This window comes from Varroa destructor, unplaced genomic scaffold (genome assembly GCF_002443255.2).
Source record: "Varroa destructor unplaced genomic scaffold, Vdes_3.0 BEIS01000002.1, whole genome shotgun sequence".
NCBI classification, from domain to species: Eukaryota; Metazoa; Arthropoda; class Arachnida; order Mesostigmata; family Varroidae; genus Varroa; species Varroa destructor.
The window spans coordinates 53,691,098-53,835,276 of record NW_019211455.1 but is presented as its reverse complement, the minus strand read 5'-3'; the positions used below and the strand labels follow the sequence as shown (position 1 = coordinate 53,835,276).

At 41.7% G+C, this 144,179-nt stretch overlaps 2 protein-coding genes and 2 long non-coding RNA genes across 27 annotated transcripts in view; 2 read left to right on the top strand and 2 right to left on the bottom strand.

The window, feature by feature from the left end:
• LOC111244549 (uncharacterized) overlaps positions 1-18,506 on the top strand; it is a 124,340-nt gene extending 105,834 nt beyond the window's left edge. The window contains exons 2-5 of the mRNA XM_086979668.1: positions 6,743-7,239; positions 9,309-9,489; positions 12,833-17,062; positions 17,765-18,506. Coding sequence (XP_086835794.1) covers positions 7,023-7,239; positions 9,309-9,489; positions 12,833-16,061 — 3,627 coding nt within the window. The 5' untranslated portion in view covers positions 6,743-7,022 and the 3' untranslated portion in view covers positions 16,062-17,062; positions 17,765-18,506. The remainder of the gene's footprint in view (positions 1-6,742; positions 7,240-9,308; positions 9,490-12,832; positions 17,063-17,764) is intronic.
• Positions 18,507-36,067: 17,561 nt separating this feature from the next.
• Positions 36,068-125,702, bottom strand: LOC147758002 (uncharacterized). Of its 7 annotated transcripts, XR_015322565.1 has the most exons (5): positions 125,325-125,653; positions 71,795-72,107; positions 61,207-61,331; positions 59,530-59,625; positions 36,068-36,809 (listed from the first exon to the last, which is right to left on the bottom strand). It is a non-coding gene; the product is annotated as an uncharacterized LOC147758002 (long non-coding RNA). The 7 variants fall into 7 exon arrangements; XR_015322566.1 differs by lacking the exons at positions 36,068-36,809; positions 61,207-61,331 and adding an exon at positions 51,663-51,973 and having other exon boundaries at positions 125,325-125,641; XR_015322571.1 differs by lacking the exons at positions 59,530-59,625; positions 61,207-61,331 and having other exon boundaries at positions 36,096-36,809; positions 125,325-125,589.
• A 10,441-nt stretch (positions 125,703-136,143) lies between these two features.
• Positions 136,144-140,355, top strand: LOC147758001 (uncharacterized). 2 transcript variants are annotated; one of them, XR_015322575.1, is made up of 3 exons: positions 136,144-136,629; positions 139,903-140,003; positions 140,154-140,355. It is a non-coding gene; the product is annotated as an uncharacterized LOC147758001 (long non-coding RNA). The 2 variants fall into 2 exon arrangements; XR_015322574.1 differs by having other exon boundaries at positions 139,897-140,003.
• LOC147758000 (uncharacterized) overlaps positions 139,609-144,179 on the bottom strand; it is a 52,487-nt gene continuing 47,916 nt past the window's right edge. For 16 of the 17 annotated variants that reach the window (XR_015322551.1, XR_015322552.1, XR_015322554.1 and 13 more), the window contains one exon: positions 139,609-140,206. Coding sequence is in view for 3 of the 17 variants with exons in the window: in XM_086982124.1 (XP_086838250.1) it covers positions 140,154-140,206 (53 nt within the window). In the remaining 14 variants the exon portion in view is untranslated. Of the gene's footprint in view, positions 140,207-140,352; positions 143,455-144,179 lie in introns of those variants that run through there. The other variant, XR_015322563.1, reaches the window with a different exon arrangement.

Sequence of the window (144,179 nt, the reverse complement as noted above, 5' to 3'; positions counted from 1 at the left end):
CACGAAGGTACAAACGCACTGTTTATGGAACTACTGCCCGCCACATTCCCTGCAGTCGCCATCATCCGTACAATCCCACTTCATATAACTCTCTCGCGTCTTAGTAGTCTATATACTCTAGCTTCACTGAAGTGGGCACGCATTGCACCCAAAGCGGGAAAAGATGTGATTTTAGCGCGCCTACCCGGACCGTTCAAGTGTGTATATTATGCTCGTGTATGTATGTTTGAGTGTCCCGTGACCCTGTACGTAGTTAATTATTACATAATTCGGTTGCCATGTTGCTGGCCTCCATACGAAATTCTCCTTGCTCATGGTGTACATTTCACGTATATAGAGATCTGGGTATGTATGTGTGTCTTCATATGAACACAGGGTCTCATGGCTATATTAGTCGTCGGTCACTGATGCAGCGCGAAGTACGTAACGCTCTAGCCGGACGGGTACGCACATTAAAACAGGCGGTCAAACTGTGAGCGTCCTTTAAGCATTTCGAGTGGGATGAATTGGGTTAGATTATGTTGGACTAGACTAAAGTGAGCTAGGCCGATAGTAGGAGCAGCCCTAGGAGTGTCTCCGCCCTAAAATCGACCTTGGCTAGGAACGGCAAACTTTAATCTGCTGCGTTCCTCTTGGGTCTCCCTAGCTCCAACATGAAAAACAATAACGACAATTCAACGCTACTACCCCCAAGTGCGTGTTCCCCTTTCTCGCCACGCACACATGCCTCAACTATAACCGCCGACTACTTCCGCCACGGGCTCTAGCAAGGGATGATTACATGATCTGTGTGTGGTTAGCCAACCATAATCGCTTGATTATACTCACTACGGAGCTACAACTTAGACAGCGAACAGAGGCGTACGGTGCCCACGACAAAATCAAGCTTGCCCTGCTAAGGCGGATGGCAGCACTGCATGCGATAATTGTTACTTAAGCTTGCTTTTATCGAGAGGCTGCAAGAGAGCTGGCAACGGTTAAGGAGCCACCGTGATTAGAAAGAGCTTAGACTGAACCGGAGGCTGAATGAAGGCGGTGTTTAGGGCCGGAGTACCAAGGACCGACTGCAGCGTATGGAACGAACACAAGAACGCGTAGGAGGTGTGCTTAACAAAGCTGTACACTATACGTGGTGCACTGAGCTCTCCGACACAGAGGAACAAGGAAGCACAACGCGGACTGGTTTATTGGCGTTAAATGGCTTGGACGTGCCCGTCCTCGGGTAAGCGACAAGTCAAACTACAGGGGCGTTTCGAAATGACACAGATACAAACAAATAGAATACAGATAAAGCGTACGATACAATTAGAGAGTCCTAACTGCAGCAGATTGTGTGCGCTTGGCCAAACGACATGTATTTACGTTCTAGTGGGGTATGCGAATTTGTAACAGCAACAAGTCGATTAGTTCTGGGCCACAAAGTGCCTTCCGTTACGTATGACTATGTGTTACGAAATGTAATGATGGAATTGCGTGCTTGAATGATTCAATTCTAACCCTGCTGTCCTTTTTTCGTTTACGTGTACACGATATTGTCCCTGTGGTCCGACTGATTCGGGACTGCAATAATATCAACAATTACAGTTATCATAATTATAATAACAATCGCCTTACGAGTTATTAGCTATATCAGTCCATTCTATGACATAGTAAACAAATGAGCAGGTTATCTGTATAGAACAAAGTAACGAGGAAATCTATTCTGGCTGAATAGTCATACATACAATGCATAAAAAACTAAAATACAGGCACCCTTGAAAAACCAGTAGGACAGCGAGACAATGGATTCCGTTACACGTCGGGACCACACGTGTACATTACTGTTTATCGACCTCTGCGGAGTAATATATCAGCCGAACAAAGCGCTCGCGGTATCTTCCGAACCTTCCGATATATACATATATGTCTGCGTGTACACTACAGGGAATCTTGCCGCGCCAATATCACATAGAGAAACGCCAAATTCCTACAGTAATACAGCCTGTACCGGCAGTATTTATATGTACTTGTATCATAAACAATTCGTGTCTCAGGCATTCCTAGTTTCCCTGCCAACATCACAAACTATAATAAAGTCTATAGCGAACCAATTGTAATTAAGGTAAGATGCAAAGCTACAATGCTCAATAGAAATGCATATGAGCATCCACTATATTTCTCTGCTTTTGTCAGACGTACGACAGAACTTTTAAAGCCTTAAGCGCTTTATTATTAAAGGTTCGCCCTTCTTATAGTAGTCCGGTCCTTTCTACCACTCAAAGGATAAGAAGGTATACGTGGGTACGCGACCGGTGCTTGCTCTCCGCTGGCGGTTGGTCTTTTGGCTTTCGTGGCCACTTCGAGTAGCTGAGTCAAAGGCGACCACCAGTCCGACGAAATATAGCGACTCGAGTTGAGCGATATAGCAAATTGAGTTGAGTGATTTAAAATGCCCTTTTGCTGTCGCGCCACCCCAAGTGCTACTTGTCTGCCCACCCCCAACTTACGGCCGAAATATAGATGAGTCACGCAAGATACGCGAATAAACTAGGGCAGCAGCAGTAGCAGTAACACGTCCAACACATCTTCTAACATGTCGAAGCTGGACTTCTCAAATCTACCCTATACATATGCGGAGGCAAATAGGTGAAAGGGAAGTGGGGCTTCTAGGTGTTTGGAATGTGGGAACGGGTGCTTCAGGGGTATTTGTCAAGTCAAAATCAGAATTTAAGCAGACCGGACCTGCTTGGTAGTCCAATGCAGGAGTGGGAACTTTCTCAGCAGCTGGTCGGGCCGTCAGTCGAAAGTAAGGGGTCCGAATCGTTGCTCGACTACTGCGTAGTCGGATAGGTACATTCGGAGAAAGATATAAGAAAAACGAAGCAAAAATTCTGACTGTTACGGCGAATAGTGGTGCGTTAGCCGTAGCAACGATGTTTCTGCTGAGATCGAATAGATTTTCAGCAGTTTGTGTGAGACGTCGTGTCCGCGGAATGGAAAGCTTTCTTCTAACCGACATCATGCCACTCACGTAAGATTCGACATTTTTTTCTAGTTCTCGATTCGTAATTGCGATTGTTCTTTTTCTGTGTAACACACGTTCGCACCCTGTGCGTTTGTTATGAACACTGTAGATTATTAGATATACGTCATATACTCAATGGTTCCAGGCAATAAACACCGTCTAAAAAGCTATAATAGTAATGCTGTGAATAATAGTAACAATAGAAATAAGCCTAAATCAAAAAACCCTATAGCTGGCATGCTTATACCGTAAAATATGTTGTAACTATGTATACTATATTACGCTTCCCCGCGGAGCACTATGGCTTAGTCCCTTTCATTCTGAATATATCAAAGCATTATATATCGACTAAACCTTAATTACGATTCCTATTCGCACGTTCTGATATGTTTGTATTAGGTAGTTATCCAGTTAGAGAACAAACAGACGTGAGTACGATCTGCAGATCTGTAGTCAACCTATGTAAGATTTGCCATATATATATGCTTGTCTGTCTCCGATAGTATTGTGCAGGATTCAGACTATCGCTGCGAGTATGTAGTAGAAGTGGGGATGATATCCACCAAAAACTGTATGTATCGTCAACCCACAGGTCACAACTTCTCAGTCAAGGCTCCGAGCTAATCCGGAACACGTTACTTCCTGCTATGGACATTGTCTTATGGTGACACAACAACCTTATCCAATACACATACAATTTACTTAGTAGCAACAAGAATCTACAGGCCCCGGCCTGCATTCACCTGCGATAGGGAACCTATTCTAAGGGATTCCCAGTACTTATTCAAGCGATTTGGATTGTACTATATAGATATTTGCTCTGTCGGCTATGCAGCACGAAAACTGAGATTCGGGGCTCCTGTCGTATTGTCCTTTACTCTTGTGGATCCCAATGTACAGGATAAAATTCGAAATATGGACACAGCCGATCGCTGTATCGGCCCACTATAACAGTTATTTAAAGTAGTTAAGATTGGGCTAGTAGGGCACCAAGCGGTATAAGCCAGGAACGCTAGCGGCCTATACCTTTATAAAAGATAGCTATAGGCAATTGATGAATGCGTTATAGCAATATCATACGAATAGACGAGATACTGTCCTCGTTTCGAGCTGCGATCAGAGAGTAGTCTTACGAAGGACGCAAAAGAGGAATAATGCAGGAAGGCCGCGTTCTCGCCGGCGGTTCATTAGTACAAGCGTCCAATACAATGCATTGGACCCAATGCAGATAATGTATCGCCCCTGCCACCTCAGTTGGGCCCCAGAATAGTAATAATGGTATCATAGTACACGTGTGCCGGCAACCAGTTAATATTAGGTGGCACGCAAACATAGGATACCCCTCTGCAAGTAGATGTAAGCGGAATAAGCGAACAAGTCGTTGATATGCTTATCTATATATAATCTAAATACGCTACTTGTACTTGTTAAAACTAAAGCGTTTAACCATATGTAATCGAACGCTTAGTATAAATTCTTGATCTTCTTCCAGTCGTACTTTTAATACATATTCAATAATGTGCCTGGTGAAATACTGGTGCATGGCTATATCGCACATGTGAAGATGTATGCGTACGCTGTTACTAAAACTTTCGAAACAGGGGCCAATGTGCGAAATTTACGGGATCTGAAAAGAGATGCCGAGACCCAGTGGAAAAGCGTGGAAACTTCCCGTCGCAACAGATTTAAGCCCTTCACCCGTCTTGACTAGCAGCCCTACTGCGTGAGATTGCGGCTCCCGGCTATGCCTGGCTGTGCTTTGACCTGTTCAATCCCAACGTGGCCCGGCAGATCAATCCATCGTAAACCTCTGGTAAACGTGCACAGGGATTTGATAGCTCAAGGTGACGAATGTTTGAAAGAGAGAGAGTGGATAGAGAAAAGGGGGTGAGCGTGCGCCAGCTAGAAACAGGGGCGAGCAGCCGATGTCCAAAGGCAGCTATTGTACCGCTGCAAGCAGAGAGCCAAGTATGAGTAAACTAGCGGGAATGGAGTGGTACCGGCTCCCTTGTGGAGGCAAGGGGTCGTACTGGGCGAGACCAGAAGGTCGACAGCTCAGGGAAATTTTTGGAAGAACGAGAGAAGTAGAAGGGGGTGAAAAAGGAAAAGGGAAAAAGGCAGCGAACGGTGACAATGGAAAAACCACAGGAGGACCGGTTCTTCTGGTGTCGCGCAGTGCCGAAATATTCCTAGTAGTTAGCGGGTAAGATGGGTCGCCGAATGAGAAGTAAATTCAAGACAAAGTAATTTTCCGAGGCTTTTCCCCTTAAGTCCATCTTGAGCGCCCGGTGGCCGGCCTGTCAGCAGACACTATTAGTATCGTTGCCTTTTGAAGTCAAAAGGTGGTGAGGATCCTCTGTCCTGTGATGGGACGCCTTCCCTGGAACGAAGACGCAAGCTTCTCAGGTCGGACTCGGTCTTTGGCGAATACTCGTTGCCTGTGTTGAGGCCTGGAGCAATCAGCTTTCGTTTGATATAGGATGTATACGCATAGAAACTATTTCGGTGCGCAGTCGATTTAAGAAGGCGTTCGCTTTCAAAATAACTGTGTTAAGCTAACCCAAAAAAGGATCCTACCACATGAAAACAATTTGAATTTTTGCGGGATTACTCAAACTGGCGCTCTTTTTTGAACTTGACACCGGTGTTTATATTCGCCCGTAATCTTCCGCATTCAAAAAAAAGAAGACGAATTGTGCTTGGCTAGTTTTTAGAATTGTTCACATAAAATTGTATTGATCTATACTGTTGTTCTATTGTAAATATTCATTCCTAACGGTTCACGATCGAAATTCACACAGCTCATTCACCGAATAAATGAACGCGAGTATATTAAGGTGTCTATTTTTTTTTTTGTTAGCAGCGATAGCTGTCCTCGTCTTCGTTACTCTTTTTTTTTTTTTTGTAAGAAAACACTTCGGCTGAGATTGGGCTTTTGCAGATGAGCCCCAATGATGAGAAGAGCTTCATTAAATACGGCAGCAACTGTTAGAGCGTAATCTAAAAGCGACAGACCACGTAGCTTTTAGGTCGTTCCGTCACGGACGGCGAAAACCCGTTGTAATCTTATTCGAGCGTGCAATATTATTATAGCTGTTAGATGAATGATTAGCGTAATTAACACGTACTCTGTATGTACACCCCAATACACGCCGAGATCACAAAGCGTATATTGTTTCGTGGTCGACGCAGGGTCAACCTTAGACAAGAATAAGTCTGATATTATCGTTTGAATGGATGGAATTAAGCAGGCGTAGATTCACGATTATATGGGCGTTCAGTGGCGATAGATGTATGTTTTTTTCAAACGGTATTCTTGCTAACTTTGGTAGACCTAAGGATATCCTCTCCCGAAGTGAGTTTGGCCACATATCCTGACCTAATATAATGTCGAAAGACCTACACTATTTATGTCAAATACTGGAAACACAGCCCATTTGCTAATTAGCTAATTAACGAATGACAATAATATTCATTATCAGTAAAACACGTGTCGCTCTAAAATAACCGTTCACTTTCAGACCCGCAGATGCAGCATAGCTGTGAGGTACTTCTCCCATAGCAGCTCTCATGTATCACCCTTTCGTATAGACATTATTGTCTGTTAATTTACATACTCTGGATATAGTTTATCAGGTCTCTTGCATCCTGTATGATACATATTCATGTTGTAACGTACCAAATTCGTCTTCTGTTCTATGACATCACTTAATATGCCGTGTTATTTGACGATTCCAGAATTCCCGGGTGATGTCTGTCGTTGATGTCGACGTCCTCGACATTCTGCCTGGGGTGAGCGCGCTCCAGTGAGAGCTCTCGCAAAACCCCCGTCAACAACATCCCCAGTCGAACTCGACGCCTGCGCGGGGGTCACTTTCGCGCAGTGCGACCCCGATCCGGCAATCCTTCGCAGATCTATTTGCGGAGGAGTTGAGTCTACGACTACTTAAATCTTCAATTCGTCATCATCAAAAGGGTCTGGAGCAGACATCTCGAATAATTCACCCTCGCTAAATCGATGGCGCAGTCGCAAGATTTTAGATTTGGGTTAGCGCTACCTTCGGTCTGGATGTTGCTCGTCGGATTGGTATTGATTCGGCCACTGGTGGTTCAAGCGGCCCAGTGCTCTTTAGCCGAAATTCAATGCGACAATGGTCGTTGCGTGTCGTCTAACAAATTTTGTGACGGCAGCGATGACTGTGGTGACGGAAGTGATGAACCACTTTCGTGCACGAGTGAGTACGGCGAAATATAACATATCTATAGATTAGATTACGTGGGTTGATTAGCAGAGTGATATTTATCATACGTGAATAAGGGAGTGTTTATGCGAATTGCTATTACATACTGTTATAGATAATTATACACACACATACACATACATAGATAAGAACATCCTCCGTAAAGCTGTCCTCAAGGCAGCATCATTTAGGTTTTAAGAGCCACGTATTTTCTGGTCTCGGCCGACAGCGCCCACCTCTATCAGCCAGCGCTATTCAAACATGGCGAAAAATTAGCTACGTATGTCTGATACGAACGCACAATGGATACGAGTCGTATACTGTTGATGTTCATCTATGCCTTTACACTGCCGCTTCCTCTATCGACAACACAGGTTTGCCTACGAAAATACACGACACACTAGATAGAGTGAGCATAGAACGACAATATTTTAGTGGAAAGTGAGAACCAACTGAAAGTGTAACAGAAAATAAACTCGCCTAAACCGTAGGACCATGCGGCCCAATCTGGGGGCCTGATATTCATTTCGTTGAATGCATTGTTATGGTAACGATAACTGACAAGCATACTGCCACGCTGGCAGTCAAAAAATCAATAGATGTCAAGAATTAGAAAACAAAGCAAAATTAAAAAAAATAAGGTACTATTATCAAGGTTAATAGCTGCTGGTCTGGTTATCATAGCGTTTTATGGGTCTGCTGCAAAAACCCTAGATCAGTCCAACAGGACCTGTTCCAGTTAAACCTTTGATGGGAGCGATACTTTAATGCTATACCTGAAAATAAATCATTTCGAAATTTGTTTACCTACGATTAAGTACTGGTAATCCTGAACAAAAAGAAAAAAAAATGGATAGCACGTTCATACCTGCATAAAATCAATGAAATCACCGAAAAGTAGAAAGCAAATATCAAACAGAAGGAATCAAACGCCTGTACCTCGGGAACATCGACGTTGAACATCGGGTATTCCAATTTAAAGCTTGTTTTTGTTGTCTCACGGTAGAAATCGAACTTCGTCGTGCCCTTATAACTACCGTTGCATGTGCCTGTAGAGTTATTATAATACTGAGTACGATCCCACTTCGTTGAAACATTTTAGTTAACGCCATTGCCCTTACCGTAAATACAGTTAGTATCGTTTGAGCTTTTTATTGTTTATGTAGGTTTTAGGGTGTATTGTTGTGTACGACACTTTATTACGTTTCTGTCTCTGCGATGATTTCTAAATATCAGGTGTTTGTATAGAATATATATCATATCTAAGTGTCTTAGACTTTTATCAAACAATGCGACTAAGAAGAACTCAATTGCAGGATGTTAACTTTTCTCTATTTCTTTTGTACCCAAACAAACAAATGACATGAACAGTCGCCTTTGGCTAACATGGAAAAAACGGTTTTCGTCCTCTACACGCGCATCCTGCGCATATTCTGTCCCGTACCACGCCACATAAATCCGCGTAGCTGACATATCACAGATACAGCAGTAAATCTTCTTTTCCCTAGATCCAATCGTAACATGAAAACGCAAGCGGCCAGATGCAGGTAATGATAGTGGGAGAAAAACACAAAGAAAAAAAGTAGGCAAAGACATGAGCTTACAGTAAAAGAGCGGCAGAAGCGACGGCGACAGGAACAGCAACTAATACGTATACTAACCTTGCTTTTCTTCTGCCATGTTCATTTTTGTATTCTCGTGTGATTTTTGCCCGTATGTTTTTTCTTTTTTTTTTTTAATCTTTTTTTTGCCGCGTGTCTTCGATGCGCCGCGACTTGTTTTACCTGTTGCTTTAACTCATCGCTACCGTATTTTTGCCTGCTATTATGCTTCCTACGCGTCAACACGGTCCCGTCTCGTTGGTACCGTGTTCGTCGCCTCGTCGTCGGCCACGTCATCGACTTCGCCAACCATCCTATCACTCGTTGCTCTTGTATGGGGCGGCACGTTACATCGCGGGTAGTATCTGCGTATGCGTGTCTGTATGTGGGTGCGCGATGGTGGTGGGAGTTGCAATCCTTGTGATGACTAAAATAATTCTGTTTTTCGAACGACTCACGCAGACTGCAATCGGACGTATTACGGAAACGTGTCAAACAAGTACACGCTTCGTATAACCGAACCGTTTCAACGTCATCTTTCGTTCGTGTGCAGAATTAACTTTGTCGCAGCGGGGGACCAGTTTGGCGACCTAGTCGAAATCACATTTCTCAACTTCCAAGTTGGATATTACCATCAGCAAGGGTTAGTATTACGGTATTAACAAGATATATAAATAGACATGCGCACGTCTTTTTCTAACAGTCTACCTACGGCTTATTCATAGCGAAATAGAGATAAGCCACAGCGGTTCCCTGGAAAGTTTGTCTCCAGCTTTAATAGTGGAACAGTATTATATACTGTCTAAATGTCATAATCCTACCAGCACAAGCTGTTGCTTCGGGTGTGTGCCAAGTAGAATAGGTCTCGATAAGGATTTGTCCAAGAAACAGCCACATGTGAGCACCAATTGGTGCCGCCTCTCCTATGTATAGTGGTGGTAATTATTGTACAATGTACTATAATGTTGTTTTTGATACAGACAAACGAGACCAGCGAACTTGAGATCACCGTAAGCTGAAATGCTTTTCATCCCAATAATTATAACCTATTTGGATCTCGGTTAAAGCAGAAATTTTCAATAGAAATTCAATATCTGCATTGTTCTAGAACTTACATAACACCTATTTATGCCGAATTTTTATATAGTAAATTTTGCGGCGAAGCGGCTGGGTTGTGTTCGTGTGCCGATTCTATAAACCCCATGAGTATTGACCCTATAAACAAAGCGTGTCCATCTTTATGCAGCTCGCTTGTTTGAACGAACAACTTGTGTGAGTCACTAAGGCCATAAGTTTAACTGCGTGATTGCGGGAAGTGTCCAACGACTATAATATGTAAATAATGATACCTATTTAATTAATTGTCTAGCGTCGTTGTTTCTCGGAAAAATCGAACGAAGTAACTTATTAAATCAACGCAACTTGGTAGACGGTATTTAGTTAGATTAAGAAATAGCTGGAGGTAAATAATAAAAATAGTGCTCTATTTATTTGCTGTTATAAGGCACCGCTTGTTTTTATCGGATTCAGAATTTCCAGTCTCCTAGTTCACACGTTATTCTGCCGCAGCGTCTAGAAACGGATGTTTTTTTCCGTTACACTATGTCTGACGCTAGTGTTGATTTCATAACGGCTTTCAAGTTATGAATAGGAACCAACTACCTGAGAGCCTGGCTAGCTCACAGCGTTGCCGCTAACCAGAAAGTTCCTACTGGAAAATATTTAACTTTTCGAACCACTCATAGTGTTACATTGACAAAATTTCACTTGGCTAACAGAGGCCGCTGATCTACTGCTCGGCCTATTTGTACAAACCAATTTGACTCGACTTACGAACTGTCCCCAGATTGGTGAATTCATCGCTCCCAATGGCAGTCTAGTCGCTAAGGGATTCACCGTCGAGAGAACATTCGCGCACTGCTCAAGCGGACCAGTTCTAGAGGGGCCATATAGGTCGGCCCCCGTTTTAGGCCCAGGTTCCTTACTACTGTTACCCTAGCCAGCTTTATTGCAGCACCGATCCTTAACGATAGTCATCCTTGTCCTAGCTTGTCCGAGAGTAACGCCGCTTGCTAACGAGTCACTAGCGGTATTCTAGACGGACGACTCAGTGCTACGTGTCAGTATCTTACGGTATAAAGGCCTGTTTCTCCTGCTCTTCGTTGTCTGCCACCTGCGGCCTATCGCTTGCAAAGTAGAAGAACCACTCAAGGTAGTCTTTTTCATTCCCTTCCTTGGAACACCTGCTGACTCGCCGTCCACCACGACCCGTCTCCCACCTGCAAAGTTCCTGCTACTGTTCCCGCTCAAGTGACGACGACAAGAACGCCACTACAACCGCCACCGTTTCTGCGAAAGATGGCCGCTGGGCTCTGATAGCCTCGATGGTCTTTAGAGAGCCATGATCATCTTGGAACCGCTGTAGCAGCGGCGGGAAACAAGCCTGCTGGCGCTGCCCGCGAACAAACTGCACTGGCTTGCCTGACGAGGAGGCCACTTTTATCGTATCGGGGTTACAGACGTGGAATAATGTAATAATGTGTAATAATGTAATAACTAATATGAAATAGCTCTTCGGCCCCATCATCTGCTTACCCGTCGGTCCTCCTCGTGTTTTCGCCCGCCTTCGCTGCGGCTAGACGTTTCGCGTTGCTCCATGAACGTGGCGACGGAAAGGCAGCTTGAAACTGGCCATCTTGTCTTCTTGCCCCAGCTGGCTAGTCTGTTCTGTTGTCCCAATATATATATATATATATATATATATATATATATATATATATATATATATATATATATACACATATATATTGGTTCATGTTTGTTGGTTTATATATATGTATGTGCCTAAATAGGTCGGCTGTGAGGCCTTCCCTGCAATCTAATGTGTTTGAAATCTGCGTCGACGCATCTGCTGGGCGCTACCCTTTCCGTATTCGGGAATTAACGTAGCGTGGCCCATCTTTGCGTGCGTCGCTAGTGGATGAATATATAGAAACTGATATTGAAGCCGCCAATGACAAGGATGAAGTATTTTCCACGTATCGGTAGGGTCTGCCGACTGGCCTGCCAGGGAGTAAAGAACGGCTGGTTGTTGTAACTGTAAGTTAGTGTAGTCAACCTGCATTCATTAACTAATTAAGCATAATTCGAATAAAATTGCAGTCTTTTTTTTGCCCGCTGCCATTTGAGCTGGCAATACATGCAAGAATTTTCACGCAAACATGTCAACGCGCTAGCTGTGTAGCATTAGTACCACAAGTTCCTGGTATAATAGATTTTTACCATTTTCGCCATAGTAATTGTGAAAGAGTTGTTATGAGTCGACACTGTGCACGCTGTTGTTAGGTGCAATTATTGTTTTCAACAACTCGCATTACGTTTGTCTGTTACTCGGGCATCCTTCGGATCGCAGCGTAAAAATGCTGGTATACAAAATGACCGAAGAATCGGAGCAGTTGTTTCTAACTGAGCGATAGACAAAGGTACCACTTCTGGTTGTTCTATCCATTGTGTTCTATTTTTCGTAATGTTTGATTACAAATGATTTGGGTGATTATAGCTAAATAATAGTGCTACATTATTCAACATTTAAAAAAGTAAAGTTCCCACTGATCTGGGCGTTATTCCTCATAGTTAACGATGCTGTCCAGCTACTGTGGTAGCATGTTATATCTTTTAATGTTTTATCGTATGTTGCATTTTATTGAATGGAATCAGATGAATATCTCATTTGTCATCGCAAGCAATTTGTATGTCAATGGAGTCGTTTGGCGATGTTGATCCTGGTGTAAAAGTGCGCGTACATCCATTTACATAGCCATCGAAAATAGAAGTATAGTGATCTCCTTGGTTAGATTATAATCTCTAGAGCGTATTTAATATTCAACCATTTAACTAGGCGCTGATACTGCGACCATCTTTAAAGTACTAATCACAACGTTCGCCTGTTCGTTTCTGTTCGCTTTCTGCAATACCGGGCACTATAGGAACTCATCTTCGAGTTGTCTCCAAGGTAGCATGGTTCTCGACGAGGATATGTCGAACGCGCACTCTGCTCGGCGGTGGAAGCGGCGTCATGTAGTTCTACCTCATCCGGGGCCGTACGACAGCCTCAACAACCATGACAATCCACAGGCTTTGCTCCAGCCCCATCACCACCACCATGCATCGGAGGGTAGCACCGATAACGACCAGATACCGGAAGCCGCGCCGCAATTCAACAGTCACATTGTTAGATTTGGTAGCTTCTGCGGAAACCTCGTCGGTAGAAGCCCCGTCTTCTACAGCATCGGGCGAAACGTCAGTCTAACGGTCACCTTTCCGTCGCTAGCGTCCTCCATGTCCGGTGTCTTCATGACGTACCGGTTTCTTCGAAGGAACTACCTTAGTAGCCACTACCTTAAGGTGGAACACCCAAACGCCTACTACGGTGAGCTGGTGCCGGGCAGCTACTGCGATAGGATGTTCAACAACTGCTCGAAACGCCAGTGCAAAATAAGGACGCCAGGATTTCCTGGATTCTATCTTAGGAACATAACGTGCAACTATTACATTCGAGAAAATCACAACCTGCGTAGCAGTGATCTTATACCACAGATTCACTTGTCACAACGAAATGAATATAAAGTTAGGATTTACTCGGGGGTAGTACCATCGGCGACGGTTGCAGGATTCACCCCTGGAACACTAACAACGGACTGTGCCGCCGGAGATGTGGTACGCGTCTTCGATGGAAATCTCAATGAGACATCGGAACGTATTGTGCTACAGGAGTTTTGCGGGTCGGGGTCGCTACCTTCAATCGTTTCGTCGGGCCCAGTTATCACGGTACAGCTGGTGAGCGCAGCTCACCAGCAACTTGTAGAAACCCATATGGAACTCGATGTTAGTGTTAAGTTCGTGTCACGAAACGAACTTCGTCTTACCGATGGACAATGCAAGTTTATTATAGAAAGCGGTGATCGACGAGCGGGCGAGATCTACGCGCCGAAGCACACGCTCCCGGCTGGTACCATCTGCACTTACCTGTTCAAAGGTCGCTCACACAACGACAAACTGTGGATTTACTTCACGAGTTATTATGCGCCAGACCGGCAACCGTGGATCCCGGAAGAAAAATGTGACACGTCCAAGCTCGAGATGTTCGATGGGCCTGGCAATTACTCAACATCGATTGGCACCTTCTGCGAAAAAAGCTCGCCGAAGGTGTGCAGTCATGCTCATGACTTCGCTTATTTCATACCGCAGCGGCCATGTAAACGTGATCGTGAAAGCTATTTGTCGAGTGGAAGCGACTTCACTCTGGCTTATACGACGTTCAAGAGTAGCGAATTGACTACAAGCGGGTTACCGACCTGGTCAGCTCGCTATGAATTTATTGACAATACAATGTTCGGCGCACCGGTAGGCAACGCCATTAGCGAACAAGCCGCTTGCGAAGGTTGCGACGACAGGCCATCGTGCGACCGGGAATTCTATTCAATCGATCGCGCTAGTCAGATGTCAACAAGACCTAAGGGCATTCAACGTGGACGTTTTGCCTCGCCCAAGAACGTGTTCTATTTCGGACGAGGCGGTACGGCGGACCTATCGTGTACAACAACCTTTCACGGTACCGCAAATGAGCTTGTTCGAATCCGAGTGGAAAGACTTTCACTGAAGACCGAGACGAGGTGCAGCACACAATTCGACAAGAACCAGGCGCGCTACGTCTGCACCCATCGCACACAGATCAACTCAGCGTACAATCGGCGACGTTCAGCCGAAATCAAAGTCGTTGAAACCTGGAAAGGTCTCCAAATACCGGTCGGCTGTGTATGTTCGACGAATACATCTTTACCATTTGAGCTGTCATCAGTTGGATCATCGGTATCGGTAACGTTCTCAGTCAGTGGGATGACTCCTACCGAAGATTTCACTGAATTCTACTTCGATGCGAGTTTCGAATTTCTACCGACAACCGATTGTGGAAATAGTGAAGTTCTTCAAGGCAACGTCGGCTCCGCCTATCTCGCAGGGGGCGCTGGACAACCTGCAAACATGAACATGCCTATGCATATCCGAAGTAACACCTATAAACCGCAATTTCAGCGGTGCCGATGGCTCATTGAAGCACGACCTCGGAAGTACCTTTACATCAAGGTGAACGGAGGGCGTGAGCAATCGGACTGTCCAACTGAAGACCGCTTACTTGTCTATTCTGGCGATCAATTCCAGCACGTGAGTCAGGTTTGCGCGTCAACCGTCCAGGGCGCTCATACCGCCGAGTCCGAAGAGGATGCGCTCCAAGAGCAGCCACAAGTCGATCTGTTCAGCCCGCGCTGGGACGAAGAGGAGAATTCTGATCGTCAATCGCCATCGTCGATTGAATCGACCCATCCCGAACGCATTCTACTAGAAACATTATGTAGTGGCACGGCGGAGACCCCTTTCCAGGTGCATTGGATTGAGGTCACTCGGCCGTACGCACGGACAGTGGAAGGCCAATCGGAGCGGAACTGTCTGCACGAATGTCCGGAGCTTGGTGCGTGCATCGATCCGATATTATGGTGCGATGGAGTTCCGCATTGTCCCGCTGGTGGCGACGAACGAGAAGAATTCTGCAGGCGGTTCCCATTTCTGACGGTGGGACTCGTCATCGGACTAGCTCTGGCCACGATCATGGCTGTTACCGGTGCTTTAGTTGTTCGTAAGCTATGTACGTTTGACAGTGACAAGCACATCGCAAAGAGTCCGCACAGTCCGGACAGGTCATCGTCAACGAATGGCAGCGCAGTCAGAGGAGGAAGTAACGTTAATGGATCAGCAGGAGGCCAACAGCCGGTCGACGTGTTGATGAATACATTGCCACCACTCCCAGAGCGGCAATGCTCGCTGCCAGGGAATCACGGCAGTGGGACGATCAAGGACGCCCATGATATAACAGCGCTTCCCGACGAACTGGCGCTCGACACTGGGGTTGAAGTTGGTATGACAGTCGGCGTTGGGGTCGGTATGGGTGGAGCGCCAGGTGTCCAACATCTGGGCGCCGGCTTGATGCCGGTTCCGGGTATGAATCGTGGTATGCCAGTACCCATGAGCATGAACCCCTACGGCTATTTGGGAAGGGACAGCATGGTCGCCCTGAACCCGACGGGGGGTTATCATACCCACACGTACCGACAACATCAACAGCATCCACAGATTGTGCTCATCCAGGAGCAGCCGCATTGTTGAGGTTTATTCTATAAAATATTAAAACGGAAACATTCGAATCGAAATGCAACAAACCAAAAAAATGGTGATGCTGCTGCCAATGATGATGACGAAAGATAGAAAAATACTAAAGATATACTATTCAAGAATATTGAAATGAGTTGAATATTCCGGATGAGATGCTGGGCAGCAGGGACCTTTGATTAAATTCGACTGGGGTTGAAAACGTCACGAAAGCATGACGACAATGCGCAAAGGAAGAAGCCGACATAGATTATATATATATATATATATATAAAGAAAGAAGTAGAGGAGGAACCAGGACGCTGTAACGTGCCGAACCGAAGAAATGTATCATTGAGAAACATTGTATTCGAATTGTAATAGAGCTGAAGTTTGTCTAGATATGTGCGTGCCCCGAGGTGCTCTAACGTAGACACGAAAAGTACGAGATTGGTTAAGATTTTCGAGTAGAGGTAACTATGTGACAAAGCGAAAAAGAAGGCCCTGCGGGCTAGAAACAGCAGTAAGCCTAAATAGTGTATGCGTCGCAAATGCTGAAAGTTGAAAGAAAATAGAAAAAGTATCCACATCAGAGGGGCACTTTCAAAGTTGGAGAAGATGCGCAGGTTCATGTAATTTCTGTATGATATCTCATGTACATATGACACACTCCTTATATTCTGAGACCCAAAAAGGAACATGTAAATATATTCCTGATGATTCTTCCTGTATCCTATGATAATGAGAGGACGGCTGTGGTAAAGATGCAGTTATGATGTACGGATAGACGATGGTGACTAGTGATGCTGATCGGTCCAGTGTGTACACTATGTATGTGTGTAGTATGAACTATAAGCTACGACCTATCGGCCGAGACTGAGTCACTGCACTGCTGTATGTGATCTGATCCATCGTGGAAACGAATGAAATTGCATAACAATTGAAGATCGGGGAGCCTAGCAGCCGGTAACGAGCGTAACTTCAAGGGCATTAAAGCGGAGACATTTACGCACCGAAAAGTGAGCAGATAATCAAGTAACTTAGATGTTGTTGATCTGGATTTTTTCGAGGGTCTAGAAGGCGGACGGGTAGTGGGTTATTGTACTGGAAGCGTGCTTTCATCGCAGCGCATTTACCTGAGAATAAAAGCCCATGATAATCCTATATAATACTATGCGTAAACAGAATTGGGGCATTGGCGTAACGAAACTGAGCTCAGCAGATTGGTCAAGGACTACAGAGATTATTATTTAGTGACCTTCTTAGAGTAGACAACCATATAGATGTTACTAGAAGCCTGTTGCGCTAGGTAATGTTTATGAGACCTCTGTCCCATCGTGAGTTTTGTCAAACCTTTAGCTCTAGAGACACAATAAGGCCAGCCTAGTAGATAAATTGTCATTTATATTTCAAAAAAAACCAAATGTGTTTTTCAACTAAAATCGATTTCCATTGCATAAAAGGAATAATGCAGATAAAAACATGTGCTGTACGAAGAACGCCAGCAGGGGACATGAAAGTTCGCTTTGTTTGATCCTGCCTTTGATTCGATCTACCCGGCCTTCTCTTTTTCGAAACAGTTCCACAGTTTTTAATATAAACGTCTATAAAATGAAAACCAGTAATGGTAAACGTGCCAGAAGTTTGTCGTTTTTCCCCATTTTTTTTTTTATTATGCACAAGCTATTTAACATTCGCCACATTGAGTTTTCTCGTTTCAGCTCATGCGATCCCCGACCGCAATGTCTCGGCGGTGGTTTACCCCCTCGTCAAACACCCGAGGCCGACAACGGTCGGTATTGAGACAATGGCTGAAGTGGCTCTCGTTGCGCACACAGATGGGGAACGCTCTAGCGGCGTCAGTTTCGAACTGCCGCTGGTAAGATGTCGATCCGACTACACAATCGCGGCTAGGGAAGATCAGGAGACGCATCTTGTTAGTTTCTGCCGCGATGCGTTGCCGTAGCGACGATGGTGGAAGGCGAAGTAGACTCTGCTACGGTAAACAGTGAGGACGCAGGCCACTGACGTGGGATAGCGGTTCACAGGAGAAATAAGCGAATAGAAAATAAGCTTTGAAACTAAGTAAAACTGAAGAAAGCAGTTACTATGCGCCTGAATGCAGGAGCTTATTTATCGAGTTCACGGGTCTAAAAGGGGAGGATGAGATAAAACGAGGGAAACAAACTGAAAATAGCGTTGAGGCACGTGGTCTGTGATGGCCTATATTATTTTTTTTTATTATCGAATACATGATCAGTTTACTTTTTCATTATCTCTATGAATACAATGCTCGAATCCGTTTTTGTTTATCATCAGATCCGGTTTAATATTACGGCGCAACTGGTGTGTTTGTCAATGCCTGAAGGTGGCGGCACCTAGTGAATGTGACCATAGTCTTCTCTGATTAATCATTCCTCATATTGTTACATTGTATAGTATATAAATGAAGATAAAACTCAATATATGTTCTAGTCGATCTACTTGGCGCTCTGGGAATGCGTTAGCATAACAAATTTACCTATTCTATAAAAAAAGATCAGAAGCTGAAAATATAGGATGGCACGCACAAGTACACACTGCCCGCTAATACGTGCACCGAATGAGACAACAATTGGTCGATTGAACATAATTTTCTACTTAAATATATTATTTAAATGAACCGAATAAAATTTATTCGTGAAAAATGTATACGAGAACATTGTCGATCTTCGCACAGCAGCTTAATTGGAAAAAAGAAAAAATTCACAAGTATATATATATATATATTGTGGTAAATACAGGTATAAGGGATAAATGTAAGGTTACTATACGTATGTGCTATGATCGATCGAATGTTTACGGATGCTTCAGTGCAGACAATGTTACGAAGTCGTCGAGTAATATTGCTTGGCTGCAACAGCCGCCTAATTGATGAGTAAGTTATCTTGCCTTCGAGGTCTTCGAGCGGTAACCAAACAAAATAACCTAGGTTTAAAAACAAAACTAAGGCAGATGCTTGAAACAACGCCATCGAAATACCGAAGGATTGATGCAGTGTGTGCAATTGAAAACTTAAAAGTATCCATCAAAAGTCCAAGGATCTCCTAACTTTCTTCGTTACAAGTTGAAGCAATAAAATCTAACGAAGGTACTCGATCATATTATGCAATATATCTTTCATCTTCAATTAAAACACTGAGTGGCGATGACTTGCTGTTACCAATGTGAAATTATAGCGTATTCGTCAGACGCGGTCCTCGAAAGATCCTTTCTCCGTTCCCTGCTTAGATTTGAACGAAAGCTTACTGACAACTTACGTAGACACATACGTGTTTACGTATTGCCATCAAAGCTTCCCATCCGAATCAAACAATTCGTTACGGCTGCTTTGAAGAGTATCGCTTAAATCACAGACAATAACTCGTACGTAACAGAATTAGGTAGCAGAGTCTACTTTCTACTGGCACTGTTCAGTGAGAGCGATAGATTTAATTTATATATATATATATATATCTTAAGATCATTTTTAGGGTAATTTTTTAATGGAAATAGTCGATACGGAGCAAATCAAGCACTCGACGGGAACAGGTAAAAAGAAAAAAAGTGGAGCCAGCGCAAAAGGACATAGGCAACAGATAGGGGTCAGCACAAACCGCAACGGCATCAACTTATTGCTTTCAGTCGTTTACGACTCTTCCGAATTTCTACCATGGAGAACGATACATCAAAAATATAGAAATTCAAAGCCGGATGTTCTACGTTGGTCGTGCTTTATGAGCACGAGCAGTGTAAAGTACTGTTGAAACTGGGCCGAATAGTAGCCAGACAGTGTACTAGCCGACAGGGGGAAAATGGGAACTGAGAACAAGTAGACGTCAAAAACGACAGTAACAAAGATAAACATCAACAAAGTTTGCTCTTGTGATCTTTGCTTGACGTGCGCGAACGACAAATGACGGACGTTTCATTTACGCTGTATGTATAACTTTAGAATATTAACAAATATCGATGAGGATAGTATAGGAACTAAAAAATAAAAGCTGACATCTGTGAGAAAAAGAGGGAGTATATATATATATGCTTGAGGATGAGTGACGGAACGTGTGATGTATGTCGTGCAGATGGCGGTAGCACCTGGACAGTGAACAGTGAACGGGGAAACGAAGCTGGGTAACAAGTGTTTGATGTAACTGAGTATAGACGAGCAAATAGAATGAAAACAGATAGAAACAGTGAAAAGTGAAGAAGATAATGGCGATAAAAGACTATTTCAATGTCAAATTCTAATAGAAATAAACACTCTATCGTTTTGTATTTACAGCAAAAACAAAACGTTCTCATTTTAAGTAACCAAAAACAGCTCAGGTGACGTTACATATAGATATACATTTGTCAAATTATAGACAAAGCTCTGAACGAGGTTGGGGTTGAATTTTAGTATTTCGTTCAACTCTGCTGATCAGCTGTTTAAATTAAAAATAAAAATTTGTTACTTTGTCTGTTTTAAGTTACCGGCAGTATCAGCTTACCAAAAATTGCCGTGTCATTTACAAAATTATGAGCAATCGACGGAGCCGACGCCTCCTGCTGCTACTGATTTCAGCCACAATCTTGTCAATGTTAACTACTGATCTTTCCGCGCGGTGGATACGAGAAATGTATTGTAAACCCGCGTTTTCTTTAACAAGTGTAGTCGTAGTGTAGAGAACGTGTTAAGATCGCGCTATAACGCCCCTTCGTACGTCTGCGCCACCTCATATCCAGCGATATAACCAAATTATATGCTTGTACTGGCTGAAAATGTTCGCATCTTTACTGCATGTATGGATCTATAACCCCTTTCCCCCCTGCTATGTTTCATAGCTTCAACCGCCGATGGTTTACAATATGAAAGCTCGAGAAGAAGTAACGACGCAAACGTTCCCTATACTATTATTCTTCGCTACTCGAGAAAGACGTCCAAGATTCAATTCTGCGATCAGAACCGTAGCAAGTGGGCTCTGCTATAATGTTCTCCTAGGCAATTATCTCACGAAATAATAAAATGAACAAGGCCAAAAATAGATAATAACAAAAATATATATTATATATATATATATATTAGTTAGAGGAGCGTTTCTTCTTAGATTGGTTCGGGCGATTCCATCAGGTATGCGCGGAGCACTGGCCCGTCACACGACAGTGTCGTAAAATGGAAGAATAAAATTAGAATCGATAATACTATAAAACTTTTGACCTGACCTTGTGCCGTGTGTAGAGTATTATGACTATATCTTTTGGCTGTCTGCTCTTCAGAAGTCAACAAGCCGAAGATCATCTGCCACGATAAACAGTACACTCGACGAAAGGTACGTTAATGAATCACTATTATCATAAACACATACGTTTCTATATAGATTAGATAAATTCATACAGGTATTGGGCAAGAGTTAGCATTTCACGTAATTGTTTATGTATAAATCAGCCAAGATATTACACAAACTAATAAACGACTTGTGAAACTAGTCAGTACTGACTAATGGTACATTGGACGTCACCTATCATTTCAAGGACAATTTAATACTTAGGCATTGGAACGCTATTCGATTGTGAGAAAAAAAACTACCCAGTTATTCTATAATGATGGTGACGATTGCAAACCCTTGTACTGGTGCCAAGATTGGAGATCCGACTTGCCATTTCTAAAAACAAACGGTTGTTTTGTTTGAGGCTCTTGTACGACATCAGCGGTCTTCTCTCGAGCCTCAGTATAGTCACTGTTGTTCGTATATACACAGGCCAAGAAAACAGCGCCCCACGAGTAGATTGTACCTACAGCCAACAAAAAACTAACTTTCTACTGAGCTCCTGTTAAAGGTAAGGGACATATCAACAAAAAGGTCAACTTCGCACGGGAGGATTACGGGAACTTGACTCTATGGGAAATTAAAAGGTTCAATCCTGCGTATTCTTTTGTCGCTAGGACCGTTACATGTACATGTTTCAGAGTAAATGTAGCGCACCGATGCTTTATTGAAAATAGTAAGCCTCGAAAGTCCCTTTTAAGCTTTCACCGACGTATACGTTCATATTTTTCCAGGACGTATACGACGAAGTAGCTAAGTAGCACCGATATATATATATATTTTTTTGCAGTCAGATGTCCCCACATTATTAGTCTACTTAATATATTTTTACATGTAACTATCTATATAACACTATTTTCCTATAAACAATTATAGCGTTTCGAGCTTAACGCTAAATATTTCAGTCCTAGATGCTGACATCAGGCAAACCTTTATCAACATCACGAGCCTAATGTTGCTGCTATGCTACAAAACAACAAAAATTCCGACGTGTTGAATGTGTCTTACGTGCCTATCTATTGCAATAGGTATTCTGCTTATGTCACAGTCTCAGCTTGAGAGCGAAACAGTTCGTTGGTAGTCAGCGTTTAGTTGCCGGGGCAATCTTTGATTAGAATAACATCTTTTCTCTTGAGCTGTTTGAGAAGGTTTTCTAGTTGAAGCTGCTGGACTTTGTTATCGCTCTGAATCTTTGCCTAAACATTTATACTGGATAGTAATGGCTACGAAGGTGCGTCATTAAGCGGAAGAGTTTCACAATCTTCCGAAGCTGAAGCTTACGGTAAGAGTTGAATGCCTTGTGAAAGCTGGCCAGAAAATTTCAGCAGAAATTTTGTGCTGTATAGTTGCACATGTGTGAAATTCAGATGTTTTTGCAACGTAGCTGATAGCAGGCTCTACAGAAGCTTGTAACTGCTGGTATCAAGTTTTCCACACGCCAAGTCATGTAGCCATGGGAACGATTATGGAGGAGATCGTGTCAACAGAACGTAATTAACGTGTTAGTAAACACATTAATCTCAATCGTAAGCTGGCTGAACGAGGATGCAGCAAGATAGAGGTTCTGTTTCTGAACTAAACGTATCTTTCTACTTGCTTATGAACAGTTGATATATAAATCCAGCTTTTTTTTTTTTTTTTTTTGAAACACACTGTTTTCGTCCTATAATTATATTTTAGATAACATTTTATTCAATTTTAGCAGAAAATAAAAATGTGAGTTAATTTTTAGTTGAAATGGCATCCATTGCGCAAGGGAGCAAATTTTATTTGTGATACATCTGACAGATCAGATAAAATTTGTTAATAATTCAACGTATTTTTCAAATAGGTTCGCGTATTCATGATACCTGTCTAGGTACCTCTAATTGAGGGTCTTCGAGAGACTGTGTATTAATTTGTCTTACACAAAAAATATATGGAGGATGCTCACTAAACAGTTGTGACCGGTAACATTGGCCATAACGGCAATATTTGCTTGACAAAATATTACTACAGATCTTTGTGTCTGTGCACTATAGAGTTTCCAAGGTATACATCGTCTGGCTTGTTTTAGCTATTCGATTTTTTGAAGGTTAGAAATAGAAGTGCCACAGGATATTTCAGACGGTTTTAGACACTGAAAGTATAGAAGATGGCAACGTAAAACGCAAAGAGTACTCTTTTTAGTCAAATACGTTTAACCGTTAGCAGGTTCTGGGTGTGTGATGAATGCTCGTAAAATTCACTTGGGGTAGTGTCGACAAGTCGGAGTTTCTTCGATTTTATAGAAAGTTTTCCAAATGAAGTAGATGCGGCATATTGAAAACTTACATTACGTTTATTGTGTACCCCAAATTAAGTTTCAACCGTTTAGTTGCCTTTAATATAATTTTGCTCAGTTTTTTTTCTATTGACCACAGTTTACGATTTGGCGCTCTTCGCAAATACGCTGACAGATAAGCGGCACATATAAGAACTATTAAAACTTTGTTTTGTATAAAATAACGACTCTCTCCACGTTTATGCTTTTAGTTTGACAAACAGATGCTACAGTGGGTCTCGAAAAAGTTGCCCATCTTTGCAGTGGAAAATTATGGTTTTCTTCAAGAAGCAATTAAAAAAAAACTATGAGTATTCATATATTGGTTACTTGCTTGGTTTAAAGAAAAGCTTCATTTTTACGTAAACAAGATCTAATTATCACCGCCATGGCCAATCGGTGCCAATTTTATACCGTAATTATAACAATATCTTAGACCATTCTAACTATCTGTCATTGGTTCATATTCAAACATGCTTGACTTCCTATTCACTTATTGGAGACCTGCCGCATGTATAAGAATTATTTTATCTATGACCTAGATATGTATCATGGAGTTTACAGATTTGCAGCTCACATATGATATATGACTTATACTAGTGCAATCAATAAGAGACACGCTTTACTGTCGCTCACTAGCGAAAAATACCCTACAGACATGGCAAAATGACCTTTTGCTTAAAAGCTCGTTATTGGCTTATGAATCACGTAACGTCTATCGTGAAGCACCCTGCCTCACGCTTCTTCCTAAATAAATCCTTAATGTTTTCCTAGATCCACATTGAACCTTCTTCAAGGAAGACGGCCAGCCAGATCAGCGACTATCCCTGCATATTTTCGAAAACCTTCTAAAAAATCCACTCTTTACTTGACATCGTTATATTCCCCACAGATTCGAAGATGACTTGGAAAGAAGTATGATATCCCTAACGGACATAACCTTTACGTCATACCGAAAGCGACGAGTACCACTGAATGTATACGTGGGGTGAGCTTTGGCCAGCTGCTAGGCCCTCCTCGACGGTACTACCCATTGTGACTTGTATAGCTGGCAAAAAAAAAGCACCCAGTCTAGGACCGGAGTTCTAGCGTATATATAATATATTCTGATCTTGTAAAAAAATAAGAAAATTGAATGCGCAAGAGAAGCAGAGGGATAAGAATTTACAGGTCAGATGTCCTCAGGGGGCATACAACCTCGCTACTCGTTTACGCCAACCTATAAGAGCATGTCCATATGTAAAATACGTAGCTGACATCGCCGATTGTTGCGTCCCAATACTGTGAATACTTTTAGCTTAAAATTCTATTCGTACATGGTAAATATAGTACGCTTCCTGAAGAGGTTACATGACAGTGATCGCTTTGATAATGGCTACCATATTTAAATGGTATCAGCGACTAAGACGTCTGCTACATTGGTACAGCATTTAACATGGTTGCACAGAACTCGCGCGCTGTTAGAAGCGCCATGGCTTTTGTTAGCGCTAGTTTTGATTATACAATACTAGTCGATAAGTACTTGTTCTTGTAAGTCATTTCTGAATGAATATATGTATATATATATATATATATATATACATATGTACATATGTATATATGGTAGTAGTAGCAGTTTATCGAACGTATGAGAAGTAATATCAGCTATTTTTTAAAGAAACTATACTTTGTGGTGTAATGATTGTCGCTTTCTATATCGTGTTATAAGTAATAACATTATATAAACTTATTCCTGGACAAACGATTACGGCGCTACGCTTGTAGCACATCATTCTATTTCAACAAATGTTAATGTTAAAAAACGAGATGTTTACAGTTTGATTGGTTTCACACATGTTAACTATACCCTGTTAACCGCTGTGTGCTCGTTAAGTCAATACGCACCCTGCCTTTCACTAGCGACTGGGTATTTTTGGCTAAATTTTCTATGTTATGGGTCCATTTTTTGTCGCTTATCCGTAGGCTGCACTGGGCAGGAAGCATTATACCTGCGTGAGTAAAACACCTGAAGTCTGCTTGTCTCGTAACACTTGGGTCTGTTTCCCCTAACTGTTTAGTATCTGTTAGTGCTATGAACCATCGACAATAGCATTGGCCGTGTGTCAAAAGCATATGGCGTCGGTTGATGCCTATCGCTGCGGCAACAATGGCAGGCGTCTGGTGAAATATTTCTGCCTAGCGGAGACTGTTTGGCAACGCTGAGCAATGGCTGCGAAGAACAACGAAACCTGCCTGGTCAGCTAATGCGAAGGGGGGACATGATACATTTGAAGGCTTTTATCGTACACCGAACAGCATCACACCTCACGTAGGCCTAGTTCGAGGGACCCGGCACCCTGCGCTGACACGCCTCTGTATTCCGCTTTACTTCAGGTACAAAGTACCTCACATCATCCACACTTTCCGTATATTTCCTCTAAGCGGAGCTTGAAGGCGTCATAGTTGGTTGAACGGTGCTACATAATGCACTTAAGGGTGTTTTAAAACTCGAGGTCAATCCTTAGAGGGTGATAGAACCTGTAAACGAGGCATCTTTCCCAGTAGAGTAGTGAAATGGCAATATTCATTCTACCTCTAAAAGTTGAAATTCGTATTGAAGCAGTGATTTGTCGATTTCAGTAGATATTACTTTGGAATATAGCTGAGGAACAGTTGAAGACAAGGGCATGCTCCGATATTTTGCTAGCCTAAAATATACTTTCCGACTTTTGTGACGATATTGCCTTCATTAAGCGATATTGCTTCAGATCGCTGGTTCCTCGCTTGGCCCCTAATCTATACCAGTTCATGTCTCTCTGCGTTTAGTAGGTAAAGACGTTGCTACGGCATCAAGTAAACCTTCAGCTTGACCTTCCTGAACCAAGAGAACCTTGTCTCCCGGGCACTCCCAAATAACCGCCCTAAATAGTAATCCAATCTTAAGGTTAAAAATACAGACAGTGGATACACCATCACCAGTAACATTCACCCAGCCAACTTTAAATAGCTACGAACAGGCAGAGTCTGCTCAAGCCGACATACCTTCAGTTTTTAAACAAAACAGTATTTGCCACATTGTCACAAATATACGTAATGGCAGAGATAATACCCTTCCGTAGCAACATGAGAACATGGCTACATAGCCAGGGCTTCGTATACTGATTATTGCGTCTGACGGCAATGAACGTTGGTGAAGCGCTGTCGTCAACCCGTAGAAAGGGGACATATCGTTGCGGTAGTGGGGAATATGATGTAACCTCTGAAATACGTCACTCGCAATGTGTAGCCATATGTCTTATGACTGACGTGTTATCTTCGAACTAGGATTGTGCTGCTGACAGCGAGCCTGGCAAGAAGTGGACCCTTCAGTTAGTTTACATATGTACTCATGTAAAAAGCAAGTTGTTTTGAAGATAGTCAGCAATGATGATAACATTTAAATATCATAATTATAATGCAATAAGCAATAAGATTCTGTCTCAATTCAAGTTTGCTTTATTGTACAGGTTTTTAAGTTATAGTACGTCACGAAGTCAGATGGATTGTGTACAACTAACGCAGTACTGTTCATATCGCCATTTAGGCAATATGTTGGCTATAGCTGCGCGCTTTGACGGCTGAGCATGAAGGTGTACTATACACCGTAGGGCCTAGAACAGGACCGATTCAGGCGGCGCAGCAGATAATCAGGCCATACAAATATGTAGTAGGCGTATTGTTCAAACTTACAAAATCGGCTGGTATCGAAGAAAAGAAAAAGGGTCTTCTGTAGAATATAATTTCTAATGATCAAAGCTAACTGAAAGTTAAAGGGTACTGCACTGATGGACATGCCATAGAAGGGTTCATTTTGGCTGTAGTGGTTCATCTCATAATTTTGACATGTTTTGCTGTTGCTAGACGATGTTGTCGGTAGGACCTGTATTGGAATGTTTTTCAGTTTTGAATTCTAGTTTATTACATGTTTGTTCATGCAAGCCGAATGCTATATATAGGAAGGCCAAGTATTTGACATTTTCCAATTCAGTATTCGATCGACATATCTATTGCCGAGTTGTGGTTCTCATCTATAACGTTGTTGTAAAGATGTAGCTTAGTTGTTGTTGTTGTTGTTAATGTTATGACCACTCGAACCAATGTCACGAACATATAAGGGAATTTGTTGCTAACAACAATACCTAGCAAATAGACAAGGCCCCTAATAGATGACGCTTTCCTCGATGAATCTTAATTAAACAGATCCAGTTAGCATTTTATAACAGGGCGGCATGTTACGTGGTAGAACGATCAATCAGCTGTGGAGAACTGCTTTTCGAACGAACCGCTAAAGCTTCCACGAGCCTTTACCATTAGATCATCTGTTCGACCTATCGGGGATCAAGGAACGAGAAACACTATGCCGGTGATCCGTTTAACTTCGCCTTGGCCTCGAACAAAAAAATTCCCTCAAAATATCGAATTGACAGTCAAAATCGTTCCGTTTACGCTCCGCCGTAACGTTCGGGACAGAGTTGTTCGGGTCAATATGGCGCCGACAAACCCTAAACCTGGAAAGCTACGTGTTCCATCTGAAGCCATCTCTAGTTCACTAAGCGCTCACGCGTTTTTCAGCTGAATCGACCAAGCTTCAACGCGCAGGAAAACGCCGCTCGATAAGGCCACGAGCACTGCCTGCACGAATCTGACCGTGTTGCACTCATTTCATTAATAGCATAAGTAGTGTTAGCGTTCGCTGTCGAGCTCGCACAATGAGAAAATCAATTGAAACAGAACGAAGAAACGACAAAAAATTAGCAAAAAACAATGTCGATTGTTGAAACGAGAGCGACTTAATTGGAATCAACATACACCTACACGTATTCATCGATGCCACACACGCGGCAAACCCATGTACGAAATGGCGAAGTGTAACCGGTAGCCCGCAGACGGTACGCAACTAAAAAATGCGATTTTTATTAGATGGGAGCGAGAAGCGATGCCCCGATCCGGCCGGTAAAATGTGTTCGCTCGGTAAGGCTAAAAAAATGACAGAGCGAAAAAAGGTTACAGTATATCAAGCACACTCTGGCTGTTAACGAACAATTATCTGGGTTGTAATATGGCTGAAAAATGCTGCATAGACACGTCGGCCTATAAAAGTAAACGTCAACTATGATATCAAACATTCAATGCAGCAGCGTAACTTGTGAGTGAGCGAAACGCTATACTGTTTTCGGTGGCATCAGCGGGCACCTTTGAATGACCTAGTGGTTTTTTACGACGTTGACGCTCGGTCAGATCGCACGGCTGAGCGAGTATTCTGAATGCCATCCTAAGACAAAGTCAGCGAGTCTGGGACGAACGAGGGGTGTTATTAACAAATCACATATGAACAAGAACAGTGCATAGTAGGCACTCCCCCGGCAAATAAAAACAAGCGCTTTTAGACTATTTTATAGAATCTGTTCTCTGCGACCTAATGTTATTTAGCCGGTTTCAGTATCTTTTCATCGGTTTAGAGAGACTATTTTCGTCTACTTTTCAAATAAATACAGGTTTGCTTATTTTCACATATTTCTAAGTGTTGGCAGATACTATCCTGAGCTACAGTGCGGCACAGCTATTCTTTCTAACGTGTTTTCGTATCAATTCTACCCGTTAGGCAGTAGGCAAAATAACTATATTTAACAAGCATGTTGTTCAGCATAAGTCCTTCTTTGCCTATTTCGTAGGCCTCGTTCGATGCTAGTACCAGGGCGTGACTGTCTCGACACTTTATTCTATCGATGCGCCTTATAGAATAGCGGGCATTGAAAACGCGTTTGTATGATATTATGGTTGCAACACCATTTAAATGCAGCTCATACTTTTCTAGGCCCCTTTTGGTCCGCGAAAAAATTATCCAAACAAAACACAACTTATTTACGGAAAGTTTGACCTTCAACATAATCATCTGTCCAAACAGTGACATATTCTAGAATGGAATATATCGTGTCATTAGTACTACATTGTATAACGAGCTAATGCCCATGTGAAGTACACTCATCTAAGAGCAGCAGCAGCAGCATCGATATCCCTCATCCGTTTGATTTCCAAAGCCTCAATCGCTGTCGAATAGTAATGCCTGCTTTTCATATACCGTTGCGGTATGCCTGCATCGATCTGTTCATTGGTGTGACGTCACGTTGCGGAGGCTATGGATCCGCACCAGCAGCATATACGCACAGGTGAAATGTCCCTGCCGTCAACCAATACTGGCACGAGGGCTCCTACTTCTCGTCCCGCCCCAAAATGCAACCCCGTTGCGAAAAAATGACCCACTGCGAGTAGCTCTGGTCGTACCCTTGATTAGGACCACAGCAATTGCTATGACACGTCCTGGTGGTGTATCGGTGATTATCGCGTGAATCCTACTTCATGTAGGGTTAGCATCGCGTATGAGTCACGGTTAGAAAGGGGTCGAGTCAATTTAACGTGTATACACCTGTGACTCTTTAAGCTTTCACTGGGTCAGAATCATCGTAGTTTGCTGTTCGGTGTATGGGTTTTTACTGCTGTGGAGATTTGCAACGAGGATCTATAAATTCCTCTCAGCTATAACAAAGGAACCAACACGGCACACAACGTGTAGGGCAGATACCGATTCGAGAGCAGACGATGCATTGAGTATCTTGCGGCCAATTGTCTAATGGACCCTTTGCGCTGGGAAATAATTGACACCGTCCTCTCAATGAGAGGTCTAAGATTGCCGAAACACGGCTACGAAACTGCGTAGAGCAGACAGCCGGGGGTTGCCGAGAAATAAAGGGCGCTGTTCGAACAATTTCGTTCCTAGTGGCACCTCGTCAATATTTGGACGGCGTATACCTCCGTTAGTTGCGTAGTCTCGTTCATGTCGACCAATTACACTACAACGATCACCCTCGTCTCACCTTATCCCCTCAGGCATCCCTATGACGGGGCAGCGATACCCATTTGCGAATAGCCACGGGTACGCCTTGACCCTCGATGCAGTATCTTCAAAGTCCCTGTAACAAAGGTTCGTTCCAGAGACTGAGCACCAAGTGAAAAAGTGGTGTAGACCAAGTGGCTTGTCAGCTGCTGCTAGCTGATTGAGTTGTATACGCCCATCCTGCCATTTCAAGGCCACCAAAGGCCATCCCTTTGGCTAGGCCAGACTGATGGTTGGAGTCCTTCGCGCTCTCAAACGCGATCTGACCATCTCTCATTAGGGAAAGCGCGGTAGGTCATGAGCACGAGTTAATTGATAGTCGAACGTGCCATGGGTTCGACGTTGTGCTCGCACAGTCTGAATTTTACTGGAGTTAAGGCTAGCATAGGCATGTCATAAGGAGCACTCAGGCGTTTGTTAATGCCGCATACTGCAATCGACAATTAATCGGATCAAGTAGCAAAAATATGAGTGATCGGCCATTATTTTCACTACTGTAATTAAAAAAGAAAATAAAGAACCCAAATGACAGCAGGACAGAAAGTGTGCGTTGTTCTATTGGTTTTTGTTGATTCTAAATACTGGGAACTTTAGTATGTAGATCGCCAACGAAAATGAAGGAAATAAGACAAAGGCTATTAAACGACACAGAAACTCAGCAGAGTTTTCAAAATGCAGCTCTTTTCATGGACAACAATTATAAGGTTCCGAGGTGTAAGATCCGAGCTAAGACAACTTAACCCAGAGTAAATAAGATTCGTTTCTACGCGAATCATGAAGCATTATTATAAAAATTATATCAATATAGAAAGCAAGTAGGTCATTTGATTTGTTCTTTTTCGGTTGGTTTTTATATAGCTGAACGAGCTTCGAATGAGTAGTTTCCATGGAGAAGGTTTGACAGTGTCTTCAAACATGAGAACAGCTCATCGTGTAACTTCGTATAGCAACAATAACTGTATTCAATGGTCGCTTGTCAGGCCAAATTATTCATACATGAGTAATGTTTCTGTACCTTCTTTTAAAAGAAGGATCTTTTTAAAGACGATGTAGAAATTATTCGTAAGTACACGTTGGCCTATATTTAAATTCAGTCTATTGAGTGGACCGTGCGTAATGTTATATTATTCTGTCAATATAATTATCTAGCCAATCGAGACCATCTAGCCTCATGAATCGCCATTGACCTATCCGTCGGCTGCCTCGTGCCTCGGTACGCTTAGATAGTCGGAACGTGAAGTACGCACACAATAAATAGTTAATGCTTTCAATTCGTTTTTGGTTTTCGGCGGGTGCACGACATTTTTTAGGAGAGGGAGAAGGCAAAAAAGCGCTGCCTGTCACGTAGCGGTTTTTTCAAACGCACCTGAACTATTCTGTGTTATGCGTTTGGTACAATTTTTCCTAATGTATCCTGATCTTTCACAAGGTCTCATCGTATTAGTACAAACACGGTCTGATACATTCGTCCTCGTGCTATTTGAAATACAAAGCGGTGAAGATTCTGCTTGCAATAGCCATGAAGATTTTTTGCAATAGCGTCCTCTAACTCCTTACATAACACTTCCTGGCTGCACACCTTAACGTTCAGAATTATGCTATCATACTATATAACATACGGCAAACGCAGCTCAGCCTACTTTTCAGTGGCCATATTGGTACTTGTGCTTTACGTCTTGTCTCGTTTACGTTTTGCCCCTTTACGTAGTCTCCGCATCCCAACGTAATATCTAATGGTCCTTTTAGCTTTCAGAAATCTCACTTGTATCTCATCTACACTGTCGTCTTCTGTTCTACACATTCAATACTTCATTTGCATAAACAACGTTGCTTCAAAAATGCCCTTCGTCTTCCTGTCTATACTTAGCCATTAATAAATTTGCTGCTAGGTAACTAAACTATCTTATTTGCGGTCTACGTCAGTTTATCTTTATTTTTACTCTATTCTATATTTTTACAGGTTGTTTGGCCTATGGGTTCGTTAGCATTACGTTAGTGATTACTTTGTTTACGATCAGGTCCGCGTAGGTCCAGGTTTTTCTATTCCTTGAAACGTTTTCGTAAATAATTCGTTCTTCATCAGCTATTTGATTCTTTGTATTTTTTTGAAGCCTCAATTTTTCCATTCTATTTGATAACTTAGCCGATGTCCATCTGCTGCGCATAAAAATAGGCAATAATAAAAAATAAATTATTTTAATTGAATCTTTTGTAAATTGTGCTGCACTCATATAACAAACTATACTTGTATTATATCTGAACATTTTTCCTAATCCTCCTTTCTAACTACGTCTTGATTTCAGTGATACTGTACCGCACCGCACGCCTCTGGTTCGGCCAGTCTAGTTTTAACTTATTTACTATATTACATTAATGCGTTGTGTCTATACGACCCATTCACACGTTGATGTTGTTATTGGCTTTTCCCTGTACCCCGCTCAAACAGCAGTTTGTCTTTCGTTATCCCGTTTCTCCGAACGTGGTCTCATTAGTTTTTGTCTATAAAAGTATCCGTTGCTATTCATGAGCTTTCTCAGACTCCCTATGATCGGATCTCTCGCATCGACAAATCGTCTCTACCCGTCTGTTTTTGACCAGTGTTCCAGCTCCATATTCTACGTATCATTGCGGTCTGTTGAAGTTTGCTAAGCTTGTGACCCCCCGCCCCGCCATTTCTAGCTCTTCATCATAGATCGTGTTGAGCAATGGTTTGCTCATTTTTATCCGTTCGAGTATAGAACGAACTACTGGTTCATCATATATAATTAATTACCATTCCATCAAGTATGTTCTGGCAGAAAGGCTGATGATCCCACCGAACGCTGAACGAGTTCGATGACCCAAATTGGAATGAAGAAATAGGCTAAAGCAGATAGTCGACGGAGGGATGTATCGATCGATTACGGGTTATCTCCGTGTTGAAGAAACAGTGTGATTTGTACTTTTGTTGTTGACGTGATTTATGCCGTTGCTGTTGGCAACGTTGCCGTAATTCTGGAAGCGATCTATTCAGCTGCTCGCTGAGTAAATCTCGCAGTGCGCCGCACATCTTCCACTCGGTCTCTATGCAGGCTTCAAAAACGCTGTAGCCAGTACGGCACCGTTTATCATTGTCGCATTACTTTGATTCCACAGTAGCAGCATCAGTAGAAGTAAACATTACGAGGAAAAGGTATCATTTACGGAACAGGACAACGGTGGGATCCTTGGTAGTAGAGAACGGGATACACTGTCAACAACATCCGGTCAAAGATGAAGCCCCAGATAAGTGGTCAATGGTCGCAGTCCGCCGCTGTTGCCACTACGGGCCCCGAAGAAATGTTCAGGCTGACCGGCTGCCTACACGAAGAGGCTTTGAGGCTTTGCCGATTATTTAGGCCGAAGGTCCACTCAGGCTTCTGGGTTCTAATGTAAGGGCTTAGCCTACCCGTACGACGGCGCTACGGGACTTAGTGGTAGGTAGCTAAAGTCGAAGCCTTTGCCACCGTATGCTATAATATTATGCACTATAATCTATTATATATTCTAAACCGCTCATAAAGGTTGAAAGGATGACGGGCAATAGGCAACAAATAACACAATCCTAGGCAGCAAAGACAACGCTATTCCCTTCTAGTTTCCAGATGTCGCGTGGGAATTCAACGGCTGTATGAGAGGTCTTCGATAGAGGCTGACACCTTCGTGATATAGGCCAAACGACCCAGATGCCCCCATATTGGTAGTAAGCAGGCCAATAGTACCGCTACTGATGTCGGGGAAAACAAATCGATCGAATAGAACAAGAAGATAGTACTTTTTTTTCTTTTGTTTCCATTAAAGGTAAGATTTAGAACCCGATATAGATGTGTATATGTGCATATATATATATATATATATATATATATATATATATATATCATGAATTTAATTATTCTTTATGTAACGAAATACCGTGCAGCAGCCTGATTCCTCATAGTTTACAAGATGTATGTTGGAGGAAAGACAGTCGAATATCCCGATTTTTCGTTGTAGGGTAGTTGCATATAGTCCTACTATATTAACAAGTAAGGTCCAGACAGAGTTAAGACTTATGGTCGAAAAATACTCAGTTGTAACACCAACGTATTGACTAGTCACTAGCGGCACAGTTCTCTCGAGGTTTTCCAGATAAGTGTTGGAACTGTCCGTTTACACGCACACATACCCCAGCTAGTCGAACCGTATAGTGATCAAGTGGTGCATGTAACATGCCTGTGTACAAATATATATAGAGGTGTTATTAATGTGACTCATGTAAGCTTACCTACCGTTAGCCACCTGCCTGCACGGTCCGGTATAGTAGTAGCTCTATCGCTCATGGTCTCCGACAACTACGCTGGCGAACAGAATCATTAATTCTCACATGGCGTTATGTTAGACTCAATTCATTAAGCTCTACGGGGGCGAAGCGAAGTCCGTTTCGTTGGTGCGACCAAGAAGGAACGAGGAAAACGTCAGACTCATGAGAGAGATTCACGTTCAAGTTATGCCAAATTAGCGGCATTTCGACACCGCCATTGGCAGTAAACACTCAGCTATGTTCCAAAGCGAGTTAGCTGGGTGAGCCCTGCACTCGTTGTGGTCGCACACAGCCTGTACAATAAACGTACTTTCAACAGGGTGACTTTAGCAAGCAGTGATTATGCTGCATTTAATCATCAAGCAACTAACGAGATATTATACGATTGTTCGTTCAGTCGTCGCTCGTACAAATAGAAACTACAAACTGTAAAAACGTCTTCAAAATATTTCATTTCCACCTTCTCCAACAATAATGGCCTTCTTGTTGTCCGATACGGTGCCATGCATCCTGCGCTTCCGTCGACAGGAGCAGTAAAAGGCCGCTAGTCGATGGCAGCACCGAAGATGCTGAGATCTACCTGTACATAAAGAAGAGTTTTCTTCTTATTCTCTCTGTTTATATCGGTTTTTTTGTTTGTTCGTATGTGTGTACCTGTGTGCGCGGATGCGCGCTTTTTCGTAACGGAAAATGCTCCTTAGCTCTAAAGATGTCCAACGGTGGTAATGCGTGTTATAGGCTGCGGTCCAATAGGCGGTGGATGCAGTGCCATATAAGAAAAAGAAAGGAGAACATGATGTTTCCGAACAACGCGATAACCGCCATGTAAATATGTTTGCTATGCCTTAAAAATAAAACACGATGATTACTGCATTGCCTAGTCCTATTTCCCGCCTGAAAATACAGCTGGTACTGGTTCACCCAGTTCCTAAGCATAGCACTCAAGTGATGATTTTTTTGTCATACGCCAGTATAATGAATCAAAATAGTATTTCTGTAGTCAAAAAGAGAAAACTGCGGAAGGAGATCGAAAAAAAAAAGAGGCGAACGTATATAGCTCACATCGTAATGCATCAGGCTAGACAACTGCTATGTACTTTCAATTCCCCAATGCCCAAAGGAAAGAAGAATGACGATGGAATTCCTATTTGGCCTAACAACGAAACATTCAGCAGGCTCATTTTCAAATACCGAAGGCACAGCATCGAAAGGGCCTGCGATGCCGATTCGGCTGAACTAAACTAGGCATCTGAACAAACGTCGAATAGCCTGCATAATAGGCAGTTGTTTTGCACTTCGGCCGACTAACGGAACGATGAACTTACAAAGGCCAAATGATTTGTTCCATATTCCCAGTATGCATTGAATGACACCTACTGATTTAAAGGGTCGACGCGTCTCCCTATACAGCCGAACACCGTCTGCCGCCTTTGAAGAACCCTTGTTTTGAGAAATAAATGTTGCTATCCTTCCGAACGACTTTTAAACATCTGCCAGCACAATTCGGTAACTTATGTCCCAGTTATTTATTCCCACACATCACAAGAAGATAGATATGAATGTCATATTCGATGCGAATAATCTTCTAGCCAATTAGCCAATCTCACGTATTTAAACTTCTAACTTAAATCGGTGTGAGCTATATACACTTTGGTCTGCCGTTTCACGTGTACGGTACCCTTCACAGCGCTCTTAACGACAACTCATAGTAATAAAGATCGTACTGACCACATACTGCCACGTTTTCCCTCTCACGCGCGCGCGCTTTTTTTATATATACATATTAGACCGTTTCTCGATGGCAGATCGGTGGTAATCTGTAGCGTCTGGGGGAAAATCCTCTTCCTGTTGCCGATGTTTGACCGTAGTTGCTGCCTTTACTCCCCAGAGAATCCTTAATCCGTTGGATCTGGAAGATAAGGTTAGAAGGTCAACATAACAGAAGCCAACATGAGCTCCTCGTTCATTAGTTGCCATGGCTCGTGTGGGTCACTTTATCATACTCGTGGTGATTATTAGGGTTGCCATTGAGGCCGTGAAATCATCTGTTCGTTAACAATTGTCTCCGTCCGAAGCATACAACCTACTCGAATATGCGGCTTATGTACGGCTGCTTGTTCTTCCCTAGTACAGGTCGACCATAGCCCAATACCGTAACGTGCTTACGCCATTTTACCACGCCCTTCGGCTATGCGGAGCTGGCTAAATTTCATTTTTCATAATCATGTCATTTATGCTAGTTTCTACGTACAACTATACAAGCCATATACGGCACAGGAACGACAAATATCTTTCCTTGGCCTTATCGCGGACGGTTAACACCAGCGCTTTTGCTATGGCCTTGCAATCTTTAGGAACATAGCTTTGTTGGCAGTCTATTGTAGCGGTTAAAATTACATTAATTATTGTTCTTATTATAATTCCTATTTGTTGAAGCACTATAAAATATGGGTCTTGTCTTCATTTCTGGATACAAACAAATAACTATCATACTTGTAAACATGCCCAGCTTTTATAGGTCGTTACGGCATTTATTTTTTTTTTCTAATGTGAACTCTGGCGAGCTCGCGTACGTAAGACTGACCGCGACAACCGAACGATGCAACACGATCGCTACTTTGCAAAGTTTCCAATGCTGCTAAAATGTGCATTAGAATATATTTATTAACAAAAATTCCCCATTCCGCCCCTCGCTTTTTAGGAACATCCGTAATTGTCTCGGACCAAGCAAACTGCAACTGGAATATCGCTGATTAAGAGGATATTAAAAGAATAAAATGAATAAACTATTTCACTCACTAAACGCACTCTCTGTTTCTATTAAGTTTATTAGGTCAAGTTCAATTCGAAATTATCTACGCTATAACTTTACGCTGTAAAATATTGTTATGAAGATTGCATCACATTTTAGATATCGATATTAAAATAATTTTAACGTTTTCTTAACTAAATAAAATAAATTAATATGTTACTATAGTATAAACGCTTCAGCTTTCGGTTGCTTCTTCTTATTAATTTCTATTAAAGATCCTTAACCTGCAGCTAACTCTTGGCTTTGTCAAATAGATTATTTATTATGTCTATTGAATCGCCTCGGATTTGAACGAGGTATTATTATGGAAGTTTCCGAGGAAGGGGTTTGGGACATAACTGGGCCTGGTTCAGTCCCCTATAAGAATCTGCGAAGAGCAGCTTTGCGTTGCAGATTATCAGCTTCGATATGACATTTTCCTATAGATTTTTGGTTGTCCAGTTTATTGTATCAGTGAAATATGGACCTACGATGCATGTGTCTCTTATAGACGACGAGACGCGCAAGACGTAAGATTCATTAAAATGCTTACAGTCGCTGACACCGTACGCGTCTCGTTGTTACAGTTATAGCCTCCGCCGCCGCTACGAGGCAAACATTGTTTCATGAGTGGGCATTCTTTGCAGCTGGTTATGGTATCTATCGTGACAGTACCAAGCAGAATGAAGACCCAAACACCTGTTAAGCCCTCAGCGCTTATTTAACCTACGAAGTGTACGAAACGGGCTGCAACCTCGCGCAGCTTCGACTTCGACGAGAAAACATTATCTCTCAATATTCTGCGTTGTAAAAGATGAGCTCTTCTCTTAATTGTTTTCATTAGCACAAGCCCATCGTATTTTCTGTTTCATGGTATCTCCAAGGTTCCTGCTAGTGATTTTTTTTATCTACCAGTATGTAAGATTATGCGACACCCATCACACCAACAAATCATACTTCTGCTATGGCCAAATACAGTTTTATAATTACGCAACTGAAGGACCATGTCAGTCCACTAGTGGGCCAAAAATCTCTTCAGGCACGCCACAGCTTCATTGTCTCGTCATTGTTCAGCTTTTCACAGGACGCAGTAGTCCCTCGCACCTTCTCGTCGAGCTGATCCGGCTAGTAATCGATGTTGGCTCTGTTACTGTTGAGAGATACGTAATGGTTCATGAAAAAAAAAGACCCGATTCCCAAATGATCGGTCGCTGCTATCAGTGTCTCTCAGACATTTCCGCAGATTTGTACCCGTATCTCGTTGCCTCGGACCTTCCCATAACCTTCCTGTGTCTTGGGAGAGTGTTCACATTGCGGCTGACGCGCACGGTCAGATCCTGTACGATGTATACACGAATTCATCTCTTTCCATATATTGTGCAACGTTTGAACAACCTATTGAACTGCCCCTCAACAGCGAACGCACCAATATTAGCATCCTTTAAAGAGCTTCTACGTCAGAAACTGTAGCAACTGGCGATCTCAAGCAACTTCATATACTTGAGCTGGATGACTTCGCGGAAACGTAAACGAACCAGGAGAAAGACTATGCACCATTATTACAACCAGAATCTGTGCTGCATCAGCAGTATTGGGCCACGAAAACACCGAAGGAAGCTTAGACGAAATCCGCTCACGAGATGTGTGGTGATGTCCCACGATGACTTGGTCGTCTCGTTGTACTACCCCACCGGAATCTTCTTGTCAACATACTGTATTTTCGGAACCCATTTGTATAGTATAGAGAAATTGACAAGTTGTATTTTAATATTAAAATGTTTCCGCATTTCCGAAATGCGCAATATATTTGTTCCATCCGACAGCGAAACCAATTGCGCTAGCTGAGCCTAGAATTTTTCCAACGCCTCAAAAAACGCAAGTTGTTGTGGAAAATGAGTGGGTTGAGGCTGTTAAAATAGACGATAACTAACAACGTTAATAATAATAATTAAGTAGACCCGGATACTAAATAGCGGATATTAAAAGATTGTAATTTAAATAATTGTAATATTCACTATATATATATACATATATATATATATATACTCAAATACTATGCAAGTTATTCCTTGGGTCAGTTTTATCCAGCAGTTATAAGAAAATAAAAAGTTCACAGAAGATATAACTTATTGATAATAATAATAATAATGGTGGACAATTCTGTATTCTCTATTATTATTTACACGAACGTAAATAATATAGCTATCATTATTATTCAATAATTTACGTAATAATAAATGCCTAGGTAATTAACAAATGTTCAGGTAAAAATGCCGCTTTTATGTACGCGTGACCTGTGCACACGCTTCTTACCAATCACCGTCTTCACATCACAAATGCAACAGCCCATCTTTTTTTGTTGCGTTCTATCCTACAAATCTAAGTTCTCTGAAATGGGCCAACAAACGTAGTGAATATAAGTCAATTGCTAGACATATTTCGCAAAGCTGGCTCTTTCCTAACATGTCTTACTGAAGCTTCTCAGCATTTTCAATAGCTTTCTCTAATAAAACTCCTATATGCTTCACAGCCTGCTGTGTGTCGTATTGAAAGTTGAGTGAGAGAGAACATTTCCCTTTTTCGTGTCAAGTTATCCAGCGTTGAAGTTTGTTTTCTTTCTTTTATCGCCAATCATCATTATAATTCTGTTATTATACGCGTTGTGAGCAGCGCGTTAAGAAGCTCGTTGTGTAATAACCACTGACAGCGATCGGTCTTAGCGCTTCCAGAAGATCAATCTGTTTATACACGGCAACGGCATCAGCATATCATCGAAAAGCAGAGTGTTAATCTAGCTAAAGGGCCAAGTCTGTACGTACCATGTCTATCTAAATCACTATGTGTCTTGTCATCCAGTTGGCATTTCACAAGCGTCCTGGCATTGCTACGCATAATACTTTGGTTGATGGCCTGCCGTTGCAGCCATGACGCGACCGTTGGCCTCGAAATATTACATTTTCATTTCGACCTTTTTCGCGTGTAGAAAATCTTAATGATAAGTTATTAGAAACAAACGCGTAATTCTCGACGCCAAACTTAGGCGATATAAAAGTTACGTTGCTGGTTTCATATATAGTCCAAAGGCACAGCTGTATCTCGCAACCGCATCGTATGTCTACGAGACATTATGGCCTGTCGATAAGTGTGAGCTTCTTTGTTTAAGAAAAACGAGATCGGGCACACGGAAGAGGATCAGGGTAACTTTTAACTTAAAATTGCCTTGAATATAGTAAATTGATGCGAGTGTCGGCAAAACCTCTTCTTGCCAAAGTCATTACCCGTATAACTATAATGCTGATGAGCACAGATACTGTATCAGAGAACTTACCATAAAGTCTTCAGTAAGCGTCTAATGTCCGAGTACGATGGGGCTGCAAAATTCATAAGCGTGACGCACAAAGGATAGATACGAAAAGTTCTCGCGCGATGTCAGCCATACGGTTTGTGATGGTTATAATAGTAATAATGATCATGATAATAATTAATTATAGTGCTTTTTGATTTCTATGTCAAATAAGTAGCTTTCGAAGTTTCCTGGTTTCAGCGTATTGCGATGACCACAAAAACGTTTCTCTAGGCTAACCCAGACATCCCTCGGATTTGAACTATTTCTAAATTTTGGCTAAAGTTAAACATTTTTTGTGTACTTATTCTTCTTGTTATAGTTTGTCAGTGTTGTTGTTTGTTGCTACACGCACGTACACCTATTTACTGATTATCACGAGCAAGTACTACTTAGCATATAATAACATTTAAATGTATATAGAAAAACTGCTACAGAAATGAAGACTTCTACTTAACAGCCATTGCTAATCGCGCTGGCTGTTTCATCGGCTCCGCAGTCGGACGACAAACGTCAATCAACGACTGCAACGAGAAGTGTAACGTTTGACTCAGAGTTAAATCGAAGAGGGCGGCGTTTTTAAGTTAACTGGTAACGTAACTTCATTTCGACCCAGTTTAGGTGCAGTGTAATTAAGGTGGATCGCGAAATGGAAACCGTCTGACGCCGCTTACTAACATTGTGCTGCAATTAGCCTGGAATTAGAATTAGCTCCGTCTCGACTCGTGTTAAAAACAGTCCGCGAAGCCTCTTGCAAAACTCTATTTCGTAATGTTCACACATGACAAAGTACCAGTTGCAGATGGTTACTGATACAAGGAGCTTGTTAGGCTGTTCTTCGGAGATAACTATCGTGAAAATCTTCATGATGCTTGTTTGTAAAACGTTGTTAAGTGTAAAGATATACATTTGAGCTGTTAGTAATGATAATAAATACATTTTGTTTTTAAATACGTCTCTGCAATGGCTGTCTTTAGTGGCTGCGCTTTAGCGACCTGTACGAATAGGAGGAGATCGCAGGCGTGCGGTATAACTTAAACTTCGTCATATATATATCTAGCGCCTTTTAGAGGGCATAAACATGCTAAGCAGCATCAGCGGCAAGGATAGACCGCTTGCTCCACTGTCCGGGGCGATCACTATGTGACGCAGTCTAGCGTGTCACCGCTGCACGTACGTACCGTAGGCGTTTTACAATATAGTATCTGCATACGTTTATGTGAGCAATATTAGACAATATACTCATTAAAATTGATAACGTTACGAGCTAGAGCGGCAATTTGCTGGCGAAGAAATCTTTGTCAGCTCAAAATTAGCTAGACGCGGTAGTGTTGTTTCGTTAGATCAGAGCCAACGGTCAAAAATAACCGAGATACTTAAAGCCATTCTCCAGTCTACGGATATTTTTACATCTACGCAGTCGAGTTACTTTAGAACGAATGGACCAGAATATGAAAATTGGATAAATATAGCCATTCTACCTATATGGAGAAAGTACGTACAGCATATCGGATCGCCTTTGGCGGATACTCAAGCTCACACGTAATGCTCGTTCATTATTTTTTGGCAAGTTCCTTCCCATTCGACAAGCACGCTAGATGCTGCTCCGTATTATTTTTCCATTTCTCTCAACTGAATATAATCCAGACCCATGTACTACTTAGTTCAAAGCTGATTCTACTTTCGCCGTTGCTTTCGTGCCGTACTGTTTCCACTGGCCCGTCGCTATCGTCCCTGTTATCTGCTTGTCGTAGATCTCTAATTGTTCTGCGCTAAGTAACTCAAGTCATTGTTTTATTTGTTATGTTAACTTGCTTCGGCTATTCAGGCATGCTGGTCCAATATTGCCTTTTACTGACTCATTGGTGGCGAGGGGCTTCACCCCTCAACAACCTCCACAACCGGATCTTAGTTACATTAACCTGTTAATCTGCACCAAATGTTCCATTTCACTCTATTAATAATTCTCTTCTATTAAATTTAATTCACCACTCGGCTACTGCTAATCAGCTATTAATGAATTTACTCGTTTGCAAGACTCCAGCTTTTTCATTGCCAATGGACAGTATCGATATTAACCGTTGGGACTTATGCAAATTTTGGACCTCTCCAAATATAACCAGGCAATGTAAAAATATCTACTTTTCAATAGTTCTCCGCCACCTTGTCAGCAGATTGTTGTATTCAACTCTACGACAAACATGAAGAAAAAAACAGAAAAAGAAGGAGAAAAAAAAGGTGCTAACGTAGACACCTTGAAAACCTAAGCAACTTTTTCGTTAGGACGTCGCACAAATGCCTAATTGTCCAAGAAAGTCGTCTTCTCTCGATTAACGTTCGAGTCTATAGGCTGGAATGTTGTAGCCTCAGCATAGATTGATTGTTCTCACACTTGGCGTGTCCTCGTGCAAAGTTTACATAGAAACATCATAAACATGTAGAAATGTCCAACTAAGGTTTTTATCGATTTACGGTACGCGAGTCATTATGGTAAATTCTTATAGAGCTGATACAGCGAATGCAAGCATCCGCAACGAGTTATTTTAAATAGTTCCAGTTAAATTACAGATGATAAAACAAAAAAAAGTGCTACAAAAACTACTGATTAAAACTAGGCGGGAGCATTGAACGATTATGGAGTTCGACGACGCACACATCGCGGAACTGCTGTAGCACTTAGTAGAGAACAAATGGTTTGCAACATAAGCCTATATTCATAGATAATATTATCCTTTCAGCAAAATGCCCTTACTTTTGTGTGCCTTTGGATTAGTGACGACACGTTTAGAACCTGAGGGATCATTTCTGATCTCCTTGTATTTCCGGTATTTAATCGTTGAGCAAAATCGTTTATGCGAACCTTTCGGGGCCTATTTCGATTCAAAGAGTAAAATAAAGAAAAGTCATTTATTACTACTGCTGGGACAGTAATAGGCTGTATAACTAGCTATCATAAGGCCTGCGTAATGAAAAATTTATATTTGTCTGTTTATCACACGGCCCTCGCCGAAACGTTATCTGTGCCGGTAGCAAACTAAGCAATATATAGTTAAATAAAGGACGCAAATGATTTTTGGATAGCGTGTTGTACATTAGTTGGATGGCCTAGACAATTTATCTTTCAGTGGACGGTACATGTTCTTGCTAAATTACAATAACCCGTAAAATAAACAATAAAGTAATGTTTCGGTTTGACAACGTCACGACACGTTGGGCTAATTTATTTCGAAGACACGCAATCACGGAAGACTTGACGTGCGGTTGTGGCTTAGCTCTTTGATGGATTTTTAGATGTGACAAACGTTTTGCACACGTATATGCTGGTATCATAGCAACTCCTACGATTAGCTGTCCAAGTTGAAGTGGAGCGTTTAAAAAACAACACATTCTATAACAGAATGGCGGCGGGAAATACAGCCCTATGAAAAAAAAAAAAACCATACGAAATTAATGACGGCTTCCATGTCGGGTTTCGTTTCCGGCCGTGCGTAGCGGTATCATTATAGCTTTCTGGACTAGTCTATAATGAAAGCGTAAGGTAACGCTTCTCCAGTCAGGACCCAATTTAAAATGTCGTTGACTCCGTATTAATAACACTAATCAAGCCTGCATTTGTATAAGCAAAAATATTCTTCTACATTGGTAGTTTGTTCTAATTCGAGAACTATTTATGCATCAGTTAATTGAAACGGTGTACGGCAATCCGAGCAGCCGACCCGATCTCAGCCTCACCGAGAAGATGATATATATATATCTAATTGCTTTTATTTAATAGAGGCCATTATTAAAGATATTATTGAAATTCTCTCTATTTCGTCACACATAGTTATTTTTTGTCTAAGTCTAAATGAGTTAATTATTACTTAATAAAATGTTACTAACGTTGTCTATAATAAGTCATAATTGCTTCAGGTTTCGTAACGAAAGCTGACAGATCATGCTGGTGAAGCACAGAGAGAGAGAACTATACCCCACAAAATACTACTAATAGAAATATTCGGGCGTACCGACACTTACCATAATGACTCTTCGTATCGAAGTCCTGTTGTCATTTTACTGACTGACACAGATGAGAACTGTTTTAGACAGCATAAACATAATAGCTAGATATCATATTTTACTATTACTTAATTATCTATTTATTTTTAGCTATTACGGGTGACACAACGCCATCAGTGCCTGTGGAAGTATACAATAATTATCACGAGTACCTATTTTATAATAAAAACGATCGTATATATGCATGACGGACAGATGCTCAAAAAACCCTAAAAAAAAATCTATATGCATTAGTTATTTCTAATGTTTGGGCCTGCGTAACTTGAATTGCTTAAGCAATTACAATTTACTCTACTAAGTACTAGGTAATACATTACGCAACAATTAACATTTGCTGCTCTTACCGTGGATTTCTAAGTTAAGTTAAAAATGAGCCCTTTTTATATAAATAAACTAAATATGTTCTATGCAAATCACGGATCTCGGATCCAAGCGCCCGATCGTGGAGTATCCTTGTGTTAATTTATAGAAGTTAACTATGGACTGTAATTAGAAGGTTAACGCGCCAAGTCAAAATCTTTTCTAGAAAATATTACAATTACAGGGCTATTAATATATATAACTTGATTTGCCTACTTATCTTTGGGGCACGTTGTGGTCTACGTTCGAAGCCCATCGGGCATAAGCAGGTGGGCGGGCACTTCGTTTAGTCCTAGGAGCTAGCCGTCTATTTGTCTAGAAGTACTAAGCGGCGACATCGGACGTAGCACTGGAAACATAGAGGTACCTCTATAGCAGAATGGAACAACAAAGCTTGCTAGTCAGCATTTCATATTTTGGCGCCGTGCAGGTGGCATCGATCATAATTCCCTTCATTATGAACTCAATGATGGAATTTAGGTAAGTGTGGCACAGACGCAATGAAAAGGCCGTTCGGTCAGATTCATATATCGGATATCATAACATTAACGTTTCTAGCCGAAAAAAGGTCACTCAAAACACTTTAACCAACGCCAGATCGTCGCGCAAACAGCGTTTAGTTTGCTCCCGTTTAACTCGTTAACCGTTTACGCAGCTATTCTTCTCTGCTTGTCCATTTTATCCCGTACCGTGCCAATACTATCATTTCAATGCCACAAGTTTCTACCTCAACAGAAATAGCGCCAAGTCTAGTGCACACGAACCGTTTGATGTGCGGCCCGGGTCATCGTGGTAGGTCTCACGCGAGTCCGTATCGAACATTCACTTCAACATTTACCCAAATGTCGTTCAGCCCCTTCTATTTGACATCATCACGCATCAGACTACGGACAAATAAATTCGCGCAAGGTTAGCTGACGCCTAACTTGGCCCTGCGTCTGGATATGGCCTGAAAGTTTAACCCTGTGACGGCTGTCTACAGCCTCCGCGGGCAGCTTACCCATGCCCCTTACCATTATCACTGATACTATTTGTCTTACCGCTATAACACGACGAAGTACTGTCGTATCCAACAGATCTGACACAGGAACGGCCACGAGCCGTCGTGTAATAAAAGCGTTCAGCGGTCGACACACCCTCATTTCGTAGCATTAGCGATGAGGAACAATTCAGAGCGACTGAACGCCATGGCCTATATATCGTTGTGACGCACATACACGTTTTCTTCTCGCCAATGTCATTTGCATCGGCATTGTGCTTATCATAGTAAGATAAATGATAATAATCCCTTACAATATTCGCTCTGGCTGACGATAAGTCGGCGGCCAGTGATAAGTCAATGACACGCATACATCATCCAGGGGGTCAACCCCCATTAGCATTGGCGCATCAATGAATTGGCTCGAGTCAAATACGTTCCCGATAGACCCATTCCAAATGCTGATGGAGCCTGTGATTGTCTGCTATTCGTATTAGTATTGAATCTATGTAAGTTGGCAACAATTTGGCGGCATAACGGCAAATTAAATCAGTATATATACTTTTCTCTTGCCTTTACGTATGATGGTTTAGACAAACTATACAAATATAATTTGAGCTAAATTTTAACTAAGTACTTACCTTTTTAGATGTGAGCAACTGTATTAGTTTTAAGCAGCTATACAGAGGGGAACAAAACAATTTTTTTTTAATGTACGAGGAAATAGATAAGCCAAATCCAACCGTTCCGCGTACCGAATCTTTCATTGCATTGTTTTTTAAAGAAATACAATCGGCACGTAAACTATTCCGAGTTCTTACAGCCTGAAGGCACTCATAAACCGAGCACATCTGCTTGGTTATGCTAGATCAACCCAATGTTTCCCGCACTTACTATACGTCTTTTGTATATCTACGTTTGCCAATTGTGGAGGGCGAACGTCACCGTTAACCGAGTCGATCGTGCCTGCTTAAAAGCGCCGTTTCGGTTTATCGGCTAATATTGTGTGAACCACTACGATACGCATAAGAGGACTCATTTCGCAGCATAATCTGACTGAAAACACTAAAAAAATATTGTACATTAAGTAACAACAGCAATATGTATATACAGAAGGCCATCAATAAGAAGTATGTAAATTAACAACAATAACAGAATATTCTTCCCTTCATGGATCACAGGCGGCAATATCGCTGTCGTCGGCAACGAGCCGATCACTTATCGCGGCCCTGCGTTCGTCACAAACGGCCTCCCCTCTTTCCCCTGCTTCCCATGTTACCCCAGCGGTCTGTTAGCTGGCAGTTGAAAATCGATCGATCTTCTGTAGCTTCTGCTGCTGCCAGATGACTATTAGCTGGCTACTATTATCGTTGACTCTAATCTTCTGCTGGTTACTGATGTAGCTTTTTACTTTGTAGTTTTTACTGCTGAAAACGTTTCTACGATTCATGAGTTCACTGGGTAGTACGATAATTTGCGCATCGCGCAAATGCTTGCGTTCTGGTTTGACACTTTTCAACATACGAAATTCTAATCGTATATGAAATGTATTAAGGCAATGGTTAGACAAATGCTATATGCCCAAATCAGATAGTCCCTTCTATTCTGGATCTCTTTGATGGCAAGCGCTGTCTAGGTCGGGATCACGGTGACAGTTGTTGCTCCTCTGCGGCACTGTCGATTAAGATCACCAAAAAAGGTGAGGAACACGGGCCTGCTCTACAAGCTGCTTGAAATATGAAACATATAGCGAGGCACGAATGCCTTGGAAGAGCTAATTTTTATTCAGCGGCCCCACATAAAGACATTGGGATCTTCCGCTAATGCCCCTAGCATGACCAACAGCAACAAAAGTAATAGTAGCATGAAAAGTATCAACAAGGATCGCACAACTGTTTCTAACGATATACCAGTACACAATGAAAACGGACACTCTGATTCGATTTGTGATATTCGTTTTAATAGCAAGGCGAAACCCTGTATAGGCTCTAGGGGGAGTTTTTGCCAAATTTATCTACTGCAAAGATACCGCCCCATGGCGCTGGTTCCGTGACTTAGCTAAACAGGCGAAAGATGGACGCTGAAAACTGGTACAGTCTTCGCACGTTGCGATCTGCGATTTTGTTCCCGTTTGTCGTGCATACGTCTCCTATGCTCGGCTGCATCTGTACTTGAAGTGGCTCACGCTGGTTATTGGCAGTGATCCTTTACTTCCAATGTAAACATTAAATTAAAAATAATAACAAGTGACGATATAAACATTGAGGGCAAACAGAAAAATGCGGGTGTAGCTGAAGTGGAGCTTTAAGCCAAGTTGTGAGATTTGATACCCAAGAAAATTATGAGAAGTTGATTAAAAAACAAAGAAAGTTTCGCAGTATCTATAGCTAACACCAGCCAAAGTGAGATCCAACAATCAGTGTTTCTGCAGCGCCTGCGTTCAGCATGGACGGAAGTCGCTAGCAGTCGCAGTATGGTGGCATTAGCGTGCTTCGTGCCGAACCGATAAAGAACCTGAAGGGATTCAGCGACTGATGGCTGAAGTCGACAGAAAACAAAGGAAACACATTTTGGTGCTGGCACAACCACAATTGTATGCTTCCTGGCAATTCGCCGAAGTCAGTTGACAGGATACGTTAGAAGGCAGGACATGGGCGCTGTACATAGCGTCAAATAATCTTGTCTTGTTTCACTATATAGGTGTTGGTTTTGATTGAACGGGATGAAACGATGATTAGGACATTCGCCCTGAGACGCTCAAAGCCGATCAGGCAGTCTGGTCCTATCTTGGACCGCGGATCTACGGTCGTCGAACAAACATAGATAGTAGATTGCATCATCTCCTGACAGTGTAACCTATATATGGAAGAGTTTACGTTGCGTGTACTGTTTTTCACAGTGGTTGTTAGGCTCTAGTACAGAAAAAAAAGTTGCTTCGATCAGAAGCATTAAGGTGGCGAGATCTAGCAAAAGATGATTTCCTTTGTCCAAAAAATCTGCCGATATAGTTCCGTACATTACTCAAGAATCGTTACGGGTAGCTGCTTGCCCTTACTCGAGGTTCTAAAGTTTCTAATCCATAAACGTCTCCTTTAACAAAAGATTCTTCTTTAATACGTTGATGACGATTAAAGTTCTGCTGATTTTCTCTGGTCCTTTTGTTGTTCTGTTGACCTGTTGACTTGACCCTCTTTTCCTTTTCCTTAGTCAGACAGTCTAAGATAGCGCGGAGCTTTCTACAAGAAGTTCTGTCGAGAACATATGTAATATTGTAGCACAATATCCAGTAAGAAAAGTAAACTTATAGCCATTATCAGAAGCAATGGCAAAAAAGTTTCTATAATACGTTACGTACTGCGTATCTTACGTTACTGGAAATACTGGGTGCTCTATTATTAATTATATATACTATATTAAATTATTACATCCAATACTTGAAAGCGTAGCACTACACACCCTTCTGACCACGATAAGCATTGATGTACTAAAATAAAAAGCATATCACCATCTGTTGATCCTACAAAGTTGATATGAATTCTGTTGAGCAAAAAAGTGGGTCTGGGCTAATTATTTAGAAACAGTGAATTTTTTTCTACCAGACCCATCAATTTTCGGGTCGACTCAAGCTAATATACATATCTTCCAGCCATTCGAATGAGCCCATTTGGCTTTGATGCAAATTTTTTAATGTTTTGGCTTGCGTGCATTTAGGATTGCCGTACGGTTTCTGGAAACCACACAACCTTTACCTACTGAAGATTTAAAGCAATGCATTGGATCATTTAGGAAATTTTTGCGTTTTCAGAAATTGTGTAACCTGTCGGAGAGTTAGCGTCTGTTGTTGTGTTAACCCTAACATTAGGGCTAACACAGACACTTATCGGATATTCATGGAAGACAATAACTGGTTTACAAGGAGTCACTTAATACTCCTGTAAAAGTTAATCAGTCGCCAAAAATAACTGCGTTTCTAAACTTGAACGTTTTTATCATCTTGCGTTTGAAAGTTATGGCTTCAAAGTAGGATTGGTCAACGTTGCAAACGATTGTCAATAAATAATTAATGACCCTTTTTACATCTGTATATTGCGAAGACAAACTGATAATTTGTAAAGAGGGTAAAGCTGCCTCTCTGGCTATATTTCTGCAATTGTTGACACGTAAATACGAAAGCAAAAGTCTCCTTTTCAATTCAGACATAGCTCTGCTCCGATTTTGTTAGTGCCCAACTGGCACGAAATAAGGCCTTTTGTTTGCGATTACAAATTTGGCAATATATTATGACTCCTGGCGCATGTTGGCTTACGGCCCATGCGGCTAGAGTAGGTGCCAGATAGGATCACAGTGTGCTAGTGGGAAAGTCAACCGTAGGAATTCCGCAACCTGATCTAGGCAACCTTCACTTTCTTCAGCCACTTGAGTTTGACGTATTTTTGTAATGGACCACATGTTTTCTAAGGTTTTTTTTTTTGCCAAAAAATGCGTAATGAGTAGTTATGCTCAATTACGATTACAGTTGAAAAAGCGTTAGTCATCTTGAGTTTATCGGGTTTTAATCTCCTACATTTGGTGATTATAAAGGATTTTATTAGCTTAGTCCCAGTTTTCATATCATCATACTCTTGAAGGCTTAGTTTTAGAAAGTCCTGCATTGTACTCTTGGGTAGTTCCACAGGAATTAGTAAGATTGCCCAAATAAACTGCAACGCCGAAGAGTCCTACTATTGATAGGCCCTATATAAGATCTGAGATTTATGTAGTATTCATGGCAATGTTCGCTCTTAGCGATTCCCATTCGGTTTATTTTGCCACCTGATCTAACGTGCTATAACGCTTTCCTTACTTCGCTATTGTAGACGGGATTATAGACCAACACTGTTTAGATGAACGCTGAAAAATCTGCTTTCTGCACATTTGTGTGACGGACATCTTTCAATGTATATCATACTTCGCGATATAGCCATACAAGTTACAATGAATAGTTAGAGTTAGGCTAGATATATGGTTCATATGCGATCCAGTTCCTTTAGCAAAGCTTAGATCATTTTTGAAGCTTTTACGTGCTGCAGATCTGTGAATGGCTGACTCAAACAAAGTTTACGTACGAAGGCGCAATTTTCTTCGTTGATGTAGGTCAGTCGGCCACCTAGAATTGATTTTCTTTATTCTGGGATTTTTTTTTCTATTATTGAGAACGAATGTTGAAAAACGACTCTACCTTACCAGGAAAACAGTACAAATACATTTACTTCAATTCAAGATAAACGTTGTCGACTCGCTGGTACAACACATAAATAAGGCCACAGCATTCGAATTTACAATATATATATATATATATATAGGAAAAAACTCTCCAATGATAACTTCAGTTCTGTAGAAGAATAAAGTGACTTTTCTAGATAGATTTGTTATTAAAGTTGTATGTGGTGACTCCCGAAATGACGTACATAAAAATCCATAGTTTTACGCTTGCCATACAGCGCATAACTGTCGGAAGAGCGCTCTGTGCAAGAGTCATTCCATAGCCCATGGCCCGTGGTTCTGAAAAAATTTGATAGGTTTTTTTAGCTTGGGATTACTGCAACATGCAGATCACCGGGTCGCATGACCCAACGCATGTTTGTGGGTAAGTTTTGCCTGCAGGAGAACGGGGGTTAACATATATTTCCATAGAGATATACAGATAAATACACACACACAACTCCCTCGTGGATAGTGCCAACGTGTCCGAGCGGACAGGGTTCATATGTATCTAGTTTTGCGCGCCACGTTTCTGAAAAACACTCACAAGCTGTTTTCTGCCGAACTTAACATAAGGAACTTAAGACGAAGGGTAGTAGTGATCCATTTAGCAACCCGTATTTCATCCTCATCTAGGTATATGCTTCTATGTGTTGATGCTCGCTCCTCAAAAACTTGCAAACAGCAGTTGTGCTTCTGCGTACAAATTCAATTAAAACGATGTTGGAACGTCTCATGAAAGGTACTAGTTACGCCGTAAACACCTATAGACACATGCATCAATCTATTTTCATTTGCTCTTAATTGATTCTTGTATGATATGTCCGAAAAATTTCGAAGGAAAGTGTTCGTTGAAGACCGCGTACAGGATAGCCTCGTCGTCCTGCTCAGGATCGTTGCAGTGAAAACTGTCTGCTATACGAATTATGGATTTGAATGCTTAAAGCGCGCTCTGCTTCCATTTTTCTCCAATTTATCTGCTTCCACTGCGAGATACTGAAGCCAATCGGTTATTTTTAGATAAACGGAAAACTCTAATAGCGCTATCCTAGTGTTTGACGATGAAGTAGAAGGAATATTCTTCGTTGAATCATCATGTCGCGCGGAAAATGACTTTTCCTTTGTAGCTAAAGTTGAGGCAACAATTCGCCAGACTTCGCATGCAGTGTTCCTCGAAGTGTCTTCCCCCGGGTCTCCGCGTTTTCCGACAGTCAGAACTGCTTACTGCTTTTTGCAATGTCTATGATGTCGGGGAAGGTCACTACAGAAGTAGAAACCGTCGACTTCTGCTTTATTGATCGGGGCCTACGAACGGCAGAGTTTGTTATGTGTGTGTGTGTGTTTGTTTGAATTCTTCGAATCTTACAACACAAGTCAGCTGGGTTCGGTCCCGCATGCCCGATTCTACATGGACGGACTTGAGCGGTGAATAGCCGTCTTCGTCATTCACCTTTCAGGTCACCGTTGAAGTCAACTAAGTTACTACGATAGCTGCCTCAATGGCTCCAGTATAAACCGCGGTCCGGACGCCACATCCTCGCGCTGGTGATAGTGTTCACTTTCACCGTTTTTTTTTAAAGTAATTTCATTCCACAATCAACAGGAGGGGTAGGAGCGATGATCGAACGATTCATTGCGCTAATCATCATCCTCAGAGCGGTGAGGATAAAACCAAAAGCGTTTCTTTCAAGTAATATGTAGCCATTGGTACTCTTTTAGCCTTCATTGTATAGTCGAGTCTCGAGCTTTTCTAGTGCTTTCCAAACCATTTTCCAGACAAAGTCAGAAGCACTCCAATGATTTTTGTTGCGTAATGTACGGATAAAGCTGCGGAAAACTCCAAGAGGTGAAATATGCTCGCTACGACCGAAAAACAACGACTTCGGTGGTGCGACTGACAGTGCTAGACAACTTTGTTTCAAACAAGAAAGTCTGGTCGAATCAACGTCGAAGTTTTATCGTAGCCATCGATTGGACCACATGTGTGAGTATAGACATATTAGCGCTGTGTGAATGTAATCTCCCCTTTCATCTCGTCCTTTGTTATGCCCGCGTGTATGCATGAGTGATCGTGGCTTAAGGCTAGTCTAAACACGCTGGCAGCCAATGTATATATATATATATATATATATATATACGTATATATATATAGGGGTAAAGAAGAAAAAATGCCACAATATCCTTGGGCTGTTTTCTTCACAGGTGCCCCCCCCCCCAACAAGGCAAGACCACTGCAGTAGCATAAAGCAGAACTAAAATTAACGGACACGCTTAAAACTAGCTTTACTGTCGGCGGTAACGATAACCCGAAAGTCAACAAAATCCTAAGCACCGGGTACCGATGAAACTGCCACTATACGAAAATCTTAACCACTTTTCTCCACTTTCCGTTAAAGCTGTTAGCATTCTCCAGGGCTCGTTCCCTCGCTGATCATGCTTTTGTCAGCGCATTCATCGCTATTGAGGATTTTCAACTCCTACGGAGAATTGTATCTCATGGAAAGATGAGCCATGAAGCTATGGATGTCTGAGACGAAGGAGCGCCTGATATCGAGAGTTGTCGTCGCGACAACGAGGGCAACCGTGCGCGGTTCGTGACGCCGCCGGCGCGCGAAGCTGTTGCCAATGGACGTCACTAGAACAGATCACAATAATCAACACAGTACATCGCAAAGAAAATCGCGAGTAACCGCTAACAAAAAACAACGATATACGGAGCGTTTAAAAATGGAGGTAAACCTATGAAACGACGTGGCCGCAGTAGCAATAAAATTTAACTGCAATTTAGGCCCATATATATATAAACTACTATATAAACTAGGTCTAAAATAAAGAGAGCAGTTTTCTACACCCTAGAACATGACATGAGCCATGTTCGTCATTAACAAACGCCATAGAACTGTTATAGACATTTGTGATTTTTAGTTAAGTTGTCTTATTTTTTGCGCATCCTGTACTTGCTCGTAACAAGTTGGCAGCAGGTATAAGCACAAAGCAGGAAGCACTGTCTCAGCTACAACAGCTAAGGCAGTATTGATGCCGCCTTCTTGTGATAGTTCATCAGCTGAAGATTGCAAATAGTATAAAGCGTTCGTTCTTTCTCTCTCCTTCGAATGGGTCCGATGCAAAACTGGACGAAAACCGGACATCGAAGGGCGAAAAAGGGGGAAAAATGACTCAACTGCGATAGTCACACTTCTCTGTTTTGCTTCCCTGACTCGTTGACTTTCTGCAGTATTGTTTTCGTTGAACGTTTGTTGTTTTGTTGCTGTTGTCGTTGTTGTTAAGCTTTGTCTGTTGCCGGCCAGTTTGCTGGCGTGCAACGAGGTCTGTTATGGCTATACTAAATGGCTAGGTTTTAGGGAAATGTCGAACGCGAACAATTGACCGGCCAGTGAAGCTGAAAGAAAGTCAGGCAGACAAAACAGTGAAGGTGGACGAACAGCGACTCAAATGAGTCGCTGTTATGCTCTTAGATCTTATAGATAAGCAGAACTATTCAACAACGAAAACGTAATAGATATTTTGAAGCCAAACTGAAGAAATCCTTCGTCGCTGCTGCACAGAGCTATTTCTCTCAATGGCTATTCGTTGTCAGAATAGTTTACGTTTGTGGATCAGCGCGCTAACAAAATCCATGAGAATATGGCTATGTTTCAGTCATTATTATACGACTCTCATAGCTACGTATATATCCTTCAGATACTGATATGGGTACATCGCTCCTATGTTACGTATCAAGGATATGGGGGTGAATAGCTCATAGGAATGGCTTTTGTGGGTGATTTTAGTAAAATAACGCCTTTAATCCTATTGTCCCTTCATTTGTGTCTAGCAAATTGAAAACCCACTGTGCTCATAGCTAATCGGCTTTTATACGTGTACGTGTTGTTTCTCAATACATGTTTAGTTTTGTATCACCTTTCACTTAAATCCCTAACGAACTTTCGATTTTCGTATGCCCAAACAGCCGATAACGATTGACCCATGTTGATTACATCATGCAGCGAACCACTAGAAAAATTTAACGTAAACTTAAGTAAGCACACCATCTGTTTGGTTATACATAGGGGAAAACGCAGGGCCATATAGGGCAGCTAAGTATGTTTTTATGATTTTATCGAACTTTTTTGTCGAATGATAAAGTAGAGAGATAACCAGTTCGTTTTCGTGGCACGGCTTGGCCTGCCGCACGGCTGTCTTTTCGGTACCGAATTCAAGGTAAGTTACACTTAGAAAAAACTTACATATATTACTTTGAATTACATGACCATTGAGAAGGCTATACGTGTTAGGGCTCGATGGGCTACTGCATTTGAACTATATATGGCACCGAATACTGTCGACGCTAATCTTTCGGAAAAAAATCAAAGAGTTCAGTGGCCTTAGGGCGCAACTCAGCTTACTAGGGGTACGCATACGTGTCAAGTATAACTGAAACATCGTATTTCCGCATCCACCGCACCACGTGCCGTCCGGAGGTAGCTGCCGTCAAAATAAATGTTGAAGACTTCATTAGAATAAGGCATCGTTCCGACGAAGCAGTATTGTCAATATATGCACCATATTACAGATCATCAGGATCATGCAATGGAATTTGCCATGGATAGTAACTCATAACAAGATCGTGCATAACCACGAGAGATGTACAGGCTTCAGTGCGGTCAAGTTGGCTTTGAACACGTCGTTGGTGGTGGTTCATATATCTTGAGCGAAATGTTACCAATCGGTATTCGTGTACGTGGCCCGTTTAGGCTCAGGCTTCACGCTGCCCAGCAGAACCTCACGTAAAAACAAAGCATAATCATTCACTTCTTTAATTTAGCCATAAATTATTAGAAAGCATAATTTTTTTTTTTTTTCAAATTTTAACGCATTTATAGCATTTTCTAGAAAGGAAGAAAAACCTATTCCCTTTAACTTTACGTCTGTGCGAAATCATCACTGTCTTATACAGTCCCACTTTTCTCTATGAGAACATATATTGTTCGAATCTTACAAGTGTACTCAATACGCGTCTATCCATATGGCGCAATTACACATTATGAATGCCAAGCACCGTTCAACCAATTGTCGATAGTAATACAAGGAACTGTTGGCGATTTCAGATTCAGCCAGCTCTATGGCTGTGACTGATTTAAGGAAGCACCCAATCCTTCATGTTCTGGGTTGCGTCCGTGCTGTGAATGGCACATTTTCACTGCGACTATAAACAGCAAATTTACACCGCAAGCGTAATTACTTCCCGTGAGTAACATCCCGCGCTTACACATACAGACATACGTGAAACATATAAGTATTCACGCGCCCTGAGGTAATCGCCAGCTGTGTCTGCCAACATTGATTTGTCAACAGAAGTCAATCTTGAAAGACTGCTCGTTGGGCAATATGTTAATCGCAAGACTTGGTACCTCTCCAAGGCAAAGCTTATTTCACACTTTCAAATCAGTAAATCAGTTGTCGTAAACTCAGTACGACGGACGAATAAATTAGTGGTGAAACTTCTATAGATTTTGGCCTTTATCGCCCTGTTAGCAGCGCGAAATAAGGCCCTCGCTGCACATTCGCCAATAGCTGCTCAGAAGCTTAACGATAATTTTTATGTGGTAAGTTACCGGTACAAGTACTTGACCCGTCTCCCTTCGTTTGTTTCAACTTATTCGTATCAACTTCTGTGTCTACTATAAAAACGAAAAAAGGAAAAAACAGCGCTTTATGTTCTAGCGTAAAAAAAAAAGTATAAAAATATCTGATTAGCACGCGTCAACAAAGAAACGCAGCACAACTTTTAAAGTAAATCAAAATCAATCTTTATTCGACTCCCCTTAGTTGATGATAACTAAAAACTGGCTAACATTCTTAGAATTTTCAAAGTGAAAAGCTTGATGGCCCACGACCACCACCAACTTCACTTTAGAGGCGCATCGCAGCACTTCATGACGGAATTGAGCTATTTGTCTAGTTTAGATTCACACGCGCTCTTTATTTCACTGGTAAGCACTAGTAATGTTTAACAATACTGCTGATTTGCATACTAATAAATATATTTAACCGACATGGCAGCGCTGGCAATCGATGCGCTATGATCCGTTTTTTGTCGTTAGGAACGCTGTTGATAGCAGCCATAATTCCGCTCTTGGTCACAGATGGCGCTGCGAGCCTGTTTAGCAGATGTCAATCTAACACCAGAAGCGTCATCGTTTCTCCTTTCGGTCACGCTTTCGCTTGCGTTTGCCTATCTTGCTCGCTTCGGGGTCACAAAGTGGCGAGCATCGAGCGATTGAGTGCCCGTCAGTCACTGGGGCTTTCGAAAGCGACTTCGTCAGCGGCGTCGCGGGCCTCCGCACCGTCGCGAGCGCGGATCGTGAAGTTTGCGTGTTGTGTCAGCCAGCCAGCCAGCCAACGTGTTTGCTAACGTCGGTTGATGTCGCCGTCTCGCTTCGGTCGAACCACAACAAAAAAACTGGGCAAATTAAGCTGCGCGTGAGACGCGTTTAGAGAATCAACGCCGCGCGGACGATGCGAATAAACGACACAAATAAACTCGTGACGATAACGAATTGACTGGTTAATCAACTGGACTAGTTTTAAATGGTCGTAGAATCCGCTACCGACACAATGATCTGAGAGATCATTCTTTGATAGCGTTTATTTATGTTAATTTCTTATTGTGATAGGTTCAGTGAGATGACGACGCCTTTATGTCCCAGCTTCAGCTGATACTGAAGTCTCTGTCGAGCACTCCTCCCTGAAAATATTTGGGCTAAACACTGGCAAGTATCAGGTTGGGTCACGTTCGGCCCTGTTTGTCCCATGGCGGTAGAAGTTACAACCGTGGATTTCAGCAGTTACGTTGTCGGCTAGCCAAGACGAAACAGAGATAGATGAATTAAGAGTAGCGTAGCACATGTGGTTGTGCAACGGTTTATAACAATGTTGATAAACGGTTTGTCAAAAAAAACTATTAGTTCACTAATTGCAAAATCCGTTCAGCCGTTCGTTCCATTGACTAGTATATACTAGCACTAGTCGGGACGATTTTAGAAAATCCGAAATGCAACGATTATGGCTACACGAACGCAGAGAAAGTGAGGCAACCAGAGCACCTTGACCAAAGCCTTAAACGTCATATATACTTTCGAGTTCATATAAACTTTCTACATGCGGTCCGCTAATAAACATTTACCAGCTGGAATGATTACATTGCGACACGTTCGTTGATCATTTGTCTTTTACATAGGAGCATTTGGTAAGAGTTTGAGATTAGTGACGGCGCATGTTAAGCTTATTCTAGGCAAGTAAATATTTTAATGAGAATTTTATAAGGTTTACCTATAACTATAGGAAGCAGCTAGCCACATGTGGTAGTTCGCCGTGCGGTCATTGCCGCGCAGGCCTTTACCATAATCTGCTCTTGACAACGCGTCTACTTTACTATGACAACTCCGGGTTAGTAGCGAGTGGTAAAAACGTTCGCCAACGGCATCGTAAAGCCAGTATATGCTAATCGTGTGTCATAGCGTAGGGCGATTGACAACAGATAGACAACCGGTTTTCTCTGACGGACAGATAGCTCGTGCTTATGGGCCACAGACAATTGTAACAGACAGAAAAAGCGATCTTTGAGAGCAGCGAACAAAACGCTGATGGAGTGGGCTGCCCGGACGACGATTACGTTCAACTGACCTCTTGCCGTTTGTTCCACGGCAATACATATATATATGTATGTATCTGCTAGCTTAGCGCCTATCGCGCTGTACAGTTTAAGTTGGTACTTGTTCAAGTTGTTAGCGTCGTAGTGCCCGCTGTTGCGGTTATTGTCCCTAGCCGGAAATGAATTCTTATCGGTCACCTACTTGGGGGTATGAGCGTTATGAGAAGTAGCAAAGCGGTCGGTTATAGGAAAGAGCTTAGACAACGTCATTGCGAATGATCCCCATCCACCCCCCGGGCTGCAATTGATAAGAACAGTCATCAAGTCAGTTAGACCACGGGCGGCGACGCGAGCGAAAAACGACTCACTCATTGAAGTAGAGCTTCGTCTATTTTTTTTCTTATTTATTTATTTATTTAATAACGGCAAATGTCGACCAGCGGACACGAACGACGACGCGCCAGCAGCAATGAGTGAGGCGATAATGACACTAAATATATGGAACGATTACTAATCGCGAGATGCAGAAGAATACAACCATTGTGATTTACCTAGCGAGATACATAAGTTGAGAATTAGTGCATCGTGACGCCGGAAGCTGAATCTGCTCCTGCTTTAGAGTGATGCAGCAGCAGCAGCAGCAGCAGCTAAGGGAATTGGCTGTTAACAAATAGAGCTAACTGAGAGCTACGTAATGTCGAGCGGTCTCATTGAATGTCTATTATGCTATTAATCAACGATAATGGTCATATTATACTCTGCAAGGAACAATAATATTAACTTAAATTAACATTTATAATTACCAACGGGGGAAGAACTGGCTAAACTTAGAGAAAGTATAGAGCTGTATCTGCATGTTGTTGTGATAAGCATAGCATTAGGTACGTGATGAAGACACAAACTAATCTGAATAGATACGAAGAACCGCTAAACACGGTTTTGCTAAGTTGTACTATGTGCGTTATGATTTCAGAGTCATAAGTTTAGAGCCTCGTTGTTAGCTATAAGATCCTAACAAATCGACAAAAATATAAACATGCATACAAACTCCATATCGTTCTTCTTATCACAGTTCATAAGATGATATGATGATTATTATTTGGCCTTTTGCTTCAAGCCTACTACTGCTTTTACAATACAGACGTTTGGGAAGAGTCTTTCACCCGTAGTCAATGTAAAACCATATTAGTTGCCTTTGCCCCAGAGCTGACACTGACTCCTTGGCCTATCGGTTGTGGAACAAAATGGCGGAAGATCAACACACTGAGAAGTACATATATATACATATATATATATATAGTGTTGAAGAAATTGGTAGTTTGTACCGACGCTCGTTTAATTATAATATATAAAGCCGTGCTTGTAGAAGAAACAAAAGGCAGTGATGGTTTTGAAGTATAAATGTTGTCAGATTGACAGAGGTACTGGCAAAATACAAGTAACACATATGAGTGAAAAATTTCTGGAATTTTTTCTATGAAAGAACTTTTCAATTGTTTATGTTGCAAACGTTTTCGAGAAACTTCAGAAAACTGAAGAAATTTCACAATCGATTAGGAACTGATTTAGGCTTCTTTGCAAAGAAAGCTTCTAATTAGAGATTATTATGGTATCTTTTAGTCACTAGGATTGATTACACTTACCTAATATGATGCCCTTAACGATAGCGAACAGTGGTTTTACTGGCGAGCGTTATAAAGCAACAACAGCAGAAATGTTACGGTTTATATATATATATATATATATATATATATATATATATATAAATTTTTCAAATGCTCTTTGTTTTTACATTTTTATCAGTTATCTCTTATGCTTTCGACAATTTCTATGCGTCTCTGGAAATAACACTGGGCGGAACAATTTTAATTGCAATTACCTCTTAAGTAATCGCAATTTCTCGTAGGAAGTCATAGTCCACATTTAAGTCACAGCATCTTGCCGTGCCTCTCCTTTCTGGTCCTCGGTTCAACGCATTCATATGTATCCGTACCCATCTCAGCACTAAAAGAATCAGTAACAATGAATAGCAATATTTGAGTAACAGCAATAACAGTCGCGGGCGTGGTCACTTGACAATCGCATCAGCCTTTGCTGACTGCCAGAACGATTTGCTTTCCGATGTTATTGCCCACCCTAGGGCTTTCCCTCATAACAATACGCAGAACAATACGCACCCGCCGAGCTTCAAGTTAGCTGGCTCGTAAACCGCCAACCTGCTACCGGAAGAACAAGATGACGAAGAAAGACTAAAACAAATATGTCGACCGACGAGCACAACGACCCGGTAGATTAGCGCAAGATTTAACCGCGATCATACATCACGTACAGATGAATGCGTCCGTCGTCCTCGTTTGCCGCCGTGGAGTCCGACGGCGTCGCTTCAACAGATACAATGTTGCGTTCGTAAAACAACAGCAGGAAAGAGACCGGATGGAGCATTCGGTGGAAATAGTGCTAAATGCACCGGCTTCGAACGCGAGCCTCAATAGCCTGAACAGGTACGTCGGAAGGCAACACTCGTACGCATTGCACATACAGCCATGCATATACACTAAGATACACTCACGCCAAGACAATAGACGCGACAACAATGGAATCAACGACGAAACAAACACCGACCAGCTATGCTCAATGCTTAGCGCTTAACGTTTAACAACGCTGCTGCATTATAGAATAGCTATTTCGTCAGTTTCTAGAGGGGGACAGCAATGGTAACCCTGCTACGCTTGGTTGCGGTAGACGCCGAACACGCAGAGAATAATGCTCACATGTTAAGTATACTTAGATCCCGGCGTAATGTCGTCGCGAACACAAAAGGCGATGCTGGACGCTGGGTCGCTGCGGGAGATGCGACTGGAAGCACAGGACAAGATAACTGTTTGCACTACGACAGACAGCTATTCAAAGTCCGTGCTAGAATAAAGTGTTTCGCGCTTCGCGTCTGACATTACTGTCGCTAAACATTAGTGCTTCAGGCGGTCGTGCCCAGGACCGATGTCTGTTCTACATCTGCTACCACTACTCTATTGATGTGTTCAGTGGGCAGCAAAAAAAAAATTGTTATGTTAACATATCACTACATCATATCTTCTATAGCTGCTGTTCGTTGCGTATGCCTTCGTACGTTTGCTTTTAGCGTCGTTGCGTCCAACATGTAACGGTGCATAGCGGATGGGACCGTCTGGGCTGCTGTTAGGAGTCAGCCGACTTGTTTGCCTGTATGGACAGGAAATGAAGTGCATGCCAATAGGAAGAAATAAAGAGCGCTTATGTTTCAGGGCAGGACGGGGGAACCAAAAAGGTACAACGAGCCGCTTTTCGCGAAACGAATCGAGCTATCAGACAACCAACGGTGGAGCAGAACAGCGTGAATAAATTAACGATACGATAGCTTCTCTGTCGTCTGTAATTGCCCTCGCAACAGCGTGTTGCACCGGCTGTTCACATAGGGGCAGCAGAAACTAAGGAAGAGTCAATGAAACCGAACGAGGTATCAATCGTCTTCGTTGACAATTATATGAAACACACGCTATTAATGATATCGTTAACTGAATTAATTGTAGAGAGACGTCATTTGTAACAGAGACTATGTTGGGGATCGGGCGTAAACACATCCACCGACCGTTCTAAGAACTGAAATCAACAAAGTTACAAAAAACAATGGTTCATGTAGTGATGACAATGAAAACTTTTTTTTTTTAATTGAAAATTACCTTAAAAAACTCGCACAGATACAGTGAAGATGTGCACCACGATGTAGAAAAGTTTCCTTTGTCCTATGCCTTCTTAGATCATCTCGTCATAATCGAATTTATAGTCATACATATGGCAATTCAGTGCTCATTAGCCACCTAGAATAACTAGGGAACACCGTCTCGGCTTAGTTAGCCTGCACTGCTATTTTTACTCAGAAAACGTTTGTCGAAAAATTTTATCTGAAGCTTTCTTCACTGTTACCTTTGTCCCGTAGATTCTACACGGTCACCTGGAGATACGTATCTCGGGGCGGCCCATGGGTAACTGGCTCACCAGTAGCAACGAGGGTAACCAGGGGCTTTTGAAGACAGTGTAACTCGCTGTCGCGATAACGACGGGAGGCGACAGCAGCAGAAACGAAAATCGATAAAGCTGCGACATAAACTTATCGTCGTTTTGGAGCGTGCGAACGCGCAGATTAATAAGATTGGTAAAAATAGGGGCAAAACAAAGGGTTTTTTTTTCGTTAAACTTATGCCATGGTAGTATAGAATGTACAAGAAACATCGTTATTAATGAAATGATTCTCGTTTAGAATGACCGTTTTGCTTTCGAGCTAATCACCCGACTTTTTCTGAGTCGTTTTGTGTACAAAATTCAATGGTAAATGCTTGGTAATGGCGCATTTTCCCACGATACCTCTGCAACGTTCTCAACAAGCGATACATGCTCTAAATCCTACCGATACGTATCATTGTCAGCAAAAAGCGTGTCGTGTGTAAAATTTTTTTTTACTTTTCGGTGATGCGTAAGGCATAAACGTGCCAAGAGAGCATCTCGCAGGGCTCGAGCCGATCTTATCTGACGTAAATACGTTCGAAGAGTACGGAAATATCATTAATAATTCAATTCGATCAATAACAGTAACGATTTATTTGTTTAATCGTTATAGATAAGTTGCTTCCTTGTCAATACGTATATGTATTTTGTGCCGAAAGAATATACTCCATGTGGTAATGATTGACATCTTCCTCTCCTAACGTCTGGTTCAAGCAAGCATTAGTGCCTCTGATCTCGTATACTCTATCCAGTCATATAAAATGCCCTTGAAGTCTTCTAATCTAAACTCAAAATTGACAAACGAAACAAGCAGTTACTATTGCTCATTGGACGGTAGTAAACATATTTATTTTTAGATGATACCACCGATATTACTCGATAAATAGGGTTTATTGTCTGGTGTTAGGTATACCCAAAAGGCCTGTTTGTGACTGGAATGGTTACTAATATAAGCTGAACATATAGTGTAAGCTCGATTACCGATATTTTTTTGTTCTTGATAGTACTGAAATAATGATGATATTACGGTCAAAATAGGTTTTTATTTATTATATTTACGGTCAAAAAAAATTAATATCTCTCTCTCTATATATATATATATATATATAGGCAGAGGAAAAACAATGAAGCTATAAAGAAATTCCTATGCGTATGGTTGATATATCAATTCTGACATGCATTCTTTAAGTCCAACGTAATTTTTCATTGTCAAATGTCATAACGAGGTAATGTTTGTGATAACTGCCCCAGCTGTTTCAATCAAAGTGGTGTTTTAATTTATTATTTTACTATTTTTATTATATATATTTATTACTTACATTTACTAAGTTACTCAATAAACCCTACAATTGGAATCATATTCTATGATACATTGTCAGTCTACTGATACAGAAGAAGATCTATCCGGGCAGAATACATTGCCTTTGCAGACAGTTTCGCATTTGAGGTTAACGGCAAACTCTCAGTCCCATATAAGCATTCTCCTCTACCCCCGTATGTTAATTATGCCAGGTCTTTGCTCGACCCGGGCTAGCCAAAATTCACACACGTGTTGCTCGAAACAAGCTCTAGACAAAATCCTGTATCTTTTGACACCCCAATCGTCGTCCTTTTTGATAGTCTATTGATTTCTGCTCCGCAAAACAGACCGGTTGCTGCATTAAAATTTTCTGTCAGCCTTTACGTTCAGGTAAAATCATATATATCGTATTTGGTGGACCTGTCGTACGCTTTCGATACCACAAGCGAAAAAAACGTCCCGATATAGAGAAATTTCTCGTCTCTTCAGTTTGTTTACTCGTGGCTGTCTCGCCCAGTCATTACCATTGACTCTTCAACTAAACGAAAGAATTGATGAGCTGTGGCAAGACGGACAGTGAAAGAGAGAAAATTAGTAATAGCGATAGATCCCTTTGCCCCTGCAACTCAGCCGCGCGGCCATGGTCGCGTAGTCGGGGTCTACAGTCTGTGTTGACTTCTTCTCATTCTTATTTATTTTCTATTTACAAAACGTTTCCGAGTTGCCACCGAATACAAAGTTGCGACGTCCATGCCTGTATAACGCTACCCCATTTGCTACACACGAAAGCGCTATTTGAATAAGAATAGCTCGTGTAATCCTTGCAGAGCTGAGAAGTCCCGGTGTTACATATATATATATACATATATATATATATATATAAATATATATATATATAGATTTATGGAACCGGTTCAGCACACACACATTCAGCGACCGGGGCATCTCTCAAAAATGTTTTTCCAATCATTCGCAACGACCGAAGACGTCTGTTTGTCTGGCGGATGGTTTCGCACTGCAGCCGCACGGGGCAACTGCCATTTACTTAAACTCCTATGCTGACGACTTATGGACTTTGTCAACAGCTTGTATATACATATATACATATATATACACATATATATATGTAACCTTTACCGATCGGGTTAACGACAGCAACGAAAGTACCGAAGAAAATAAATCTGATCTTTATATGTATAATATAACAGGAGAATATGTGAATCCATATATTAATTTTGGTTTAGTACCAAACGCGCTCGTTAAATGCACTTGCTTCACTTCAAACGGGAAAAAGGATGGACTAAATGCCGCATGTACCTATGTTTCGAAACCAATGAAATTCATACAGCGTGTGCTATTTTAGCTTTTCGAAGACCTGGCTTATTTTTTGAAAGTTACCTTCTTTCCGCTTAGTAATCTCATGTTTAGTTTAGCTAAAGTTTAGTAATCTCATGTTGAAACTGTGATTTTATTTCTCTAATTTTACTTATCAAACGCCTGCCGTGTGCAGGAAGGACGTGGTCACTTATTATTACCACATTCATGTGAAAATCCTGTCCATATCTTCCTCCGAGCTCTTAATTTCTTTTGGTATTAAGGAAACAAAAACGAAACAAGCGAAAAGCGACCGACAGCTGTCATCCTGTGTCCTTTTTAAGGGTACCTGCTCCTTTATTTCGACTTCTAGCCGTTTGTCTCTGCTCATCGCAAAAAAACGAAGCTTTCTTTGCTATATGGCCGCTCTTTTTTGCACACGACGGCGTCTTCTGTATGTCTACAGCAATCAGTGTATTCTGAAAAACATAGCATGTACTAAATAGCAAGAGTAATAGTAGTGATGATGATAATAATAGTAATATAATGATCGTACGCTCGTAGGTAAGTATCTAGACAGGCAGAACTGTAATCAGAGCCACAATAACGGCAATTATAATAGATGTATGGTCTTCTTGGACAATGAATGTCTCGTTTTTTGTGAATCGAACTAACTTAGTCGATCAGCAGTGTTCCGGGACGATTGCAGGTGGCAAAGCTTTGCCCGAGGGCGACTGCAACATTTCCGTGCGAAAGCCGCAGCGTTAATGACGACACAGCAGCTTGAGCAATACGAGAAGCTAGTGTTGTTTCGTAGCGTTTCACTAGAAGCGCCCATCATGCGCGAAAACATAACCAGCACGTAAATGGCACCCAGCATTCAGCAAGCAATTTCAGATAAACGGTTTGAAACGAGCCCGAAAATAAGAGATATTTATTTCAGTGTAACGCCGATGGCAGCAGCATCGCGTTGTTTGTTTGCCCCTTTCAGCGCTACCCCCAGCGCTCGTTATGTCTGCAATGTAACGAAACCACTATACATCTAGATGTCCTGCACGCTTTGGATGAGATGAGGAACTTGGTGGCGGGGCGATTCAGCTGAACGTTTGGCCTTGTCCACCCGCAGAGCTACCATACATTACTAATTGCACAAAGTGTAATTTGTTGACCTATTCTGTTGCCGACTTGCGCGGGGAACAGAATTCTGGTTTCGGCGCGAGCAGACAAATGGCGAGGCGTAAAATCTGCATAAAACTATTTCAGCCATTTAGTAAACATAGAAATTACTACACAGAAGTGTATATTTAACTCGCCTTAAAAACTTGGTTCAAATAGCATTCAATTTCTTTACCATAACACTGGCTGACACACGAAGATAGATACCGTACAACGACAAGAAATAGAACAGCGTACGTACATAGCTATATTCATAGGCGAGTCTAAGTATGACCGTAACTAATTCACAATATTCCGGAGTCTCAGCAAAAAATCCTTTTTTCGACCTCGGGACGAATCGAATCTTAGATCGTTTTATTGCTTGGTATGTCGCTAATATAATAGAAAGGTTGAATCTGCCTGTATATATGACTACTGATAACTGGAATGCCTATCGCTAGTCTGTATTACTTTGATTGTATTGATAATATCGGTATATTGTTTTCCGGCATATTAGGGGTCCTCACCTAGGTTAGGTTCGCACGACAAATGCCTTGATGGATACGCGCGTGAGCGAAACTAGCACAATTCCCTTACAATATCTGCTCCCGTAATTGTTTGTTAATAGATAATGCACCCCTTAGTGACTACACTATATATACATTCGAAATCAGTGGGGGCAAATCAGTAGGGGTAATTCAAGTTAAGTATAGTGGGGCAACTCTCAGATTTATTACGTTGGTTAGTTGTGGAATGTAATAACAGCACAGCGTGTGATAAGAAAAGAAAAAGAAATATATTGATAAAACAACAATAAAGTGTCATACGAGCACATTCGGAGAGCGACGATTTCCGTTTGGCAGTCATTAAATTTCTGACCAGTCAGCCAGATTGAGGCTTCTTTCAATGTCTAAAGATGTCTGATACTATGACAAGGTTGTACGAGTGCATGCTACAGAATAATCTTGCGCTTTAATCTTGTTTTGAGATAGAAATATCAAAAAACTATGTAAGATTTTTCAGGACTATTGAGAGCTCAGCACGAACATTTTGTTTGCTGTCCTCGTACTATGCTTTGTATATAAAGCAGGGCAAGGGTCTTTTAACAGTATATACATATATATACAGTATATATACGTGTATATATGTATACTGTATGATAATGGTTTGCCGCGAAAGAAAGAATAGACTTTCCAACAGTTGCGTAAATAGCAAACAGAACAATAGGATATTCCGTTGGACATGGTCCTTCGGGCATAGTTATCGTGAATGTCTCAGTAGGTAGAAAATTACTCGAGATGGTGCTACAGGCAATTAACCTGGCATCCAAGTTGAGTTCTTAATTCGTAGAAAAATAAAAACAGTTATATTCGAACCGAATCTGTTTTTCAATCAGTAAATGCGCTCAAAGTGGGCATGTTTTTTCGACGAACGATGTTCCTTTATAATCTCTTGAAAAGTTTACGATAAAGCCTTATGCAATTTACCTGTACTGCAGACGCAAACCTTGTGGCCTCGTGGAATATATTACCGGTTTGTCTTTTACTCATTATCGTAATTATTGTGGTAGCTCATCATTTTCCTAAGCAGCTATCGAGTCGTTATCGCCGGACTTGATAGTCGTTCAAATGGTAGAGCAAGCGGTTCTATTACGGTCACCTAACTTCAATTTATTGTATTGTACGATCATATCGGTATTTGACAGCAAGTAATTCCTTAGTTCTTTGTAAATGGCCTGCCTGTGCGTTGATCACTACCAGCAAACCGGCCGTTCATCCAATGATTATGGCACGTCGTTGTTGCCAATTTTCGTTGAAATCAATGGGATCCAGCCGTAGGTTTCTGACGCCATTTTGTCGTTCAGAATTCAATCCTTATGACACACCTTTTTTGATAAATGGCCCCCTCCCGTTCATCCTGCCAAGGCCTTCGCTATTTCGCTTAGACGGTTTGCAAAACAGTCCAGTAATTGTCGCTGTTGTCGACTAGCGCAGACTAAACGCAGCAAAGTGATCGACGGATGAAGGGTCAGTCAGCCAGTGCAGCACGAGACATGTGTGTAGCTGCTGCGGTGATCGAAGCCCCCCGCTTGCCCCTTCAGGTCTGTAACGAGCAACGATTAAAGACGTTTACCACAATGACTAGAAGTAGTGTCAATGTACGTGGTCAGGGAATCGGTAATGACTGACTGCTTGAAAGCCACCGGTGAGCGAAGCTGCCGTGGGCGAAGGAGTACATTGAACGTGATAGGGTCAAGTAGTAGAAGCACTTTACTGAAGCTTCTCCTGGCATTGTCAAATCGCTGTTGGTTATGTGGTAACATTACCTGTACGATTGCAACAAACCATAATGATATGACGTCTGAAGACAATGTTTATGAAGGTATTGAAGATTGTATTGTTCATTGGAAAGATGGGTTGAGGTTTAAGATGGACGAGACCAGACTGTACAAAACGTTAGGTTTGTTTTGAATAACCCTTTAATTAATCGAATAACTTTACTCTGCAATCACTCGTAGTAGTACTGTCACAATATGTACTACCTATAAAGAGGTAAGAACCATCAAGGCGCTGACAACAGACAAATAAACGTCTACTACAGTCCTAGAGTTTATGCTATAATAGATCGACTTACTTTAACAATCTGCCCCGATTTACCGTTATTTGCGGTGCTTTGATCTAGCCAAGTCCCCGAATCAGGTTTCTCCTCCAAAACAGATGAAGTCCATACGGGAATAGATCAGTTCATGATTTAAGCCCCAAGTAATGGCAAAAAAAACTTTAACAATCAACAACAAGTCTAAGTAGATATTTTTTACGTACTCTGGAAGTTTTCATAAAGTCAAGTAATTATTTGGATAAGCAATGGTTTTTTCGTCCAGCCAATTAATTGTAGTGAATAGCGACGCCTACCTTAGTTTTATTAGTTCTAACAATCCTTTTTCCGGAACTGGTACCTTCCAATATGGCCTAATAAGGCATCATCATGGCATCTAGCCTCATACTCAGGTCTAATTCATGGTCTATAAACAGCCTACCTCCTGAAGACTTTGTGTAATAGAATCATGCATAGACTTCAAGAATGAATATATATATATATAGCAAATTATAGACCGGATCAAAGTACAGCCTGATTATTGTTACTAGTATCGATCTTCTGCACGATGAACTCCGTGAAGCCTGAAGCACCAGAAACAGGGTACTTTTTCGGCTATGAAATTTGACGAAACTTAATTATGTTTAAAATAACCAGGAATGTGTGTTATCCTCTACAAAGAGTCGCATCTGTAGGGCGATCAATACTAAAGTGATGACCCCCAACGACAATGGCGTTTGTAAAGGGGGAAGGTTTGCGCCTGCTGTTTTTAAGCGTGGAAACTTAACGTTGCGTAGACGACTGAGTTAACCTCTGCTTGGGGCAATCAAGTGATGAAACTTTCATTAAATTAATGACTTAATATTGAATTAATGGCTTGTGTTGTATGTTGATTTTGTAGACTGAATAATATTATTGATTTCCATGTACAATTTTTTACTTTTATCCAGAGTTTTTACTTCCAATATCGTCCCCACCCATCTCCTTATTAAAGGCGTCCAAATAGCTAAACACTACAGGTTTACACTTATTTGAGGCATTGTGCTTATACCCTCCACAAGGTGCGACAGGTGCCTGAGCATGCTCAGTATCAGTAAATATCTGCTTTGAACACGTGAAGGTAAATAGATTTGGATTCCGAGGGCGTGCATAGTATTGTTGAAAGAAAATCACCTATTTATTGTGACTCTGCCGTGTGCGTTTTGAGAAGGTATATTTAGATTGTCCTCTGCCAAATTGACGAAAGCTAACTCGGTAAGGCTACCATGTTATAATAGCGCTACCGTGCACTATAGCCTTTAAATTGTTTTATAATAAACGAACGATTTGAAATTAGAAGATCTTACGGCAAGTGATTTTCCTCCGCGCATAGACCATAAGATCTGGGATTAGGTGTGACAGTCTTAATACTAAACGTACTTTTTTTTGTATATCAATTGCGACCATGCTGGAAAAGGTCAAATCGATTGATGGCAGAAAGTTGATAATGATAAGGGTATATAGACAAATTGCTATGATAATACACGACTCATTTTGGTGTCATGTCGTCATGCTGCTGGGTTGTTGCAAGCGTTGTTTTGAGATTATCGGGCAGCACAGTGATCTTGTCGCGCAATGAACATCTACATACAACTCTAATTTAGTTCGTTGATCGGTTTACTTCTTGTGTTTTTAAAGATTCAGTGAAAAATCCGCAAATAATTTCGTACTGTGCAAATCACAAATCCTTTTTTTACCTTATTCATATTTACATATGTACACCAAGCACATTTTTTATATACCTACGTCGTGTTCTTCGATAGTCAAGGGTCCCTACTGCCTTTACCGGTTGCCACTATTAGGGTTCATATACTATATATGTACACTATACTATAGTATAGTACATTGGGAGAGCTGCTTCTATAAGCGCATAGTCGTACAGACCACACGCGTACGGTGGCAGCTTCGCATGACCACCTCGTTTTTTTCTGCTTTGAAACTGTTCTTGCCATACGCCACTTCGCAAATAAATAACACTTGCCTTGTGAGCGACAACCTAGCACGTTATGGCGTCACAGAACGTTACCTGCGTTGCTTGTTTGCTTGGTGCGTCGGTCCAGCCGAGCGGGACCTCATAAACGAGCGACGGAAAACGTCTACGCCAGAAACCGCAGCGTTCCACTAGCACCAGAATCACCAGTAGCGGCAACGACGATTTCGCACGTGAGCGCAATGATGATTCTGTATCCCCCGTCTTCAGCGTCGCTGTGTGAAACTCTAATATCAAATTGCCATCTAGGAAACTCCAGACAACGCTCTATCAGCCATCATCGTATCAGCTGTATTTATGCGTGCTGTCGCTATCTGACACGATCGCGTTCGCGAAACGTCCTTTCTTTCTGGAAAGCGCCAAACGTATGAGGCGGGAAATTTGAATAATATTGTGCACCTATATATACGATATACAATATTTACCGTGGATTTGTATATGTTTGTCTATTTATACATTTCAACTTGTTGCAGCTGTTACTCATAAAGAGTCATGTCGGAAAGTATGTCTTTATATATACATATATATATATATATATATATATATATATATATATATATATATATATAGGAAAAGAAAGCGAGCAAGAAAGAGTGGGAAGAAAACTGGCTATCTTGATTTTTCAATGTACACGGATTTTCACAAATTATATTTTTATATATTTACAGTTAATTGTAAGCTTAACTTAGTATTGTGTTAATGAGCTGTTCGATCGCTAAATAGGCTGCTGTTGTTTACGTGTATTTGTTTTCACTTAGAATTTGCTATTTACGAAGCGTCAAGTGTTATATTTTGTCATCGTTATTTTTACTTGGCAAGCGCGGGGGTACGCACTCTTGGAATCAATAAATCCAATCCTTCCGATTGTTTTTTTTTTATTTCAATCATGCATTTCTTACCATTTAGTTTCGATTTGATATCTAATATTATAAACTATCTTTCTATGTTTCAAGTTTCACGTCCGCTGTCGCTATAAATCATAGCACGCGGTACTCCTGCAACAAATATCCCGACAGAGCTGCAATGAAAGAGCTTTCCACCACTTGGTGGAAAGATATATTAGCAACGGATAGCAACAAGCAAAAATGGCAAAACAAAAAAAAGGTAGCAAAATATTTTTAGTTGGGTGATTTCAAGAAGCCTATACTTAAACATCCTATCAAGCTGCATGCATAAATTACTTTTGAAGTAAGCACTTGCGAATCTGATATAGACGCTCAGAGCGAACTACTAATCCAACATAATCCGATATTTTTAACGAATGCAGATTTTTACCCTTTATTAGATGTTAATAAAAATAGACGTTCGTAAAAAACATGAAAATATAGAAGTAAAGTTGCCAGCACTGAAGTAATTTCGATCCTCGGTTTAAACGCAGACGGGAAACGAGAGTGGAAATTACAAATTCGCCAAGTGATGAGGAGGGGGGTAAATAAGCCCCTATGGACAACTTTAGACAATGGTTGTGCTAGAGTGCACATGAATCGGTAATTTCAACACATGGCACAATTCAGTCATCATTTAACTGACATTCAGCATTGTGTTGAACAATGGCCAAGTGGCTATTCGTTTCTGCTTTATCTCGCGTAGGAAATACGTTTAGAAACGCAACAAACCTCATTGACTTTCAGGTCAGTCAAGCTCTGTTAAATATCAGTTGCAATAGGTCCAATGCGTTGTATTGGTATCGTAATCTTGCTTTTTTTGCGATACCGTATGGGGAATAGAAGTGATCCTCCTATCAAGTATCGATTAATTATACTTGCATAATGTTATATAGTTATGCCTATACACACAAGAAAAATTGTCTCGTTCTGCGTCCAGTGATGAAAAGAGACAACGAAGAACTTATTACTGACTTTTTTCCCTATCGATGAGGAACCTGTTGTTGAAACAGAAATTTCTTAGCAGGAACGTTCCTGCCACACAGATACCTTCGTAGCGTCGTCGGCCATCGGCGTGATCAGAGAATATATATATTAGTAGGGGCAGTGATGACCTCGGCACAGTTGACGATTGGTACCGCAGCGCGATGTCTGTCTGCTACAAGAATAGGGAATCGTGCCGCTTTGCGACTTCATTCGCTAACGATTTGATCGCCTTCGTAAACAAATAGTGAAATATGGCTAGAACAGCATCTATATATATATATATATATATATAGTTGTATTGGTTAAATTATGTTGTACTGTTGAACCCAATGTGTTGTAATATATGTTGAATATTATAGAGTGGACGGAAAATGTATACACAAGCACACATCTATAGGGGCACACGAACGCACAGACAAAATAACAATTGAAATTTCGGTACTTTTTAATTAAGCTATCCATAGAAAACTACTGAGACAAAATAGATGTAAGTCATCGTGTGTGTGCATTGTTGAAAATTAATTTATTTATATGACGGAAAGAGTAAAATAAATTATTATATTAGAGATGTTTTCTATGAACTTTATTTCGCACAAATGTATACATTGTGAAATACTTTTTCCTCGACAAATGTATAACTTCTTTGTTTTCCAATGACAGTAAGTGTAAAGTTTGATCGATGTGCCAGACCTAATAATCATTAGAAAATATTGTAGAACATTAAATGCGTTAGCCGTAGAAAAAAACTATTTTACAGATATACTAGCCAGAATACATGTGTACTTAGGAGACCTTGACGTTGGCATAGCAGCGAATAAAGGGGATGGAATAGGACTCATGCAAAGTAAGCACTTCAGTTACATGTGTGTCGCGTAAGGAAGGTGGAACAAAGTAAGTTACTACTACAAAAGCAAGCAAACTTCAAATTTGAACAGAAAAAGGATAAATTCATAGTTCGGTAATGCATCGACGGCTTGCCCATGCTTTATCCTAACTAAACCCCTATATTTATCGCGCTGCTGGCTTTTATATGCAATAAAATAAATGCCTAGGTAGATATAGTGCGACCGCTAACCACCTATGGTCGGCTCACAAACTGTTCTAAAAGAGTATGAATTAGCGATGTTTACCCTACTATTACCCGTATACAATTATTTATAATAATTTAATAATAATAATAGCTCTTAGCATCGACCGCCAGCTGGCTACCCTGATAATTTAACACACTTGTTATATGCGGGAAAGTATATGAAAGGCTACACAATAAAATGTAGGATAAATTTCATCAATAGTAATGGCTACCGATTTTGAAAATAGAGATAAAATTACCTATACTAGCGTAATAAAAATTCACGCACATCGAAAAATAACTATCCAACATTTGTAAGTAACGCATATTGCCCTCGGAGTACTCGAGCTTATTTTCGATTCTTTTTTTCTTTCAATTCAGATTTATATTCGCTATTTAGTGCGGTATTTTGAAGCTCTAATTAAAGTTTATACTATTGTATATTGGAGTTATAATGCACTCATCATTAAATCAATCATCGTATAGCAGAACAAAAAAGAAACCGCGATAAGTTAAAAGAAAGTTACCCAACTATATTATCCGGCGAATACCTTTACGGCAGATAAAATTACCAAATGTCGTGTTACTTCATACTTACAGTTGAGTCCATTGATGTGAATGGGATAGAAGTTACGCTGGGTAATACGACTGTCCACCAGTCAGTCAACTTACCCACAAGCAAAGAAACATTGTTTTATATACACTTAATAAAATCTGATACTCACTCAACCTGAATGAAAAAAATTTGTGAATTATCTTATAAAATCCTATCTGTCTACACCTGACGTCTAAGCTTTCTGGCTGAGAAGGCCATCAGAGGTTGATGATTCAAATCCCGTCAACAACACGTACTACACGACAATTATAATTAAATCGACAAACAATAGAACGACAAATGGTGTAATTAGTTTCCTTATCACGGTTATTAGTGCTCAGACAGCCATCTATATTACCTGCTGTCAGCCACGCACGCACGCACGCCCTATCAAACAAACTTGATCTATAAAAACGGTAATATACAGATCCAAGTAAAGTGTCGTTAATTTATTACCGATTATTCCGAAATGACTAATTTCATAGTTCGAAAATGTCCTAGAATAAGATCATGACTGCTGAAGGTCATCTAACAACAAAAGGTCTATTAGCCTAGAAACTGTAGGCTGTTATCAAAGTGACCTCATTTTCTTGTCGACCTCGAAGCCTTTCTGCCGCAGTGTATCTTTACCGAGCAGAATCCAAATCGTAGGAATTTTAATCTTATATATTGAAGTTAGAAAAACCAGAAAAGTTCTTTTCCCACTTCTCTAGCATACGGGGCCAACCGCCAATACGCGTATCATTCGCATACAGGATACTATCACCGTATGAGCATTACACCACACCATATGGTGTATGTTACCTACGAACTTTTTCGTGGCCAGTCCTCGATCATCTCAGCAGCAGCTGCTGGCTTTTTTCGTTTCACCATGTGTCATCAGGCACCGGTAGCGCCACGAAAATCTAGTAGTAGAGGCATTATAGTCGTTTTTGTCGTGATTGAAAGAAGACGACACCATTAAACATCCACCTTTTACTATTACTCCTTTCTTCCCCTTTGGATATCCGTGCCCCCTTCCCACGGCCCCCTTATCCCCCGTATGCTACTATCTGCAATTCTTGCAACAGTGAATGACTTCTTAGACCTAGCTAGATCCACAACAACGGTGCTGCGGATGCACAGCTGGTAGAAGGGCGGTGACGCACCGACGTCATGACGATTCTTGACGATCCTTCGTTCCCGCCTTCGGACCAGCGAAACTCCGGGGCTTCGAGCCCTCCAAAGCAAACCAATCAACCGGGCGGCTAACACCAGGTGGCGCTATCCGCGAGCCACCACGACAGCGTCGCCGCCATGGAAGCACGCGCAATCATATATCGGTTCTATTACGAGCTCCCGCGCACGAGCAAAATACCGCGAAAGATAGGAGAAAGAATGCCGGCGCTCTTCCTTTCTAAGAAAGCGAATGAACGACGACAACAACAACAGTAACAGTGAGGACTGCGTCAGCAACGAAATATGGATGACGATAGAAAATGGTAGAAAGTTGCCGTTAGAGGAAGAAAAGTCTATCGAGCTTAGGAGGTACAGCCAAATCTCGGACAAAGTTGACAACAGCGTCTAGCTTTAGCATCGTTTCCTAGCCAACCGTTATTACCACGACGGCTATTTTGGCCTGAAGTCCATCTCTTCTTGCATATGCATAGATGGAATATATTGAAATGCACAGACACACACAAACATACGGGAAATTCTCTTTTTTGTTGGCGATTTTATATCCACTGAAGTATGTTGTTCCACTGGGACGGTCATAAACGTTCCAATCTTCTCTTGGCATGCACAGCCTGACTGTATCGCAATTATGGGGCAGTAGTAATTGGGCAAAACTGTAACATTGGCCAGCGTTGTTACCTGGTAACGTTGTCCCTAACCAGCGATTCCGATTTCATTCAGTCACTATTGCAATAAGTCACAGACGTTTCGTAGGTAAGTTAAGTACTGTTAAACTAATTCTTGGCAGTTTTAAAGCCTGGTTTGAGAAGGGAGAAGCTGATGAAAGTAGCCGCAAATAATCTTCGTTATGCTTCATTTACTAGTCATAAACGCTGGCCGACTGATCGCAGATGATTCCGGTATGAGTCGAAGCGGGCTAAATATTGGCACTTGAAGATACCGATAGACCTCAAACATCTGGAAATCGCCAAGTCCAGTAGGGTACACGAACGCTGGATGACGCTTTAAGGAGTGACGATATTTTGAGACAAAACAGAAGTTATAAAGCTAAGCGGCGCTCAATTGGTCAAACTAGTCAACTGAAGGAAACAATACGACATACGATACGAAACAAAAAATGTGTCCTATAAATACAAGTATCAAAACGATAAAATAGCCTTTTATATTGTTTTTTATTCGTTGCAAATTGACCGGGATAAACATTAATAGAAGAAAAAGATACACATTGAACCGAATAACAATCATAATCTCTGCTTAAGAGAGGGGCAAAGATTTTTTTCAATTGTTTGAAGCTAACGATTTTCCTCCCTGGCCTTTACCCATCTTCGGTCTTCGGGCGGAGAAAGAGAGTTTCGATGACGCTCTCCAATGACCCCCTCAACGCACCACACTGTCTTTTGAATCGACACGTCCAAAAGGAATAGATTATGAAAACCGGTATTCTTACGTACGTCATGTTAGGGTACGGAAACCAAACAAGCCAAACAGTATAGCTATCTATATAATTTCAGGTTCATTGTCGAGCCTGTCTTCACTTTTTGAGCTTCGTTCGAGACAGACAACTACAAAACTGCAAAGATTCGCTGCCTCTTGATGCTTTTTCAGAGATCAGTTTCTAACAGACGAGTTATGATCAACTCAAGGACAGACAAACATACATATGCAGAACGCAGTGCTTTGTTTCGTGTTAGCTAATTACACGAAGTTCAAGGACGACTCCAATTGCAGTTGCTTAAATTGGCGTCGTTGTACCCATCCCGCATCGCCAGCACCTCGTAGCACGAAGTACAATGAATACCAATGAGGTTGCCGAACGCGTCTCTCAAATGATGCGCAAAAGGAGATCAGGCGCGGGTAAGTGTAACGTAAAATGACAGTATTATAGACGGATAATGCGTGGGCAAGGAAAGAGAGTTGTTAAAATGCAATACTCTCATTATGGATGGAGCGAGACCTGCTAAAGACGTCACACGAGGCATGAATGAGCCTTACAGATATACCTGTGAGAACTTGATATAATCCAAAAAAAAGAATCCTGTTCACTGTGTGGTGCAATCGTCGCCCATGTCCTGAAACTCGAAAATAGCTCTCGGCTGTCTTGTTCAACTTAACTGGAAGAAGGTAAAGAACATTAGCAATAACGACTCAATAAATTGATTGTCCAAAGCAATCAGATGATCTCTGCGTCGCGGTTTGTAAGGATGATAGGCATCCTTACGGCCCGAAACATCTCAAATTAAACACTTTCCTATTCTAGAAGAAAACGTTTCTAAACTATGATTGTATTCTACTGCTTACGCATGCCATGATTGCGCTGTCAATCATAAATTACCCATGATATCAGAAATTACACAAACACGATACGTAAACAACCCCCAACTACAATGTCTCCCGCACTCTCTCCGTTTATATAGATATCGTATATGTGCAACTAGGATCAAGCGTTGCACCAACAATGGAGCAAAAAAAGCTTTGTTAGTGGGTATCAACTGAAATGATGACGCGAGGCGGCTTGCCCAGTCAAAAACTTCATTTTTTATTTTGTTTACTCTTTTACTTACAAGCGTGTACAAAGGTCCGTTTGATTTATGCGTGCGGACGCATGCACAGGCACGTATAGATATATATATATATATACAGCGAAACCATGCTATAGCTACAATGTAATGTATATTCTTTAACGTCCCTCAACGATCTCCTGGTTATTATGCCGATAACACAACACGCAGATAACAGATCCATAGACAGTTATAGTAATGCATGTAGAAAGGTGCCTAGCCTTATATTCAAACAGAAGTCGCAAGACCATCGTCAACGTTATTATAAGGCCATCACCTCATCACCGATGCTACGACAGCAAAATCAACTACGACACAACAATGCTCGTGCTATAGCAAAAGTCTTAGCCGCCATAATAGTAGCAACACAAATCATCACCCCTGAGCTAACGGTGAAAAAATGAACGATATCATAACGGATCTCGTTGTGAAAAGCGAAATTGTGAAATGGCGGTGACGTTTCTTTGATTGGTCCCCGAGCCGACAATTCCCAAACCTCCCTCCCCACGCCCCACCATCGCCATGCGCCTCTTGCTAGCTCCGCGGATTGATCGATGTCATTAGATCGTCTGCTGATCGGCTGCAACTTGAATAACAAAAACAGCACCGTAATCTCTCCCCGTCGTTCTGGCGACTCGCTATCTAGTCGATCCTGTCGGTGTCATATCGTGGTAGTAGTATGCTCGTCCCATAAAAGTTACAGACTTGTCAGATGGTGCCCTAAATTCAAGTTTGTAGACACATTTTGTTCCGTGTAGGGAGGGGTCACTGCCGACTCAAGCAATACATAACACTAGTACCGAAGAGATGATCGCGAACACCTGTTCGCATAAGCCAAAGGTGTTAACAACAATTAAATACATTTTAAAAAACAAACCTCAAAATATTTATTTAGCTAAACGACTCGATGCAATCGTTTTGTGTTAACGTGAGTCGAATCAAGGTAAAGTAAAAATATCGAGAAGTATCAGTGGAGGTAACAACTCTCCAGCCCTCCACTATAGTATTAACTCCGATAACAGCAATAGCAAAGAGTTCCAGCAGTTTTCTGGCGCTTGCGATGACGTACGCTACTGTGGGGGTGACGCGAGACGCGATACGTAGCAGATTTAATTGTCGATTATAGCATTTGAAGTTACGTAGTGTTCTGTTTCCGACTATATGCGTATTAGCTGCGAGAAGTGTAAGGAGATTCTTCAGGATACCCTATCTTCTATCAAGGTCGACCGTGACGAATATTACACGACAGATAAGATTAAATAAAGACAAAATCGAAAATAAAAGTAGCTTTTATTTCCGTTGTTATTGTTTTATGAACATTTGTATAAGTAGGTAATTGAGGGTCGGCTAGAAGCAAGCTAATTAGTACTGATATGGACATGGACCCGTCAATGAAACCCGAGGGCGACGCAACCCCTCTGCTTACCAAACCCAGTGCTCGGTTTGTCAGATCAATTGACCCTAATCCTAGAAGGCTGAGCGGGTCGATTACGGTGAAGACAGCATATTGACACACGTTTGTACCTGTCGGCAACTAGCTACATAGAGTATCGTTGTTGACGTCGTATTTACGTCTGTGAATGCGCGTTAGCGCTATGGTAATTTTTTTATTTGAAAGTCACTCGCCGGCCCGCTACCATTGGACCGTTGCGATTGGTAACGCAATTATGTAATAACTCCCCCTCTTCACCTAACGCTTGTCGCCAATACAATTCCCAATAACCAAGTAATACACAGAGAAATTCACATACGAATAAGAACAGACACACGCGTATAATTTATACATCTGTGAACCAATAAAAAAATTTCTAAAAAAAAGTATGGCCGTAAACTCCCCTATGATGTGGAAGTTTTAACAGAAGTAGGATTTAAGGAGGGTCTTTTGCACCCGACAGGTCACCCCCTGTCTACCACTCATCCCATTACATTTGTTGTAACTGTTGTTATTGTCGATGTTTACAATTGAATTTTACTAAAGTTATTTAATATTGCTGGCCTTATTTATTCTTATTATCCGTTATTTATATCCTATAGCAAGTAGAACAGGTTGTTGTCACTGTCGTTCTTGCTCTCGTTACGTTACTACATACAGTTGTGTGACGCTGTTGTTGCTGCCGCTGCCAGCACGTCCATACCCTGTATGTCTGTATGTTTCCTACGAGATTATAATTTTCTACATCGTTGGTCCGCTACAAATCCGACATGAGTTTGTACGAGCTAATACAGATAAGACCAGGGGGGCCGCGTTCACGTCCTTGTTTTTCGCCGAGATACGCCTGAGTGCAGCGTGATCTCATAGGGAACTCTGCATTGCTAATGATGACGTTCACCTCATTGCTTGAATCGCTGTTCCCCTCCACTTCTCCTTGCCTGAATATGGCCAACATGTTATCAGCCGACAAAAGATATCGTCACCTTAGTATAAGAACAACCAGTGAAATAGCAGAGACAGAAAGAAAAAGAGCGGGCAAGCGACGAAGATCGCTGCTAGCCACGTTGCTAGCGGGAGAGTTACTATAGAAAAAAAAAAATAAACACACACAATACAGTGTGTCTTTAAACGAACAAAATTCTAATTAAATTTAAAAAAATAAGAAGGAAATGGCAGCTAGTTGCCCGGGGGTCAGACTGACTGGCTCGGGCGGTCAGCTGATCCGTCTACCTTAATAACACTACAAAAAAAAAACAAAAAACATGCACATACAAACAACTGATACGCGGCGGCCATTGGAAAATGATTATTATTTGAAAGACAGTTTTTCGATGATAGCACAACAACGTAAAAACAATGCTGCTTTTTGTGGCCGCTGCAAACCGTCTACGAGAATAGAAGCTCAGAGTAGATTACTTCTGCTGTCAATCATCAGAAACAAATGTTTGTTAAAAAATTTGTTTGTGCGAAATTGGAAACGTATGAAACGATTTATAATTATTAGTAGTAGTAATTTTTTGCGGACGTAATTGGCTTCACTCAGTATTCAGGACAACCGGAGTCACTTTAGGCATACTTTTTTTTTATTTGCGCACATGTTATGCATCGATACTCATGGCTATTTATATTTGGTATTGACATTTAATAAGTAACTTAAAAAAAAAACTTATATGACAGATAAAGTTTATTGCAACCCTGTTCATTGCCAATTATTATGGGTCTATATATGATTTTAGGAGTCGTCTTAATCACACAGGCTAACTGTTGGCTAATCGGCAACCACTTCAATGCTATAACGGATTCAATTTGAGAGTCTAATCTATCTGTTTTTTTCTTTTTTCTTTTTTTAGATTTTACCTGTACCTGTAGGGTAAATTATATAAATTATACAAATAAAATTGTTTGTTCCAGTAGATGGCAGTTGTATTGATAAAATGTCAAGGTTTTTTCAAGTCTTATCATAGATACTAACACTGCTGCTGACGAAGCAATTTTGCATACGACCTCATTTGTACGGCTAAATGATTGACGCTTATTAGTCTGCCGTGCGTGACAAACTGATATATCGGAGCTATCAATCATACGTCAGAAACTCCGGCTTGAAATCCATGTCTGCTTATCAACTAATTGGAGATAGATTGTCGTGATTTCCTCGTACACTCTTTTATCTCTGCGAATTTTTAGCCGACATCAATAGTACTTTTGCTGATAGTTTATGCATATCTTATCATTTACTGTTGACTAGAATTTATTGCTGGATAATTGTAGTATCCGACTGGAACAATGATCATATCGGCGAGAAAATAGATTTAAGCACGAGCGTAGACTAGGAGCTTTGCAGTGCTAGACGTAGAGATTCTGGGACTTCTAGCTAAGCTAGGTGAACCCGTCCTTGCCCTCTTTTTTGTTTTCGTTTTACCGCAGCACTGCTTTTTCCCATTGTCGTTTGCTTCGGTGACGCGGACGACACAGTGTTTATCTGGCGGACAAGCAGGCCCAGACCATCCCGACCGACCTATGTCGCGCCCGATAAATGGCAACAGTCAGCGGACCTGACGAATGCAGCGACAACGACGGCAATAAGACAAAAACTTCGCAAAAGGTATCAGCCTCAAGCCTAAGTTGCTTGCTTCTTACCATTATCGCTCTTTAGACGTTCTATTATAAATCTCACTTCAAATCTGTGCTATTATCGTCAACGGTGCATATAAACTGGACCATTCACTCGCTAGAGATTACTGCCACTATCTCGATTCTCTAAATATTCGGAGAACTCTGTGCTGATAGATACGTACGGCGGCGATCATCACTATGATCGTTTGTTAATAGGGAAACTCCGTGATGATTAAGTAGAAGAGGGTTCGTTTGCTACTAATTTTTATACTGGTCTGCCTCGTAGTACTTGTTTATTATTGACCGAAAAGTCAGTCATTCACGTATTCGTTCAACGTTTGGCCGTTGGTTTGCTATTTGCTGTCTGGTGACCATGGAACGAAGTTTTGTTATCAAGTGCAAACGTCGACTGGGCATTTCACTGGCACGAGCCCTACACACAGGATTCTGCTACTTTTCAACCGCTTCTTGTAAATTGGTTTAACCCAGAGGGGCCAAGGGCTGGCGACTATAAGAATTGTTGCTAGCAACAAAGAAAAAGGATATCGTACGATATCGCTGCTATTGCATCGTCAATTGCAAGATTCATTGTCTTCCACTGTTCTGTTTATTGCTCATGCATTGCGGATACATTGAGTGCCAGCAAATGTTGCACACTGCCTTTGTGAATCCCGTAGCCTCCTACTGGACTGCGTTTAATGTATTCGAGTCGAGCAAAGATCTTTTTTGGGCCGATCCTCGTGCAGGTATGCCTTACAGCTTCCGGCTCTTGAGGCTAAGATTTAAGGACATCGGCATGGGAAAAACCAAAGAGTGCGTGCACTCAACCTTCTAACCATGCATCCTGTCCGTGTGTTCTATTGCTCCGAGTTGAGCGGGACTCGGGAAACATGACTCACTTTTTTCTGCAAGTCACCTTTTCTGTGGCGCCACCTGCTTCTTTGCCTGCAGCCTCTGTTTCATTGTCAGGAGCAGAAGCTATCCTGAAGACACTGTCGTCTTTGGCTTATGGATCCTGCCACACGGACACTTCGTGCAGAAGCTTGTTCTAGAAATGATTAGCTTACTCAAAGCATCCTTCTCTTATTCCCATTTACGAAGTCTGCAACCATTCTACTTCATCAGCTATTTGTCGGCTATCATTGGAGAGATCTTTGCACTGCCACAGTCGCAGACACTATAGCAGTTCCAAATGCCGAAATCAGTTCCACTACAGACCTTGGACTTCGGACTTGTTCATTAGATACATCACGTCGACTCCGGTCTTCATAGTTGGGATCACTTTTCGGGCTCACGAAAGGAAACGTTGCTGGTTTACGCCGGCCGTGCTCTATTGGATACCACGTCGGCGATAAAACGATACGGAACGCAAAAAAGTAGTATCGCTTGAACATAGAACGAAAGGGAAACTCATATCACACAGGACACAAATAGACACAACCGCAGAACAATGGCGTATCATGTTGGGTTGCTACGAAATGCAACTACGTAACGAACGGAGCGCAACGTTTCGCCCGCTCCACTTGCCCCCGTCGAGGGGCGAAGAAAAGAAAAGTCGCCGAAATAGTTATCGTAGAAGAAGTAGTGGTGCTTCCGTTGTGCGGAGTCGTTGCAAAAAGTAAAACGCTAAAAAAACAGTCAATAAAAGGCAGCAGAGTATTTCTCTACATCGACAGCAGCGTGAATGTGTGGGACGCGAAAAGGGGCGCCCTATATCGCAAGTAAGTTGAGAAAATATAGGGGAAAAAATAGCTGCGACTACGCCGCAAAACTACCGTAGACGATAGATAGGGCTAGAACAAAGACAGCACGTAGCTATCCGAATGACGGTCACCTAAAAACTCAACGCAGGACAAATCGAAACAAAATTTGGTACCTTCATTTTTGTTTTTGCCTCGTGACGCGGCAGCTTAGTTGCTTACTGTGTGTTGTTTTCGTGCCATAGTATAGTTAAGTAAATACTAGTGACAGTTTTTATTACTCTATAATAATGATAATTTCATTAGCAGAAACCAACGCAATCACTGATGCTAGTTCTGAACCTCGGCTATAGCCGAAGTTCCTCTGGAAGTTAAGACCTTGAATTATAATGTAACTATAATGTATCCTAGAATAGTCATGTCTAGTAACAATTCGATACTTACTGAATATAGAGGCTGCAAAGTGTAAACAAAAAAAATAAAATGCAGCCTAGAATTTAGATTATATCAACTTGGACAAAGACTTTTTCTCAGAAATGATTATGATAATTACTTAAAACTTCTCAGTGTGCATCATCAGCTCGAAACATTTGCCTTTAAGCTTTCAGGTGGAAGTAAACTTCCGTCCATCTTTCCTTAAGAAGCGGCAACTTCCTGCACCATTTTACACCTAGCATATAGGCGTCAATCGCCGCAAGTTTATAGCAAAGGATATGGAGAAAAAAATGAAATCTACCGACACCTCATAGAAACGAATCGCTATTTGTAGGCCGATTTGATCTGATTGCTTTCCATTTTCAGAGATCCGAATACAAAGGTTTGTTTCGATTTATGTGAGGTTTCTCGATGTATCGCCGCGTTCAGTCAGAGCGCATTTATATTCGCACATTTTCAGGTCGAATAGGTTGCCCTAGATTTTCTAGGCTTTACCGAGCGTCTGCTGTTGCTAAATATATGGAACTGCATAGCCTGCAACCTTCTCTGACCCGAGCCCCGCGATTGAAGCGGTGACTTCGTTCATCGAAAGAACAGCACGCGTCTCACAAAGGTAAGTGCTCCTGTTTATATCGTAATGAAATAGGTGTGATAATTTTGGACCTATATTTACGCTCAATATCACGCAGAACGGTATTACAGCCGATAGCCAATGACCAGTAGAAAGATAGTGGCGTGTGTCTGTTTCTTTAATCTGGGTGGATTCGAACGGCTGATAGGCAATGGATATAGGGAATGTGCATGCTTTGGCTTATTTTAATCTATTTCATAAATGAGAGTTTAAAGTTTGCTTCTTTATAAAGCCACCTAAATCGTACGTATTCGATTGGTGGGAGTGACCCATAAATCTGTTCCATCCCACTTACTCATGTACGTAATTCGCTCCTCTAGCCAGCGTCCTTAGACAGCTTCAGTGTTTTTTGTATTTTTTTTGTACAGCCTATAATTATTATTGTTATTGGAACTAGTTGGGTCAAAACCCATTCAGATAACAGCCGTGGAATCGTGTCGTGTTTTTTTCTGCTGATCGGCTTTGAAAGTTAACTATAATTCCTTTCCTTAAAACGCGAAATTGCCCGTTATTACACAGCCAATAAATCTGCGGGCCTGAATACGAAAAAAGAAACTTTCCGAAAATCTACTTCCGTAAGACGATTCTATGGCACTTAAGCGGAATCAGTTTTAAACCGAAACTGCTAAACACAATCGAGTGCTCTATATTTCCGTCGTTCTTTTTTTCAGACGTGCGGCGTGGCCTATAATTAAATTCTATTTTATGGATATTGTGAGTATAGGGGTGATCCAAAAAGCCCTACGCGTAATTACGCCATGGCGAAGATGGCGATATACTACAGTAGTAGTATATCGCAATCTTCGTCATGGCCTCTTCGACTATTTTGCAAAGCATATCATCATTAATAGCACTACTTTCACTACATCATCATGATTCATAGCTGGCACCCGATAACGTATGTTTAAAATTGTCGGAAATCCTGTAGCATTCAAGCAGGGCTCCTCTGTATGATCAGATTCTTGAATTTTTACATGATGACTCTATGGCGTGTTGTAGGACGGCATTGTGCAATTGTTTAATCTTGCATTGATGTAGTTAATCTGATTCGGTGGTCGACCACGTCCTTTGTTGCTTAATTAAAACTGAAGGGCTGTCCTGACATTCGTCTACAGTTACCATACTCTCTCACTGAAGTGTGCCACTAAGCCTGATGCCATGTTGGAAAAGCCTCCTCAGTAACATTGGTCTCCCTTTCATCGCCTGATTAGTTGCTTGCTGCAACTGCTTCCCTAGAACCTTGGAGTATAAACGCAAAAAATGGTACTCTACCTATGCATGTTAACCTTTGAATTTTACGGGTTATTAGCCTATCGTTGAAACTTTACCTAAGTTTCTTAAGCCGCTCCCCAATCGAGCCATTATCGTCAACCCGAGGCATCAGTACACCTGCTTAATTTTTCCATTGCATTTCCCAACTTCCACGTCGACATATCTTACCAAACCTAAACCAATGAGAAATATTTACCGGTGCTTTTCACCGATACAGTTAAAGCTGTTGTTATTACTATTATTTATGTAGTGACGATCAAATAGCTGAGCTTACTGAGAGAATATCTCTCGGAAAGCCTGTTTCTGGATAAGATCAATGCTAACTTCTCTAGGTCTTGGCTCTTAGTTTGTAGAACTGAGAAAATCCGTACTAATAGTCTCAGTATTATATATTACCATATTGATCCACACTGGTGGCAGTGTGTCGTTCGAATTCGATCAATATCGACTAGGGCTGCAACGTAGCGGGAGACAGCGCGTTTCTGCTTAACCCTTGATTACCCTGATTGTCTTTTCTTTTACAAAGATCGATCGATAATCATTAATCATAGGCGTGGAGCAAACGCAGTACCACAGTGTCATCCTGACATCGCAAAACGAGGCCGAGCGTTTTCGATTGGCACATTGAGACAAGGTACCGAGGTTCATGGTACACTCTCTCGACATCAGAAAATTTCTCTAACAACAAAAATAAACATCGAATCCTAGCGTGGCTAGATAGCTAGACGGTGTAAGACGTACCCTGCCTAATATTTTGCTCTTGTAGATCGTTATTAAGCAACTCGAAATATACACATAGTAAAACGGTGCTTTTGGAACCTGTGGCCAAAAAGTGTACTTGACTTTTTCCATAAACCCTACGGGTACACCAAGCCATCCCTGTACATAGTTGACGTTATTTTTCTTTGCAACATGCATCTCTCTTTTCAACTGCCCTATTGATGTAGATGACACTAATTCATTCCATCCTATTCCATCAGGTTATTTCAATGCTTCACTGTAAATTGTTGTAGATAGAAGATCGTTACGCCTAATCGGACCGCATCGTAATTGTAGGCCGCGAACAGGTCCCTATTTCACTCATGAATTGCCGAGCTACTCGATGTTCAGTAGAATGATTTTAACACTGGAGCAAACGGCAGTCGCGGAAACTAACCGCACACAAAAGGGCGTTGTTGATAGGTAACGAATCGTGAAGGTGTTGATTACTAAGCTAAACATTGATTCAGACTCTCGTTGAAGAAAAGCTTCGACAAAGGCTGTACAATCATAGAACCAATCATACCAGCGAGCCGGGGCTGAATTGTGTGTAGGGTAGGGAAAAAAGTTGACGTAGACCCTCATCGTGTAGTAACAACAGTGATCCTTGACATAGATGATTATAATAATAGTGCCTCAATCTAAGTATTGTTTCAGCCAATATCCACTCAGAGTCATAGGTAGAGTTTCGTGTCTGTCAGAAATGGTTACATCTATAGCGTACCGATAGCACTGTATTGCTGTGAAGACATCAAAGTACCGTGTGTATATATATGTGTCGAAGTATTTTGTGCCGCAAGGGACGACTACACGGATACAAGAGAGCACTCAAAGGTCGACTTCGACAACGGGGCAAACGTTTCATTCTAACATAACCCATCTGCCAAATAAACGCATCTTCATTTGACCAATATAATACATACATAAATATATGCGCATTCGCAGACGGCCTGTTTACAGCGGCAGTGTCCTTCCATATCGCCGTCTCTGAAAAGAACAACTCTTGCGATGTAGGTATAAGTAACGCTACTACAAACACCCTGTGTGTGTGTATATATAGCGTGTAAGTAACCTAAATAAATTGTATTTAGATTAAGAATAGTGTATCTTTCAGAGGTGATATGTTAGAGGAGGAAAGATCAGTCTCAACGTTTCAGACCTTCTAGTTTAAGCGCACGGCTTCAAACCGAGGTTCGATACCGCTGGCCAGTTGCAAGTGTTTGACGGTAATGACGACGATAACGATCAGCGAAGTAACAAGAATTGACATCTTCAATGTAGGATCATTCTTACGTAATGCTCTTCAGATAATTTTGAATAAAAAAAGAAAGTCATTATTTCCAGTTGTATTGCGTCTTGCTTAGGGTTGGTAACTACTGAAAAAAATGTTACTATTCAACTTCACTGTAGAGTGTTTATAATTACTAAACTCGTTACTATTTAAAAACGTTCACTGATCGCCGAGCTAGTGAACGCCTATCGATGCCACCTCATGACAGTTACTTATTACTGACTGTGAGACCGATCACAATGATTTGAATACGTTAACAGCACAATTCAACGTATCTTTGACAGTGATGGCTAACGACTGATTTCCTCTCGTGTTCATTCAGCGATGAAGAGCTACGCGACAAGCTTCCCAGGGGCGTCGTTTGTCATTTTCCTTGACGCTGCCGCTGCCAGCGTAAACATTTTGGCCGCGCCAAAGAAACATTCTGGATCCACTCTCAACGAACCGCCGTGGTGAGGCAATACGCAGGCAATCTAACGTCATTTTCTTCGATTAAGACCCGGAGGTGGCTGGTCTTGTGACGATACGCTGAAGACACGCCTACACCTATATTTCGTTCAGACGATCATTGCGCCACTTGCTTTTACGCCCTACCGCAGTTGATGACCTTTCAGGCTCGGCACATACACCAACAGGGTTCACGTAGAGAGTTTTTGTTTGGCCTGTGGCACGCATTTTTTCTATGGATTAGGTTGACTGGCAGCTGAAACGAAACAGTATTCCAGTTCAGAGCGGAGATTGTTTGCGAGCTAGATCTGTGAAATATTGTAAAAAGATTTTTACAAACTTTGCGCCCCTTTTGTTTGTTACTGGAATTACTTTCTTCTTCGATTACTGGAAAACCTTTCTTCCGTTTAGCGGCCGCGGTGCGTTTAATATGATCTTCACATAAGTAAAACAGATGTCTAGTTATGTTATTTTTACAGTGCAATACTAACACTTAAGATAGGGATTGATTTTTGCTGGCAGTCTTTAACCCAGTTCCCACACGAACTTTAAACCGCTATCGGAGTGCTGTTGACCATCATGCCCTTGGTTTGTCCACGTATAGGCATTCTAAACCCAATATTCACCACTAAATGCCCCTTTCACGTATGATGAACCATCCATAATTTTCCCTATCACTAAAAATCAACTTGAGTGTTTCTTTTTCAGCTGTCGTGTATTTCGATACACATACGTTTGCCATCAAACACAAAATACGGCCAGTACTTACATTTTACTATTCTGTCGGGTCGCTATGCCCGCGAGACCTGACAGTGCCGTCCATTCAGTGAAGTCGTTTGAACGTCTTCGTTCCGATGTGTCCTTTTAGCAAAATATTTGACTGTTTATACAGACATATAATTATTCCTACCATTAGGACAAGTTCTACTATAATAGCAATCAATAGAGCAGCTCGGAGGTGTCCTCAGTCCACGGACGTCTGAAGACTGTCGCCTACCGTTAGGGCGAGCTGAGGGACCACGCTGGCGCGTTCACCGTCCAGCTCTCAAATTAAACCAAAGTCTAGTTCTTTGAACAACTTCAATCTTTGTCGCTACCGATCCAGTAGGGGCATGATAGTGGACTTTTCGCCTGTCTCACTTCTCGCTATGTTAACCAATTGTGGCTATAGGATATTACAACTGGTAAAGCATCAGCTCAACAGTCTCAGTTAGATATCTATCCATTAACCGATCCGATGACCTCTCACGGTGGAACGAGGCATTTTAGCGTCGATCGCGACCGCGATTCACCAAGACTCCGCTAAGCGCTTATGCTACGTACTAGTTTGATGAGCTATTACCATAGTTTTGTTGGAAGTCGAATTTCGCTTAGCTCGCCTATATTTGAAAAGGGGGTTCGCAAGACCGGGAGGATGGGGTGGTTAAATGGCAAGAAAAAGAAGAAGCTGCTGATCGTTCTACTGAGCCCAGCGATTTCATCAGTAGCTGGCACAGAAGGAGCAGCGACAGTTAGAAACAAGCCTCATCTAACTGTAAACGCGTTGGTGCGATGCTATCAAAGTTACATTTGCTATCGAAGTCTCACATCCTTCACGTAACGCTTGTTATTATGGCTTCATTTTTTATTGATACAATTGTATTTGTTTTATTATTACATTCGATTCAAACGTAAATTCGAAATGTTTGCAATAGCTCGTCTCATCCAATTGGGGGAAGGTGTATAAAGATTTGAAATTTTACGACTGGTGCCATTGTCACATAAATGAAGCAGCTGAAGACCGCCTAAGCAGTCGACGGGCACCCACTGCTTAGATGAACCCTAGTTAAAGGCAATGTGCGGCCTTTATATCTGCTCTGAAGAAAGCAATTTATCTGAACTAGTATGATGTGGGTAAATGTACATTTACCGTTATTCTATTGATATATATATATATATATATACATAAAACTCAACTGGTTTGTCTTCTTTGTATTATTATATTGGCGTATGAAAATCTTCCCGATAGAGTTTTTCGTTTATTTCGTATGCATTTTTTGATTTTTTTTCAATTTTCGCCTGCTCCGTCCAGTGTAGGACGCCTTCTAGGTTTAGTTACGATCAATGGCTTACATGCTTTGACGTTACGGCCATTTCGATCACTTGGAAACAACAAGTCCATAAGTACATGTTCACTATTTGCAGTAACAGCTAATGTTTACCATCTATCATAACGTAGTACTTTGTGCTTAATATGAGGTAGCAATTGAAGGATGAAGAGCGACATCCCATACAAGACACAGGCGATTTTTTTATAGATATTTTTAGAATATGTACTGACGATTATGTAATTATGTTAGAGATTACGATATATTTTTAGTTGAATAGTCATAAGAAAGTTATATTCGCAACTGAGATAACCAGGTTACCAGGAAGCCATATAAGTGATGTGGCGATGAGGTTTATATCGAAGCTAGACGACGTCCTACGTGTAACGGACTCAAACCTGACCCTACCGCTAATAAGCCCTACCGCTACAATGGTGTCGTCACTGAAGATTTACAATTCCCTTAAAAATAAACCATTGTCAGTCAATTGCATTGTATGGGATCGAACACAGTTCCAAATCGATTTATAAATCTAAACTATTTGCCCCTCTTTCTGAATTCTAGTACTTTATGTTTTTTGCTTTTTTTTTTTTTCATCACATCATTTAGCAGCACGGTGATGCTTCGATCACATTCATCTGACTGAAGCGACCCAACACGTTCGCTGCGTTTTATAAATAGGTACTATCTATTACCTACAGCCGTCACCGAATACGGTACGTGCAATATCGATCGTGTCCGCCATTCGCATGAGGAGCGTTCCATGAACATATGCTAACCTTACGTTTTGATGTGTTTATGTAAATGTTCATATTAACGTGTAATTTACGCTCGCGCGCTCATCGAAATAAACTGACATTCATCCCGTACCTGTAGCAACATGTTTTTGCGCGTGTGAGACGATCGCAAGGGGGTGGCAATGCTAGTTGGAGCGACGAAGGCCTTCGTTAAAGTATTCGTCTATATGGTGTCATACTGCAGTGGCATGCCCGTAAGTGACTGGCGTCACTTGTATACGTGTGGACGTAGAGTACGATTCTACGGCATCTATCTCGCAGCTGTGTTTGCCTCTTCTTGTCAATGCCCCTACAAGATCTGCGACAAGAACCGCGTCGAGCCGGCGAGAGTCGAGCAGACCGGGAGAAATGTAATACAGGATCTAGCTTATATATGTAATTCGTACCTCTACGCGTATGGCGTGTCATGTAAGCACGTTTTCAACTGCTATACGGCCAGAAGTCGTTGAATCTTTTGACCTGGTCCTCGCTCGCGTAACTCTCTCTCTCTCTCTCAGTTAGATAAATTGTATCTAAATATTTCTTTTCTTCCTGTAATTTAGTAGCTAGTGACAAAAAATGTGACGGCCATATAAGGAGAAGAAAAAGCAAAAAGCCATCCAACACATTTTAACCCCGGTGGCATCAGCAGGAGCAGGAGCACCTCGTTCCTGTAGGACGATACTTGTTGTAGACAAATTTCCTTGGTCGTTCAAGTAGGACTGCCAAACGGATGATGTTTAATGCTGTCGCCGTGACAATGATCACAATCGAGAGGGGGTAACAATATGTCTTGCTGTGGCTGGCGTATCGGATCGGCGGCCGATATGTTCGGTCGTCTTTCAAACATACGTATATTATACGTAGAGAGCCTAACAATTAGACGTTGATGTATAATGGCAGTGTCGTCTGTTTCCTTTGTAAGGTATAGCAACATGTGACGTCTGAGGTGATTGCCAAACAGCATCAGTGATAAAAAATATATAAGAAAAAATCAAAATCTACTTAAAACACACACACACATAGCGACGCAATACAACAGATTTCAGTGTGACAAGTACGCTGCCATCCTTCGCCGTAATCGCTAGGGCGACAAATAGTTCACTGTTGAACGATGTGCAACCTTAGGAAATATTGCGGTCTAATGAATGGTAGCCGATGCACTGCGGGTAGCAAGGCCGACGGTCGTGCTTACAACCAGCCTAAAGCCCATTATTGGTTCCAATCGTTGCGTCGGCACATACTATGCTATAGTACTTCGATTCAAGCTCGATTTTCACGCGACTGAATCGCTAGCCTATGGCGATCTGCCATGTAATGACATCCTTGTCGATATCATCGAAACCCGCGAGATCGTCATTGAAATTAGTAGAACTTCATGTTATTGCCTACGTTGATGAATGAAGGAAGCTATATATTGTTGTTATCGCCGGTAGGAGAACAACAAGACGGCACCTAAAAGGGCCGGATCATCTTTTAGTAGGTTCTATCCGTCTATTACCTGTAAAGGCGGTTCGTGTCGTACACTTTGTATTTGGTTATATTGCGTGCTTCTAGCAAAAAGAACCTGCGTGGAAAAACGTCAATTTCGCATAGGTTTTTAGGATTTATGCTATTTACATTAATATATTGCATGCTCTATAAAATCTCAAAGCTAACATTAGTCATGATCGAATCATTATACGGAATCGGACGATGCCGATTTTACAGCAATGTACAACCTTGTATTATATTTCCCCAACTCTATATCATGTAGCATACAATCACACTACCGTCGTCTGCACAATAGTCTAGTGATAATCAGTCTACTTAGTAAACGTATCGACACGTTAGGGGATGTCTAAGTTTGTAAGCAGACGGGGGTACACTCCGCTTAGCAGCAGGAGCATCGGGCGCTAAGCTGGGAACATTTATCTGTTGCACATTAATACGTACTGGACTGCCACTATATGACTAAATCTTTCGTTGCCGGTGCCGCTGTGTCGTTTCATAAGACAGATTCTAGAATTACTCTACAGACGGAGGTTTTTTCTCAGAAAAAAATAGCGTTATTAGTACAGTATGACAAGGTTTTTCCCCGAGGCTTGGTCGTCAACCCCGGCAGTTTCTTGACTGGCTAAAATAGTTAACCCTTCTCGTGTTCATAGCCCAATAGTTGGTTCTAGAACACCGAACAAATCTTGTATCTCTACACTTCCTTGCTGCTGGCCTTCTTCAATAATATTTGATCTACGTGTGAAACGAACCCGGTAGCTATTTACGTATGCTGATATAACTTCTGCGACTATTAGCGCCCTTTGCGTTGTTATGTACAGCTTTTACTATTGGTAGTGTCGCTCTCTTCATTTGTCCTTGTGGGCAAGTCTAGTTATCGGTATTAGTAGTTCTAAATAGTTCGTGCAGTTTTTGTTTACAGTCCGTCTGGGCTCGGGTGCGAACGGCAAGCGTTGCTTGATCTGGTCGCCGTCCCGTGATTGTTGCTGCATTGCCAGATGCCAGAAGCTACCGCGCGTCAGCTGCCCCATTCTCCGATCTGAGTACGCGGTGACAGAAGGTGTTGCTTCGACTTTTGTTGCAGGGCGACTGACAATCCCTTGGGGAATGGTAAGCGCTCCTGTCCGCAGAAGGTCAGGTCTGACTTCGCCTCTGTTCGCGAATGCTCCACCCTCTTCGTCTCATACCAGCTTCACTGAGCTGACCGCTAATGAAAGGCAAGGCAAAAAGCCGCTCAACAGAGCGCGCTGCTCGAGGTTTTTCTATAAAATTAACATAACGAAATATATTAATAAGAACAGCACAAAAACTGTTGAAATAAGTGAACAAATCTGTGGGGCTATAGCACAGAGGCTGCCAAGCATCACTACGATGGCGGCTATAATAATTCTTAGCCATTTGCCAATGGTGACCATCAGCCTCATGCCTGCCATGACCACCTTGGCAATAGCATCAACGCACGCGTCCTGCTGCCCTAAAACTATACCGTACTATATTCTGAACATTTGTTGCTACCATTAGTAGTCATCATTTTATTTTATATAATCTAAGCTTTGACAGCGACATAGATTACGCCACATGCGTGGTTAAACAAAGTATAATTTTTTTTGTATAGTCCTAATATTTTTGTTAGTAGGGACATTATTTTATTCCTGTTGTTATTATTATTCGTATTATCGGCGCTCTACTATTTCATTTTACTGTACCGCCGCCGATGACGACAATGAACGCTCAAGTGAAGCCCCACTCACCGATAGCTTGACTAAGCCCACACGACAAGCTGGGCGGAAAGCCGAATAATTACCGTTAGATTCCAGCGGGATCGAACGTGGGGCAAATGGCCAGTGTGACCGTCGTCGACCACCACAGTATAGGGCGGCCGCCCCACTGGCCAATCATGTTGTCGTCATGTTTACTTGCGCGTATGATGTCCAAACGCCTGTCAGTCGTTCGCGTCCGTTGTCGATACGAGTCACCGCTCACACCCTACCGTCGACATAGCTGGCGCCGCTGCTGCTATGGCAGGCAACGTTATATTCTAGACTAGCGCTTGAAAAGTTAACGTTTTATTGTTGCTATGAATGGGCCTTGCCATTTTCCTGTGGCCGGCGCCGGGCATAGACTAAACCCGTAATAGCGTCGGCGATGCGACGTGAAATAACGATTGAACAACGGCTCGCTCGATGAGATGAGCACGCCATTGTTCTGATGATGATCTGGATATATCATGCAACATTCGAAAAACACCTCAACGCCTCATAGCGTACTTTATTGGGATGGTAAATGTGCTTCACGCAAAGTACTTCGATGGGACGGCGTAAATGCGCGATGAAAACAAATACGTGACGTGATGAAAGCAAAAAAAGAGGCCAAACGAAGTTCGCCCCCCGCCCTAATATGCTATCGTCGTCCACTAGGTTTGCTAGTAATGAATTGAGTAGAAAATTAGTATTATCAATTTATGAGCTTGCAAATATCAGCATTTCGCAGACAGTGCAGTGGCACAGTTCAGTACCGTCGATTGATATTGGTAGACGCGCCTATTCTTTAGCACCGACGAATGAATAAGTCTTCTAGAGACGTTTGCTGTTTTTAGAAAATGCCCATACAAGTAGGAAGTCTTCAACTCTACGCCGTTATCATGGCATGATAATTAAATCTACGGGGTTGCTCGGAGCGCTACCGCCTTGAAGCACGGTAACGGCCAACGTCTCGAGCTGCAATTACAGCGAATGCGGCCGGCGAGGACGTTCCGCAACTGGTCAAGGGTATCGCTAGCGATTTGACAGTATAAGTCAACGAAGAATCGACACGTCACCGGTGTTGACACCCACGAAAAAATAACTCTACCGAGAAAGCGACTGCCAATACTCAAAAAATTCGACCTCTTATAGACGAAATCAAGCTGGCAGCAACTAGACAAAGCTGCATGGCGAAATATTATCAGAAATTCTAAATAAATAGGGAAACATCAGAATGAAACGAGGTCTACTTGTAATGGGTGCTGATAACCGCAATGATGACTGCGTCAATGCTGGTACCAATGAAGATGGGAACTGAGAGGTATTAAGTTGTATCACGTCTCAAGCAAAGCGAGAATTTAAAAATTGCTTGGGCCTATATATATATATATGAGTGAAATGAAAAACGATGCGTTATCTATTGAACCGATGATAAGCTTCTCAGTTCGCGAAGCACGCAGTGTGAGTCTGCGCAGGGGCAAAGATGCCTTTCGCTTTCCACCCTGATGATATATCGAGTTTAACCTCATTGATCGATCGAACATTCGTTGCTCGCACTAACGCTAGATTCGTCCCATAAAATAAAAACGCGTTCAGGTATGAGGCGATACAGATGTTTTATCGTCACCGATTGGTCACACTTTTCTGTACAATTTTAGATACACATACGAGGCATTTGACCATCGCTGGCGATCCTCTGTTGTCGCTTAAACCAAATCTTGTTGAAGCGACACTGAACATTGGGAGCAAGATCTCTGCATTGATCTGGCAGTTCTACAGACCGTCTACAGACGCAAATCAGGGAGACGCATAAATGAACCACTGACGCGCTGAAAAAAAGAACGAACACGAAAGGAAAGGAGAAAAATCCGCAACGGCAACTCGAATCACCCTCGCTACGTATATAAACATGGTGATATTCGCAATCCCTGTCGATACGTACAGATTACCTATAGTGACAAACATCGTATCTATGTAAATGGATAAAATACGTTGGCGACGAAGCCCCGATGTATGGGACGAGATCAAAGAGTCTAGCGAGATCGAACAAATGCGTAGTAACAAACGCTACTATCGAAGAGGACATATCCAAATAAAATAGGAGAAAACCAAATGTACAACATCATATATGTCTATGGAGTGCTAAGGTATGGGAAGAAAAATAGTCTTGAAGATGGCGTACGAACATGGGCGTAGGTGAAAATTTAATGTTTCCATCCTTCAAATAAATATTATTTTCATGTAGACTCTGTGTAAAAATGGCCTATGGTCTTTGATGCGTTCTATAACAGTCAGCGGAAGAAAGGATCGCCTGCAACGGATATTCTGCTTTAATCAAACATACGAAAGCTCTCTTAGAAATCGTTCTATTTTATCTAATCGTCTATTTCTGGCTGACCCTTATGTCAGATAACAATGTGTTGCTCTACAACGCTACCCACAGGCTTTCGGATGATTTCCACCCCATCGAATTGAGACCACATCGCTGGCAAATGCTCTCTACCTAACAAGCCTTTACCTCAAAAGTATTTCTATATAAATAGTGATTGAGCGAAGGAAAAATAAGTTGTTTCTGTTTCTATCGGTTATTGTAGAAAATCGCAGCCCAATGTAAATTTGCTTTGCGGCAATTTGGCGGAGCCCTTCTCTGCGTTCCTGTTTCTGTTGCAAGCAGACATCTAAGGATAGTAGGTCCTCTCGGGACAAGCACAGGGGCTGGAATATCAGGTAAACATCCACAACGTGTTATACTATAATATACCATTCGCATGTAATAGCGGAGCTAGCTTCGGATCAAAGCACATTTCGCTTCAGTCGACTTCAATCGACCAGTGGCGCGAACTACCAGCATCAGCGCCGTCATCATCTGAAGTGGCACCATGAGAGGATCTGGAGAGCTATTCCTCGTTCGTCTTTTTCTCTGAATAGTTGTTGCCCTGCCTTATAAATATGCCAGAAGAAACGTTTCGAGCAGGAAGCGGGACTCAGGCGGTTGATGGAAAAGGGCTCCGGTGTGGGGCAAAATGCATAGAAGTAGCGGCACCATTAGCGAGGGAAAAACACGGCTTTGATTCGATTGCAGCGATCGTTTCGGCCTTTCGGTTTTTCAACGGCCAAATCGATCGCGTCAGTGGCAGCAACAGTGGGCAACTTGAACGCCCAAACACAACTGTTCTGTATTTTCAGCGATGTGAGGATACGCGGCCCTCAACGGCACACAGAGCCACAACAAGCCACTCTGTAAACGCGAGCAGTGCTTCTGCTGGCATCGCAAAACCAATGAACCAGTTTTGTCAAGGTTACGCTGACAAATGAGACCGGAACGGCATAGCGTGTTCTTGATCCAGCCGACAGCGGCGATGGATCTAGGCAAATGCAGGGGGGCATTGCTGTGTATGCATTTTTTTTGTCGGTTTCTTTCGCTGGTACCGGGTAGGACAACAAAGGGCGCCTGCGTGAACATAATGGTGACCACGTTAGTGATGAACTTCAGACAGAAGGATGAGATGCAACAAATAGGCAGATATAACGCGAGAAACGAAAGTAGACAGTCGATAGGCGCACTTTTCTCCTTTCCTGTTTTTGTTGTGGTCGGCTAGTCAGCTAGAGTGACTAAACGAAGTACATAGGTGGTGCTAGGGGGCTGGTAAGTGGACAGAAGGGACAGCAGAATTGTATAACGAATTGCGAAGCTTTGCCCGCTAGTACACGGTGTTGGTAGTACGTGACCGATAGCATATAGAAAAAGCAAAGGATGCTTCTAAAAATTGTAGCAATATATAATACGAGCATTGCTATACTTAGCCGATGAGAAAGAGTTATTAGTCTATTAAGAGTGTTAATTATTCGATAACAAACGGGCGTAACACATGAATATATAATGATCATCATGTAATGGGTGTGTGAAGAAGATATAGAATCTTTCCAGAATATACGATAGATAAACACTTGATTTGATATGAATTAAGCGGCAGATACGTTGGATGGCTAGCGGCGAAGTCAAGCAAGCACAACTATGTAGTCAGGAATTACGTAATAAACAGTGCCTTGGAACAAATACCGAGTGCTTCTCGGAAGCCTCTTGTAGCGGCTGAGACTTGATTGTAGTGCCCAACTATTTTGCCTATTTGTCCCAGGCTACGGTAAGAAACAAGGGTAAGGTACAAAAGGTAAAGGTAAGAAGCAAAAAAATCGTTTGCTAGCGATATCTAAGTGCCAGTAACCGCTGAAACAATCAGATCTCTGGTCGTGGCAAGCCCGCCGGTCTAGCCGACCGTATTTCCCCTTTAAGTTATCACTAAATACAAGATGTCGTACACAACAAACGGTAATCAACAAACATATTATAGCTATGCGTTGGTTTTTCCATGTGGCAACGGAGTTAGGTTGCTACTTGCCGTAAAACCTGTTAACTTCCGCAAACGTGTACGCATGCATTCTATTGCGCTACTAGCTAGGCCAGAACCATTGTGAATATGAATGTCTTATCGTAACTTAGGGCTCTCATATGTCTTGCAAGGGGAATCTGCCACGGTTAGTTAGTTACCTACTTAGTTACTAGCTAGTTCAGGACGGGTACACTTAAATAGTTGAAGTTTGCCGTTAAGTGTTTTTGTTGCTTGTTCCTGTCATGATATGATGGTATTACCCGTATGTTTATGAGATGGTTAAAAGAAGTGCTGTACAGTTACTGATAAACACAACCTCCAAACTCTCAGCACCGAGAGAAAATGTATGAAATTTGCTAAATTTACTCTCCCAGCTATTTACAAAGTCGAATGATTATGAAATCTTAAATAGGGAATTCTCCGCGTGGTCTCTCGGTTTAGACAGCATCCTTTGAAAAGCTGCACTTTAGTCCCGTACTTCTATATGTGGCCTACCCGTATAAATAAACATTCTCAAGACATTACATGAGGGACATTTTACTCTGAAGTACGTGACGCTTTTATGTATATGAACTGATGTCATGTTCCCCGTTGTATATAATAGATATAATAATCAATATAGTAACTGACATGTATCTTATTTTCGTAATTCCTCAAGTCTAAACTTTGAATTACCATATAAACCCTTCCAAGCGAGATGTAAAAGCGTACTTCATAGGCATATCGTATATTCTGACTGCGGTGCGCGATCCGTTTAGGTTCAGAGTTAGCTACTTACGAATAATAAACAGGTCGAGGTTAGTACCATCTATACATAGTACCAAAAATGAAATCTATATAATTTCTCATTTATTTAGTTATTTGGCTTACTACTACTACTACTACTACGATGGTCGATAAGGTAGGTACTATTAACATTTACGTATAGTCAGCGCCTTACAAACGCTGCTAAGGATTGACTGGTTCTGATCGTAGATTGTTACCAGTGGAATAGATATAAAATATTGTGTTGAGCCATAACTTCTGCCGCGTTTCACGAGGTAGAATTTATCAAACCTGCTTTAATTAAGGATAACCATTTATAGGCTTAATTATATTGAAAAGCGTGCTTACTACACTCGATGTGGACTTTTCTATATCTGTATGTGAGAAGGGCAACCTATTTCGAATTTTAGGGTTTCTGTTCAACAGCCTATTTGTCTAGATCGATTTTATATAATTAAGTTGCGTCCAGGTCTAATCAGTATTGACGTGGGCTCCCTAGAAACTTATTCTAAGCCGTTTCTCTGGTTTCTACCAGACGAACTATTTGAATCGCCAGAAATTCATCAGATACTAGAAGTGCTCACGTATTTGGGAAAAGAAAGAACGAGAATGGAGGAAATGATCGAAATGATATATAGTTGGCTTTTTCAACGCTAGGCCAAATTTTCGTGTTTCTTTATTGTGAACACAATGAAGCGGTGGTAGGAGGCAAATTGGCGTGTCTTGCTATCTTATTATCCGGGCGAATCTGTTGATCGGAAGCAGGTTCTGACATCTCAATATGACAGAATGGGCCAAATGATTTTCCATTGCAATCTACGTTGGTAAATTATAGCGAAAGAAATGCTACCCGACCGTCACGCCATGTATTGTTCCGCGGTCGAGTTCAAGGTACGTCCTAGGCGTGTGACATAACCTAGTAAACTTTTTTCTTTAAGCAATATAAGCATGATTTTTAGCTGTTTCATTGGATTATCATGGTGACAGGTAATTTATTTCTTTGGTGCCGTGCTGTTAGGGTATGTCTATCGATACCGCGTTCATAGAAACTCACGCAGTGAACAACAGCACCCGTCTATGTAAATTATGCTAATAGAAAAAAATGGACAACTAAATGGCAGGTATCAACGAATATGTGCCTTTGTGCTTGTTCAATGATCAAAATCAGCTTGCTAGATGCTCTAAACCTGAGAAAATAATGATCTTTGTTTGAATTCAATGATTATTAATGATATTCACGTAGTGATAATTTATCCTTATCAGTTATATCTTCTTGCGGGCTGCTGATTTTGCTGGAAGTAGCTTAACACCAAAAGTTATCAGCTATAATGAACCACCTATAAAAGTACAATGGCTTGAAGACAAACCGAATCGTCTGATATCTGTGATTCTATTCCGCGTTGCTCACCCCTAAGCGTAGACAGCAAGCAGAAATGGAGTGTCGTTAACTAAAAGTGTACCGAACATAAATGGCAGTGAGCAGCGTTTCTATGCACAACTCATATAGCACTAAACTTATGAGAACTCTTATAGAAACTTATAGAACTTATGGCTCGCGTACGTGCTACACCTGTTTGCAAATATCGCTAATGAGCCCATTGCTCCAGCTGCCAACGCCGCCGTTACACGCAGGCTTCTTATGCGCAGTTTCGTATCTAAAGTTCATACCATACACCTGTACGTAGTGCTAGACACGGTTTGTGTCTACGACTAATCATCAACGCTGGCTACAAAAATGGGCTTGGACCCGCCGACTGAATATGGCCGAATGGAATTGGTCCGCCAACCGGCATTATGCCAACGAATAGACAACTGAGGATCGACTATGAACGTCGTGAAATCGTAAGGACAATATTGCAGTTTGCTTATTGGAGACGCTGAACAAAGATCGGGTCGACTGGAGGATGAAGGGCGTCATGACCGGCACGGCTAGGACAAATCGATTTTTTCTATTCGTTTGGTACTTTTCCTTTAGCATGGAATTTTAGTCATTTTGTCTTATGAAACTGAAACTACACCGTATGGACTTTTTTTGGTAGCTGTTTTCATATTGGCATATAGGACTTTCCGGGATGAACAGGAAGGTCGCTACGTTACGACGACAGCGCTTCTAATGGTAGGGTGAAATTTGGCTACGCCAGACACCTAACTATCATCGATCGTTCGCTAGTGAAACAAGAAATGAAAAATCATAATCGTATAGAGGCATTTTGCACGGGTAACATTCTAACTGTGATGAAAAGTCGCAAGTCATTGTCTTTTGCCTTACGTCTCGAGCGCATCCCGCCGGCTAGCAGCCTCGAACAGGACTCGGTTAATGGCAAACAAGTCATAAAAGGACCGACTGGTGCTGCCTATGTGGCAGCTGGTATTATTGTCCAAATTGCCGTTCGTGCTGCTGGCAGCTCCATCATTGTGATTTTCTTCTTTAGCGTTTGCTTTGGTTCGTGTCTACTTAGTAAAGTGCAGTGGCCAATCGATATGAATCTCAGCAGGAGACCTACCAGATAACCATTCGGCCTGTTTCCTTAAAGTGTTGGCACTGGCGAGAAAAAGCGATCTCAGGCAAAGGTCCGGCGGCGTAGGCAATTTTTGTCTGTTCGTAAGGATGTTCAAAAATGGCCGCAGATCTGGTGCACAGTTGACCTACGATGGATGGTGAAATTATCGATTTTTCTAGAAAAGCAGATACCGCGATGGGAGAATGAAAGACCGATGCCTGGGTATTAACAGGGAGCAGTTTTTATTTTCGTAAGATACATAATTACAAGCTGTACAAATAACTTGTATTTTTAATAACAATTATCACACTTGAATGATAATTGTTATAGTGATAGTACAGTCTACGGTAGGTTAGGTACGCTAAAATATCAGGGTTTTTTTTTTCAAGACTGTGGAAAATCTGGTCCATTTCAGCAAGCCACAGTAATGATCAGTTCAATTACTAAAAAAAAAGGAATTGATTATACGACCTAAGGTTCCCTCATTGATTTTTGTTTTTCTTTTTTCTTTTGTACCCTTAGAAACGCTTTCGCTTTTTCATACTTGTATATCATTTTTTTTCCATTTTTTTTAGCTGGCTAAAAATATCAAGCGTTTTGCTGAGTTTTTTTTGTTTGCAAATTTGTGTTTCGAAAGCTCCTTTTTATGTTTCGTTTTGCTTGCGTCCGAAGCATGCGCGGGTTGCGATGAGAGATTTGTTTTGTGTTGTTCGAGCCTATGTCCGTTCTTAATAACACTTCACTCTGATTACACAAGACATTACTTCCAACCTGCTCTCATTATCAGCTAACTGAGTTAGCTGGCCACTCCCAATTGGCAAATGTATAGCACTGCTAATGCCATTCGTTGGTGATACAGTTCTGTCTTTTCTGACCCTGTAAAAATTTTCAACAAAAACGCTACAAAAGATTGTTTTCAAGATCGATCTATAGCTCACGATCATAACTTGATAGGGTTTCTCTGTTTTTTTAGCTGTCCCATATATCTCCTGCACTGCTCGTTAGCTGCTAGCACCAATAGACTGCAAGAAATGCTACAAGTAGTTCTACTCATGCTCGCGTGCGTTTTCGCCGCTTGTTGCTATCATTACTATTATAACCATTTTTACTATTGCCATGTCATGCAAGCCTCTTCTAGTGGAATCAAATCGGAAACGAGGAACCGCAACGACGTTTACGTCCGCCAAGGCAGATGTGAACCAGCTGCTACTTCTGGCGTCGTTTTTTCGGCACCACGACGACTATTCGACATTTCTGCCGCTTGGCCATTTGGTGTCCGTTTTTCGGTGTTGCTCAGTCGAAGTACACACTCTCCGCCACTGACACCCACGCAACATTCGCATACGGTCGTCGCCGCCGCCGCCTCAAATGCTGGAAACCGCTGAACGTCGCTATGTACCACTTGTTTTTATATCCTGTATTGCTTACGTCGCATCGACGGGCTCGGTCATTCGGCGGCTGTCGAACTAAAACTAAGAACGGCACAGACGGTGGCAGCGTGACGTTTCCGCTAAGCTGAACTAGCCAAGACGTGTCATCTAATGTTTCAATGTGCGCCATCTATGACAAGCTGGCTGTACACACAACTACCTCTGACAGACAAAACACCGCACTGAAACTGTACATGGGACTACAATACAACATACGTACATTGACCATCCGCTTGCTGATGTGCGGCTCAGGCGGCTCTTCGAATCATATTGACAGCTATAGCCATCGTGGCAACATGTGGTACATATATGGCTCGTATATGCATATAGATGTTCGTATAAATGGATGCATCCAGGTTTTCCGAAACCCGGAAAGACTCGAATCGGCTTAACGCGTTGACATCGCATCGTGAAGCTGCATCGCTTACGAAATTCAAACGTCGCGGCTGCGCAAGTTTTACCTATTTGTGATGATGCGCGCGCGCATGTGGCGCTAGCAGTCTAAAAATGCAACAACATCACAGTTACTATAGCAGCAGTAACAACTGTAGGAAGTCAGTGATAGATAAAACTGCTAAACGAAACTGATATGCCGATATAGAATTGGCTCGTTGGTAATTAACTCCGCTAAGGTACTTTTCTGCTAAATCAGTGGTATCTGACTCAGCTGTACGATCGACGATGCTTCGTGGCTGATGGCGAAAGTCTTCCGAACTGGTTCGGACCAAGCGGCTATTATTTACTCAGAAAAGCTTGATTTTTTAACTGTGACCCATAAGTGCGTAGGTTTACCTAATGAATATCTAAGAATTTGTAATTTTCATCATTTGTTCCCGTTTCTTATCCATACGGTACCGTGAAACGTCGAATGGCGGAAATGTAGGTGCGGGTTCGATGCTTGATTATATACTGCAGTATTTGACTGAATAGGTACAGGTTGAAGGGCAAATAAGTAGTGGGGCTTCGAAAATCTGCCCATTCAGCTAAGTAGATTAGTATGCAAAGTACACTGATCTTCTCAATGTCTATTTCTCTTACTGCTAAGTGCGGCGCTGTTATCTTATCATTTTTTTTTAATGGTAGCAGCAGATTGTCATTGTATCAGTATTTTCTTTTTTGCACAGTGTTTGGAATGCGGGCCGAAAGGCAAGATTATCTTCTTTTCTTTTCAACTTCTGTGCATTGGTCGTCTTCATAACCTCTTTCGCTTCTTACGCTGTTCCTATGCCGAGTCGACCAAAGTCGCATTGAACAAACAGAATGAGATTTTGATGGGCCAAAAGCGAGGCAAAAGTAAAAGAAATTCCAGTTTTTATGCTTCGAAAACGTTATTCAAGTCTGATTCATCAACGGCCGTTGTTACTGCTGCTGAAAGTACCGCCTTCTTCAATCTTTGGTGGTCCTGACTTTGATGGTCATAAGTTCGTATCATATACTTGCGTTTGTAGACATATGTACGACGGCAAATTGCCACTATGGAATCGACTAGACCACACCAGGCTTTTGTTGCGTATTTTAGCTCAATGACATGGATGTATAATACTATACACGCAATGCCATCAGCATAGCTAGCGCCAACGTACTGAAGATCTATGGGGCATCGGTCCCGGTTTCGGCATTGGGAAAAAAGCAGTTTTCGTTTCCGAGCGATGGGCAACGCCATCTGCGTTATTGGCTACCAGCGTTTTTTACTGTGGCAACGTGTTTTAGCTAAGCAACAGACAAGATTAGCGCGGGCGGTCCCGCACTTATACTTCTGTGTGTCCACGGAAAAGTTGAAGGAAAACCAGAGAGGTAGTGATTGGTCGATCGTAGCACCAGGGGGGGGGGGGGTGAATGTTGATGAAGTTGAGTTACGTAGATGAGACTGAGCTACGTGGATTTAAGCCGGAGCCGGCTTTCTGATAGTAGTAGCTCGCTGTTTAAAGTTATGGGCTACGCCATCCAAGTCGGAGTGCCGTACAAGAAAGTCTAAGGCACTGAGATATCAGATGGAGCGGGTAGTTAACACCCGTGTCGCCCGTTAAGCTCTATTAAAATACAGTTATGATCAGAAAAAGGCGAGCTATCTTTCGACCGAAAGACAACTCTGTCAAGTGTTCTAGCTTAAAAATACTAATGTACGTACGCAACTCGGAACTGTCACGGTGCAGATCAGAATGCTCTGTTAATGTTTCAGGGCGTCTGAAGATGATGTATATTTAATCCAAGCAAACTAGCCGAAGTAAAAGTGCTGATTAAGAGGACAACAAACATACGTATGTCTGATTGGAAAATCCTGAAAGTACATCGATATGTTACTTCTGCAACCTTCGCAGCTTACTTTCAACGAGGTTTCGAACTAACGGTATATACGAAATTGCTGTTTTTATTATCATGATCGTGGTCGTTCGTCGTTGGATTTCTTAGGGTCTGGGAGATTCTGCTGTGTTTGTTACGCCTTCTCGAGCCGCGCGTTGCTCTGTCCTTTAACTATGCTTGTCTGTGACAACCTGCCAACTAGCACTCTTCTTCCAATCGTCTATTCTAGCTGCTGCACATCTGCTATTGTATGGCGGGACCACAAGACCCCGGTTATCTGTTCAACACAACGTTTCGTTTAATTCGTGTTGCTTTCCTCGCTCGAAGTATTCGACGAACCGCGTTTGGTCAGCTACAACAATAGGCACAACAGCTTCGGACGCCGCAACGATCACGAGCCACTGCGCAGCGTCGACTGTCCGTCTTTGGAGGGCCTGGTCGGCAAAGACAGCCAATTCTGCCAGTCGCTTTGAGAATTTTCCGACTTTCTCGCGTAGCAGCTGCAATCCAGCGAATGGATAAATGGCGCGTCTTTGGTGCTGCCGCTGTAGACGGCACATGGTCACACAACGGCAAACTACGGCAGGAAAACTTCGACTGGAGTTGCTGTTGCGGACGTTTCTTTGCTGCTGACGTAGCCGCTGCTCGACGCAACAGCAACATGGCGGGCGATTGTTAAATTAGCCATAAAACTAGCAGTGCTTCGAATAAGTTGAAGTAATAGTGAGTGAGGGCAAAATAAATCCAGACGTGTCAGCCACACATAGAGCCGCCGCGGACATTTGTAGAAGCAATCACAGGTTCGTTCCGAACTGCTCAGGAACTCACCACGATCATTCCGAACTATCGGGGAATGAAATCCCACTAGCTGGGCGCGCAGCTGGCCCGGTGCCTATTGATAAAATATAGAAAAACGGGCGGTGCACAAGGAACCAGCCAAGCAGGGAGCGATTCGGGGCTTTCGAAGCCGAAAGCATAGCGTGGGAGGAAAGGGTAGCACCACTCAGCGGCTGCAGCAATGGTTACAGTAGGAACTTGGTAAGTTAGGTTGTCTCGGCAGGCAGCGGTTACGCAGCAGTCCGGTGCTGCCAGAACGGTCAAGACGGCCAAGCTAGAAACATCACTTCTGGCATTTGAGGTAGCTACTGGTCATAGAAGACTACTCTAGTTAGTAGACTGTTCTTGTTCTTTGTGTTGCATTCGCTAATGCCAAAAGCGCGCCGTAGACAAAGCCGAAACAGGGATGGGTCTTTTTTCTCCAGAAGTATCGTTTCGGTTAACTGCGGCTGGTAAAGTAAAATCCGGCATACGGCTCTCAGTGTCTACGTCATAGGAACACCTGTACGAAAGGTAACGGTATCAATAATTGTAGGGCCGGAACGCGCAACCGGGTTAGCTGATTGCTGCGGCAGCTTGATTTCAAACCCCATTTTGCCTAGATCGTTTAGAGCAATTGTCTTGCTACCCGCTTAACTAGTTGGCTATCTAACTGCTTGAAGCTTAGGCCTGCACTCCGCGCAGTAGCCACTGCAAATATAAGAACCCAACCTTAACAGGAACTAAATGAAAGAGTTCAGCTTGTGGCTGAATTGATGCACGCCGAAAGCTACTTAAGGATCGCCTGATATCTGCAAATAGGATCTAGCATGCCGTTTCGGTCGAATGCTCCCTCCTGAATCCGTGTTGCTTCTTGGGTATCGCACTTTCACTCTTCAGGTACACGTTTACTCTGCTGGCTAGCAGATACAAGAGAATTTTATTACAAATTCCTTTTTCTGTAAACCCGCGCTACGACTTCGGGTCGGCTAGGATTTCCTTTGCCTTTTGCAATAACGAGAAGCGTTGTGTCTCGCCCAGTGAGTAGGAAGTAGTTTGGAACGAAGCCATTCGTTGAACAAAGCCATCGAACGGCGCTAGTTCTGCGGCAACTTTAAGGTGGTCGTTCCGAATCCTGCTTGATCTCGCTACCTTCCTTAAGCGTAAGCTCTCGGGCGCCCGAGTCACTTTCAAAACGGAGAAATTTTAGCTCACCCATTCATGTTCATCCGTTGTTGGTTTGTCGTCGAACGGTGAGTTCTCTGAGGCACGGTACGACTAAATTTTTTCGAAACGGTCGAAGAGCACTAACGAAGTGATGGGACACGATGTAGGCTTATGGGGGCTGTCACTCGATTTTCCCTATGAAAGTAGTTTCCTGCTGTTCCAGGTATTTCTGTTGGGTGGCATATGTATTCAGGCAGATCTTTTCGGATGCCGCGAGCAGAGGCCCCGGTTGTAGTGCCGCCAGTAGCTTGAAGGCATCCTGAGCACATCAGCAGAAGTGGCAATTATGATCAAAACATGCCCGATGTTTGCCGAAACGGGCTGGACAAATAAAAGGTTATAAAATGTCGACACAGTGACCCAAAAGGACGTTAACATCATATGAGTTCGGAACCGGAAGGATCTTATGAGTCCGTTTCAGGGGCTTCGAAGCTAATTTGCACGGTGAAAGTTTTTCATCCGGACAAGCAACGATCCTGAGAGGACCCTGAAGTTTGATCCGAGGGGAATGTGTGCCTGGAGCTGTCTTCCTCCGTATATGGAGAGAGAAAGAGCATAGCTTGCATAGACGTATTTCTGTTGGCACTTATGATGGGGTTGCCACAGCTTCCGCAACCGAAGTTTTCCTAAATCAGGCTGTGATCATGTCGAAAATAGGGGTCCCGAATCTGAAAGCGGGCTCACCTTGAGAGCAGAGATCGGAACCAAAGATATGAAAAACGCGAAATTACTTAATGGGCGCTGGCGTGAGTAGTTCTAGGAAGATAACATTAGCTTACAATTTCAGAACAATACATCAGATAATATTTAGGATAATTAAAGGCTTAATTAATGCCACTGGCACTGAACAGTCAGTGCTTGCTATCCGTATGACTAGCCTTAGGAACAGGTGGACAAAGAAAAGAACAAACATTGGTTTCATTATTATATTTGACAGAAACGCATGTTACAGCATTATTCCGAAATATTTTTTTTTGCAGAAAGGCATAGCCTAAAAGAAAGCTATTGGTATCAGTTGTTTGCTGTAATTCCAGTGGTCGTCTTACTATGGTTTTCATTAATTGTCGCGTCTGCACTGTGGTAAGCCGCGGTTAATTTTTTATGAGCTACTTTACCTCAATTTTCGAGACGCTTTGTACAACTAGGATATCTGTAAGCGTCTCCACAGTTAGATATATCGAGAGTAGCAAAAATAGCAGACGTCTATCTGATCCGACAAAAATTAGCAATTTTGATAGATGCTTTCTTTTCGTTCGCTTTTTTCGTGTTTGCGAGCCTGGATTTTGCTCAGTCGATAAGACGATCATATCCGTCAACTGATAGGTTGGGCGATCTGAGTTAAGCCAAGAGCAGCATAGTGCTGTTTCTGATACCTTCTGCTATCGCCGTAATACTACACTAAGTTATTTTTAAGTCTTAACCGCGATTCAAAAACTAGACAGTAACTTAGTTTTAGCCTATGCATAGTAGTTCCAGGAGAACAGTCTCTAGGACGAGTAGTGCCATGTATAGAATTCGGGTGATTGTGACAGAACGATAAAGAACCTAAGCGCGTGGAATACATTTGAGCGGCCTTAAGGATTTAGTTAGTTAAAAGACCATACATTCAAATAGGTCGATCGCTAGCGGGCTTACGGCTTGTTGAGCGTTTTGCAAGTTTTCTGTATTTCATTAGAAACATTTCGAATGAAGCCCTTTGAAGCATGATGCACGAGTCACGATCGCAATAAGGGGTGGTGCGCTAAAAAAACCTGTAGAACTTCTTAGCTGAAAACGGGCAGGTGTGTTAAAAAAAGGTTGCAGTTGCTTTGTCCAAATACGTGCGGTAACTAGAAAAAAACTACAATTTTATGAAGCGTCTAACATGTAATTGACTGTGTACAAAGAGCTTAGGAAAAATAGAGCTTACAGATGCTTGAGGAAGGCGTGCCTCTTTCCAAAAAAAAAAATAGCAATGTTTATTATATAAATATATATATTCCTTAACTCATCCTTTAACATTCATAGGTATAACTTCCAATATCGGAAAGTTTTCATCCACGTTATCATTCTTTCGCACAACCTTGCATATGAATGCCGAGTATCCTTAAAAATTGTTTCCTGACAAAATTTCCCACTTTTTGAATGTCCATATTGGCAGTAGTGACGCAGACCCTTCTCCAGATATTTTGCCGCCTCTACACGTTTGTTTCGCTGCCGTCATCACACGACGTATTCCTCTTTCATAACTTTCACCGTCACGTTATGGCCATCATTGCATCTTTTTAGGGAATCGGCCCCAAAATCAGCAGGCATTAAGTCATAAATCTACTCACGCGAATAAATCCCGTCATTTTGGTTTCACCGGATGAACTACTGTTGGCACTGTGTTTTTTTTTTTTTTGCTGTGATGAACGCTGGCAAACTCCTCGTACGACAGTAAAAAAATGAAAAACGACAAAAAAACAGCGGAGAAAATTATTTTAGAATCAAGTAATTAATTGCTTGACAGCGAACACATCGGCCCAACAGAATGGTATACAAATCACACCGAATTTGCACTGAACATTGCCATCGACGCCGCGTAACACCCAGTGGTGGGATCGATCCTGAAAAAGGAAAACCTATGAAATAGCTATTGTTTTTCTACCGCTCAATACTCGTATTTTTTATAGTTTTACGATATAACCGACGGTTTGATATTACGATGTCATCTGTGTCTTTGAAGGTTGATTGTTTTTTGCCGATTACTTATCGTTGGCCGTGCTCTCGACGGACATGCAATATGTTGTATGAGTTTTGACCTAATGGTCTGGGCAAAGGCATGAAGATAGCACGTGTTGAAATGATTGAGTATCGGCGGCTGTCCAAGGCGATCGTGCTGGTTGCAAGGGCTTTTTCACCGTAACCTCACTGACGCCCACTTGGCGTTTCGTTGTCGTCGATTCGCCACTCGTGCCGCCATGCGGTACCAGATGTGGCTATTAGACAATAACATATGTATCTGCTGCCGTTTTTCCTTTTGGCTGCTTACAGATGAATATGTTTTGATTGCATTGTCGTCCTATTGAGGTTGACCTCAAGCGATGGGTTTCCTCTACTCCTCACTCCTCCAAGACCAGCTGTTCGAGCAGTACCTGCCTCCAGAGGACGGCGTAATTGGCATCTTCCTAAGGGTTACGTTGCCATGGTAACCACTGCATGCTGCCAAGCTAGTCCTTGTCCCGGCGTTAGCAAAATACGTCACAAAAAATTAGTAATTAGGATATATATATAATAAAATATATAGGACAGAATAATGAAAGAAGAAAAGCTACTAATAGCAAATGAAAAAATATCGGTGCAAGACCGCTTCATAGGTTTTTTTTAGAAAAATCCTCAGGTATATCAAGCGAGACTCAATTCTAGCGGGATGAGTTGTTATCCCTACAATTACAGTTAGAGTACAGGTACGCATAAAAGTGCTTAACAAAAAAAAAGGCAGAAAAACTTATATAAATTCGTCACACTAACCTAGTGAGCATTCCTCTACTAACTAAGTGTCGCTATTGGAGCAGTTTCAAGCTGGAGCACTGAACCCCCGTACGCGTGTGTGAAAGCTTTTTGCATGCTATTGCCGCTCTTGCGCTATATAATGAATTTGTGTATTTTAGAATATGAGAAAAAGCATCATGCATACGTTCTGTCTTTCGCATATCACCCATGCATTAACATGGCTTATGACGCCGTGCTGGCTCGTAGATCGTATCGCCACTAAGCCAGTGCAATGTAGAATACAATGTCCGGCTCGTAGTACCCCTTTGCAATCAGCCACAACTACGACGGGGCTAAGGTGGATAAGGGGGTTGTGTGGCGCAAAAGTAAAGGCGTTTGAGTGATTGTAGATAATTAGTCATGAAGACGAATGAAATAATTTGTAGCCTCGCCGTTCGTTGCAGGAACAGTGTGCCATGTGACATTATAAGGCAGGAACACGATGCGCTGTTGCTGTTGTTGACGCACTCGAACTTTGGTCGGTTGGAACGCGTTATTGCGTTCCTCTGTGTGGTGAAACCCAACTAATTGAACAGCAGATTAGCTATCTTTTTTACCCGTTGGCTGGTTCTCGCTACGGGACGCTGGCAGTCACCGAAACCAAAAATAGCCCAGCGTGTCGGGACAATTCGGCAGAAGGTCGATGCGATGCACTGCCTCGTACAATATTTCATAGCAGCGTGTAGACTTTCGCTTTCAAGGTAACGATTTGTCATGCTGTTGAATAAATCTATTCGGAATTATGATCGTAATCGGAGTACTAGTAGCAGCAGCTCCAGTGTCTTTCTCTGTTTGACGTTGCTTTTAGAACTGCTAAAGCTGCTGGGAAATCTAGATCGGTTTACCAATAGATCGATGAATTGCTAGATGAATGTTACATAGGAATTGTCAATATTTCCACAGCTCGTCAGAGATGGATCAAGGTGCTAGCCGAGTACAACGGCTAGTATATCGTAAAGTTGCCTTTACGCATTCAGGACCAAAGACGAAACAGTACAGAACATAATCATGGGTCACCAAATTTCATTCAAGCTTACATGCTTGTTCTTTTTTTCTGCTTTAGCTGCAGCTGTAATGATGCGCTTCTTTTCGCTATACATATGTATACGTTTATAGGTATAAAGTAGAGAGTGAAAATGGTACATTTTTTACGCGCTTCGCAACGTTTACGCAGAAGCATAATGCGATAGCAACTAAGATGTTCCGCCTATGAGATGATAATTAAGTCTGCGAACTAACACACATGTAACCCACACATACGAATGTCACTTTGTTTGGGTAAAATGGGTAACTTGAGTGATTTCGGTAGTGTTCCCCGAATGCAATGTACTCTAGCTATGTGACCGACCGACCGACCGATCGACCGACCGACCGACCGACCGACCGACCGACTAATGTCCACCTGGGCTTTCCACAGTATCTGCGAAATTTCCTGCGATTTATTGACAATAGATTGGAATCTGTATAAGGCTTGCCATAAAAATACGTATATATGCCTCATGTCACTCTATATTTGGCATAACGGCAACGAACTCTAAATTTTTATAACTTAGTTTTCTCTACGGTAGATGATTTTTTTAAACTTATTTTCCCCCTTCTGCTTTCCATACAGCTATTTTCCTCTAGTGCAAGATAGCTAAATTGGCTAACGTATGCGATAGTAAATGTCGATGCGATAGCAACTTCGTTCCTGTAACCATAGCAACAGTAGGTATATCTATATAAAAATAGATATGGTATGGTCAATCTCGATCTGCAACTTGTCGTTTATGTTTATATTATATAGACATATAATCTGTCTGGTACGGTTTACTCTAGTCCTGTATTTCATAGAGCCAACAGATAGCCAAGTTTAGCCGACAGACACATGCACATGCACACATACGTACGCCCACACGCTCATACGGAGACAAAAACACAAAGACTGACGTTACTAACCCTGACAAGTCCCGCAGAATGTGGGCAGAAGGGGATGGGAGGGGGTATGGTTGCACCGACAAACTTTTTCAGATTTATCAATCGTGAATAGCTTTCGAGCCTGCTTTGATCAGGATCTCGCTGCCCAGGCGCTGTTCACTTTCATCATGTATATTGCTAGGCATGGTGCAAGCATTCTATTATTAGAAGCCTTCGCTATCTTCCCTTAAGGGAAGGGCCTTTGAAAAGGCGCAGCAATTACTGAGCTCAGAGAGACAAAGAACTGCGTCACCATAAACTTTTATGTTTCTGTCAGCGAAAAAAGTAGCAAAGAAAATTTGAACTCGAGGTTCTATTCATGTAGTTGTCCACATAGTCCAGTATGGTTTCTCAGTGTGATCATCGAAATTGTTTTTATCTCTATTGTCTATATCAATTTATTTGGCGAAAAAATTAACTTACCCGTTTCCTATAGACGCGGCGCTTGCTTTAATTTTTGATTTTTTAAAGTTTTCATTTCAACGACACATAAGCAAGTTATTCAGTATGTCAGCTATCGTATCCACAGGGCGATCGAGAAGCCGCTGCGTTCGCAAATGCAGTCGGTTTTATATAATTTGATGCAAATTAGTTCGTTGATCTTGGATACGTGTTGATGACTGTTTTCATCGTTTATCTTCGTTCCCACGTAACCGAAGCCCAGGTGGAAAGAAAGCCTGCTAAACTTCTAGGACCTTGTAAGCCAAAAGCACTTCATGACACAGAAGGGCACGCACTCACCGATCACTTTATTATTTTCTTTGCGTCTGCTACATAGTACCGGTTTTAATTCCATACAGATTAATGAAAATATATTGAAAACAAAATACATAAAACGCTATTGATCAAGTTGTTATTTAATTGTGTGAAAAGTTTACTTGGAGACATGCGGCGGTCTGGCCTTGGGTTCAGTCGTATACATCTGTTGTTCCGTACTGGGAGCCTTTTGAGGCTCAGGTACTATAAAGGCCTAAGTAGTGGACGTAAAATACGAAACACAGACATGGTTAGAACATCTATCACTAATGCTTGTTCGCACATGTAGACATGATATTCTAACTATGCGAGTTGAAGCTCTCACGCTATAAACTTCAACAGTACAACTGCCACATGTATGTATATATCATCTATATGGTACATCATGGCCCCCATCATATCTCCAATAATCACGACTACGTCACTATAGATTGGAAATAACATGAATGTCCTGATCGGCCTACATTTACGACAATTGCAAAATATTAAAAAAAAAAAAAAAAAGCATTTTTTTCAAGTGTAGACGAACCTCAATGAAAGCTCGTCGTAAATATTGGGCTAGTCTTAGTTTTTCATTATGGATTCTGATAATACCCACTGCGCCCTGGGTTACTATATATACAATATATAGTTTTTAAGAGAATGAAATCTAGAAAAGTCCCTATTATTGCTTGGCAGTAACCGCTATAAATCTAGTTTTTCCTTTAATAAATCAAGTGGTGGCGCTAATTAGATTTCCATAAGCTGCCTTTAGCCCTATAAAAGCATCCTTTCAGATAAAAATAACACTTAACTTTTCGAGCAATTGTCTTTGGCCATCTGGTCGCTGAAGATCATTATCAACTTTTTTTTTTTATTATTATCAATTTTAAATTCGTTCCGATTTTTTAACCATTTCCTTTCTAGTTTCACGTTAGTCTCTTACTATCCTATAGCAGTGGAAAACGGAGAAGGACGTAGAAAAACATTGCCAGGAACAATCATTTACTAACAACGCATTTTGCCATTCTATGAAAGCGTAGCATTTGCAAAAATCATATATATATATATATATATATATGGATATATATATATCCATAGTGTTCTCTTTATGTTTCAAGTGAGTCCCCAACCATAAAGCGTTTATCCGGTAAGCGCGATGGTGATAATTGATTTCGTTTACATGAATAATACTGCAACGGATAAGCGACAACGCGCCATCAGTGAGAAGCGTATAGGGCATTCACCGGCTATATACTTCAATGGCGGACCGATCGGATCAAGACGTTCGTCATGGTAAGATTTCGTGGCACGACGTTTTCTTAACAAACGAACGAACGAACGAACGACAGCCAACCGTAAGTGCTGCTCTTGCGCTGGTAAAGCAGCAACTACGCCAGCAGTAACACGGATAGGCTGAGCGTTCGTCGGTTTTTTTACGTACCCAATTGCGTATACTGTTTGTTTTCGGCGACTATGATAGTGCCTCTTCTTCGTTAGCAACGCGACAGTTCATCTCTATTCCAATCGATCGGCTGAAATTTGTTCTGAAGATCTCCATCTGCTCCCATAACAAAACGAAATAATTCGATGTACATAACATTTTTACAAGGAGCGAAGACGACAATGACGAAAACCTGTTAGATCATCTTAGATAGATTACTTTGAATCAGCTCAGCCAGTGTTTTACAACGATTAAGCGCATGAGTAGGGCAGAATCAGAAAGCTAACATATTTCGTGGATAATGAATATTTTCTTGAAGAGGTATGTAAGTTTTTAAGATATATTCTGCGAATGGCTAGATACTAAGCTAACTTACGCAGCTAATATAAAATGAACATACTATAAGATGTTTGGCGCTCTAACAGGAGCAGTTGGTAGCTTTTTGATTAAAAGACCGTAAAGATCACCAGATATAAGAGATAACCAGAAGACAAGTGAATTGCAGTTGAAGACACTGAATCGGAAGTAAATTATGTTTCGGCCTAATTTCAATCAAATTTTACTCATCTCTGTGTGCTGTCATCACACCGAAAACTACAACTGATACCGGCGTATTAAGCCCGTAACCGACACGACTATCAGCAGTAGCAGCAGCTGGCACAGGATAGATACAATACGATGTTAGTTAGCATCTTGTCAAATCGACTCACTGCCCCTGTGGGGCGTCCCCCAGAACAGTGTTCTTCCATCGGTTTTGTTCGTATTTATCTTCTTATTATTATCTCGATAGATGGCTAGTACGTGTACGAACTCTAAAATAGGGTAAGTTTAGATAGTGAGCAGTTAGATATCAATGGCGTTGCCACCGTCTAGTTGTTGTTTCACGTCTGCATGAAGAATGGCACCTGCGCATATCGACGAGCTAAAATATTAGTCGACCCAGAGCGATAAACCCAACCAAGTATTGACCTGTGTTGAAGCCATGTCCGCAAGCTCGTTTGTAGCAAAAATTCCCACTAAAATTTGCGATGACCGCATCTAATTAAGGTTTCACCTTAATGTCATCAGGCACTGATAGAAGAGGCAACTTCGTCCATCAACTTGCTTCTTATGAGCTGCAACAATATCTCCTATCTCGAATAGTTGATAGTTTTGGCAAGAATATTGCTCTTCTCTATCGTACCCTATTGATTCAGCAGACAGATATGTCCTGAGGGTCAACTACGGATTAAATATCTTGTGGATCAAAGGATCTTGTACGTTTTCAAAGCAATTTCGGCATATCTTAGCGCCGATTTAATCGCAACTAATATACTAGCATATTATCGATGAAGACACTGACCTGCGCTAGTACTAATAACACGTTTTTAGTACCTTTTTCGGATGGAAAAAAGTTAATTTCCTACAGGTCGGTTTACGTATCCCACAACGTAAATTCTGTACCGAGTTCGGTATAGAGCCGTTTTTCTATCGACCCCTGCCACCTTTGATACGTTAACGTCTGACGCAGGGTGGTCTGTGGGAACTTTTACTTAATGCTCCCAAAGAGTGGTTCCAGCAGTAGTGCTAAGTCTTGCATAGCACAAACGTACAAGCGTATCTTGTATATTTACTATAGAATTATGTGATTAGTTTACCTTCACTGCCATGTCTGCGGTGGATGCAACGGTTCAAGGTAGCGGAGTTCTGTCCAACGTTAGAAACGCGATTCTATAAAAACTAACCCTACCCCTGCCTACCATGAAGACGTTGTCATATAAATGCAGTGGTTACTTCGTCTGCCCCTTACTCAGCTTGCCGTTTGCCATTAATAAGAACAACTATGCGACGATAGCTGGCCATCATGATAATTAAAATGTACTTATAATACTTTAGTAATAATAATTTTACAACTGCGACCAGTGCAAAATAGCTGCTATAACAGCTGTCACCCCTGAATTACCAGTGCATAAGTATGTGTTACAAATCATAGAATGACCGGTGGAAGGTTTGCCTGTCTTCTATGATGTATTGTACACATCTTAGACGTTGGAGTAGAAGCTGCATTCGTCCTGGTCAGATTTTGATAGAAGGGGCAGGCATGCAGAAGGGGGGCCGGGGGGCTGGCACAATGTGCTGATCGTTTGAGCCTTGGATTCTGGTAGCTTGGTGTGACTGTGCCCTCGTCATGTACCTGACGCGTTGCTACTAGACAAATCATTTACTTGAAATATGAAGACGAACCCTTTCTAGTCAGCCGATTGAGAGGCTTTCCATTTTGTTGCTAATGGCGAATGGCATTTTTACTAGTTTTTACATAGCTTGTAGTGGTAAAAAGTAAGCAGTAAAGTGATAATAGGGCGTAACAGCTGTTATAGGTCAAGCGTTGAAAAGATGGCTTTTTGATATCTAGTTAGCTATGCCGATTTCGTGTTGTTATCAATGCGCATATCGATAGTGGTGTTAATTTTGTTAACACAACACTGTTGTTAGCCTGTGTCACTGCGTTAATTGGTGCTGATTTTCGTCTACATACATATGTAACGAGCTGATTGTTCATTCATTCATTCATTCATATGGCGTAAAGTCGTTCTACGCCGGCGCCGCAATTCAGTTCTCCAGAAGCGTCCCACGAAATTTCGTTGCACTGTCAAATTCAAGTATTACTTTTACTCCATAAATAAAATAAACCTCGCCAAATTCAGAAACGGGCCCCAATCATCGTTAGATTGAATCTCTCTTTACAGTTTTACTGAAGTCACCTGAAGGATAACACCTTAGTTGCTGGACGCACTATTTCGAATCGCACCGTTCATAGCTCGCACCGAGATTAATCTAATTTAACTATAGAAACTAACTAGCCGTAAGGGTAAGAAACGATCGGAGACGTACCATGATTATCATCGGGTGACCGTGGATGTTGACAATACGAACAAAGCGCAGAATCCGTTAGCACGGAACAGAGGCAAAATGAAGTTCACCAAGTGAAACCTTCTTTACACCCTCCTCATTGGCCTGACAGGGCAACGCTATAGCGTCAAGGGAATTCGACTAAATCAAATACAAATCATCTCCACTCCACTCCGGCTAATCTCTGTGTTACGGGCAATTGGGTTTCTACTATTGCTAGACATTAGGCTGCTACCCCAAACCCTTTAAATGTAATGTTAAGCTCAATAGTGTTTCTAGCTACAACGGCCATTGCAACTGTTTGTCATTGTACATAGCTCGGTTTCCGGATGCGTATAATGTATATTAATAGTCAACGGGACGACTAGTTGTACCTATAATATTTGAGATTTGCGTATCCATATAACTAGTGTCGTACACTTTTGCCCTCGGTCTTATAATGATATAATATTATATATACTTCATGTATTGGCCCAGTGGGTCGAAAACGGCTCAGTCTGCGCAAAGGCCAGGTGAACAGAATCGAACGGTTTGGCTAACCGAACCCTTTTTGATATTCTAGAAAGGGATAAAGAAATCTAAATGTTTCCTTTCTCTTTTACCTAGATTGAACAGCTTTACGCTAGCAGTGCGCAGAAAGATTTCTCAATAAATATATTTGCATGCATTTGTATCTGTATATAGAAGCCCTCTAAAAGGTAAACGGAATCCTGGCAGTCGACAAACGCGTCATTACGATATGGGTTAACCCGGGCCATGAACGTATTTGTGCGGCACATGAACAATTGATATCACATTAAACCGTGATATGGTGCAAAAAACGAATGGAAATGTATCATCAGATGCAGGCCGGGGCACCCAGGCTCCAAATAGCTTTTCAAAGACTCGATATAAATAAAAATTGATATTTGAATGCAACGTTTCGTGCGTGCTAGAAATATCGTTTCCAATGGCGATATTTACTCATCATCAGTGTTAGCATCACTCAGTACGGTTACATCTCTGACATACTAGTCATCTTTAGACGAGTATTTTCTAACTTTTTTAATGACTGTTTATTACTAATAGACCGCCAAGCGGTATTGGCTGGTGTAAACTCGTTAAAAACGCCAACCGAATTAAGTTATAGGCTGATAGCAGGCCAAAGGCTTAAAAGATCTAGGAGCTCAAAGCGTTTAATAGGTATGAACAGTTTAAGAAATGTAGAAAATCCCGAAAAGGCTACCCGTTAGAGATTACCTAAACAACCCAATCGGCAATGGGTAGTCTTCTCATAAAAAAAAATAGTCATTATGTCCTAGATGCATGAAAGATTGTATTTTAGGCTATTCTGATAAATCTCTAGACTTTTCAAATCTAAACTTTGCGAGAGATCTTCCGGCTTGTCTGTTAAAAAGTTTCCACTATCTTGGACCGTCGATTCAGGGTAAAAAGTATATCATCCCGGCGGAACTCTTCCATTGTGAACACAATAGCTAATAGTTCGACCATATTTCGACGAAACGATATACCGTGTCTGCAGCAGGAATGCTACCCACGACAAAAAGTTTTTCCGCAATTCAAATGTCTCACCCCGTCTCTATATGCGTACGCATATGATACGAAATAACCGTATCATACATCAAACGAGTACATCAGGCACTCGTTTACGACGATCCATATTTTTAGCCTATGTACACATAATACTACATACTATCAAAGATGCCAAAACAATTAGAAGGAAAGAACAGCCGTGGCACTTGGCTGGGTTGTCATTCTTAGGCTTCCGACTGTTTCCTCTGGTTGAGTCTTCAGCCAGTGTCAACAATTGTCAACGGATTTGGAAGCCACCGCAATCCCTGCACGATTGTGAACGATGGGAAAAAGCGTTTCCATAGATATCCGCGATCCAGTCCGTGACAGCGGCAGACACTCGCAAGTTGGCGGGCCGCTCGTTTGAATCAAAAAAAAAAAAAAGATTAATAAATACAGCCAACGATGCAGTACGCAGACGTAAGGCGTCTGCTGTTACTATCTGCTTTGTTACATTTATTAGCTCAATTATGTTGAGCTTACGCTGCGTTTTTGGCCGAACAAGGAATGTACGTGCACGTATAGAGAAATGCGTACATGACCCCGCACGATTTATTATAGTTGCAGAGGTGAATTTGGCAAAAATGAGTTTGGGAGAACTAACCATTGCCCTTTAATGACTCTAATATATAAGATTTATTTGCAAATATGCGAAAATCTGAAGTAATCTGTGGCAGTAGCGCATTAACCCATAGCAAGAGATAATAATAGGGCATGAAACTATAGGGTTCGAAAAGAAAATAAATGCTGAGGTTCGAAAACAATCCCTTAAAACTACTAGTTAATATTACCTAAGTTCAATGAATAGGGTAATAGCTGCTACTGTGAATCGTTAGATTGATTAACATGAAAGCTAGACGGCATCAAGTACGGATCGGTTATCAAGCTTGTACAAATTGCTCATTTACGACCGCCGCCGCCGTTATCTTGAAACATTAAAATCCTCTAGCAGTTTTTATTTGTGTGCGATTTCCTTTTCCTTATTCCCTGCTATAAAAAAAATCGGAGATCTTTAAAGTAGATCGGGAACTTTCGCCATCTCTATATATTGCTAAGGCAAACCAATAAGTAAGTAACTGTGGTAGTTCTTGAGCAAGTTAGCGAATTGATCATCGCTGCCTGACATGCAAAAAACAAAAAGTAATTTAGCGAACGTTTAAGCTTACGTCAGGCTAGCTAAAGCGATAGAACGGAGCTAGAAATAATGATCATGGGCAACGGGGTACGCATCTGCCCTTCAAGCTATTTTCAATATAGGTACTAAATGCACCGATTCGTTTAAAATCAATGTTCCTCTTATATTCACAAACGATTTATATATTCAGTAAGATGATTCTCGTTAGACCTGCTAAAGTGGCTACCGTTGGAAGAACTTGCCATTTATCTTTTTATGTTCGTAAGAATCTACCGTGCCATAAAACGGTATCATTGGCTGTTTATTATGTCTGACCCGTGATCGCTAACTATATGCGGATAAAAGCTAGTGGCCATGTTTTCTCGCTGTGGCACAAAGCTGAACCTTGTACGCCTTGCATCTTTTCCCCAAAGAATAAACTAAGCAGCATAAGAAATGTGTGCAGTTCTAACTCAGAAAAGCTCATTCTATGCGATGCCACCCTGGAATACAACGATGGAATCCTTTAGATGAAGCGCACCGTTCAAAGGGAAGGCGGACAACTATAAAAACAAAAAAAAAAGCTCCGCTCTCGGTACTCCATCAAAATTCCTCGTTCTCCTGGTTAGATCCTCTTAGACTCGAATGCCGGCTGTCAGCAGATGTTGCAATACGCCGAACGATCTATTTTCCAGAAGACAGATCAACCGCTGTGAAATTGTAAGTATTTCTGTTGCTACCATCCGACCTTTCTCCTGCCACCTTTAAAGAAATGCTTCCTTTAATCATTATATCAACAACGATAAACAAGTTAGAAAAATCTTGACAACGGGATCTTATGGGAGTCTTGGCTATGCTGGATACACGGAGCAAATAACGTAACATTATATTGACGTTAGATGCTTAATATGGTAAATAAAATTATGTCAGAGTACAGAGTGTGGTGATGTCTGTAATGGCATTTTCACAAACAAGGAAATCCCTTTAATCTATTCGTTTGTCATAATTTGCTGTTCTTTTCCTGGAAAACGTCTGGTTAACCTATAGAACGATATTATTAGGGAAGATGCTAGCTATCGTACAGAAGCAACAAAAATAATTAGAGAAAATTCTGTTTTTTTTTTTTTTTTTTTTTTGAAAAAACTATAGATACGCAATGCTATGCGAAGCTCGTTCTAACGAATACGGCTATATAGTGCTGAAAAGTTGTCTAACGATCTTCGTATAGCACCATAGTGCGAGTGTATAGCTAATGTTTAAATGCATGTGGATAAATCGCCTGTACCAAAAGGTCGATTAAATCCATGTGTATTTTATACTGCGTGCTAGCGTTTAGCACTGCAGCACAAGAAAGATTCTCGATAGAAAATCTAGAAGCCGCTCTCAGAATCCGAACGCTGATTTACTTTGAAGTCAACATTCTCAGACTCAAATAGATATATCGGATTATGTACACAAGGTCCGCCCCTTTAAGACCTGCCAAGAAAATATCTAATTTTATCGCATGGCGCGCGTGATGTATTGCAACGCAGTACGTCAGTATGATACTAGGATCATCGTGATTTCTGCAGTCGTGAGTGCGGGTGTAAAAAAAAAACTATAGAATTAGAGCAGTGTTAGTTGTTTTGGTCAAAGCAAAGCTGTGGAATCGCCCCGCGACTGGACTTCAGTAGTCCCTCGGAAATACGTAGATCCGTTAAGCTTCAATTTATAAATTAGGTTCGAGCAATATTGGAGCTTTATAGAAGCACTGCATGCGCTGCTGGCCTGACCGGTTTTTAACGTTGATACCTACTTTCCTAAGCGAAGCAATTTGCTCAATGATGAAAATTGTCCTTTCGAAAATCTTTAGAATCGTGTTAGCCTTGTAGGCCATTTGGTGTTATCTGAATGAACCGCATTAGCTCCAACATTTGTTTCGCGGTGAAGTGATCCGGCACCTCAAAATGAAGCACTTAATGTCCAAACACGCTGTCATGCCCAGTATGGTAGTAGCTTACTGTTATAATGATGTGAGGCGCTTTTTGGCTACGTCGCCGGAAGTTGTCATGACAAAGCTTTCCACTTCTCAATAAAACCTATCGACGCTGGTTGAGAGAACGACGTAAACTTCTCGCTTCGATAAACTCCAACCGAAAGCTACTGATTGTATCTATAGTTCGTTTATCTGCGAGCTAGACATTAGAAAACTGCGTAAATAATGTTGCTGGCTAACACAATTCGGACAACAACAAGTTAGACAACGGAAATACAATTTGCACAGGGTAACGAGATCAACTAGCTTGAACTTACGAGAAAAATGCTTATTCAATGTTGTTGTTGTTGTTGTTTAACTTAATACATCTATAGTCGGCCCGCTAAATGGCGGAAAGCCATGTTGAAATAAACGACACATTATAAATGTAAACGATGTGAATTTCCAACGGATCTAATCTATTCGCTGACTGACAATGATATCTCTGGCAGATGGAGCCAGCTCCATGTTTTGTACGGTTCCTTGCCTATATCGCTGTTTCAACGATGTATGACAATTTCTGACAGACCGACAAGAAAGCTTCGGATTCACTCAACGACTTGGTTAGCTCGAGTACGAACCAGTTTATGCTTTTAGCCTTATCATTTCGTGCTTTGTTGTAAATATATAGATACACACACTTACGATTTAATGAAACAACGAGTTTTAACGATAAGTGCTCATAAATGTGTTTTATGGGGTGTTTAGGCGTTGCTGGACAATGCCTGCTAGGATCAAACATTGTTTAGTCGACCGACTATTTTTTTTTTCAGAAAGAATCACAGGTAACCCACTGCGCTGTACCTGGCAGGACACTAAATACGTCGATACCTGTCTATAGTTTCGCTTCCACGTAACTAATTATTAACTTAAGTAATCGTTGTGGCTGTCAATAGAACCAGCGACTTACCTAACCGGCTCTGGCTATTTATATAGGCTGCTTCAAAACTTACCGCCAATCTCTGAGGGGATGATACAGTCCAGTGAAATAGTAACTGTTTTCTCTTTTCAAATAGAATGACGATATTCTTTTCACTGACAATGACACCTTCCCGGGTCCGATAGACAACAGTTGGGGACGTGTGGGGGGTCATGAGACAACCAGTGAACTAAATGAAGAAAGCGAATGAGATCTGACGAGACCTCTCGCTTTTGAAATCATTAGCGAAACACTCGCATAATGACCCGTTTTAAAGACGGTACCGTTGCTGTGACGGAAATTTGGGAAATGTCTAGTATCGTCGTATTCTGATTAGTGGTCTCGGCCGGTAGCATTTGTCGTGACAACGTTCCACTCAAAAGATAATTTGTTACACTTTTCGAACTCTGGCAAGATCCCAAAAAAAAGAGGTTGTTCCAATGTCTTAATGGGCGTTTTACCCACACTTAATGCACGAGCAGAGTCTTACCGTTGCATCTTATAAAAGAACAGGTCTTTAATAGTAAAAAGTGTCAAGTACCATTTTGTGCTCCTTAATCTACTATCGCTCACGTTTACGCGGCTATTTCTAAATGGGTATCAACGAGCAAAGCTTCTTCGATTCATGCAACTCTCATTCGGCCTCTCAGTGATGTGTGTCGTCGTAATTGAAAAGGATACAAAAGTTGACTCCTAACGGTAAGGTAAATATCGGTATATTTTCAAGCACCCTATCATGGGTAAGTATTATGTAGTCTAGTTACAAATACACGTACTTACAATTATCTTGTATGTGATGCATTTAAAAGAAATTAGTTGGACGTATAAATAATAGAATCCTTCTCCTGTCAGCCTCTTGCCATGCATCTACATGTGAAGAGCTCAGAAATTCTCATTACATATATATATAACATACAATACATGTATATAGTTTAAGTATAGAATTAGTACGAAATTTAGTTCCCGGTTTTCCTGTCTTTTCTAGGCCGTATTGAAGATTCCTAACGAACAGCGTGCGTGCCAATGATATCGTTTAAAATACACTCTCTCATCTAAATGCGAGTTCCAACGAATCGGCTTTCTGCAACCCATATGCAGGCCCATCGTCACGCTTCTAATACACGTCTTTCCATATCTCTAGAGTATTCATCCATTGAGACTTAGATATCATTTTAATGATATTTCAACCTTTTTTCCACATGACACAGTTGCTTCTCTACTAGTAGGATTTGCTCTCACGGGCCCCATCTCGGCTTAACTGATGGCTCAGCACTGAGTGGCGTGGATGAATCTCAACAATGACCTCTCACGCGGCACCGGTCCCATCTTTACACTGTTTCATTTTCATCAGCACTCAACACCCGAATGCGTTTGTCGCCATGTTGTTTTGTAGTCGTGTGTGGAATCTGCAGCAGTATCCCTTTGATAATACGACACAAAAAATTGACGTGTTTTTTAATCATCTTCAGCCTTCCTTCTTTTTCGTATATGTTTGTCTCTTCGGGTGGTTGTACTATTTTACCGCATGTCGCTTCGTGCATGGGAGATGTATATCTGCAGATAACGATGACCTAATCGGACAGACGTTCTTACTGCTGATAACAGTGAGAGCATTAACTCAGCAATAAGGACCTGGGGGCACCTGGGGTCATGTTCGCCCTCTAGCTAGATGTTTTTCTACCTGTGGGTATTGCTGCCTTCTTAGTGAGTCTGTTATTGGTTTTTATTTTTTCTACCCTTGTAAACCGTCATATTCCCAAAACAGAGATGGAAGTTTGCGGGTGGTAGCACGAAGGACCTTTCCTCGTTTGTGTTCTTTCCTTATATTCGACCTTTCAGATTTCCTAGTAGCAGAAGCAACAGTCAGCAGGTACCAGACGAGATGACGGCAATGGCCTAGCACTAATAATAAGCAACTAAAATTCACTCAAACGAAAAAAAGACGAGAACGCACGAGTGAGTTTTGTCGAATATGTCGTTGATAAGAATCCCTTCTCTAGGCGGTGTTGTCTGTTTCTTGTCAGAAATGTTTTGTCTCTTCCGCGAAGCGGGAGTTTTTACTTCATTTTTCGGTGGGTGAGATGGGACGAAAGTCTACAAGGAGACATGTTCCAGGATATCTTGTCTTAACCTTTCTAGACACGTTTGGCTAACCTGACGTACAGACCCGAACAGGTCTATAATGTAGGCCAGCATACGCGTTAAGTCTAAATAACTTTTTGGAAGGGGAGCTTAAACAGGGTGTAGGAAGGGCACAGCGGGATGCACTATCTATTTCGATGCCGACATCTGGGGAACAAGGCGTCAGATAATAGTAATGTGCTGTTCGAGCCCACGATTGTAAATATGGATCAGCAGTCTGCTCAGTATGCGCGGCCAATGACAGCTCATGTAGCGCGTTTGTTGTCGCAGTGGAAACTATGGACGAACGTTATTCTTCTTTGTTTATAGGAAAGACGCTCATAAAGCTGAACGCGAGTGAAAGATATGATTGTATTCAAAGTAGGCTTTCCCCAGCTTTTGACTTTCTTCCCTGTATACTGCCGATAAGAACGGATAGTCGCCTTCGGGAAATGTAAGGGGTTTAGTCATACGGGCCAGATAGCTTCGGTATAATGCAGCCTGAAACAATAGTTTGGATACGTTTCCAAAGCAAAGTTAACTAACCTACTAGGCGCCTACTAGCTAGGCCCAACTGTCTGTTTATGCGCTTTTGTGTCCTCTGCGTGAGAAGGATCATACAACAATTAGACGCCATGACTAATTTCTATTAATCACAGTTCGTGGGGAATGTGTAATTAAATTAGTGCTTAGACGAGATAACAGGGCTGGAAAGAACAACACTGATATCTGGAAGAAAATAGCCGAAATTTTATTCTAACACCTTAATCAATAATTTCTCTCTTGGATCGTGGTTCGGAGCCCAGCACGATTTACACAGCCGGTAACAAAATGATGTGATCGAAATATGGGGCAGTTCTCCAGTTTTTACTATATAAACAATATACAAAGGTAGCCCTTCGCATTTCGCCTTAACTTAGCGAAGCATTAAAATGAAACAATAACAAAATGCTCGGGCTCGTTTCGGTAATGATAATGTAAATGTTCTAGATGATATATACTCAAGAGTATTCGATTTGGATTATTGCTATTTACCACATTAACAGTATGATGAATGGGTAAAATCTCACCTTAATGATAATGATGATTTCCTTTCCCGCTGTTGACTGTTTATTGCTATCATTTGCACAAGTATCACAACATAAACTTCTCTTATTGATAAGATTGTTATTACAGTTTACGGTGTGCTATCCAACCTTACTAGTCGTTTCCCCTAATATTGTTTGCCGAAACACGCTAGCCAAGCAACATCGGGTACTTCTGTCTATGGCTGATGAAATAGCAAAAGGAGATGCTAATTCAATAATCTTTGACACGAAATTTGTCACCATGTAATTCTCACATGTTTGCTGTTATTGTGAAACTGCTACGTTACTGTCTTCCTTTGTACAGACTTCAATCGCGTCTTTTCTTCAAGGAAGAGATAAAGGATAACCGGTTGGGATACGTCTTCTAATGGTACGATTTAGAGGAACGTAATGAGTGCAAGTACTTTCCGTGTCCGTATTTAAGAAGATATTAATACCGCTCACTATATTGAATTAGAACTTCTTCGTGGCATTCTGTCGTCTGCTTTGGTTTTGAAGTTTATCCATTTATCAGCGTTGATTAACTCGTGTTACAGAAATGTGAACTTGTTACTTGCCGGCAAACGGCACAATTTACCCGGCAGTCCTGACATCGAGGAAGTATTGATAGGAATGAAACCTATGCTCACTAGTAACAGGAATTTCGACGACAACTGGGCCGGCCCTGTAAAAATCATCTTAAATTGCACTTTCAACTAGGAAAAATTTTGTGATCCTGATCAAGCCGAGTATGGTATCTCTTGGCGATCTGACTGTCATCTCATTCTTCACATGAGAATTCTTCCAGAGAAGTCTTCTTCTTCTCCAATTATTAACTCTGTCATTGTCGCAGTTCTTTAATTACCGATTGCTTCTTCCAAACATCAGCGTATTGATCCATAACTTCGTCATGTGTGTTGGTTTCTCAGTTGGAGCCAGCATGGCAGCCTTTCAATAGCTGATGTTGTTCCTTACCAATGGTTTATGGCCCGGCTATCCCTTACCTCTTAACCGAAAAGGCCGCATAGGATTTCCCTGTCAGAATGCTTCACAAAATCCTCCCATGTGTCGACGGTCAATACATGTTTGCAGCAATATTATAGTTGAAAAATTAAACTCGCTACGTCTGAGACCCTTACCAAAGGCAATTCGATAGTCGAGCTGCGTGTCCTATAATCAGGAACGGCGACTTACATGATTTTATCATCTTTTCAACAGACGCAAGTTGCTAATGTGTGGTCTTCACCAAAAAAGTAGGAGTGCCGTACGAATTGTGAGGGAGTGCATTTTGGACCCTGCACGTCTACAAAGTGAATAGATATCTCGCTCAAATTTCAAGGGATTCGTAGAGGTGCATATGAAGCAGTCGGTGGCCTGCTCCTGTGCTTCTACTCGGCCTGTGCTGAAAAGGAAGGCCGGACTTTCGAGGAAGCAATGAGATATGAGTGTGCTTAGTGTTTTTATTCATAGGAAGAGCCGTCGATCCCATTTACCTGGTTATGAATGGCTGCATTTTAATAGTCTTGCCTGTCGTTTGCCGGTTCATCGAAGCCTGACCTTGAAAGAAGCCCATTACTACGTAAGAAGAAGATCCTTTTGAGAGAGGAGATACATAAATAATACCCGAAGACTGGCTATTCGTTTTGCACAATCGCATGTAATTCCCAAGCCAGGCAAAGGGCCGGTGACGTCTGGGGGCTTTCCAGGGTGAGACAGAGGAGCAGAAACATTTAAATCCGTGAATGGATCGAGTCTGTTCATCGAAGGGGCACAATTAATTTCAACATCATTGCGCGTACACGTATCTATATAGTGTTTGTCTATACCTTGTTTGCTTGAAGCAGAACATTTCTATTAATTGTATTACGTATAGTAATTAATAACTAATTATACAGTGGTCGAAAATTCTGTTACAGCTCTTGTATATGTATGTAATATATAGTGCGAGAATTCCAGAAGAGAGAAAGCACAGAGCTTTCCAATAGATAAGTTACTCCTAAAAAGTGCGTCCCTTTTGCCTAGACCTATCGAACAATGTCCTGTGGCAAGTTCAGTTTCATCAACAAAACAGAGCAGTAGGACTCAGGGATTTGGACGGTTAGCCGAAAGCTCGTCAAAGTTCCATCTAGGGTAGAGGTTGGCGAAATCAGCCAGCGTTTTTTTTTTCACTGAACTCGTTGTCTGTTCGGTATCGTGTGAGGTTATGAATATGGCCTCACCGATCTAGAATCCTCTCGCAAACAAGTGGAATGCCAGGGGCTGTGGTTGCTAAACGCGCCCTGTAGAACTGATGTCGCCGGCGTGCCAACAGCATTCTCTCATAACAAGTCGTCCGCATAAAGCCACTCTGAATGCGAAAGTTGAAGTAACGACTATTTCTGTTAGGTCTAGTGCTCTGTCTTGACTGAAGTCTAAGCTGAGGATTGCCACTAACTGGATGACGGATCATTCCCTCGAAGACTAAGATCTCACACAACAGTTCAACACAAAGTATACAGACCGATAAGAGAATTGTTGTTGGCAGTTAGTTAGTATAAACGCTCAATTTAAAGTCACCGTTTTCGTGTCAACGAAGAGTGACGACGAAAACATTTACAATAATTCAACAGCTCGTCTAACTGTCACATAAACGGTATGACTGTATCACAATGATTACGCTTTGTGCATGATAAAGGTCACGGATGACTCTCCATAGATGCATTATCGTTGTTTGTTTTTTTTTTTTCTCCATACACGACTTTTTGTGTGTTCATCACACTTAACGCCGTTGTATGTAAGAGAGTATAGGTACTATAACGAAAAGCAGTGGTTGATATATCAAATACTCCTCCTCATATGAAACTTCAGTAAAAATGAGCACGCGTCGGCTAGTTGTTTATTAGTATCTGTCTCGAGTCAGTATCTTTCTTGCAGATTGGCGAAGGACGATCCCGTGATACACTTTCAAAAATTGCATAAAAAACCCAAGAAATTATCTTGGGGGACATATAATACCGAATAGCTAAATCTGCTAAATAGATAGCGATCATAGTAAGTTAATAACGAAATATAAGTCCTATTATATACCAGCATAGCGGAAACATTAATTGATTTATTTGGCGTTGATTGATTTACTTGATCATAGTAAAACGCTCTAGCGGCTACGAGATGCACTGTAAAGTCTTTTGTTAACGACTATGTTCCCATTTGTCCTAGTTAATTAAGTCCTATTTTGTAAACTGCATGAAATACATGTTTTTATTCAAGACAAGAAACTCTAAACGAGAACATCAAGGTTTACTAAAATCGAATTGAATGGAACTGGGTAAACAATAGCTTTTATTATTAATAGTACCACTACAAGCATATGCTTTGCCTGCGTAAGCATAACGGTACATATCTTCCTCGTATTTACGTAGCGTTATATCACGTAAAATAATCCGGTCCCTGTAAAAACTTCTCGAATCCGAGATGCAGTGACACCATTGCTTTCGAACTTAAGGATTATCAATTCTTAAGTTTGTACAAATTTTTTGTTGCTCAAAACAGTGTGACGTTCAACTAACTAGACACTAATATAAATATTTAGAGTTTTATGTCTAATGCTGCTGCCATTAAGCGTTGCTTCAGTTTACTCTTCCCGGCACAAAGCGAAGCGTGTCTGCGCCTTGTTTCGGATCCGGAACACCACAAACCCCAAAGCTTAGTAGGCAAACACACTACCACTGGGTCGTCACGAAGATCATGTACGATGATAACAAAATATCTGACTGGAGATGTCGATGCGTGTATCGCGGGAAATATCATAATCACTTCTTAAGGCGAAGCCGCTTTTTTCGGCTCATCGAAGTCGTAACCCGTCTTCTCCCTGGAAAATAGGCAGATAGCATCCTAGCCCCATGCAGGGAGCAAAAGTTATGTCAAATCAAGTTCTACTGTGTTGAAGTGGATGCTATAAACAAGTCTGCGGCTGCCATGTCGTTTAGATAAATATGGCTCGCTTGTAGATAATACATCAAGTCCTCACGCGGTTTCCACCTACGGTAGTCTGCCGTTTTCTTTAGCGATGGCAAACCAGCGAAGTCGAGTACCATCAGCGGAGTTAAATTAGGCTTGCGGCGCGTTAGCTATAGGCTCGTTGGACGCGAGCGCATCATACTGCTGTTGCCAAACCCGTAGAAAAGCACGCAGCAGTCTACCTCATCTAGGCGGGCCACTGATGAACGACGAGGGCGGCGCCTCATTGTCGCAATAACCAGTGACGGGCACGACAACACTGTGAATACATACAACAGCCATTATCGAACAGCACCAAAAAGTACTCGAAGTAATAGCCACGGAGTACCGTTCTGGTTCAACGACCCCAATTCCCACAACAGGAAGTGTTTGGTTGTGATACGATCCATCCGGCTGGCTGGCTGGCTGGCTGGCTGGCTGGCTGGCTGCAGGCATCGAAAGACCCACTGTTAACTAGACAACACGTCAGAGCAAACGAATCTATGGAACGAGACAAAACTGTCGTCTTCCGTAGAAATCGATCAGCACAGACGGAATGAATCGAAGAATAACAATAGCAAAAAACAGTAAATGATTAACAACAAATGGACGAAAAATGCTATACAGGACGGTACTAGCAACAACCTTTACCATGACTCGATCATCCCGCGCGTTGCCGCTACAGACGTTACCGCGCATCGACGAGACAATGAAACAAAAGACGTTCGCCGTTTAATGCAGACGAACAAGTTGACCCACCGACCCACCGACCGACCAATAAAGGGCGCTTTTTCGCCGTTCAGCAACGCCGCTGCCTACCGGTCATATTTCCGGTCTGTCGATTTATGTAAAACAATGTATTAAAGCTAGTTCCTGCCGCTTCGGTTAAAATAAACACGAAAAGTATGTGCATCGAGGGCAGGCGGGGGAGACGAGTGCAAGATACGTGATAAACTTGTTGCGAAACGAGTCCTGCTAAACATGGGGGACAGTTAGCTATACGTTACGAGCGCTAGGCCAGTCTTGTAGTACTCTACTAACGAAGAGTAAGGCTGAGTAAGGCTGTTTTTCGGCGGATTCATCGTAGGCACGAAACGAGAAGCTGAAGGTGAACATAGTCAGCTAGGTTGTGTCAGTATAGTTTTATGTATGTCGAAAAAACAAAATATAACACCAGTATTGTTTATCCGACAAAACTACTAGAATGCGTTAATTGTAATCGTCATATATATATATATATATGTATATATATATGTGTATGTGTGTAGAACACATTTGCTGTTTTTGTGTTGTTGGCTCTCTGGAACGATTGGACTACATTATATAGGCCGACGCGGCAAAGAGGTTTGTTGTAAGAAAAACGCACAAAAAGCCGCGTATCCTAGAGTGGTGCAACCTTCTCTGAGTATCATTAGTATCCTTTATTTTGTATTTGTTTTACAAGGAAAAACGGTCTGCTAAGCTCGATTCGGCCACTTATAGTAGATCACATAGTTTATATGATAAACAATGGCCAATCATTGTGACGCTGAAACGCAAATGGAAGCGATGAAAAAAAACTGCTAATTTTACTGTTGTCTGGGTCGCCGATTAAAATGGGTGAAGACACAGTCATAGCCGGCAAGACTTAATGGTTCTTTTGGCCCGTTTGCGTTCGCGGCCGCGTGCAACGACAAACACAACCTTCGTCATTTGGACAAACATCACTTTAGACATCTATATTTTGAAGCGAATGATCGCGGCTTTAAAATTAATGTTAATTCTGTTTGTTCTTGGCCGGCTGTAAAGGTTCACGTCACGTTGTTTTTTTCACAATAATAATAGTAGTCATAATAAATGGGAATAAACACAACAAGTCCATATCTGTTTGCAAGGGCCAGCGGGCCAGACAGTTAATGTCCTATAGAAGTAGTGGAGGGGGTACTGCTAGCTAACAGACTGGCCTGACTTATATTATTAAAGTCAGGCCAGTCTGTATGCAGATGCTATAGAATTTAATACACGTCTCACTAAATACAGGCCCAAATCGGGAAAAAATTTACGCCGGAGCATTCTGATTACGTTGTTCAGTCTACTGATTACTAAATTTATCTCGTATCAATTTTCTAAACAGGCTAATTAACGCTATAGAATATAGGATTCGATCTACGCAGGCTTTGTATCGCATAAGGAGGCAGGAACAGGTGTGAAAGGGAGCAGCACTCTTGTCCGTTCGGGAACTCTCACACTGCCTGTCCGCGCAGGAAGTAGTGCTTTATTCTTTTCAGCTATCCAGACTAGTTGTTTGATAGACGCTTTGAGTATTGGGTAGCATAATAGTGCCATATTAGTTGAATCCACTATGCTACAGTAGATCCCATCAACCTTCAATGGTTCGTCCGTCTATTTACTTACGGAGTTCTTACAACATATATTTCGCTTCGGCTGTTCAGTCAGTCAGCGTTTCCCGTTTAAACAGGATGACAAATCTACCGCGTAAGCAATATGAACGCTGCTGGCATATAACTGCCATTGCCTTTACTAGTACCATCACAGGCGTCACAAACACATGTAAACCCAGACGGTGTGGGATCTACGACCGGCACGAAGCGGCTCCTGCAGCCAGCCGACATTCGATATCCTACCGCCAAAAAACTCATAGTGTCTCCGCAACCCATGTAGCTTCTACGAAATCGTTCGAGCCGCTGCTGTTGCCACTCGCTTTATGCTGTTTACCAGTAGCGATTCGTTAAATTGAAGACCGACCGTTGCCATACGGCACGTTGACGTACGGCGTATAATTATACGCTCACATATACATGCACAGAATAGCGACGTTCGCTTTCTCCGTAACCGAAAGCATCTGATTGGGTCGAAAAGCAATAATTCTACCATATACGAAATTGTGATTCACACAAATTACGTAGTGTTTTCTTGTGGTTCGGGGTATCCGAACAATGATTTCTAATCCTTTTCAACCTATATGCTAAGCACCCCATTCGCTCTTTGGGCTTTTCAGGCCAATTGTTGCGTGGCTGCATAGTTGGCTATTACGCTTCCGTACCGTCGCAGTATCAATAAGAGTGCAAGATGCTTTTCAATGTCGTTCAACCTGCCCAGAAAGGGTGAACCTTTGTTTTCTTGTCTCAAAAACTTTCTTCTGCTTCTATATGAGCTATCCGATACGACGATACACACACATTATTGCCAATGCTTCCTTGTGCCACCTTTTCCCAATAATTGCGTACAGAACTACATATATAATATTCGTCGCGCTAGGCTTGTACGTCAGTGTCAGATCAAATCGGACAACACTTTTTTCTGAAGTTGCTTTTTTCCCCTATTCGGATAGAACATGAAGCTTGTAACGCTTTCCTTTTCCGTTTGCTTCTAGCAATTTCATTGAACTGTCAGTATTCGCTAGCGCAGTAACATCCACGGTTATCTCTGAATAGCAATACGCGGATGACGCTAAACGCCTCACGCAATATACGATAGAAGAGGAAGAAAAAACACTTTAGCTTTGTTATAAGGCATGCTGCTGCTAAAACACACGAACAGGGTCCTATTATTACGATGTCTTCGGATCACCGGGCTGGCCTACCCGTAGTGTACCGGGGTGATACGGGGTAGTGCTGTTGGTGCAGCTGACGTCGTCAGTGGCGCTGTAAGCGTATCGCCGCCACCGCCGCCGCCGCCGCCACCGCCGCCGCCGCCGCCGCCGCCACCGCCACCGTTGTAAAAGATGAAAGTGCATCGTTCAAACGTCGGGGTTCGGCAGCTGACAGCTGCGCAGCTAAATTTCGGTCAAAAGAAAACACCACTGGAAGAGAAAGATAGCAGGAAAAGCACGAACAGAACTGATTGTTCTGCCGTAACAGGCAGACGAAAAAAAGCTACTGGTGAAACAAATGGCGAGACTAAGCAAGTTAGCTTGTCTCGTCAGCCCAACCCAGAATGCTTGCGGAGATTATCGGTGCCACCGAATAAGAACTTGGAAGTGTATAGGCTCGTTGAAGTACCGATAGCAAATGCGTCAGGAAATAAGCGGCGAAGACTCGACGATTATATCTAGGTTCGAAACAAAGCAATTTATTGCGCAGAGTTAGAAAAACACTGAAAGAAAGAAAAAAACGCTGAAGCAGTGCTACTTCGTTGTCATCGTGGGTTGAAGTTTTAGCCTCGGATATAAAATGGGTAACCAATGCGCCCATAAACAGTATTATAACATAAACATAAATAGTAGTGCAGTGATTCACGTAATAGTGTTTCATCTAGTTCAGGTATCCTTACGGTTCTCTAGACGGTAACTACACGCAAAGGTGATAAGAGCTATCTAACAAGCCCACCCTGCAACGATTACTAGTCATATGGGTTAAGAATCTCTATAGAGAGCAGTAGATTCAAAAGGCTGAACGGACCTAATTACTTATATATCTCTCAATAGAATTAAAAGTTCCTAGCAATTCGCCGCGCTCTGAAAGAATATTGACTTTATAATGTTCAGCTTACCCGTACTACGGTTTATAATAATTGCTTGGTCATCACAAGCTGAAAAGTTTCTATGGTAAAATCCGCAATGGACAATTATCAGTTGTAGCTAACAAAAATAAGTGTTAGTTAAAACAAGTTATTTTCATCGATAATAGTATGTTATGACGCAGTGCACTAGAACTATAGTAGCGGCTATGGAGTACGACTAAACAACCCCCAAATCACTGATAACTGTATATAGTAGCTAAATAACATCACGAAAATTTGATATGTAGTCAATGATATTGGCCGCCAATTTAATCATCGCAAAAAGTACGATATCTCAAGAGGACAAGAATCTGTAGGAACCTGTATAGTAAATGTTATGAAACAGCTACTAGCCAACAATTAGCATCTCCATCAGCGCATCGGTCTAGACGGAATATCAGCGTTCCGTCTTCGCAGCTTGGTAGTTCAAAAGCGTTTGCCCGCCGGCTACCGCAACGAAGAACGCACAAACCTACCACAACGTGTTTTACATTCGCATGAAAGTGACAGACTCGATGGTGACGCTAGCTCTAGCGGTCGCTAGAGCCAGTGTGACCATCGAACTAGAAAAAAACAGCCAGCAGAAATGCTATAGACAATAGCGTAAAATCGCTTAACAAGGCTATTCGTGTCCTTTCACTTTCTCACCGTTAAAGTTCTCTGTCCCTGATCCTTGGCTGCCTCGTGGGACTACCCAGTTTCCTTCTTACCAGTTAAACGGCGACTTCAGGACAGCAGCTCACCTATCCAGGACAGTCTGAGCGTTCTATGATACCATATTTATGGCTAGTATTGCAAATGCATTGTATTTTCTTCTTGAGCGCGAACACACAAAGCGCTGGACACTAGAGAAGATCTAGTCGCCTCAATGCGATCACGTGCTATTTCTTTTATCAGAAACGATTATGTTGTGAGGATACGCACATGTGTCGATGGATCGGTCCTATATAAAATACTCTGATTTATTTGACCCAATAGATCTGCGCTTGCGCAACTGTCTTAATAAATTGAGGTAGCAATATGCAGAAATGTGTATTGAAAATATATTCCTCGTACCGCCAGTGCAATGAGTGTATTCTGTCACAGATTCGAGTAATGCCTGTACCGTTACTTGCAGGCCATGTAATGGCGGACATTTCACGACGAATGTGTCCCGTCGGCGTTTGTTCACTGTTACAGATACGCCAAACTTAACCAACCCGAACACACGTAAAGACGTACGTGCACAGCGGCATTATCCGATCTTTCCTCCAGACAGAGAAGTCAGACAGTGCTGCTGAGCTGTATAAACCCTCTGAAAAGGAAATCGTTTATGGCACTCGTTTTACTGACAATAGGAGATTTGTACAATCCGTATTATCTAGCTATCATCCGAGATCAACGTTATCCATCAGTTGATCATCTAGTTCTAATCACTGGGGCAGCATAGTACGCTAGAACGGTCTACACGTTGTCTTTAGTAGGACTTCGCGACAAAGGGAGACCAAGTGTTATTTTTTTTTGTTTTGTTTTTATTATAATCACATTGTCGGTTGAATAGAATTTAATTTAAATTAGAAATATTGGTAGGAAGTTTTCTGCTAGTTGGCTCAAAGTCGAAATGCATCTGTGTTCTGATATTTTTGTATATACACTAAACAAAAAGGAATTGGAATATGTAATAACAACAATATATCTGCAATAACAACAATCTAATCGCTGATAGTCAATATCGACTGTTATTAGCATTCAAGCGACCGCGTCACCCATGGGTCCTTGTTGACCTTTTAATCACAAACACAAAAGGGGAAGTTCGTATAGCTGCTTTATTTTCAGCCTATATTTTTCCTAGGGCTGGTACTGGCATGTCTAGATACAAATAAGAGCATACGAGTTTATGATCAATACTAGTACGTGAACTAATGAAACCTGCAAAGGGCGAGGCAGATATTGTCTCACGACATGTGCAGGCTTTCATTTTTCAGGGGTTACGTGCACTGCACGAAATGTGATGCAACATGCCGAGAATGTTATGCGGCGCATGCGTTGCAGTACCATCGGTGGACAGTCTTCTTGACCGGTCACAGCGACTTAAAAATTTTCAAGGTGGTTAGCATATGCGTTCATACAATTTTTCACACATGAGTGAACGATCCGTAGATAAGGCAATAAAATTGTCTGCCAAAAGTTTCGCCCGTTTCATTGAATTTTCGTAAAATAGACTATAGATAAACATGGCCTATTAACGTTACGTAGAGTTTGCGTTTTGTACAGAGTATACAGTCATTCGGGCTATTTTACACTAAAGTGATTATATAGCGAAAACGAGCACGATAGCGTAACGATATAGACAAAGATAAGATTCAAATTTATCCTACATAGTAACAAGACAGTAGCTCAAAGCGGCTCTGAGTAGAGAAAGTCTATGCGCTACCACAAAAGGTTTGCTATTACAAAGAAAGGTACGAGGTAAAGTTTGAAGGGAGATTTCGCTGGTTGTTAGTGAAATTGGCTTCTTCTACATGAGAGGCTTTCTCTTACTTTTTAACATGTACGTCGTCTTTTTCCAAAAATACTGCTTTGGAGGAAGTAGGCCTGAGCTATGAGACCGTATGATAGCAGTGACGCGATCCTAGTCAAGGGAAGCCTAGAGCGAACAAAAGCCTGCCGTACCAATTAAAGTTGTAGCTGGTTCAGACCGGCATTGATTTATGGAGCAGGCAACGATGACCAGTCGTGGCTATCCAGGAGTAATAAGGATTCTGATACACAGACAGAATATAAGCTCAAGTGTCCAAATCGCTTAACGAAAGCACAGAAGACAGCACTTTTTTGTGCTTGTATTAATTGAATAAGTGTCTATTTTTGAATGTGTCTTTCTTTTTTTTTTTTATTATTTTTTTTTATTAAATCGTCTTCTCGTTGAAATATTTGTAAATTAATGATGATCTATTATTACGCTAGGAGCAGACCGAAAACTGGTTACTCTTGTCCATTGGCGTAAGTCCGTCGACGCTTGCTGAAGGAAGTGCGCTGTTACAGCCTAAAGCAAAAGCAACGTCCAACAAACAGTAAGTGACTATTTATAGAAACAAATAACACTGATCTTTGTCGATCGACATTTGTCCTGCACAGCCGTGCAGGAAACAGAGAAAAAAGATGTTTAATATGGCGACAGTGTAAAATGTCTAGATATCATATAGTTCTCTCTTCCATTCCAGTTATTTCGGAGATGGCTGCTCAAGTAAGCGCACGATCGACTCGACTCTTTGCTCTGAAAACGTGAAAACAGGAAACAGAAGAGGAAAAGCAAATGTTAGTTAAAATTCATACCGCAGCCATCTTATCACACACCTGGCAGGTTACGGCAAATGTTATTCAGGAAGATGCATAGCTAATATATTACTAGATTAGACTCACAAATTAGACTGATCCCAGAGTCCTGGTTTGGGCCTTTTATGCCGTTGGTTCGTTTAATCCGCTCAACTGATCTGCTTTGTTGGCCTCACACTCTGGCCAACGTAAAATATAGCTCAAACATACACTGTTAATGTATTCCGTCATAGTTCATACCTTTGCCGCTTATCGATTCCGGCTCGCTGGTGCGGCTAGATGTCTATTCTGATCAACTGATTGATTGACTGATTGATTGAGTAACGTATAACTCTTGTCGTTCAGTTATTCTATTGAATTAAATTCTCTGATACGTTTCAGTAACCTATCGTGTATATATTTGTTGCAATCAGCCAATGTTTGAGTTTTTGTCTCATTATCTGTGAAAATAACTGACCTCAATTTCCAGTATAAACGAAATAGACTTCACCCAAACGAAAGCCTGTCGTTGTGACCCTACCCAATGTAAATTCTAAACCTACTAGATTTTTTTTTCGTTTTATTGTTCTGTGACGAAGTGTAACCATGTTCTTTCAAATGTTCATATAATTTTTGCTTATATTTATTAAATAAGCCCATTTATATATATTTTTTTGTTTTTCTCGTTGAAATTAATTTGTCGCCTCAATTCTCGTAAATACTCAACCAGTCTGTCGGAAGTCCTATCCGCGGCCGAAAGAACGGTACGTATAATGAAAATTTTCTGAAAATCTCGACGGTTGCCGAACGAGTCTTATAAAAGAGTTGAATTTACCCAAAATCAGCAAGAGAAAATCCTTTCAAAAAGAGGTTCAACTCTGTAGGAAGTCTAATCTACAGCCCACTTTAGGACGAGACCCATCGACCCAATGATTTGATCAAAGCGACCTTGATTGGGCCATTTACTGCAAATAAACTCACACATAGGCATAGGTTTTTAGTGGCATACTAGATAAGCCCACGCGTTTTTTGCCTCTTTTCACTGTTCATCTTTGCAACTACTCTGCTAGGTTGATGATGCATCCAGCCTGAAGCCTATAGTTTGCCTACCTATCAACAGCTATTCTATTACAGTAATCCTGTTTGCCTAATCCCGTTGCACTTTTGCAGCTATCATGTTTTCCCATTGTAACATCCTACGAGTCCAGTTTTGGTGCAGCTGTTTAATCAACCTGTTCTAGTTATTAACGAATTTAGGCGATCCTAAAACCGGTCTGATGTCCCGTTTCAATTAGTCAGTTATAGTAATTTTGTTCTCTCTTTGAAACAAGCTACCGCCTACCTGTCTTTGCGAACCGATCATCTCGGTGCCTTGTTATATACCATGGTCGTTCTATTTCTGTTCCGTAACTTGCTTACACCCGAAATAACCCATAGCTTTATTGAAACTACCTTATTATAGAAATCCAACTCTCCTACTAAATAAGTTGAGTTACCCGTCCGGTACTTTTGTTGAGCATTGCTTAAGACAGCCTGAAACGGAGTTTATCCATGCTGGATTTCGAACACAGACTTTTGGAAGGTAAACAAGTTGCCACCGTAGCGTCACGGGGACCTCATTCTCCTATTGACACATCGTGATCCGGATCCGACAGGCTTGCTGAACATTGCTCGTCGGGCTATCGCTAATATTAATGGGTTTGATTTGAGATATCTCAAGCTTACATGAATATCGAAGACTCGAGTGCAGTCCTACTCCTTTATAATGTTCCGATTGCAGTAGCTTGTCGTGCTAATTCTATACTTACCCTCGTAATCGCAGCCTTATAGTTAGAGTAAGTTCATACTGTTGATTCTCCTGGCCTGTTTCTGTTACTTAATTTCATGATTACTTTAGCACAGCTGTGCTGTCCTATGTTATCCTACTGTTGCGGTCATCCTATTATTCCTCTATAGCAATGGGTCTCTTTAAGAATATTCTACGAACTAACCCAGCAATACAATTAACTGCTGCCTGTGTCCTCTTACCTGAGCGGGTCATTTCGAATTTACCCGTATTATAAATCAAAACAAACCATAATATTTGTATGTGTAACGTTTAAGTCTGAGCCTCGCGGTCTGCTGTAAAAATTTGAAATAGTTCAGGTTCGATAGCCAAACACAGAAATATCAATAATATTCGAAAAAGCCATCATTTAACTTTTGCACAAGAGAAATGGGCAAACAATAATGTTTTTGATCAAAAATGAAAACTAGACATCTTTCTCCAAAGTTCTTAACGATTCACTAATAAATCGTCTCAAGTTCAACTTGCCCAAAGTGACATTACATCCTATTCATTTAATTGCCAAATGTCTACCTTTATAGCAGTGCGTGAGCACCAAGGTAGTACATAGGTACCTATAAGATGGTGCCTGCATATGACAACTTAGGACATCCGCTATACGGCGTTTTCGTTTTCGTAATACGAGGTGTTGGCGCCAACACGTATTTACATCTTAATTCGATATAGAGAAAATATGTATGAAGCGATACATGCAGTACATGCATTATAATGTTGAAAAGCGAAGCGGTCTATGCGAAACCGGACTAGACATTATCGAGCAAGTTTTGAACAACATCTCTGCTACATAATTACTCGAGGAATCGGACAGATGCAGTTACAGGTAGCAAAGTTCTTGCCATGGAATGATAGTGTTATAATGCCGAAGTATGTAACTGGACGTCGCATATGACAAGGCAATATTACGGCAACCTCAACAAAAAGTTGGCAAGGCCTCAAAATATACCATTTTTGCACTGTTTCTTACGATTATCAATCTAACTAGACTAGCGAAGACGCAGAGGATAGCTACGTGATCAGATTGTATCACGCCGCCTAAATGGGTACCTATACAAAGGTATATATATTCCCTAAACATTCGTACCTTTGGTCAGCGAAAATCAATCCAATCAGCTTATACAAAGGTCTCCAACCGAACAACATTATAATATATGGCAACGATCCTTTAAGCGACAGTACCTAAACAGTTTGAGGAGGCCAAACAGATATACGCGAGCTATGCTCATACAAGACAATGATACCACTATCAGCTTCTACATACTTCTATAACGCATCAAACGCTACATGTATAATAAACGATTATTATAACTGCATATACTTTTAGCATAGCAGCACTAATTGAGATTGAAGCAGGAGTGAAAAATGATGTTTACAGCTAAAAATGGTCCTCTGTATTTTCATCCTTAACCCACTTCGTCCATTGCGACTGTGAAGTCCGTTGTCCTCTCATACATGTGCTTGCCTAGGCGATTCGTTAATTTTTATCGATTCCATTTATAGTGCTCGTTGCTGTCCTCAATTTCTCAGTCCATTTTCTATACTATCACTTTGAAGAAATCTTACGATGCTCACATGTCTTCACGCATATGTAACAATAGGTGGGCCTTCTAGTGGCCCTCGATCTCTCTTTTTTTCATTCTTACTGTAGTCGCTCCCGCCGAATTGCCGCATCTGACTCATAGTTGGCCGAGGCAGTTACCGTTGCACAACGGATATCATGGCAACATCCTCGTGGTCGTCATTTGCTGGCTGTAGTACAATTCGTCCACTAACGCAACGATAGACAGGCCAGCAGCGGTGCTGCTGCCTGTGACTTCAAAAATGAGTGATCCTATCCAGCCAAGCAAGAGTCAATAATAAGTTGTTAGCCAAGACAACAGCCCAACAGCAATTTCCCGTATTGGGTTTTCCGGGTCGAACGCCGGCGGGGCGTTTGAGACGGCAACTGCAGTCAGTACCAAACAACGGAGACCTTTCGATGGCTATAGCCCGTCGAAGCTGTATGGAATCGTATTGCTGCTACCTGTTTGAGCCGACAGACGGATGCAAAAAAAAACATAAACGGGAATGGAAGAACATTGACTCAGACATG